Source organism: Equus asinus, chromosome 18, assembly GCF_041296235.1.
Source record: "Equus asinus isolate D_3611 breed Donkey chromosome 18, EquAss-T2T_v2, whole genome shotgun sequence".
Classification (NCBI taxonomy): Eukaryota; Metazoa; Chordata; class Mammalia; order Perissodactyla; family Equidae; genus Equus; species Equus asinus.
Genome location: NC_091807.1, coordinates 13,915,220 through 14,054,497, shown reverse-complemented (window position 1 = coordinate 14,054,497; position 139,278 = coordinate 13,915,220). Strand labels below are relative to the sequence as shown.

General features: G+C 38.4%; 1 long non-coding RNA gene across 3 annotated transcripts; it reads right to left on the bottom strand.

The window, feature by feature from the left end:
- Window positions 1-49,563: 49,563 nt before the first annotated feature.
- On the bottom strand, window positions 49,564-123,525 carry LOC106848017 (uncharacterized). Of its 3 annotated transcripts, XR_011495349.1 has the most exons (7): window positions 123,078-123,525; window positions 122,529-122,601; window positions 110,086-110,218; window positions 96,838-97,158; window positions 89,924-90,024; window positions 61,087-61,197; window positions 49,564-60,670 (listed from the first exon to the last, which is right to left on the bottom strand). It is a non-coding gene; the product is annotated as an uncharacterized lncRNA (long non-coding RNA). The 3 variants fall into 3 exon arrangements; XR_011495348.1 differs by lacking the exon at window positions 96,838-97,158 and having other exon boundaries at window positions 123,078-123,499; XR_011495350.1 differs by lacking the exons at window positions 49,564-60,670; window positions 61,087-61,197; window positions 96,838-97,158 and adding an exon at window positions 73,446-76,193 and having other exon boundaries at window positions 123,078-123,496.
- Window positions 123,526-139,278: the final 15,753 nt, after the last annotated feature.

Sequence of the window (139,278 nt, the reverse complement as noted above, 5' to 3'; positions counted from 1 at the left end):
AACAAGCTGATGACTCTAATTGTCCTAGTTGGGAATTCTTCTTGCCATATTTATTTAAATCATGTTCCTTAAATTTCTATTTCAGTGCATACTACTGTTAAAAGATAAACTGAGGCATATGAAAAATTTTAAGAGTTTATTTGAGCAAAAGCCTATTCAAATCAGGTGGCATCCAACCAGAAGATAGAAAGGAGCTCGGAGGAGCCGTAAAAAATGAAAGACTTTTATAGGCAGAAGGGAGTGGGAACAAGGAAGTTATATTAGGCAAAAAAGCGGATTGGTTATTGCAAGGTTACTTTCCTTTAGGGGATGGCAGGGGTCTATTAGGCAGATTACCCAAATAGTGCTGATCACAGATTCCTGATTGACTGGGTTAAGGTTCCATTCCTAGGAAAGCTGAAACCATAATTAAGGTAAGTTTTGGTTTGGTGATGTGGGGCTTAGCATAAGTAACTCCATTTGGGGCCTGTTTCCTTGTTTTTAAAATTGCAATATGTACTTTGAATATCTTCATGGACAAAACAGGTCTCAGTAAATTGTCATCTAATGATCAAAATTTCTTCACAAAATTGATCAGATTTCTTTGTTCAGAGCCATACTATATCCAAGCTTTATGAGCCTTTTCAAGGGAAATGGAAAGCATGGTTGCTATCCAGAAAGTAATAACTCGCCTGGATTTCAGTAAATATCAGTGAGTTATTCTTACGATGACTGAAGTCCTAAGGAGCTCAGTGCCAAAACTCAAACTTTGCTCCATGAAACAACATCAGCGTTGCTTGAGGGCTTGTTGGAAACACAGATTACCAGGCCCCTCCCCAGATTTGTGGAATCAGAATCTGCAATTTAACAAGACCCCCTGGTGCTTTGTATGTTATTAAAATACCAGAAGCACCTCCCCAATGGATATGTGTGGGACACCTGGGTGAATTTCCTTGGAAAAAAATCTTTGGGTCTAGAAAGTACCCTTTACTTTTGTTATTCTAATTTCTAACCACATAGTTAAACTTGCAGAACAGATGGTTGCATTTAGAATTAAAAATTTAAAAAAAATAGGCCTCAGAAAGGTGGCACATTTTCGTCATTGGAATTTCCCCCATTTGGGCACTATAGTCCATTTGGAGACAGGAAATAACACCCAAAGAGCAAGACTGTGGACCATATGGAATGATGACAAACTCAATTGCACACAGGTGTAGAGGACATGTTAAGTAGCTGTTGCGCTGACACGTATTAGCATCAGCTATGTAAGCATAATTATTGGTCAAGGGCAGATTGTTGTAAAACAGCTAATAAACAGGAAACATTAACTTCCCTCACACAGGGCCTTGACCATACCAATGTTAGGCCTATGTGTTCTGTACGTGTATTTTCTCTGAAGCCAATTAACCTCTTTATTGGAAAACAAGGGCTTTGTTATTCTTTAATGTGGCAGCTAATCCTTCATAGTAGATAACTTTCATTGAGCATGAGTGGAATGAGTTGTGTTTACTTCACTGACCGACATTCCTGTACAATTAAAAGAAAGGTTAATTGTTTAATTTCCTCAACATTGGTGTTAGTGAAAGCAAGGAGATCTGTAAAACTCAAAACTATAGTTTTTCATTCATCCAAGACCAGCGGAGCCATGGAAATTTACTTTTGGATGGTATCTATCTTTTTATTTTCCTGACCGTGGAAAGAAGGGTGAAGGCTTGGATATCTTTGTGGAATCAAATTTTATTATATTTCTTCCATATAACTTTGAAGGTTGAGATTGGGATAAGACACAAGCCTGTGGATTTGTCAGATTACTTTGATGTTTCAGACTTAGAGTTTTGGGCTGGTATGCAGCGCATGGAAGAAGCTAACAGAGCGGAATAATGAAAATATAGGCAATGACCACTTTAGTAGATATGAGAAGCTGGAAATATATTTAATAACAACAACTTACACCATTAAAGTGAGTTCACCAAAAGACTCAGGAAGAAAGGTCATGAGCAAAGGGGCAAAGTCATTGACCTTGCTGAATTTGCTTGGAAATTAAGTAAAAGAGACTTGCAGATAGTGCCACAAAGCACGAGGATGGCAGCTCCGTGCGCATAGTGTCTGTGTGTGTCTATGCATACCGTGGTATTCTTGTTATCGTACATTCATGTTTCATCATCGGATCCTTTCCCCCGATTTCTCCAATCTGCTGGATTCCTTACCTCTATTGTCCCACTTCTTCTCTCTTGACTTCTTTCTCCAAATATCGAAATTAAAGTCTATTCTTCTTTATTTCATCCTGAGGGTTGAAATCCCTTTTGGTTCCTTTATTTTTTAAAGCTACTCCAGTGCCTGAAGTTGTAGACATACAAATATCCAAGGCTGGCCTCGAGATCTGTGCAGTTCAATAGAAAAATAATGTGAGCTACGTATGTAATTTTTAATTAAATTGCAATTTGAAATTTTCTAATAGCCATGTTAAAAAATGAAAGATTAATTTCTTAAATATTTGTATTTAACCTAATATATACAAATTATTATCATTTCAACATGTAATCAATATATACACATTATTGAGATAGCTTACATTTTTGGGGATTTGAAATCCTGTGTGTATTTCACACTTACAGCATATCTCAATTCAGACTGGCCCCACCACAAATGTTCAATAGCCACGTGTGACTAGGGACGACCATATCGTCAGATGATAAACTTTATATCTCCACAAAGGACCTAATTTTTTTTTGCCATGAATGTGAAATGCTATTTACAAACAAGAAAAATATGCATTTTAGACCAGGGAAGACCCATCTTTATCAAGGACTATAACATATAGGACTTTAGAGCATTGAACAACAGTCAATTTGAGAAATATGACTTTGATAGAAGCTTTTAATCATTTTATCTCTTGTTAAAAACTTAAAAGCCTTCATTGGTGTAGACACAACTATATATTTTTTTCCTCATTCATTTTTGGGTGAGTGTAGTGTGGGAGGGCACATTGAAGCTGCGCTATGCGGCTTCTCTAAAAACACTCCTATACACACATCTTCTCGTGTATATTCTTCCAGAAAAATCAAGGGACTTGGATAATTCATCCTGAAAAATATACAACTTTCACCATTTATATTGTGCTTTCCATTATGGTTCAAAAAATAATTTAAAAACACCAGCTATGGCTGTCCTGAGAGTATTATAGTATCTCTAAAATATCTGTGCTATCTGTGCCCTCTTCTCCTTCTAAAGCTTTCCTCTGCCTCCTGAGAAGAGATGTGCACAGCACATCTTTTTAGTCAGACAGCGATAGCTTCTCTTTCAGATACTTCTAAAATCTCCTTTTGTTCTGCCATTTCTGGCTACCCTTATCAAGGGAAAGAACATAATTCTCAGAGTCAACTCTATGATCCAGATCGCAGAGCAAGCTCAAAAATGGGTTCATGAAAGACAGCTCATACCACCTGTTAGGGCACAAGTTAGGAAAACTATAAGGGACTAGAAGGACCCGCATTTAAGACCTGAAGTGTGAAAACCCCAATCCGTTAAACAGACCCAGCAGAGGGAGTTTCTCTACATCTCAGAATGATTCTTCTTTTCACCACAAGCTTGCTTTAAATTAAGGTCTCTCCATCTTCCTTGAAATTAAGTATTTGTTTATAAATCAATATCTATTTGAAAGAGAGTGAAGAAAAGAGAAAATGAAGGCTAAAGTGTTGGCAACTGGTGCCAGATTGAGATTAATCAACAATGAAGATAAACCATTTCTAAACTTACTCTGTAAGTCAAAGAGAAAATAAGATTCACTGTTTAAAGGTTCAGTTTCTGTTCATTTTCACCTTAACGTGTGACCGAACAAATTATGAAATGAAACTCTACAATGACCTTACTCATTAACGGCACTCTTGAAATTAATGTCCATGAGTACCCTTACCCACCACCATTACGTACACAGAGAGGCACATTTCCAGTTTCATTCCAGACAACCCCACAATGGCCCTGCAAGATGATGGCCACTGATTAATGTTTGCCTGAGGACTGTTAACTGCACGTTTCTAGAGCTGCTGGAAAGCTAATTCTTACCAAAAACAGCTGCGAAACCAGACTGACTTTTAACCTCCCCTGTTGAATACAGGAACTCTTGGCACAATTACAGTGCAAGTAGCACAGAATCTATGGGGTTACCATTATAGAAACAGACTTGGCCAGCAGGAAATGTTTACATCCTGCTTGAAACCCTGATGTTTGACATGAAACTGGAGCGGCTCACCATGGTTTCAGAAAACAAAAGTCTCCATCTTTGAACTTGCCTCAGAGCCCAAACAAACAAATATTCCCATTTCCTTACTGTCAAACGCCTCACTCCCAACTACTCCTTTCATTGAACTGTTTTTATGCTCTCTGTAGATACAGGAAATAAACGGTCCTGCAGTGATCCGCCTATAATGAAATACAAGCCACTTGCACAAGGATAACACTCAGTAAGCAACACAAGCAAGACAGACAGAACTGGGTTGGTCCTTGCAATTCCTCACACATCTCCTAGGTAAGGCAATTATATACTAATTAAAATGAAGTGGCCAGCCCTGGTGAGCTGGTGGTTAAGATTCGGGCCTTTCACCACAGAGACCTGGGTTCTTTTCCCATTCAGGGAATCACACCACCCATCTGTCAGTTATCGTACTCTGGTGGCTGCATGTTGCTGTGATGCTGAAAGCTATGCCAACAGTATTTCCAACACCAGCCATGTCACCCATGGTGGACAGCTTTCAGCGAAGCTTCCAGATTAAGCCAGACTAGGAGGAAGGACCTGGCTACCCACTTCCAAAACATTAGCCATGAAAATCCTATGAATACAGTGGAGCATTGACTGATACAGTGTGGGAAGGTGAAAGGATGGCAAAAAAAGACTGGGCAGGGTTCTTCTCTGCTGTATGCAGATTTGCTTGGAGTCCAAATCAACTCCAGGGCACAACCACCAACAAAATAACTAGGCATCTTACTACAAAAGCAAGATAGCCAGATTTCACTATAACTCACTAAATTTGAACCTTAGAACTCAAGAGGTAGTAATGACATGCCGCCTTTCACCAGATTCTCCATGATCAAACAGAGCCATGTGAAGGTCAAACAGAGCCATATGAAGGGGGCTGGGAGGAATGGAAGAAACCTGGGCTGAGATGTTGAGGATCTAGAAGAGAGAAGCTAAAACTCTTTTCCAACCTCCAGCAGCCCCTTGGCAAAGTTATAGCACCAGAAAACCACCTGGTCACCCAGTTTCCTGCCAGTAACCGGACAAAAGAGGGAAGCTAGTGAATCTCCCTAAAGGACTGTTAATTAGTTTAATGAGCAACTTACACCTGATGCCCCTCATTATTTCCCTTCCTCCACCAGGAAAATATTAAAGAGACAGGAAACACAGAAGAGGGCACCAATTACCATCTTTCAACACGGCTGATACATGCATTTTTTTTTTTAAAGCAAATCACTGGTTTTGCTCTTTTCTTAGGTGAAATGCAGAACCTCTCAGAGGGCAAACAATTTTGTTTTGACTTCATCAGGTTACTATGATTAGACTCTACTGGTTTGTTCCTTCTTGTGTTAAGATGACCGTGCAAATGCACCCACTTCCTAACTACAGAAGGCCAAAAGGAAATCAGGCAGCCAAAAGGAAATTGTGCACCATTATTCCACTTCCAATCTTATTTGGATTTCATAAGCATATATGGTCAAGGGATTGTTGGAAAGGCTTTAAGACAATGTGCTGGGGGGATAAAAAAATAGATTTTAGTTTTGGGAATATTCTGTTACTCGATCTTATGAATGTATTTAATCTCTCTGAATTTCTGTTCCTTCATCTACAAGATCAATATCGTCTTTCAGAACAACAGTATGAGTGGGTAAGAGTTCAGGCTGCTCTAGACACATCTGCACTTGAATATGAGGAAAGAAACTTTTTCATTTAAGAAAAGTCTTAACGTTCACCATTTTGGTTGTCTTCATTCAAATGAGATGATCTTTTTTTAAAAACCATGATATTGTGTATTAGTTTTCTATTGCTGCTGTAACAAATTGTGACAAACTTCGTGGCTTAAAACAATACAAATTTATCATCTGACATTTCTCTAGTTAGAAGTTTGACACAGTCTCATTCAGCCAAGGTGTTGGCAAGGCTTCTTTCCTTTGTAGAGGATCTCGGGGACAATCTGTTTCCTTCACTTTTCCATCGTCTAGAGGCCACTCAAATTCTTTGGCTCATGACCCCCTTTCTCCATCTCCAAAACCAGCAAAGTTACATCTTTCTGACTGCAGCCAACAAAGTTCTCTGATATTTTAAGGACTTATGTGACTACACTGAGTTCACCTGGAAATACCAGGATATTACCCCTCATCCTAAAGTCCTTAACTTACTCACATCTGGAAAGTGTCTTTTGCCATGTAAGGCAACATATTCACGGGTTCCTGGGAGTAGGATGTAGACGTATCTGGGGGCCACTATTCTGCCTCTCATACTCTGGAAAGTAGCAGAATCTTATAAATAGTCTGTCACTTACAAAAATATCTTTGCAACCTTGACCATGTTTTTAAGAGACACATGGTCAATTTTAAAACTTTCTATAGCCCTCCAAAGAGTTCCTTATTGTCAGAAGTGATAACATGAAAGTAAATTGAATAGTAAATAAGTGTAAATACATCCAGTTTTTGGATCTGGTTACGTTCAAGATATTTTCTTGAACATAAAATATTAATCTACAGGAAAATTTTGGTAAAATGTGTTGAATGGTCTAACAACTAACTTGACAAAACTAACAACTTCAAAAATAGTAAGGGCAAAATTATGTCTTCATCGCCCCCGAAATATAGGCAGCTGTATTTCTGTCCCTTTTAAATTTTCCCAATAAGATGAAACATCTTAATGACTCAAATTTTTTTTCTCACTATAACTATAGGCTTTTTTCTTTTTTCGTGAAGAAGATTGACCCTGAGCTAACACCTGTTGCCAATCTTCTTCTTTTTGCTTGAGGAAGATTGTTGCTGACCTAACACCTGTGCTGATCTTCCTCTATTTTATGTAGGATGCCGCCACAGCCTGGCTTGATGAATGGTGCTAGGTCTGCACCTGGAATCAGAACCTGCGAACCCCAGGCTGCCAAAATGGAGCAAGCAAATTTAACCACTATGCCACCAACTGGCCCCCTTTCTAGGCATTGTGACCTGAACTGTTTTCAAGTTATACCATCCAATTATACTCAATGTGTAATGGAATCCTGCTGCAATGTATTCTGTCCCTTCTCAGTCTTCTTTGCTATATGCTCCCTGCATTACTAAAATTTAAATCCTGGAATTTCCCAGGAGTCAGTGCTTCATTCCCAATATTCCCAGGGTACTGCTTCATTACACTTAATTCTTGGCTCTTGATCACATCTGGTTCCATAGCTTTATATAACTTTCTACACTCTGACAAATGTCAAAGTTATATCCCCAGACCCAAGCTCTTCCAAGTTCCCATATGACATTTCTAGCTAGATGCCTAATAGCCTTGTGAAACCTACTCCTTGTGAAGTCTTTCCCATCTCAGTAAATGGGGTCTTCCTTGATGATCCTCTCTATTTCTCACAGCCAACGTAAGGAAACTATGACAGTTTTATTTTCCAAATACCTACAGAGTCTGACCCCTTCTCATACTACCATGCCTTCATCTACATCCCTAGTCCAAGCTAGCATCGTCTCTCACCTAGATTATTGGAATAGTTCCCAAATGGCCTTGCCGTTTTTATCCTTGCCTTGTCCTCTGTGCAGAAATACCCCGTGGCTTCCCATATCACTCAGAATAAACTACAAAGTCCACATTATGGATACAAGGGCTTCTGTGATCTTGCCCTCTCCCTCACTACTCTCATCTCCTGCCATTCTCCTATTTACTTACTGGGTTCCAGACACTCTGACCTCATTGGGTCTTTCAAGCTTCTATGGTGATTACCTTCCATTTGCTCCTAAAGATCCACTCTTCACGTTTCTCCCTTCTATTCTGTGCCCTGAAGGGGGGAAGATTTGGCCTTGATGAGCAGGGGCCTGAGCCCTCTGGCTGTGGCCAATAGGGATCTCTGCCAAAAGATTAGAGGGAGAAAGAGAGACAAGTCAGAGTTTACATCTGGCGGCTCTCCCCCCGCAGGTTCTCTGCGGGCAGGCTGCATCCCTCATGTAAGGAGTCCAGTCCTACAAAGCAGTCCTCCCTGTCTCTGTTCCTGCCACTAATCTAGCCCCTCACCCTTTTGGGCTTAATATCAGTAACGGAGACCCACTGTTATTTGTCCTAGGTACTATATTTTTCCCCAAAAATTCATTGCACTCTGTCTTTGCTCTTTACATAGAGACTTGTGATTAAACTCTACTCAAATTAGTCTGCAGGGACCCTGACTGATATAAATACCAAGAACACTTCTCCTTCGGCACCTCAGAACGTTGTACTCACTCTTTCCCATGCCAGGTACATTCATCTCCTTGATAGTCCTATGGCTCATTTCCTTCCCTCACATCTGTCACTGTTCAAATGTCACCCTGGTAGAGAGGCACTCCTTGACTATTTTACATAAAATAACACCACCTCCTCCATCTCTCTCTATCCCGTTGCCTTGTTAGGTTTTTCCCTGTATAGCATTTTTTCACCCACTGACATGTTATTTATCTATTTGTTTATTGCCTATCTTCTCCCATAAGAATGCAATGGAAGCTCTATTTTAAGAGGAACTCTGTTGTACTCTGCAGCAACCCTCAAGCCTAGAAAACGACTGGGTCTATAGTAGACACACGCTTACTATATATTGAGTGAATGAATAAATAGGATCACATTTTGAATAACCTGAGCAGAAGGTTTAGTCAATGAAAGTACTAGGAGGGCTCCATTATGCTTGCTTGACTCTGAAATCTGAGGCAAGACATTATAATAGGGCCCAATGTTTCAACCAAGTGACTTCTGGATCCTACCTAATCTTGCAATCTCACTTCAATCTTTCTCCCACTGCTCTTTGAACTCTGTACAAAGCAAATAAAAGAAAACAACTACTGAAGGGATAAACACAGCTTGAAGGTGGAATGAGAACTGAATGAAGTTGAAGACTGGGACAAGAAAAAGCAGAGTTAAGGGAGCCTCAAAGTTTGAGCAGCACATTGTGAACCAGGAGAACGAGCGTGAGTCTAGATTTAGCAAAAGAAAAGCATTCTGTTCTAGAGACAGCTGAAATTGATAGCTGATCCATTTTCAGGAACAACATAAAAGGGTGAGTTTATAAACAAAGTAAGTGTGGCTTCATAAATGTTACTTAGTTATTGTAAGGTATATTTAAGGCATAAATGGTGCTTATTGAGCAGTTTATTTTAAAGATTAGGGAGCCAAAGTAGAATAGAGTATAAAATGGGAGCAAGAAAAGTTGCAAGAGTTGAAACTACCTTTTTTCCCCTATAATCTTTAAGCGTTGCAAACAGACAAAATGAGTAACACCACCTCAACTCACTGTGTAGATTAATAGCAGTTGTGAGTTTCAGGAGCTGTACACACATTTTATCTTTTTATCAATCTCCCTTTACTTTCATAAGCAGAATTACTGAACATTTTGCATTAAAATACACATGTTTTTTGGATGAGAATCAGCTTGTACTATATAAAAAAAAACCGTTTAGGTCTTTAATATGAATATTAGGAGTGCGGTTTAATCCCCCCAATTTTACCGCGTATCTTCTATGTGTTAATCACTTATATTCTAAGATCATAGATAAATAAGACTCCTGGTTCCTGTCCTGAAGGAATTTACAGTCCAATAAAGGAAATGAGTGTTTTTCAAGCAGCGATTATTATCAAAGATGTTTAACCAGTAACATGAATAAAACACTATGGGAAGCTGAAGAAAGGAAAGGGTAATATTGCATGAAGGAGAATCAAACTAGGAAAGGATCAATAAAAGTTTCAAAAGGAGTAACATTTGAGTTGAACCTGAGAAATTATTTTTGTTATAAGAGTTTGGTAAGAAACTTTACCTGGGTAAAGAAAATAAGACGAGCAAAGGCAGGTTTTCAGAAAATAGGGAGAAGAGACAAAAAAGTGAATAGGCATAAAAAATTAGTAGTATTGAGGCACATTAGGGCTAGGTTGAGTCAGATGAAAGGTAGAAAGGACCACATGTATTCTATAAATAAAATTATGTAAGAGTGGATAAAAAATGACAGATATATGGGGCCAGCCTGGTGGTACAGAGGTTAAGTGCACACGTTCCGCTTCTGCAGCCCAGGGTTTACCGGTTTGGATCCCAGGTGCGGACATGGCACCTCTTGGTAAGCCATCCTGTGGTAGATGTCCCACATATAAAGTGGAGGAAGGTGGGCACAGATGTTAGCTCAGGGCCAGTCTTCCTCAGCAAAAAAAGGAGGATTGGCAGTAGATGTCAGCTCAGGGCTAATCTTCCTCAAAAAAAAAAAAAAATGACAGATATGAAAGACATTTGAGAGTTAGACTTAACAAGACATAATCTCTGCTTGGATTTGGATGGAGATGGTGGGAGAAGCCAAAGTTGGATGCTAAATTTCAACTTTAAGGAACTGACTGTATGATAGCGTTCATATCTAAAGTATTGAATAGAGTAGGGGGATCAGGTTTAAAGAGTTGGGTGATGGACGCACCTTGGAACACAATGTAGAAAGGAACCTCTACAACTTCCAGGTAGAGGTGTCCAGTAGAGAGTTGGAAACACAACTCTGGAACTTTGGAGTGTTCAGGAGTGGAGATATAGATTTGAGTATGATTATTTATGGTGGAATTATACATGAGCCTAATTCATGCAACTGATGAAATCAACCAGGGAGAAGAAATTGAGGAAGGAAACCTGAGTCCCTAGACCAGAGATAGATTTGAGAGTCTGTGTTTGGCCTTGCAGACTGTGCCCTGTACAATCTAGGGATGTGTTCACTCAGACTGTGCAGTGAATGCTGCCTACTGGAGTTGTTCGATGCAGCTACCTTCAGATTGGAGAAAATAAGCCACATAGAATGTTTCAAGAGGAGAGGGAGGAGGCTGCAGGACCGTGAGGAACACCAAATATCGGGGGTGGGAGAAGAAAAAGAATCCAAACATGATTCTGAATAGGAATTGTCAGAGAGAAAAGAGGAAAACCAGAAGTATAGTGTTTGGAAACAGAAGAACCATTTTCAAAGGAGGCATAATCAACCATATTAAATTCGATGGAAAGGTCAAATAAAACACAGAATTTAAAGAGTTCTTTGTACTTGAAAGCTAGGAGATGATTGTTGGTTGCAATAAGACTGAGACTGGGGCATAGCTCAAAAGTCAGAGTGCAAGTTAAATGATCGTTTTGAGAACAGGGACTTTTCCCATCTGTCTTTATAGCCCCCACACCTTGTGCAGCATCTGCTCTAGGCAATGAACAACTGTTGAGTGAATGAATAAACAAACGAATAAATATACTCTAAATTACAGTGGAGTTGAGTTGGGCCTTGATAAATAAACAGAATTCAATTTGACTGGGTCAGTGCTTTTCAACGAATGTCATGACACACTACTTGTGACATGGGCCACAAATAATTTCCTGCTAAAACTAGTTTACAAAACCTTGCCGATTATCATTTAAAACAATAGATTAAATTTATGGCGTATAATAAGTACATTCTCATTCATATGCCAAGTTGAAGTCCTGAGTGAAAGATAAATGGGGAAATTTAGAGCTGAATTTCTAAGAAGCATAAGAAAATCCAGTTACATGCAGCTCTGGTGGTGTTTCCCAAACATAGGTTTTGTTCATCATGATAATGAAGTGCAAAGAAAATCAGGAAAAGTGTTGGATATTTAGAGAAAGGAGAGAGGAAAATGTCAGGTGGAAAGAAAGTATCCCAGGTAATGGGAATGACAGGAGTGCAGATGCCAGAATGTGCTTGGCATAATAGAAGGATCTACACTAGCCTAGTTAAGTGGGACGGGACGCTCTGGGAGATGCTGTAGAGATATGAAAAGATAAGGTCTCCATCCTGTCATTCATTGGGTGAAAATATTGGGAAATATAAAGACATCGAGAAATTTTGTTCACTGGAGAAATGGAATAGGATTTCTATTTAGTGAAAGAGTCGGTATGCCTTTTTATCAGGCAAAAAAATAATAGAAATAAAAAACTATTGTGTAAGGTTGGAGACTGATTCAAAGAGCGTAATGCCACAAAAACATTTACAGGTCAAATTTTTCAGTCTAACCTTCTCCAAAAATGAAATAGCCTCTATTCTAGCAGTGCATAACATGCATACAATATGTTAGTAATATCATCTTGTCATTCGAGGTCATGTTAACCTTGAAGACAGAGACAAGTACTCCCTAAGTTAATCATCACTTCCTTTGGAGTTGGTGGCTATTTCAGCTTGAAGTTTTGTTCCGAACAGGAATGTGAAAGGCTACTGAAATGATATGTTTATAGAAGGTCAGACTAACCCAGAGGTCTTCAAGTATTACAAAGTGAGAAATGTTTAGATTGGCCCACAGTTGTGTCTGTGATTGGACAAAAGATAAGCCATTCTTTGCCATCCTCCAAGGTCACACTACTCTTAAAGTTAAGTGCCCTCTACTGAAATAGTAACCATTCATCTGAATGTGAAATAGACTTGACGCATAGCATGTCTTGAATGTTATATAGCCAAACATTCTTCTCAATGTATAAAAGGGGCAAACTTATATACTGAGAGTAGTGTCAAATCTTGAGAATTACGTTAAGACATCACAAAGAGAGGCCTCAATTATGAAGTTTAGTATTTCATTGACTCATGTCTAAATAATCAGCATATGTCTCGGTGAAGAGCAGACTACTGGCCTGAAAATTAACAATTAATTTTATATTAAGTTTGGCAGAATGGGAACAGCACAGTCAATAGCGCTAGCAAACAGCATGATTTATACATCACTTTTAATTAAACATGAATTCTTTAAAGTTATTAGAAAAATGAACACATTAAATTTAGTTCCTTTATCATAAATATTTTAGTAGGGGAATAACGGGTGCATTTTTATACATGTATGTGATTTTTTAGATATTGTCCGTCTTTCCCACCTGTCTAAATGCCAACGTATGGATCAAAACAATGAGCACAAAGATAAATGACCTAAAGGAGACTTTCAGAACAACTGATCATGGGGCTGAGATGAATTTGATATTTTAAGAGATTTTTCTCAAAGAACAGAGTGTTACTTGGAAACAGCCATTCATTTTTTTTCAGCATTTAATGTTTGTCAGCTCTTATAATTGGAACTTGAGCTAAAAACTTATGACTAAGTAAAATTCAGGGGATGAAAGAGTATTTCTACATGTCTAGCTTGGTTGAAGAATCTTCAGTAGGAAGGCTACCATTTTTTTTCTGCAGATAAGCACTTTCAGTTTCTTAGCAGAAGGTCAGTTTAACAATCTTTAGGAGGATTTAAGATGATTGGTTTTAAATTGAGAAACTTCAATAAACTCGAGTTGCATGATCTCAGACATTGCTTTTTCGGAGAAGTACAATGCAAGAAATAATGTTGCAAAGGAAGCATGAATGAAAACACAAATAACAGGGAAATATTTACCTCTAGAAATGTAGCAATAAACCACAAATTTGAACAAAGTAGAATCACAAAGAAGGAATTACACTATATATATTTAACTTTAGAAATGTCTTGCAACACTAGCCCTCTAAATCTGTCATATTCTGTGAATTATTTGATGAATATTTTATTTAAGATACGTCAATAAAATATTTAGCAGTTTCCAGGCACTGTGCGGGTACTGGGTATGCAACAGGAAATAAAAACAGATGTGATTCTCGATGATGCAAGGCTTCATAGGCCAGTGAGGGTGACAGACAATCATAAAATCACACTGGAGGGTGTACAACGTTGCCCATGGACATTCAAGAAAAAGAACATGGGTTTATGACAAAGAAACCTGGCTTGTGCTGAGGAGTAAGAAAATGTTTGAGCTTTGGTTCTAAGGTTGAATAGAAATTAACTAAGTGAAAGGGGCACTCTCAAATAATATTTGTTAAATGACTGAGAATAAATTCCAAGTAATTTTTCTGTGGCAGGAAGCAACATGATTAATCTGAAAAATTGATAGTCGGTGAGGTTGGAGCAAAGACAGCCAAGGGTTAAAGTGGTGGAGAAGTAGGTAGAGACCAAACCATGTGGGATTTGGTCTTTGTCTTAAGAACAAGGAGAGGCCATTGAAGGATTTAAGCAGAGTTAAATGATCGGTTTATGTTTTCAAGAGCTCCCTCCAGCTTTGGTGTGGAGGATGGACCAGTATGGTTAGGAGTAGAAGAGTTAGGAAGAATTGGTGTGGGAAACAGTTGCCTTAGCTTGGACTGGGGTGGTAGTGGTGATAGAGATTGAGACAAGTGGATGGTTTCGAAGACAATTAGGAAGTAAAGCTGAAAGTATTTAGCGATTGTGTTGATCGCCGATCTTTATTGAGAATAACAGAAACAACTCTAGAAGAAGAGGAATGTATTGGAAAGACATCCAGAAGCTAGCAGAATTGAGGGGAAATTGGAAAAGTTAGCTTGGAAAGCAGGCGAGAACAAAAGAAGAGTAGAGAGTCACGAACAAAGACAAAGTCACCTCACAGGACTAGGCTGATAAAGACACCATGCTGGACTCAATTCAATCAAGGCCACTAAGGACAATCTCAAACTGCTCCTGCATCTTTGTATCTTTGCCTATCAAGAGTCAAAGACCCATGTGGAGCATCCACTTACTTGAGCCTAATTTATGGGCCAGTGCCCTGATGGCTCTGGGAGCAAGGAGAGGGAGTATTTTCTCCTCTTTAGCTTCTATAATCAGATGATGTGCTCTGTCTCCCACAAGGACCCAGCCAATGTGGGATTCTCCTCACTGCAAGGGTGTTCACGTCAGGCTTCACAGGCAAATTGCAATGAAGGCACCATACAGTGTTGGACTGAATATAGCTGGTAATAGAGAGCAAGACATGAAGGATGACTACGGCATACTACTTCCTGAGACAGGAAACACTGGAAAAGTGATGGGTTTCATTTGGGATTAGGTTTTTACTGGGGAAAGGGGAGAATCAAGAGTTTGTTCTTGGACAGGTAGATAGCTTTGGGTCAGACTTTGATCTAAATTTTGTTATCTTATATCTTTTACCCCACTGCATTCAACTATTGGTGTCTCTAAGCTAGAAACTCTACCCTTAGTTAAATGAGCAAAGTTGAGTCGTTGTTAATAATGGATCATTTACCCTTTTCATCTTAATTATTTAAAACTCTTTTTCTTAGATGGAATCTTTTTTATAAAATCTGTAGTAGTTTAGCATATTAATCTATTTCTTAACCAAATTGGAGAAAGTGAAATGGCTCCTGCCATTTCATCACTATGTAGGGCTCTTATTTTAATAGCGCCTTTGGTAACAAACATGGAAAGGAAACATTTTACTACAAGTCATTATAGGTTCTTACCAATAATAACTCTGAAAATAAATTCTAAGTATCATTGAATTTTTAATAAGAAGCCAACAAATATTTTGGGCACGCTAAAAGGACTTAAGAGTCTATCTATGCACATTGTTCAGGCAGAATTAGAAAGTTATTCTCTGCAAACGAAGAATGAGACTGTGGGGATTCAGTTTTAAATAGTGTGTTTTGAGGAAGGGCCATTCTGAAATATAAAAAGGTACTCTTGCTTGCAATTAATTTAAAATATTAATAGAGTGATGGAAAGATTACTGGAAATAATGTACAGCTCAAAATGAATTGTCTTTTTTAAAGTTTTCTTATATAATTCACAGAACAAATTCATTATTTTAAAGTGTACATGTCAGAGATTTGTTTTTAGGATATTCACTATGTTGCACAACCATCACCATTATCTAACTCCAGGATATTTCCATCCTCCCAGAACAAAACCCTCTACTTACTAGCCATCTGTCCCAATCCCCCCGACCATACACACACACAATCCCCCGGCAACCACTAATCTATTTTCTGTCTGTGTAGATTTGTCTGTTCTGGATGTTCCATATAAATGGTATCACACAATATGTGGACATTTGTGTCTGGTTTATTTCACTTTGCATAATGTTTTCAAGGTTCATCCACGTTGTAGCATGTAACAGTGCTTCATTCCTTTTTTGTGGCTGAATAATATTCCATAATATGGACATATGACATTTTGTTTATTCATTCATCATTTGATGGACATTTGGGCTGTTTCCACTTTTTGGCTACTATGAATATACTGCTATGAATATTCGTGTAGACGTATATTTTTTTGTGTCAACGTATATTTTTAATTCTCTTGAGTATATACCTAAGAGTGGAATTGTTGGGCCCTATGGTCATTCCACATTTCACTTTTTGAGAAACCACAAAATTGTTTTCCACAGCAACTGCATCATTTTACATTCCTAGTTATTCATTATTATTTATTCACTATTTTAAAACATACAATTGTACACTATCAAAAAGTACAACATATTAGCATTCCATTTTCTCTACATTCTCTCCATTGTTTTCCTTTTTAAAAAATTTATCATTACCATCCTAGTGAGTGCGAAGTTGTATCTCACTTATCTTTTAATATGCTTATTGGCTGTTTTTATGTCTTCCTTTTAGAAATGTCTATGCAGATCCTTTTCCCGTTTTTCATTGGCTTATTTGTCTTTTTATTGTTGAGTTGTAAACATTCTTTGTATATTCTGAATACTAGACCTTTATCAGTTATATGATTTGCAAATATTTTCTCTCAATCTTTGAGTTGTATTTTCGTTTTCTTGACAGTGTCATTTGAAACACAAAAGTATTTAATTTAATGAAGTCCAATATATCTATTTTTTGTTGTTGTTTTTGCTCATGCTTTTGGTGTCATATCTAAAAAACTGTTGCCTAATCCAAGACCATGCAGATTTACACCTATTTTTCCTTCTAAGAGATTTATAGTTTTAGCTCTTACAGTTAGGTCTGTGATCTATTTGAAGTTAATTCTTGCACATAGCATGAGGTGGGGGTCCAATTTCATTCTTCTGCATGTGGATATCCACTTGTCTCAGCACCACACGTTGAAAAGACCAGTCTTTCCCCATTACACAGTCTTTGCACCTTGTGGAAAATCAATTGACCATGGACATGTGGATTTATTTTTGGACCCTCAATCTCATTCCAGGGGTCTGTATGTCTGTATTTATGCCACTACCACACTGTCTTGATTTCTGTAGCTTTGTGGTAAGTTTTGAAAGTGAGATGTGTGATTTCCCCAATCTTCTTTTTTTTTTTCTGAGATTGTTTTAACTATTTTGTGTCCTTCGAATTTTCATAGGAACTTTCGGGCCAACTTGTCCATTTCTGCAAAACAACGTGGTTAGAATATTAATAGGGATTGTGTTGAATCTTTAGATCAATGTGGGAAATATGGTCACCTTAACAATATTAAGTCTTTTAATCCATGAACACAGGATGTCTTTCTATTTATTTATTTAATGTTCTTCTATTATTTTATTTTTTAAAGATTGGCACCTGAACTAACATCTGTTGCCAATCTTCTTTTCTCTTTCTTCTTCTTCTCTCCAAAGCCCCCCAGTATATAGCTGTATATTCTAGTTGTAGGTCCTTCTGGTTGTGCTACGTGGGACGCTGCTTCAGCATGGCTCGATGAGCGGCACTAGGTCCGCGCCCAGGGTTCTAACCTGTTAAACCTTGGGCCACTGAAGCAGAGCACACAAACTTAAGCACTCGGCCACAGGCCAGCCCCTCTGTTTATTTAGATCTTTAATTTCTTTTAACAATGTTTTGTAGTTTTTAGTACAAGTTTTTCACTTCTTTGTTTAAATTTATTCCTATGTGTTTTATTCTTTTTGGTGTATTGTAAATAGAATTATTATCTTAATTTACTTATAGATTGTTCATTTCTAGTGTATAGAAATACAATTGGTATTTGTACATTGATCTTATACTCTGTAACTTTGCTGAACTCATTTATTAGCTATAGTATTTTTGTACAGATTTCTTAGAGTTTTCTATATATAAGATCATCTGCTAGTAGAGATAGTTTTACTTTTTTCTTTCCAACTGCCTAATTTCATTTTTATTTCTTTGTCTTACCTAATTGCCCTAACTAGAAGTTGAATAGAAGTACAATGTTGAGTACAGGTGGCAAGATCAGATATTCTTGTCTTATTCCTGATCTTGGGGAGGAAGCTTTCAGTCTGAATCAGTATTATTTTAGATTAAATTCTACTTTCATACTTTCTTTTGAGTGTGGTGTACATTATTTGCAACAGTTGAGTAAAATATTTAGAAACTACATAGCGAAGCCTCAAATTAGGAGAAGCAGGAAAGCAGTTCACTTTCTGCCTCTCATTCCTATTTTTTTCTTTGCCAAGTCAGTTTCACCATTCAAATTGCTATTTAACAGAACCCTAAAGTGAGTTTGTCCTTTTATTAAGACACTTGGTTTTTCAGCATTTTTTCCTTAGCTGAAAAACACAATAAAATAGTTTATTTTTAAAAATCTTTTGGAGTTATAGCTGTTAGAGGGGTTTAAAAGAAAACAGAAGATAATAAATTATATTAACAGAAAATTTACCAATAATTATACTGAATTTGTACAATCCAAAATTAAGAAGTAGCTATACACAACAAGAATTTATGTCAACATTGTTTGATCTCCCTGGAGCATATGTCTTTCAAACCAAGGAGACTCATGTCCTAAAGAGGGTCACTGGCTGCAATACCTGAGAAATCACCTCTTGCTATGCACCTAACAGTTCTGATATTGAAACGTCCAAGGAAGACTTACTGAGATTCCAAAAGAGAGTGGCCTTTACTGAATTGGAAGATACCCTTGGAAAGGCAAGATGAATGGAGGCACTCATCTTCATAGTTTGATAGAGATGATAGAGATGAACACAATCTTCTGGTTTCCTGGCCATGATGGTGGGAAACTAGCAGTTCCTGTAAAATATACCTTCTAGATAATTAGATAATTTATAAAAACTTAGAAAACTTCCAGAGCTTCACAACATGGAAGAGGCTTCTGGCTCTTTAACCAAACCCAATACTGGAAATATCATGAAGATGAGAGGAAGCTGAAGGAACAAAGAAATTAACATTAAAAACTGGAAGAAACTTCTGGAGTGAGAAGTGTTTGGTCCTGGGGTAAAGTTTAAACTAGAATGAAAAAGGGCCAACCACCAAGGCAGGTAAGAAGATAAGGGAGAGCATTTTAGTTCTGCTTTTTTTGTTTTCTTACATTTTCTGTGGCAGAATATTACCCACCCCAGCTGTACTAGCTCAGCTCCAGCTTAAACATGAGATGCTACTGCAGGTGCTCTGGAACCCAGAGAAAAATGGATGACAATCAGAGCTGGTATGCTGGCCTCTGAGCTTGCCCTTGAAGGGGTTCAGGGAAGAGGTGCAGGAAAGTTCCTTGAAGACAAAGTCACCTGATGAGGATAACAAATGGGAATGGTCAAACCCACACTGCAGATCCAACGGCTCTCCGCCCATCAATATCTAAAACCACCAGAAGGGGATAAAATCTCCCACTTGGATTTTAATTTCTCAATCCCCACCTAGAGGCATATGGCCAGTCACACTACAGATAACCCTAGGAGAAAAAGACCTCACAAGCCATTTGAGGAGCACAATTGTTACTAAAGCAAAAAATAAAAATGAGAAAGAAAATGGAATAATGCAGAGAAAAAGAAGGAGAATTAATGGACCAAATAAAACAAGAACTTAACATAAAAATAAGAAACATCCTTAAAAGAGATTTAGGGAGGAGGATATTAATAGCAGTTACCAGTTATAAACAAGGAAAAGTGGAAACAATAGGTGCAAAAAATAGGGAAATAAAGATTCAAGGAGTGTCATGAGAGGATTCAGGGAAGAACAAATTAGAGAACCACAAGATCAGACCAAAACCCTACCTCAGAAGAAATCAAGAAGGGACAAAGGAAAAATACGAAGTCAGGCAAAATGAGTGACAGAAGGAGAAATGTCAATATTCCAGAGGTAAATATGCAAATGAGGAAATAATTTAAAGATTGATAACCAGTAATAGTAAGAATTAAAAATGAAGGGTCAGCCCTGTGGTGTAGTGGTTAAGTTCGGTGCACTCCACTTGGGTGGCCCAGGTTCACAGGGTCGGATCTCTGCCACAGACCTGCACCACTCATCAGCCATGCTGTGGCGGCGACCCACACATAAAGCAGAGGAAGCTTGACACAGATGTTAGCTCAGGGCAAATCTTCTTCAGCAAAAGAAAAAGAATTAAAGATGAGAAAACACATCAAATTAAAAAGGCCTATGGGGTAACAGAATGATGAATTTTAAAAAAATACAAAACCTCACAAATTAGACATATTAGAGTGCACAGTGAAGACCAAGAGAAAATTCTAAGAAATTTTTCAGACATGAAAAGAACAATTCACCTACAAATGGACAAGAAACAATACCATCAGATTACTTAATAGTAACACTAATCCAAGAAGATATTGGAGTATTACTGCAATGTGTTGAATGAAGACAACCTTGCACCTAAAATGTCTTACACAGCTAAATTAGTACTGAAATATGAACACACAAAACAGTGTTGTGAAGCCCATGAAAACAGTTTTGAAGGAATTATTTCAATAAAAAGGGAAATACACCCAAGAGAAGTCTGAAAAATCTATAGAAAGTTAAGTGAATAAAAAGCTAAATAAAGTTTACTTCTATCATTATAATCTATTCATAGCTAAAAGTCTAGGTAATTCTAACATGGTACAAATAGGACCAGTGACAAGAAGAAGAAGGACACCAGAGAGATGTAAGTTCGTACAAGGTTTTTCTCTCATATCAGGGAAATGACAGAGGTTGATAACCTTAAGAAATCCATAGCAAAAAATGTTAGGGAAAAATAATAGAAGAATAAAAATAGAATATATAAAACGTATGAAAAGATTAAAAAAGAAAATATAGTAAAGAGAAAATAAGAAATAAGATTGGGGCCAGCCCAGTGGCACAGTGGTTAGGGGCACATGTTCTGCTTTGGCAGCTGGTTTGGGTCTCGGGTATGGAGATGGCACCACTTGCCAAAAGCCATGCTGTTGCAGGCGTCTCACATATAAAGTGGAGGAAGATGGGCATGGATGTTAGCTCAGGGCCAGCCTTCCTCAGCAAAAAGAGGAGGATTGGCAGCAGATGTTAGCTCAGGGCTAATCTTCCTCAAAAAATAAAAGAAAGAAAGAAGAAAGAAGATGGCAGAATTAGTCCTAGTAAGTCAGTAATTATAATTTGCTCATTACTTTAAGGAAATCCTTATTGTGTGCCTACTGTGAATTGGGAGAGACATACTAATAAATAAAATAAATAAGAAAAGAGTATGGCAGATTAAGTATGATAAATGCTATGGAGAAAAATGTAAACCAGGGAAGGAGTTAAGGACCCAGCAGTTTGGTTTGCAGTGAGAAGTTGAAATTTGATCCAAAGCTTGCGGAGGTGATGAAATAAACCCTTAAGATAGCAGGGGAAGAGCATTTCAGGAAGAGAAAATGGAAGTGCAAAGATGCTGAGGGAGCAAAGCTGGCCTGTTCAGGGTAAAAAAGAGGTCAGCTTGGCTGATGAGCAAGGGGAGAGTATGAGGCAATGTGGTGAGAGAAGCTATGAGGGGCAGAGATTCTGTCCGGTCTTAGAAATCCTTGTAAGGAATTTTGTCTTTTACTGTGAACGAGATGAGAAGCCATAGAAGGGTTTTGAGTAAACAATGAATGTCACATGGGTTACACTTAACCAGAATCATGCTGGCTCCTGAGTCAAGACTCACTGTGATGGAGCACCTGTGGAAGCACAAAGGACAATAAAGAAGTTATTGCCAAAAGCCGGTTGAGAGATAATGGTGGCTTGGCCCAGGTTGGTAGTGGTAAAGATGGAGAGTTGTGATCAAATGATAGTGATACAAAGATAAATAGATAGATAATAGATAGACAGATGGATAGAATAGATTTATTAATTGTCAGATCCAAAAAAAAAAAAAAAGTAAATAGATCAAATTCTCAAATCAAAAGGCCAATTCTCAGATTGGACTTTTAAAAAATATATCCAGTCATACACTATCAATAAGAGACATACTTGAAACAAAAGATATAAAAATCTGAAAATAAAGACATGGAAATGGATATAATGGCCAAATATGAACCATAGAAAGTAAGGAAAACAAATTTTAATTAGAAAAAAGTGTATATAATTCAATCAAAAAATTAAAACTGGGCCAGTCCTGTGGCCTAGTGGTTAAGTTGGTGTGGTCTGCTTCAGCAGCCCAGGTTCAGTTCCCAGGCACAGACCTACACCATTTGTCAGCAGTCATGCTGTGGCAGCAACCCACATACAAAATAGAGGAAGATTGGCACACGGAAAATCTTCCTCAGCAAAAAAATAAAATAAAAAAATAAAACTACGCCATGGAAAATCTTCCTCAGCAAAAAAATAAAACTAAGCCACAAAGTGGGATGCTGGCAAAAGGAAAAGTAGATTAAGAAGATATAACAATTTATCAAAATATATGCACCTAACAACATAAACACACTTCTCCCTTTTCTATATATGTATTTATATATATGTTTTCTAATGGAAGTATGAATAGTAGATAAATGAGCAATTTAGTTGCAATTTAATGTTTCAGGAACTGATAGATCTATAGATAAAAATAAATGTTACAAAGAATTTAAATTAAATTATCTATAACCTTTTACTAGCATATATGGCATACAAATATATTAAAAGTTTACCAAACAAATGGGGCATATACATTTTTTTCCAAACAGACAAATAGTCCATGTACTATTTTCCACGGAAAAGGAAACATTTAATTCCAACTAACAAACACCTTGGAGATTATAATCTCTGATCATAATGTAATAAAATAAAAATACATAGTTGGGGCTGGCCTAGTGGCATAGTGGTTAAGTTCTTTTCCTCTGCTTTGGCGGCTCGGGGTTTGCAGGTTCAGATCCCAGGCGTGGACCCAGCACTGTTCATCAAGCCATGCTATGGTGGCATCCCACATAAAATAGAGGAAGATTAGCACAGGTGTTAGCTCAGCAACAATCTTCCTCACACACACACACAAAATATATAACAGAAGAAGATCTTTAAGAATCTCATATGTCTAAAACTGAGACACCAATAAACAATCCATAGGTTATAACTTATAAAGAATATATATTTTAAATATATGTATATATTTTAGCATAATGACGTACTTGGTCTCACCCACCAAACTGACTAAAATGAAAAAGACTGACAATTTCTTTGTCAAGGATGTGGAGCAATGGGGACGCTCATACAGCGAGGACACCATCACGTGGGAAAACAGTTTGGCTTTGTCTAGTGAAGCTGATGATGCATAAACCTGTGAAACAGCAGCTTCACTCTGGAGACTATCCCCTGGAGAAGCTCTTGTGCCTATGAACCAGAATTGATGTACAGAATTTCCATGGAGTACTGTTTGTAATAACAGGGGCTGGGAAACGACCCAAATGCCCACCAATAATGAAGTGGAAAAATAAACTACAGTATCTTTACAAAATGGAGTGCTACACAAGAACATAAAGTGATTAATCATAGTTAAACATTTAAATGAGATTGAATAGCAAAAACTTAATATCAGGCAAAAAAGAGAAGTCACAGAAAAACAGAATATTGAGGTTAAAAACTACACATGTATATGGCAAAGGTATAAAGAAAAGCAAGGAACTTACTAATAAAATTCAGAGTTGTTACTTCTAGAGGGGAAAGGAAGGAGAACGCATTTGGGAAGTTTCACGGGTACCTCAGTGGTAGGCACATGAGAGTTTATTTTATTATTATATGTAAGATAAACGAAGAAATGAACGTGTAAATAAACCATCAAAAATCTGGAAGGATATATACCATTTGTTGATAGTAGTTAACTATGGGTGAATGATTGTGGGTGAGATATACATACACATACATACTATTATTTTATAAGTATTCTCCAGCCTTTCTATAATGAATAGGATGTTGGCTCAAGGTCTTATAGGAGATTCCTGCTCTTTATTGATCCAGCAGCCAGCTCCAAAGCCCTTAGCTGACTGCGGAGTTTCAAACAAGGCAGGAGCCACCCCTCGTCATCTGTAGACTTTCTGCATCTCTAGTCCCAGGACACAGGGCTTTCTGGAGGAGCTACATGGCTCCACAGGGACCAGGCCAGCCTGCTTAAGCATATTGCTTGTCTTATCTGAATACTGAAATGCTGGTTCCCCAGGTTGGGAATCAGATATTTTTTAAATGCATAGAAGAGAATGTGAATAAAAATCTAGAACAAAGACAAAGCAGTAATTAGAGCAAAATTTAATGCGAAGTAAATTATCGTAATACAATAATGACTAAAAACAGATTAAGTAAATGATTAGCTGAACAATTTGGAAAAAAGAGCAACAGATTATACTACTAAAACAAGAAGGAAGGAACAGAAAACTATGAAATTGAAACAAACCAAAAGAGAGAGGGAGAAAGAGGAAAATAAAACCAGAAGTTGGTTTCTTTGTAGGAATTTATGCTATAGACAATGGGAAGATGGAGAGGAGGTGGAAAGGATACAACTCAAAATAAAATGATAAAGGAGAAAAAACTCCAGATAAAATAGAGATTTAAGAGCCAGTCCCGGTGGCCTAGTGATCAAGTTCAGCACACACCACTTCAGCGGCCTGGGTTCAGTTCCCAGGCATGGACCTACACCACTTGTCTGTCAGTGGCCATGCTGCAGTGGCGGCTCACATACAAAAAGAAAAGAGGCAGATTAGCAGTGGATGTTAACTCAGGGTGAAGCTTCTTCAGTAAAAAGAAAAAAGAGAGAGAGAGAGAGATTTAAAATATAATAAAATACTACGAAGAACTATAAAGCATACATTTGAAAATTACATGGTCGATAAATTTTTGCATATTATAAGATGTAAAAACTGGCAGAAAAGTAATATAATCTTGAATGGATTAATAACAATTGAATTCAATCAGTAATCAATCAATTCCCCTGTCCCGCCACTAAAATAAAGAGCCCCTTGTCAAAAGAGTTCTATACTGAGTGTGATCAAATTTTCAAGGCACATTTAACGCATATTTTATTACAAATTCTTTCAGAAAATAGAAAAGAAGAAAATATTGACCAGGTCATTTAAAAAGACTAGTGTAACCTTGATTTCAAAACCAGATAATGGTAGTATACAAAAGAGAAAAACATGAGCCCATAACTCTTATAAACAAAGGTATAAAGTCCTAATTAAAGTAATAGCTAGACATAATTCAGAGTTAAATAATAATATTAATATATCGTGATAAATAAGGCTTATCCCAGGGAGGCAGGAATGTTTTAACATCAGAAAAATCCATCAATGTAAGTCACCACATTAATTTATAAAAGAAATATTCACATGAATATCTCAATAGACGCAGAAAGATTATTTAATAAATTTCACTCTTTATGTCTGTAACAGGCTCTTAGAAAATCAAGTACAGGATGGAACACCCTTGGCTGGATGAAGACAACATCCCAAATCTGGGAGCAAACATCACTGCAAGGCAGAAACCTCAGAAGCAATCTCTGGAAGATCAACGTAAAAGGAGGATGGCTCACATCATTACCATTCCGCACAGCAATGGATGTTTTCACCATTGCATTAAGTCACACACACAAAATAGAGATGCAAGTATTGGTAGGGAATAGGCAAAAATGCTATTTCATATAGATGATTTGATTTATGATCAACTACATGAAAAACCCAAAAGAATCAATATAAAACCTGGTGACAAATTAAGTAAGGAGCCAGATGAATGAACAGCTTTCAAAACTCAGTAACATTTTTATAAACTAGAAATAACCAGTTGGGAAAAAAAAGAAAGAAAATATAATTCACCATATTAACAAGCTCTTTCTAGGAATTAAACTAAAAAATCCACATACTTTTAAACAAGAAATGAGTTAAACTATAAGAGAACACAAAGAAGATGTATAAATGGAGAGAATGGCCATGCATATGGATAGAGTGACTTAATATTTTAAAGGTGAGAATTCTCCCCAAATCAATCTACAAATCCCAGACAATTCTCATCAAAACTCTACCAAAATCTTTTGAGAATCTCAACAAACTTACTCTACATTCATATGTAGCTATAAATGAAATTAGGACCTAATGCAATATTGGGGGGAGGAAGCAAACTAGGATTTATTGTCCCACCAGACAGTAAGGCATACTTCAAAGACATATAAGACCACTGAAGGGCTGGCCCAGGATGGATAAATAACCAAGGGAACAGAACAGAGAGCAGACACGGGCCCAGTAAAGGTGGCATTGTCAGTGGAGAAAAAGAGGCTTATTTAGTGATTGCCTTGGGAAAACTAGCTCACTTTACAGAGAAAAACAAACTTCCCAGAAGTCAAAACTTACACATGCTAGGTCAGCCAGAAGGGGAATAGTAGATTATCAAGAAATTGATTGCCACCTTTGGGTGGAGGATAGTTTCTTAAACCAGAGCCAAAAAACACAAACCCCCAAAACCAGGACACCCCAAACTGATGGATTCTGTGCAATGAAAGAGATGAAAGAAGAACTTGACATACTGATGATGGATTGGGAGAAGACATGCTTAAAATCCTAAACTACCAAGGAAGTCCTAAAATACCTAGTCAAAAATATAGAAAGAACTCCTACAAATTAACAAAGTAAGACAGATATGTCAGAAAAAGATGGACAAAGTGTATAGAATATGCACAAAAAGATAAGCCTAAATAGCTAGCAAATATTTAGAAGAAATTCTCAAACATTTTAGTATTCAGAAAAACGCAAATTACATGAAAACGGAAAGAGCTCTTAATGGTTATCAGATTGGCAATAAGAACATAAATAATACCAAACGTTGGTCAGAATGTGAGGAAACTGGAACCCTTCACACTCCTGCTGGAAATGTAAACAGGCGTGGATGTTCTGGAGAATACAATAGCACTCACGAAAATTAAGGTATGTACTCACTACGACCTAGCAGTTTCAGTCCTGGAAGCACACTCTGAAATTTCTCCTGTAAATCCACGAGAAAAGAGCAAGAATTGTTTGTATCCATCACTAGGTGAAAGATATTTCAATTTTGGTGGCTATCATGGAATAACATGCAGCTTGCAGAAGCAATAAACTAAATGTACATAGAGCAAGATGAATACTTATTTTAAAAAGCATGTTTAGGGGCTTGCGTGGTGGTGTAGTGGTTAAGTTTGCTGAATTCTGCTTTGGTGGCCCAGGGTTTACGGGTTGATCCTGGGCAAGACCTACACTGCTCATCAAGCTATGTTGTGGTGGCAACCCACAAACAAAATAGAGGAAGATTGGCATAGATGTTAGCTCAGCGACAATCTTCCTCAAGCAAAAAGAGGAAGATTGGCAAAAGATGTTCAGTCAGGTCCAATCTTTCTCACCAAAAAACCCAAAAAAACAACATGAAGGTAATAACTAAGAAGCATTAATAACAGAAGAAAAAATAAATATACCATTATGACAAAAATAAAAATGAATTAAACTCACCCATTAAAAGATAAATACTTGGTTTTGAAGTTTTAAATAAAAGGAATAAAATTATCCAAATATAAGATGTTTTCAAGAGTATACCTACAAGAAAACAGTAAAAGAAAAATTGAAAGAAAAATGTACAAAGTCATATTAGGTAAACAATAAAGAAAATGGATTAAAATCATAATGTTAATATTAATATTCCAATGAATTTTAAAAAATCAGAGAGTATTTTACTTCAATAAAGTTTATAAACCATACAACCCCGAACCCCAAACTTTCTCAAAAAGGTCATTAAAACAGAAATTGCAGACATTTATAAATAAATGACAATCAAAATGTATGGGATGAGATTGAACTGTACACTTAAATGCTTTCTATCATAAACAAAAAGTAAAATAAATGAACAGCACTCAATTAAATATTTTAGGGAAAATCAATCATAAAAAACAATACGAAATTAGACAAAGATAAAATCAATAATATATGAAACAAAACAAAAACAATCATATTAAAATTACAGGAACATTTATTGAACACTGTGAAGCAGTCTATTTTATGACATTGGTCTCAGTTACTATACCAATCCTTTAAGATGGGAGATATTACATTCTTCACGTCATAAGTGACAAAACTTGGGTTTATAGAATATAAATAAATTATTTTAGGTCATACATTTCAGAATTGATAGAGATCCAAATTAGGTCTCTAAGAGGAAGCAAGAGATCTTAGCCACTAATCTACAGAGTATAAGTGATAAAGAAATTTTAAAACTGAATATTTAAAAACTAGTTAAAAAGAGAAAAAAGAAAGGTTAAAACGATTAGATTTAATAAATAAAAGAGATTAAACTGTGAGAGAAAAAATATACAAATATAAGCCAATAATATTGAAAATTAAATAAGAAAATAATTTATATGTAAAAAAACTACCAAAACATATCTTGAAGGGAGTTCAGAGAAAAAAAAAAACACTTAAATGCAAAAGTCAAAAATGTCCCAAAATTGACTCCAAAAGCACTGTTAGGTCCAGTCATTTCTGGGGAAAGTTATTTCTCAAACTTCCAAGAAACTCAAAAATCATAGTCAGTACTATCTAAATAGCTTAGCAAATACTACATACTAACCAGAATGGCTACACCAAATGTTTAAAAAAAAACTGGCAACACGAAATGTTTACGAGGATGTGGTACAACCAGAACCTCATACATTGCTAGTAGGAGCATAAAATATTACAACCACTTTGGAAAAAAAAAAACAAAACCACCTGGCAGTTTCTCATAAAACTAAACCTTATCACCTAGTAGTTCCACTTTTTGAAATTTCCCAAGAGAACTGAAATCACAAGTCCACAAAACGGCTTTACAAGAATGCTCATGGCAGCTTAGTTCATATTAGCCAAAGACTGGAAATGAACCCTGGGTCTATCAACCGAAGAATGGTCAAACTGGGGTATGTTCATAAAATGAAATACTAGCTGGGAATTTTTTTAAATGCCCTACTGATACATATAACAAGAATGAATTCTCAAAAAGTTTCTGCTGAGTGTGAAAGAGGCTCACAAAAAAGAGTACATATTGTATGATTCCATTTATGTGAACTTCTAAAATAGGCAAAACAAATCTGTGGTGGAAAAAAATTAAAATAATGGTTGCCTCTTGGGGGCTGGCAGTGCCTGAAAAGAGACACTAGTGAATTTTCTGAGGCAGCAGTAATGTTTTGTATAGGGGATCGGGTTACACAGGTGTATGAATTTGTCAAAACTCATGAAATGGAACAATTACTATTTATGCATCTTATCTTATGTAAATTTTACATCAGAAGGGAAAAACAGTAGACAAATATTGAAATTTAGTAAAATGCATGCTGACATGGCTAGTGGGGAAACGTACTGATTTGTGCAACTTATTTTGAAATGCATTAAATAACATAGATTAAAATATGAATAGAGGCTGGCCTGGTGGCATAGCAGTTAAATTCGTGCACTCCTCTTCAGTGGCCTGGAGTTCTCCGGTTGGGATGCCAGGGGTGGACCTACACACTGCTTATCAAGCCATGCAGCGGTGGCATCCCACATACAAAGTAGAGGAAGATGGGCACGGATGTTAGCTCAGGGCCAGTCTTCCTCAGCAAAAAGAGGAGGATTGGCAGCAGATGTTAGCTCAGGGCTAATCTTGCTCAAAAAAATTATGAATAGAAGGATAGATACTTGGATAGAGAGGTGACAAACGACTATAAGAAAATGTTCATTGTACAATCCAGGTGGTGGGTATACGGGTGTTCAAATACAATGCTTTCTAAACTTTTGTGTATGTTTTAAATTTTTTGTAATTAAATGCTAGAAAAAAATAGTACAAGATGAAAAGTGTCAAAATTTATGTTCTCAAGCTATTGTTACTCTGATAATGAAATCTGACAATAATAACATACACACACACTCACACATTGTGTGATCTACAGTAAAGTCTTATTTGTCTGTGATTTTTTTAAATCTTAAAATACTAGAAACTATAGAAGCTTTTTTTAACAACAAAAATTTATGATCAAACAGATTTTATCCGAGGAATGCACCAGTGATTTAGTATGTGTAAACCAATTAGTGTAATATGTCACATCTATGAATCAAAGAGAAATCAAATGATTGTCTCAATAGATCTTGAAACTGCTCTTAGAAATTTAGTTCTGGGGCCAGCTCCATGGCTGAGTGGTTAAGTTCGTGCGCTCCGCTGTGGTGGCCCAGGGTTTGGATCCTGGGCACGGACATGGCACCGCTCGTCAGGCCACATTGAGGTGGTGTCCCACATCCAACAACTAGAGGGACCTGTAACTAAGATATGCAACTGTGTACAAGGGGGGTTTGGGGAGATAAAGCAGGAAAAAAAAAGATTGGCAACAGTTGTTAGCCCAGGTGCCAATCTTTAAAAAGAAGAAATTTAGATCCTAGCTGAAACAAAAATGTTTTAGCATGTTAGGAATAGAAGCATACTTCGGAACATATTAGACTCTCTGTCATGCCAAAGCAGTTCCAAAATGAAAAAATTCAAAAGAATCCTTTTAGGAATTTGACCATATTATGATAAAGTTCATCTCAAAGAATAAAGAAGGAAAAACAGCCAATTAAAAAAATAAAACCAATGAGGTTGTACTACAGTAAAATTAGGTGCCTGGAGAATGACATAGGAACGAATGAGTGTTAAACCAGTGCTTCTCAAATGATGTGCTTTCAAATCCTGGTCCTCTTGTTTAAACGCAAATTTTGATTCATTAGATCTGGGGTGGAGTTTAAGATTCTGCATTTCTAACAAACTCCCAGCTGATTCTAATGCTGCTTCTCTGTGGACCACGCTTTGTATAGCAAGGTACTATATGATAATGGGGGCACTTCAAATAAGTAGGAAAGGAAAGATTATTCAAAACTTTTCATTGATATATGTTCAGTTGAAACACACTGTGATATTCAATTGCCATTTATAAAGAATAAAATTAGAACTTCACCTCATATAATATACTAAAATTACTTCAGGTATAATAAAGTTAATTTTAAAATAAGCAACCCTTATTTCAACTAGATGAAGATGAATTTTTATGTAGTTTTGGTCTGAAGAAGGGCTTTCCAGTCCCAGCTTTTAAGACAGAAACCACAACGAGAAAAAATAAGCAATTTGATCATTTAAAAAATTAAATTTATGTGTGCTAAAAAATACTTAAAATATTAAGTCAAATGATAAATTATGAAAATATTTACAACATATTTAATCTTAAGGTTAATATCTTTAATATATAAAGAGTTTTTATAAACAAATAAGGTAGAAACACATTCAGCAGTAGAAAAAATATGGACAAAGAATATGTACAAGATATAACTCAAAGAAGACATTTTAATGACCAAAACAACAGATTAAAGTTTTCAACTTACTGGTAATTAAGAGCTAAAAATTTTAAATGTAAGTTGTTTGACTTAACAAATTGTTTACTATGGCAAATATGTATGTACCTGCTAAAGTCACAAGATACAGATGTGAAATAAACAGGTTATAAAATTGTGTGCTCAGAGAATCAGTCAGGGTCTTTTGGTTGTAAGCACAAAAGACAGCTTTGGCTCAGGCACTTATAGACTGGGCAGGTAAGAGAATCCAGACAAAGGAGTCCAGAAAGCAGGATAAGATGTAAGACTGGAAACAAGGCAGGGAACTACTCAACCATCTTTCCCATCTTGTCTCTCAAGACAAATGAGTTCCAAATGTTTTACAACCCCTAGCCCCATCCCACCCTTCTTTCTGTCACTTCGCTCAAGATCCAAAGTTGTGGGAGAAAGAGACTAATTGTTCTATCTTGGGTCAACTGCCGGTCCCTTCGTTGGGGAAGGAAAAGTCTTCTTGATTTATGATCCCACCAAGATTACACACAATGGTAAGGTGATATTGAAATAGGAAATTAGGAGTTGCTAGGAAGGGGCATAAATGCCAGGTAAACCCAAATAATCCCAAATATCCATTATTTACAGTTTCACCGCAAATACGTAAATCAGTAATGTGTTGTACATATAGTGGAAAAATAGTAGAAAATAATAATATAATATTAATAGCAGCAATCCTTTAGTGTCAGATTATGGTCAAATTTTATTTTCTTGGTCGTTTTCTGTGTTTTCTAAATTTTTAACAATGAGAACCCACTGCTTTTGAGTAAGGAAATAAAAACAATAATTTTTGTCACACTTTGCAAGATATGACTAAAGAGATTTAGTTTCTATTGATTTTTAAACTTTATATTAAATAACTGGAACTACTATTCCAAGGGCTATATTCCTAACCCAAATATTGATATGTATTGAAATATAGTAAAATACCAGCTTTTTTTGGTTTTATAAAGTACCTCATATAGTCTCATCTTGATGGTATAGAATGAGTCTTAAAGACAGACCCATGGAAATGCCACACCGTGCTGAGAAAATTGCTTCAGTTTTGTGCAAGATCGGGACTTGGTGTCATTATCCAACTAATAATGTTCCAGTTCCTGACAATGAATTCTACAGAGAGGTGATCTGTCTGCTCTGTTCTACAGAGAGCCCTGGACATCAGGGCCAAGAACTCAAACTTCCACACAGCAGGTCATAAAATTCTTGGAACACCTCCATTTTACATGAATGTGATTTAGTTTTTACTGCATTAGGATGTTGAATTCTGAATCTACTTGTTCATAACACAACCTCATGCTCAGAGTTATTAGGATCAAAATCAAAGACAGGGCACAGGTAATGCCAACTGCTATTCACTTTATAAGTGCCCTGCTTCAAGCGAAATTCCTCCAGTAATCACAGTTTAATAACGAAGGAACATGATAAGAAGGGTGTGTGATTAGAATTCTCAAAATTTCAGCAAGGTGAGCAAACACTCCAATTCTTCCATTATCCAGCAGAAAGATGAATGTATTTTAAGTATAAATTATAATATTTCACAGAATTTTACTTTTCTCAAACTCCAATCTTGAATAAACATAACATTCATATGAAAAAAGGATTGAGTTTCAATTCCCAGAGATCAGGTTCAATGGTATATAAACATAATAACCAGTATGAAAATATTCTCTTTCCATGATTGCACTAAGTGGTAATTCGCGAGTAAAGTGTGAAGAACACTTAAAAGTCCACATCATTCATCTACCTTCCAGAAAGTTCCAGAAGAAAAATGAACTAGTTAATCATCCATTTTAAAGTGGCAGTAAGCAATCAAATAACTTGTGAATGTTATAATGCAAAAGTGATTTTATTCTCTTTCAGATGGAACAGTATGGTTCAGGGCCCTGAGACTGTAATTTAGTAAATGTCACTTTATATTAGTCTTAATTTGTTAATGTGGTCTCCAAAAATACCTAGCAATAACCAAAGTGCTCCAAAAGACTTATTCAAGTAGATGTCTCAATGAAATATAGAAGAAGGGAAAGACATAAACTATCTCTGGGGGGCAAGAAAAGACTACAATTAATGTATATTAATAAATATAATTTAGCACTGTGAAAATTTGGGGAGGTGAACTTAACCAATCAACATCTGCCATTAAAGGCTTTTGAGAAATTTAATTTTGAGTGAGATTTTGACAGGGGAAAGAGGATGCTATGGGAAAGTTAAGGTGAAATTTAGTGTAAAGGTTTTTTTTAAAATTTATTTATTTTTTATTATTTTTTATTTTTAATTGCAGTAACATTGGGCTATAACTAAAGTTTGCTCCAAAGTGATGCGTGTGACTGCAACTTTCAAGGAAGTCAGGGTAATATGATCAAAAAATTCAGTGGCTAATGAAGAGAAAAGAAAATATGGGTTAGCTGTTGAGTTTGCTTATATGAGTGGTATATGGAACAAATATTTTAAACCCTCTTTTATCCAGAGCTTTCCTTTGAATTTTTCTAAACTATTTCAAATCAAGTCTCTAAACTGTAAGGCATGTAAACGATAGATTTGCATTTATCAAATGGCCAAACCTAGAAACAATGTAAGACTTTTTTTTTTAAAGCAAATTTATTTTTATTCCTAATGTAAAGGTGTCGAATTGAATAAATTAAAATTCATTTTCCCTATTTCCATGTTCTCTGATAAATACTGATGGATGTATCTAATAACAGGACTCCAGCTTCTTCTATAATTGTAGAAAAAATGATCCTTGTAGAGCCAATCAAATTAAGCCAAATTAATCAAAATAATGAGAGGAGTTTACAGCATTTTTGTAAAAATTTACTTTTTCATTAGCAGATAATAAGGCAACTTTATTTTCTCATTTTATAAATTGATGCAATCTCAATGCATGAATTTGTTATTAGTTATTTTAAACAAACAGCCTTAATGAGCATTTGCCAAACTCCGCATTGATGCTTAGAGAAGGAATGACATTCAGTGGCTATGTTTCTCTTACTACAGATAAAAGGAGTCCAAGCTTTTTCACTCTTATCTGGTTTATTCTGCTTGCCTATACGCCAAAGATGTGATTTTAAGGTTTTATTAGATATTTGATTACTTTGCTGGAGGTGACCTTCAGTCTCCAACTGAGATGACCCCCAGATATATCTCTTCTGGGGCATTTTATCCTATTTCAGATTATCAGCGTCAAAGGTTAGATTGTCAGGGTGGATGGGAGGAACTTTACCTTTTATTCTAAAACTACAAGTAAGATCTTCAGCCAGTTTGTGTCTGGGTTCAATAGTCTTACAGGGCTGTTGGGGAAAAAAATCAAGTTTTTCTATTTAGTAAAAGGCAATGCTCTATATATAACCATTCATTTTACTGTTTGTTGATCTGATGGGCAATGAATTATGTTCATGTGCTTCTTTTACTTTTATGACAATTAATTTTAATAGCATTTATGCAGCTCAACATATCATGTTAAATATTTTGTGGCATCCTAAATTGTTAATTATTAATTGTGTTAATAATGTAAATTTTTGTTAAAATCACAAAGGCCCTATTCTTAAATTTGGAAAACAATTGAAGGAGTGGGACCACCCCACCCCCTTTTGGAATAAAGGCAGGATTAGCTTGGTTGGGGTTAAAAGGTCAGAAGAGAAGGTCATCCTTTTTGTCAATATGCAAACGAAAAGCTGCTTCAGACAGAAGGATACAGCTTGATGGACCAATGAACTCCATCATTATGATGCCACCAAATATGTTCGAAGCTGAAAGCTGGTCTCTGAAAATGTGAACACCTTCTTTTTTAACATTCTCTAGAGATATGAAGAGGCTACATTTACCCGCTTGATAAGGAAATTTAAATAGTGTTAGCTCACACCATGTCAAGATTAGTTGTGAATGCAGAATCTTCATTTTATACCATACATTTCTGGTGGTAAAAGTTACAGCAGCCATGATGCATGAGAAGCATCTGGAAGTTGGAGTGTCACCTCCTCAATTTCAGATTTATGCAGTGGATAACAGAGGTCAGATTATAGGCCATATCTTGTGTCCTCAGAAGATGTCCTAGAAGTCAGTTAAGACATAGGTATGTATTTTAAAGGACTTGGATCACTGAAGCCTAAAGCTATGATCATCAAGATCAGAAAGATCAGCCAGGAATGCTTTCCCAGGCACCGCAGAACGCAAACAACCTAAAAAGTTTTATCTGAAACATACATGCCCTCTTTCACTAGTAACATTTCCCATAAAGCATCAAAAATTTATCTGGTTTAGATGATTAAGCGTGAGTCCTTTTGTGACAATTCACTTGTTCTTTAAAGTTGTGGACAGATTATACTGTTGTTTATTAATGATAGACTGAGCAATTCTAATCAAATTAAAATTTACAATGGTTAACAAGTCACATTTAATAAAGATATATTGTTATTGTCATATGAAAATCTAACAAGCTGCACAGAGTTTACATAAGTGACTATTAATTTTATGTAGGCAAGTCTAAAATTTTCACTTTCCTCTCTTCCACTATTATTTCTCCGATTTGTAAATGGGGATCAAGGTGGGGAGCAAACCATTTAGTTCAATCTTTGTCGTAGACCCTTTCCCACAGACGCATGTTAAATAAAAGGTCAGGGGTCTGACCTTTGGCCCCAGGCTGCTGGTCTCTGAACTCTTCCCACTCCCCTTTCACCTCCTCAGACCCCTGTCAGGCCCCAGGTCCTCAAACAGCTCGTGCAGCTGCTCCTTCTGCAAGGAAGCTCTCCCCACCCCTAGCCTCACCCCTGCAGTGGATTCTCTACATTCTGGAGGGCTTGTGGTAACCAAATATCTGAACCATGAGGATGTTATTTACTCCTTTGGGTAAAATCCTCAATTCTATTTTTAACTATAATGTGGATAACAACATTAGAAGATAGAAGCATTTTGTTGTGACCAATAAATTGGATAAATCAGACTCATCCTCAGGAAGAACCTTTGTACAGTATGACTTCATTGGTTAAGGGAAGATCCTGATAAATATCTCCTTCCCAAGGTGGCTGGTGTCTTAACTTTCTTTAAAGGGGAAAAAGCTATCCCTTAAATAAATTACAGATTAAAGACTAAAAATAGCAAGCACCACAAACCAATGAGATAACTGATTAAGATTAGAATCTCTTTCATGGAGGAATTAAGACAGCAAGACAAACACCAGAAGGAGGATGGTTAACCCAGAGGTGCCCATCAGCATCAAAGACAGCATCTCTGGAAAATTTTCTCCTCATGACAGCCCAGTTTCATATCAACTGTGTCTGAACACAGAAAGGAATACTTATATGGTCCATTTGTTTCAATGGGAATAGTAGTTCTGAACCATATTTAAAAAGCCACTCAATATCATTATTTTACTTAAAACAGTTACTTAGATTAGGCATCCCATTTTATGTAAACTCCAAATTATTCTATATTTTTAATTTTAACTGCCCCATGGAACTCACTTAGTTTTCAGTTCAATAAATGTTTCCAAAACACCTACTAAGTGTCAGCCTATGCCAATAGCTGAGGATGAATAAAACAAGTTATATATGTTAAGGGATTCATAGTCTGGTAGAAATGCTACAGTGTAAAAATAAATAAGGTCACGGGGCCAGCCCAGTGGCATAGCAGTTAAATTCGCGCACTCTGCTTTGTTGGCCCAGGGTTTGCTGACTCAGATCCTGGGCGAGGACCTAAGCACTGCTTGGCAAGCCATGCTATGGCAGGTGTCCTACATATAAAGTAGCAGAAGATGGGCACAGATGTTAGCTCAGGGCCAGTCTTCCTCAGCAAAAAAAGGAGGATTGGCAGAAGATGTTACCTCAGGGCTAATCTTTCCTGCAAAAAATAAAAGCAAAAAGAAAAGAAAAAAATAAATAAATAGATAAGGTCAAAACAAAGCGATAAATAGTATAGTGCTATATGGAGCATGAAAATAGTGAGGAAAAAAATAATTAAATTTTCCTTACTGAGGTGAAGGAAGCTACAGAGGAGGTGCTGTTTGAAATTATTCCTTCATTCAACAAATATTTATTGGATACATACAAGTACTTGGAAAGTACCAGTAGGTGCATAAGATGTAATTGTGGGCAATGCAGGCAAAAATCAACCTTTACAGTAAGTACAAGAGATGGCAAATTGGAGCTACAAAAAATAAGGGCATCGTCTTATGAAAAGAAGAAAATGGCTAGGCATAAATTTTTAAGGAGATATGTTGGAAGCTAGCCCTGGCAGCCAAGAAGTTAAAGCCACTCTGGCATGCTCTGGTTTGGTGACCTGGGTTCAGTTCCTGGGCATGGAACCAAACCACTTGTCTGTCAGTAGCCGTGCTGTGGCAGTGGCTCGCACAGAAGAACCAGAAGAACTTACAACCATACACAACTAAGTACTGGGGCTTTCCGGGAAAAGGCGAAAAAAAGGGAGGAAGATTGGCAGCAGATGTTAGCTTAGGGCAAATCTTCCTCTGCAAAAAAAAAAAAGAAAGAAAGAAAAAAAATGTTGATTTGGTTTGCTAATTATTGCACATAGAAATATTGGTATTTTCCATTGTAACTACCTGCTTTAAAGTACTTTTGAAAACAACAAAAAAAAATTTTTAAAGCAGAAGTTTTCCAAGCCTAGCATGTAGACCTCTGAGTGTCCTCAAGGTTTTTTCAGTAGGTCCACAAAGTCAAAACTGTTTTCAGAATAATACTATGAAGCCATTTACATTTCACCATGCTGACACTTGAACTGACGGTGAAAGAGCAATGGCTCGGGCACCTTAGCATGAAAAAGGCAATGACACTAAACTGTACTAGCAATCACCATAGTCTTCACTGCCACACACTCGTGGGGGAAAGAACAAAAACCAGTTTCGCTTAAGAATCCCTTTGATTAAGCATTAATTTAATTAAATCTCTACCCTTGAATACACATTTGAAGATACTGTGTGTGATGAAAATTGGAAGTACATATAAAAGCACTTGTGCCAAAGTGTGACAGAGGTCCCAAGGAAACGTCATTGTGAGCTGAACTATCTGCTCTCGTAGTGGAACACCATCCCCACTTAGGAAAATGACTGACTGTGGTTATTCAGACTTGGGTATTTGGCAGACATTTTCTTGCAAACAAGCAAAATGAGCCAGTTACTTCAAGGAAAACAACTACGTGAATCTGACGCCAAAGATAAAATTTGAACTTAAGCAAAAAGTAGTGTTTTGGGAAACATGGATCTACCCCCTTGAGGTTGACACCTTCTCAATTAACACTCAAGGCTCTTCTGATGAGATTGTTGGTGATATTAACAAACGTGACTCTTAGATATTGTATAAAAATCATTTGAAAGAACTACATAAATCAGTAAACAAATTATTTCTCAAATGGCTAATGCCCATGATGCTATAAAATCAGGCAAGGATAGAAGAGCCATTCAAAGGGCTAAAAGGACAAGTGGGTTTTCATGTGATGGTATGAAAAGTTCACTGCCATGGTTTCAGGGTCCTTATTGCAACCAACCTTTAAGAAGCTATCAGTTGTGGATTTTGAGTGTAGATCACAGAAGAATATCCACAGTTAGCTGAAAAGGCATTAAAATATTCTTCCCTTTTCTAAACTACATATCTGAGTGAGGTCGGATTTTCTTTACGTACTTTAACCAGAACAACATACTGCAACGTATGGAAACATATTTGATGCAGAAGCAGGCAGGAGAATGTAGCTTTCTTCCATTACGCTAGATATTAAAGAGATTGGCAAAGATATAAAACAATTTCAACCCTCTTATTGTTTTTTAAGAAAAATACAGCTATTTTTCATAAAAATTGCTATTTATGTAATAGATCTACTGTTATCTTAGAATGAATAGCACACACATATTTTTAAATTTCTCAGTTTTAATTTATAATGTGGAAAATACAGACAGATATAACCCAGATAAACAAAGTAGGGTAGAATTGCCAGATATAGCAAATAAAACTACAGGACAAACAGTAAATTTGAATTTCAGATAAACAATGAATAATTGTTGCTATATATACGTCCCATGTAATATTTGGGACATATTTATACTAATAAATTATTCATTGTTTATCTGAAATTCAAATTTAACTAGGCATCCTATATTTTATCTGGCAGGCCTACTTTGACATTCTCAATAATTTTTAAGAGTGTAAAGAAGTTCTAAGACCAAATGGTTTGAAAACCACTCCTTAAATGCATTCTGCCGTTCAGCCTTTTTCTCTTTTGTTTCCTTTTTCTTCTACGTAGAATTAGTGAGGTTTAACTATAACTAATTACTTTAAGTGCCTTATTACCTCTAGACTTAATTGCTTTGAGCATTTTGTTTTTACAGCGAGCTCTGAACATAGCTTATTCATCGATGTGTATTTTGCTAAAGTAGAAAATAAATATGTGTTGTAGTAGCAGAACTAATAAACTTACCTTAAGTTTTATAGCTTATTTTATGGATGACAGCGATGGACCCTATTGCATGAGAAGAAACCATGATGGAGATACTTTCATTAAAATATTAAGTAAGGAATGAAATTATTATTATATACACTTGTTTTATGGAGATTATCTTTTTGTACAATGGAAAATGAAGGATTTGTCTAGAAGCCTTACAATTTGAGATGTACACAAATGTTTGAGAAGGGCCTAATGGAACGTAGTGCTTCTCAGAGATACATTATCAATTTTTTTGTTTAATCTTTGCATGTATCTTGCCCATCTTGGATTGATTAAATGGCATACTTGCACTGAAAATAAGAGCACTTTCTAGTACTTGTGGAAAACAGTCTCTGAAATGTTACAAGTTAAAATTGTGCAAAATTGAACTCAAATTTATGAGACTAGTTAGTCCTCTGTGTTAGCACATGGAAATTATATCTGTGAAGGAATCAGCAACCCCCTATGGCTTTTTTGGTAGAAAAATAAAGAAATTCAGAGGGCCACAAAGATCCCCAAGTACTACAGCCCTGACACAACCAATGTTATTTCTCAAAATAAAAATGTGCCTCTTAAAACTAAATTCCTTTAAAAATGTAATCCAAACTTTGTATGTACAGGAAAAAGTAATATACATACAAAAAATTGACTGCTGTTATCTCACGAGATTAGGATTATAGAGAGCTTTCACTTTCTATTTTATATACTTCTATGAAATATATTTGTATTTTTGGATTACATTTAAAATAAAAACAAAGCAGTAAAGACAGCAATGCACTTGAAAAATTATCTTTCAAAAGTGAGATCATACTTCACAAACTACTCTTTCAGTCACTTTGCTTACAATGAGTCTCAGATCCCCTCCATGTCAGTGTCCACACCCATTTCTTTTCTTTTAATTGCTTTATACCATGTCTTTACCAAAATTTTTACCCTTTTCTCTATTGACAAGCACTTTTTGTTGCTATTGCGATAATGCTTCTATGAACGTGATTACACAAATCTCTTTGTACAACTGTGGGAAACTCACAGGTCAGTGGGTTGGGCTAAATGATTGCTTTGGGATGGTAGCACTGGTGGGAAGGAAGCATGTATACAATTATTTTTGCTTGTAGGAATTATGTAGAGGACTTTTTATCTTCCTGAGAGCTCACAGAAGGTTCTAGAAATTCTAAAGAAGTCATCTTAATCAAGTCTGTCTCCCTTATGTGAATCTGTGTCCCATACCTTTAATCGCTCTGTCCAACATCCGTTCTAGCCCATTGCTAACATACAGCAGCTGGAAGGTTAAAAAACCATTTCTCAGACTCTTTGGGGGCTAGGCCATGATTTAAGTTCTATCGTACATTTGTGGGAACATTTAGAAACTGAAGAAAATGTAGGAAAAAGTCAAGTTTGAGGCATTTTGCTGGCGAGGATCAAGGCCGAGGTGGTAGCTAGAGCAGAGCCTTCCCAGCGGGGTGGGTGGATTCCTGAGTCAGCAGCCTCCCAGAGCAGCAGCGGCGTATTTCTGGCTCATGGCAGAGGAGCCTGGACTGCAGCCTGGGAAGTCAGCACTATTAGCAGCAGATTCATAATTTTTCAGTTTCCTGCATCCGGGACAGTGGTTTACCTGCTCAAGGCAAAAGCAGAGTAATTTCTGGAGCCACTAGTTGCTCCTGGTTGTTAAGGCTGGAACGGTTCCTCCATTCCTTCCAATAATTTTGTACATTCTCGATTCTCTATATAAGATTCCTTATTATGCCAAGTCCAGTCCACTGTCTGTTTTTGTACAGCCTGTAGACTAAAAATGGTTTTTACTTCTTTAACTGGCTAGGAAAAAATCAAAAGAAGAATAATATTTCGTGAAGTGAGAATTATACGAGATTCAGGTTTCAGTGTCCTTAAATAAAGTTGTATTGGAACATACCACGATATATTTGCATATTAGCTTCGGCTGCTTTTACACCACAAAGCAGAATCAAGTAGTTGCAACAGAGACCATATGGCCCACAAAGTCTAAAATATTTATTATCTACCTGTTTATACAAAAAGTCTGTCACCCTTGGATCTAGAGTGAACTCTCTTAGTTTGACTGAACTCTGAGCAATATAGATGCTACTATGTTAGGAAATGTTAAGAAAAAGGTGGAACAAATTATAAACAATACATTACTTATGCTGAAATTTTAGTCACTGGTGTCCTTTCTGTTTCTCAAATCTGGTCCTGGTAAGATGATTTTCCATGCTGAAACCATAGAAAGTTACAAATGGCTTCCAAATTGTGGTGGCCATTAGCACTGTTCACCAAGCATTTGGTTCTCCTCATGGGTGTATAGTAAAATTGTACTTTTATGTACCCTAGATATTAGATATGCCCATGTGACTTACTTCAGCCATTAAAATTTGAGCAGAGTGAATACCTATCACTTCAAAGCAGAAGTTTAAGAGCCAGTGCATGACTTACCACATTCTCTTTCTCCCCGTCACAGTTAGTTGAGATGGTCGATGCTCCATCCGCCTGGAATTCTCTCTGAGTAACTGCAATATTAGCAGTCCCTGCCAACTCTCATGCATGTAGCATGAGTGAGTAATTAACCTTTTTTATTGTAAGGTACCAAGATTTGGGGGTTGCTTGTTACTGCAACTTAACCTAAACTATCCTGACTGATAGCTCAATATATAAATTAGGGTGAAGTACTTAAACTCTAGAATTCAGACATGCAAAATAGGGATGCGCTCTCTCTATTTCTAAAGTGAATCATATTTTGATCAGAAGACCACATTTCCACAGGTAGTATCAAAAAATATTGAAACTGGTCAATGACAAGCAACTTCGTTTTTTTTCTGCTTAAAAGTCTGTTTAGGTTAACTGAGTTTCTGTTGGGTAGATAAATATTCAGCCCATCCAAAATTGAAATCTTTATCAAGGATATTTCTTTACTCTCAAGAGATGTCTCTGTCTTCCTTCCTTGCCAACCTGGCATCTAAGTGAAGGGGGACTCCTAAAATTTACAACTGAGGAAGTGGGGCTGTAGGTGTACGTACTGTCCCTGAGTATTTTTGCTTCATACTGTTGCAATGTGTCATCTGGTCTTTCTCCTGGGCACCTGGCAATGGGAGACTCGGTTTCAGTCTGTGCTGATTAGATCTTTGAGCATGGTGTTGGGACCTGCTGCTGAAGTCTGTGTAGTCAGACCTTCCAGTCATGAAGTCCCCGTGTGCTCCAGGCTCCTCATCCTGACCCCAGGTTCTCGAATTCTCTCAGTTCTTCTTCATTTCCATGCAGAACTCTTAAATGCTTTCTCTCACACTCACCTGAAGTGTACAGAGCTCTGTGAAGCTTACCTCTACCTCACTTTTCTTGGCTTTTTCTGTTCTACTACCTGGTGCCATATTGAATGTGACCCCAAACAGACATCTTCTCTGAGAGACTTGCCATCAGCCCCAGGATATGCCCAACACTCCCAAAAACCTATATGAGTATTTCTATGCCCTTCTGTCTTTGGGTTTTAACCAAACGGTGGGACAAGAGAACCCTCACGTCTTACTCCTGCCATTACCCTCCTCTGGCTCACACCTTCTCTTTACCTTCTTCTGGAATCAGAAGGTCTTTCTACTTCCTCTTCCAGCTGGTGGGAGCTTCTCTATGCTCCTTCTTCGTCAGTCCTGAGTATTCACCCTTCCCTTCTTTATGGTGATGTTAGCTGAAGGGCCACAGGGAATGAAAGTGGCTACCAGGAAGAGGATATACACTTCACAAAGTATTTCAAAAATATTGTCCTTACTACATTACTCTCATCAGACCCAATCATTAAAAAGCACAAGTACCATATATGCTTGAATATAAGGTGATTTTTTTTTTTTTCAAAATTACCCCTCAGAAACAAGAAAGTAATCTTACAGAATCTCTCATATTAAAACGGGTCCTCTTATCTTAACAACAAAATTCTATTCGGGAAAGATCCACTAACCCCAAATAACTCAATTAATGATGAAATCAAATTTTTAAAAGATGGCAAATAAATTTGTACCTACTTAGTTATTCCTAGAGTATGACCTGATAATCACAAGGTTTGGATATAAACACACCTTTTATATATCACTTTTAAAAGTAAAGTAGTGATAATTAAGTCGTTGAACTGATGGCTTTTCATCATATTGTGATATTTGTGGTGTGGGGCAATATTTTCAGTGAGCACCTTACCCATAAAGTGTAAAAGACCCCTACATCTCCAGCAACTTACATGGGAAGGAAGGCGATGAGTCCTTCGGTTCAGATGACTCAAAAAGTGATTCCAGTTATAACAAAGACACCAATGTCTAAAGGATACTTTTTGGAAAATGCTTTTCATTATATTCAGGCATTATAAAGTATTCGTGCAAGTGAGTTTCAATATAGTTGCTTCATAGAATGAGAGCGTGAAAAGAGCAATGTTTGTTCATGACCATCTCATTGAAAATAACGTGATTTTAAAATTGTGCGCAGCCAAATAAAATAATTAAATTTTCTAAATAGCTCTTTAAACCACATTCCTAAAAGTGCGTACATTCAAGGTGGCAAACAAAGCAAAACAAAACAAATAAACAAAAAACTCCCTTTAGGATCATCTCTTTGGAAAATGAGGGATGACTTTATATTCAAGTTTGCTTAATATTCAATGAGCCACACAATTTTAAGTCTCTCCAACCAATATTCTTTTACATGAATGTAGCTCCTATTACTTAGGAATGAATACACTTTTTTCAAAGTTTCCAAATCTTTGTTAGTTCTGATAAGCACTCTGTAGTTAGCAGATTTATACAGTTTTGATATCTTCTGCTGTCTATTATATTCCAAGCTAACATTTCCATCTTCTATTATCAGCCTTATTAGTAACTGCCACCTAAAGAAAAAAGTCCTTTCCTAATCTAGATGCGCAGAAAGACATTGCTATTCCTCTTGTACTAGTCTCCAGCCTCAAGCTAAATCTCTGGCAATTCCAGTCTGATGATCGCTTGACCCTAACCACTCTTTGCTGGACCTATTTTTCATACAATTACACAGTGATGTCTACTCTTCAGTAGTTATACCAAAGAGGATTTTAAAAAAAAAATGTCGTTCAGTTAAAACAAAGAACCTCTTTGGTTTGAAAACAGAAACTATTTTACAGCAGAGATGGGGCGGGGGAGGCAGAGAGAGAAAAAGAGAGAAAATGCAAAGGAAAGAGAAAGGACAACAAAAGAACTGAACAACATGCAAAGGCCGTGTAGAAAACTACGGGAGTTTGGTGAGAAACCGGGGTACAGTGTCTAAAAATGTGATTCCAAGTTTGGAACCACTCTCGTTTTCCAGAAGTGGTAAACTTATGCTTGAAGTTTACCATCTTACAAATTTTTAATAAAATATTTGCCATTACCAATCTGAAATCAACCTACAGGAAAATTAATGTGTATTTCGTAGATCCAGGAATACTTTTTCAAACCATTCCCACAGCGCTTCCTGCTTTTTAAAAGAATCTTCCTGATTTCATTGTGGATGAGACGCATCTCTTTCTTTTCTGAGAAAGTCCAAGGCAATATAGGTTCGGTGACTTGCTCAGGATCACATAGCGAAGGCAGACGCAGAAGGACTGGATCTAGCCCAGGATTCTCCCAGCTGGGCTGCCCTGCGAGCCTTAGTTATATAACGAGTCTCGAAAGTTCTCAACTGGATTCAGCAACGTTAGCAGGAGAGATGTCCAGTAGCAACCCTCATCTAGTATTCTAAGTCATCAGGGCAAAGTGACAGTAATTTAACCTCAGCAATTTTTCCCTCTTACCTTTAACCCAAGGGATGAATACATTATTCCAAGAAGCAACTGTCCCTTAGCTAGAATTTTACATTACGCTCTAAAGGCTGATGGTTTATTACAGTGGTTACTATTCTGGGCCCAACGAATGGGGCCAACACCAGTCATCATATTGCACAATCTCCAGTACAGAAGAATCTAAATCCACTTTCTTTTCCTAGCTTTTCCCTCTGTGAAGTACACGCAGGTGCATCAGTGTAGTGTGCCAAGAGCAATCTCTTTATGCAGAGCTGAACGGATTTCGTACCCTCTTATCACGAGCAACGTCTACATCTGGCCAGATGCTGCTGACAGAAGGTTGCCTCAGCAGATTTTTAGTCATTTTGGACCTAGGGATTAAAGAAGATCTGATCGTGTTTGATTGTATTCTCTGTGATTAACAGCTGATTTCTGGAATTAGCAAAATAGGAGAGAGAAGAAAACTTGGTTCTAGAGTTTTTCATGTCGTTGGGGTCATGCTTTTGAATGTCTTGAAGGACGTGTATCCACGAGCATAAGGAAAACAAGTTTTCTAGGTCTTATGCACATTATAAATCACTCTGCAACAGGTCACAGCGTATGTTGATACTTGTTGGCAGAGGAGGGGTATATTCAGTTACATGAAGCATTTCCTAGCAATGTGTGAACTATGTAGTGAAAAATCATGACTAAACAAATGCTCTGCCTTAGTCTCTGAGAGATGGACATTAGTATTAACTAGGTTGATCAACACTCTTTCCCTTGACTTCCACAAGGTTCTATTCTTCTGGTCCATCTACTGCTCTAACGACTTCTTTTTTCCTATTGTGATTCTTCTTCCCAAGAGAATGCAGGGGTCCCCAAGATTCCATCTTCAGCCCTCTCTCCAATTTTTGTTCTTTATACTTTTTCACCCTCAAATCTGTCATCTGTTTTAATTGGTTGTTACCTTCAATTAATTTTAGACCTCTAAGGAAGCAGAGGAATTTAGTCAAAATTTCCTAGTTGGAATGACTCCCTAAATTTAAATTCTCTCTCCTGAAATAGTTTTCAGGTGGGTATTTCTACTTCAACTGACTGCTTTGACATTCACCTCAAATTCAACATTACTAGAACTAATCGTCACTGACCATCCCCACCTCACCTCCCATCCAATAAGTGCCTCTTCCCAACTTTCATAGTTCCACTAACTGGTCTCTGTGCCTCCAGCATTCCCCTAGCAAAGAAGCCTGCCTACTGCTGTCAGATTAATCTGTCTGAAGAGCATCCATCCCCTTGCTCAGAACCCACAAAATGATCCCCTGCTACCCATAACTAGGACTATTTAGCCTGCAATGTAGAGCCTGCCAACATCTGGTCCTAGTCTGTTTTTGCAAACTTATCTCTCACTAGAGCCTGGCATGAACTTTCCCTTCAGTGTCCCCAATATACCTTGAACTTTTCGCCCTCTCTCTGCCCTAGTTCACTGTGTTCTCATTTCTGGGAACTCCTCTTCCTCCTTTCCTGCTATTTAAATCTCCTCCATTCTTCGGGACCTGGACCAAACCCCACCTCCTTTGTCAGGACGTACCCTGATGATCGAATGCTGGATGGCCTCTCCCTCTTCTGCCCTTCTTTGCCTCTTTGGACTGCACCACTTTCTAAACGCGGATTGTTCACAGCCTCATGTTCTTTGCTGTAATTTCACTTATATTCATAACATCTCCCCCAATAACTCATATGCCTTCTGAGAGCTCAGACTATCAAGCAACTTATGTATCTTTACATTTATGATTTTTCTGCAACAAAAGCATCATTGATTTGTTGATATTCATTCTTATTACCATTAAACAAACAATATTTAGAAAATATGTTATAGACGCATACGTTGCGTGATTTGTACACTTGACTGTCATGAATTACAGTCACATGAAATCTGAATATAAGCAGAGTTTACAGTGGCCTGAGGTAGCAGGACAACAATGTCCAGCATAATTGAAAATAAGGAAAAAAGATAAATAAGTAGATGAAACTATTATTTTCACTACTTCTAATGATACAAAGGAATTAAAAAGGGAGCGGGGTGAAGCAGACTTGAAAACGCCTTGGTGGTGGCCAGGGGGGTTATGTTGTTAAAAACAATACTAAAGATGAGAAAGAAAATATAGTATTCCTAACAATCAACGCAAAGAAATGGAAAAAGTGTAATACTGTGGGGGAAATTCCATATTCATAAAACTAATAGATGTTTGCATGTTCAGCAATGTGAAAATTTACTAACTTGTAAAAGCACACATAAGTACATCACTTAGTATTAAATATATTTTTCCAGTGTGATAGCTATGACTAATGCATGAATATGCTGTGACTTCCATTCTGTATTTCCCCTGCCAGTCTTGCTGACACTTCTTCTCAATCGACTAGCTCAAACATACTACTATAAATGTGCCCTGTATTAGGTCATCGGCACGTGTGACTGGATCTATCTCTTTGCAAAGTAAATAAAATGTGTGCTGTTAAATTTTTTGTAACTGTTGCCATGGAAATTTCAAGCTCCAATGTTCCTAAGGGGTTGTGCTTTTTAATTAAGAGATCATTTGATTTTTATAAATATGCTCACGACCTTCTTAATATCGTTGTAATTGATTTTGTTTAAATAGCTTTATTTCTAAAACTGCGATCAATATGGTTCCTAGAAAAAGGGAGCAGACCAAAAATGCTGGATCCAAGCCATTTTACAAGATGTCTTTCTGTTTACACAAATTGCTTAGAAGAAAGATGAACTTTTAATTATACTAGTCAATTATATTTTCTAGTATACTAAATTTATGCCAGTCTTTTGTGGTTATAAAGCCATCTTTCCTAGATCATTCCAATGGCTTTCTCAAACATATGTTCAAGAAATACTTGCATAACAAACTTGTTCCTATTGAAGAAAACAGAAGCTACTACTGTATGTGGTCTAGGTCATAAGTGCATGAAAAACAGAGTATTTTTAAAACTTGTTTTTATTTCAAGTCAGAGTAATTTTTTATAAGTACACTCATCTTAAAAAATCCTAATTTAAGTAACCATGCTTGAGTAATTATTAGAAAGGATATAAATAGGAGACATCAGATCCAATGAAAAATTCAAATAGTTTTTCTCATTTCTTTTGTTAGTTTGTTCAGTTTCATGTGTTTTTCATTTCCATGGAAATTTATGTTTGTGGAGGACTCAGGAAACAGCTAATCATTGACCATGGATACGATGAGATGTGGAGAGAATAGCCGTAGAGAAGTGTCCCACAATTTTGTGGTTTTTCAGCCCCTATCAAAAAAATTCCTCTGATAAATTAAATTATTAATGTCTAAGTCAGGGGTATCCAGGAAAGAGGAGGAAGCAGTTCAGCAGGACAAGGAAGAGGAGGAATGGTTCCTATGACTTTGGGATCCACGGAATATTGATTATGGGTCAATTCCTCTGGTCAGTGGGAGTGCACTAGCCTACCGAACACTAGAAGATGGTCCAAGTATTACGGATGGGTAAGAAAGGACTGAGTATGACTTAGAGGCATGTTAGTGGTACCAGAAAATGTAAACGAGGACAATACATTTTGTAGACTAAAAGAAATTTTGTTGAGCCTAGTGGCCTTTGCAAACTATTTGTGCATCTGAAATAAACAACTTTTTGATATTCAATTTTATATTCAATTTTATTTAAAGATACGTTTTTAAAGACCTTTAATTTTCAGTGCTATATTTGGTCATGGTAATTTTGCATATTTAAAAAATTCCTCTTTTTTTTCCCCCTGGTCCATAGTGGCATATCTTAGTTGTAAGTCCCTCTAGTTGTGGCATGTCGAGCGGTGCCATGTCCGCGCCCAGGATCCAAACCGGCGAAACCCTGGGCCGCCGCAGCGGAGAGCGCGAACTTAACCACTCGGCCACGGGGCCGGCCCATAAAAAATTCTTCAGTGATACAAAGAAATGACCTATTAAGAGACGAAAAAACATGGAGAAGCCTTACACACATATTGCTAATGAAAGAAGCCAGTCTGAAAAGTCTACATACTGTACATATTCTGGAAAAAGAATATAGAGACAGTAAAAAGTCAGTAGTTGCCTAGGGCTTGAGGGGAGCATAGGTGGAGCATAGGGAATTTTTAGGCTGGTAAAATTATTCTGTTTGAGGGGCTGGCCCCGTGGCCGAGTGGTTAAGTTCGCGCGCTCCGCTGCAGGCGGCCCAGTGTTTCGTTGGTTCGAATCCTGGGCGCGGACATGGCACTGCTTGTCAGACCACGCTGAGGCAGCGTCCCACATACCACAACTAGAAGAACTCACAGCGAGAAATATACAACTATGTACTGGGGGGCTTTGGGGAGAAAAAGGAAAAAAATAAAATCTTAAAAAAAAAAAAATTATTCTGTTTGACACTGTAATGGTGGATACTCGTCATTATGCATTCAAAACCATAAAACTATACAACACAAAGCATGAACCTTATTATAACTGATGGACTATAGTTGATAATGTATCAATATTCCTTCATTAACTATAACAAATAGACTACACTAATGCAAGATGTTAGTAACAAGGAAAACTCTGAGAGGTGGGAGGGGTATATGGAATTCCTTTTAGTATCTGCCCAGTTATTCTGTAAATCTAAAACTGTACTAAAAAATAAGTCTATTAATTATTGTTTAAAAAGTGTTCTCATATGTTTAGTTCACACTATTTTTATTAAAATAAAAATTTGAGGTTTTCCTCCCAAGGGAAATGGACCTTTTTCCTACGTAGATTAAAAAGAACATGTTTCAGTTTTCATCCTGAATGTCAAAAAAACCATCAGGTGTGCATTCGTTTTAGCCATTCACTCAGGAGTTCAAATGACCACTGCTTGTTTATGGAAAAATCACTAAATGTCTTTAGTTAAACAAACAATAGGATGACAATCTATGTGTAATTTTAGGGAACCATAAGTTGTCATGGGCATTGAACATCCAATATGTAGGAAGATAAGGCTACCATAAATTGGAAATTTTTCAAATATATACTAACCCTGTCAGGGATTCCACGAAAGGGTTGACTTCGTATAAACTATAGTTTTCTAGTAGCTGAGGTCAGAGAGAGAAAAAGGAAGTCTCTGAAACAATCCTGTGCAATATAGAAAGTCCATCGAGGCAGATGGCTGGCCATGGAGCAGGCTGAGACACATTCACTATTTGTCTTGTATCATGGCTTCTGATTATCCTTCACAATCCCAGATGCGCTTTACTTTAAATCCTCCTTCCTGACCTCACATCTGTATTTCTTCTAGAAAAGGTCTGTGGAATTGCCTTTCCCATATTGTGACTGGGATTAAGTCTTTAACGATGCGTTTCCAAGTGGTCACATCCCTTGACTCTAAGGCTATCAAAATGTTTTCCATCTTCTCTAGACCCACTGGTAAAAAGATCACCCATAACGGCTTAATTCATTTTCTGAAAATAACTAAAAAGAGGTCGCCTTATTATAAATTAATGCCGTGATGTGTGTGATTTCACTTATAGCATCCCATTTCAAAAGTAATGTATTTTTTAAACTCTTAGTTTTTAATTCACTGTTAAAATTTTCGCAAATAATGTAACCATACGTTATACAAGCCAATAAGTATTAAAATAAAAACATGTAAATAAAAAGGCAAAACATATTTATGACCTCAAAAAAGAAAGAAGGTAGTCATTTTAGTTATAATATAGTTACATATATTTATATATAGTTATATAAGCAGTCAGTTATAAATATATATATAATATATCTATACTTGTAACTGCACGTTAAGGATTCATTACAAAACACTATGGCCGTTGAAATCTTGAGATTATAAAAGTAGTTTAGGGGCCAGCCCAGTGGCGCAGCGGTTAAGTACGCACATTCCACTGCGGCGGCCTGGGGTTCGCGGGTTCGGATTCCAGGTACGGACATGGCACCTTGTGGCAAGCCATGCTGTGGTAGGCGCCCCACATATAACGTAAAGGAAGATGGGCACGGATGTTAGCTCAGGGCCAATCTTCCTCAGCAAAAAGAGGAGCATTGGCAGATGCTAGCTCAGGGCCAATCTTCCTCGGGAAAAAAAAAAGTAGTTTATAAGAGTTGCAGCAAGGCAGTAATCCAAGGTGATCAATGCATTGAGTGAATATCACATGACATCATTCTGATTATTGTTCCTACAGTTTGTTTCAAAACTGCATAACTTAAAATGTTTAATGTAATAAAAAGTTGTCCCAAATGACAAGACAAAGAAAAACATTTTAAAGAAACTTTGAAGGAAAATTAGTATCTTTTTCTAAAGAAATATTCCCATACAGTATTTTACACTCAATATATTAGCAAGATACACATCGCTCTTGCTGGAAATCTGACATCAGTTTATATGCGGTCCTTCCCATTAAAGAAGCAGCATTGGCTTCTCAAGTCTGTAGCTTCCAGAACTTTTATCAACAGACTTTTTTGTAAAAGATAATCCTCTTAACAGGAGGTTTTGGTAAATAAAAGCATAATTGCATATCATCCTTTGAAAAACATAATTTCAGATTTAAGCATGCACCTTTAATCTTAGTTTTTCATTGCTTGAAACTAGAATGCTATCAATACAAACAAAAGCAAAGCAGCTGTGAGAAAAACATTGCTTTCAAAGCACAGAAAATGTTTCTAATAGGTATTAGACAGAACTGCTCATCCCATTCTTATGCCGGATTTGTTTACCTACAAGTGCCACGTCTGTTCAGTACGAAATTTGCACATACTTAAATGGACGTGAAACACTTAAATAGCAAAACCCTAGCAGGACACCAGGCATTTGAAACCAGTAGTGACGGTGGAGGAGGTAGAGAGGCCAGGTGACAGCGATGGCATGACACAGAACATAAACAAGGACAGTCTAAGATAATAGTGTGGGGATGGTCCTCGCAAACTCGGAACATAACCAGAGAGGAAGAATGCCACATTGCAGCTGCCTGGAAAATGGGAAAAGCTCACATAACAAAGAAAAAGTGTTGTTTTGGGTTTTTTTGTGTTTTTTTTTTGTAAATTAGAAACTGAGTATACAAGGAGTAAGCCATCATGAAAACTCACATTGACTAATGCCAGCATTCCAAACACTTACAAATGCTTTCAAGTGTTCATTCACTGCAACTTAGAGGTCATTTTTCTACTCATTAAGAGCTTTGAGGACCTGGACAAGCCACAGATGCCCACTGAAATCATGTCACCTCTCTTTATAATACAAGTGAATTAATAGTGTCTTGCCAAGACATATTTGATAAAGGAAGGACAAGTGGTTATTGAACGAGCTAAGTTCTTCAAGGAAATACAAAACAACAATATAACATCTACTTCAACTTTGGAGTGGACAGGCCAAGTCTGAGAAAGCCTGTCATGCACACACAGTCTTTATAAGGGAAACACTTCACCTGCATCATTGCTCCTTGACTAGTCCTGCTCTCCATACACCAGGTCCCAGTTCCCCCAGCCACTGCTGACCAGACCAGATGAAGCACAAGGCTGACTAGAAGTTACGGTATGGCCTAAGGTGAAAAAGGAACTGGTCCAAGATTTCCTCTCAGAATGTGCACTGGAAAGCACTGAATGATGGACCCGATTAAAAGGGAGAGTTAAAGTAGAAACGGTATAATGGAAACATGGGGTATTTTTCAGAGGGCATGAGGCAAAATGGTCATGGAGGAGCAATCCGTGAACTCCAGAGAAAGTCACTGAAATGGAGACAGCAACGCAGAATGCCGAGAGACGATGCGAGCGGCTGCCTCGCTGTAGTCTGCACCTGACACTGCTTTGGCCCAGACACTTCCAAGGATAGTTCTAGGCCATCTGTAGACTTGAAGCAACTCAAGTTTGTAGAATGAAAAGATTTCAAATAGAATAATCTCAAGGCAGTTTAGCATGGACATTAAAAGGAAGACTCTGAAGTCAAGCTGATTGTTTCAAATGCCTGCTCATCCTCTTACTGGCTGTGTGGCCGATGGCAAGCTACCTATGTCCTCTGTGTCTCAAATTCTACTTTCGTAAAATGGATATAATGGTAGTACCCACCTCACAGGCGACCGCAACTTAATATGCATAAAACCTACACATAGCAAGAGCTGTATAAGTGTTAGTTATTGATTTATTAGTTTTGAATGACAAAATTCACAGCACAAGTTCTATACTATTTTGACCCCAGAAGACCAAAGCCTGAGTAATTTTCCTATTATCAGGAAGAGGGACTCAGCATTGTGTCTGAAAAAAGTGCAGCGATTTCCCTTGATGGACATTCAAGCTGTGGGAATCATGTAAGCTCCCATAACATGTCAATTGTTTAAGTTATTCTTTACTGATGTTTCCGGCAAACCTGCTGGGAGATGATGTCACTCAGAGTTCAGCTTTCTACAAGAACTTTAATGGGGTTCTCGTAGGGCTGTAGTGGATAGGTGGTAGCATACATTGACAATTTTTCAAGTTGCAACCACCTTGCCCATCTCTAGCTGTGCTATTCAAACTGGATTAAGTTTACTCTTGGAGAGATGGGGCAGGAAGCACTTGAAGCTAATTTCTAAACAAGGCTCATCTTCTTAGAGTTTAATTTAAACATTTTTTAAAGTAGACTTTATTTTTTAGAGCAGATTTAAGTTCACAGCAAATATGAGTGGAAGGTATAGAGATTTCCTATATACCTCCTTCCTACACATGTGCATAGCCTCCTCCATTATCAACATCCTCCACCAGAGTGGTACGTTTGTTACAGCTGATGAATCTATGTTGACACACATCGTTATCACCCAAAGTCCACAGTTTGTATTAAGGTTTACTCTTGGTGTCATACATTCTATGGGTTTCGACAAATGTATAATGATATGTATCTATCATTATAGTATCATACAGAGTAGTTTCACTGCCCTAAAAATCCTCTGTGCTCTGCCTATTCACCCTTCCTTCTCCTAACCCCAGGCCATCAATGATCTTATTACTGTCTCCATAGTTTTGCTCAGAATATTCTACAGTTGGAATTATACATTATATATCTTTTCAGATTGACTTCTTATGCATTTCAGATTCTTTCATATCTTTTCATGGCTTGATAGCTCATTTCTTTATGTAGTGCTGAATAATATTCCATTGTCTAGAGGCACCACAGCTCATTTATCCATTCACCTACTGAAGGACATCTTGGTTGCTTCCAAGTTTTGGTAAGTATGAATGAAGCTGCTCTAAACATGTGTGTTCAAGTTTTCACATAGACATAAATTTCCAATTCCTTTAAGATAAATACCAAGGAACGTGATTGCTGGATCGTACGATAAGAGTATGTTTAGTTTTGTAAGAACCTGCCAAATTGTCTTCCAAAGTGGCTGTACCATTTTGCATTCCCACCAGCAATGAATGAGAGTCCTGTTGCTCCACATCCTCATCAGCATTTGATATTGTCATTATTTTTATATTAAAACGAAATGTGAGTATTTCATGGAATAATAATGTGTATGCATTTTGAAATCCCAAGTTGAGATTTTAAAGAGATTGTTGACTTATGGCACAAAGCTTTGGGAATTTATCCCAAATGCTAGTGGTAACAGTTTAACTTGACCCTACCATTAGAAGTTCCTTGATGGAAAAGATTGAGAAGCTCCGCCATATTGGATGACACCCTCACATCCCACCATCTAGTGGAGTGAGGAGATTCAGACCACAACACTGGTTAGGGTTTTGAATTTTTTTAATAGTAGATTGGGCTTTCACCATTCATGTGGAGTCTAAGTCTTACTAGTCTACTCTAAAATGTAAACATAAAATCCTCAACCAAGGCCCCCAACTGAGGGTTACCTTGAAGGATTTGCAGTTACCCAGCTCCTAACAAGTAGGAAATATCAACCAAAAACCAGTTTCAGCAGTTGACTTTTCCCAGCATTCTAAGTTCTACCTTGGGGTCAAGACTGAACACACGCTGGCATCTCATTTGCAGGGTCCCTCCCAGAACTGTCTTCCTCCCTGGTGTTTTAATATTATGCCTTCGACTTTTATTGAAGGCCTTTACAAGAAAGAGCCACATGAGGCCCATTTCCGCATTTGCTGTGAAATTGGTATAAGGACATTGTCCATTAAATTACTCAATGTTCTCTACCTAAGACCCACATGAGAACTTGCTCTGAGTTTCGTACCAGGAAAAAAATGTGCCTTCCTTGAGAAAGTAGTAAATTTTCTTCTTTTCTATTAGTAAGTTATGTAACCCCTTGTGTTTCCTTTTTTTTTTTTTTTATCTTGGCTTCCAAAAAACGTACAGCCAATTTTAACGTACAATCGTATCCACTGGTTGGCCTTTGTGGTTGGCGTGTCTGCTTCTTCCTTTTTTCTTAACTTTCCTCTAATTTATTCTAATAATATTATTGTATAGGTCTTTTTACATAAGTCAGCCAAAATCTGTATTAGAAAATGGTTGAGCATGCCCAAATAAAACTTACAAATATATTGCTTTACTTGATATAGATCTTTTGAGGTATTTTCTGTTTTGTTTTATAAAATGTTATTGAATTCACCATAGGATAGACACCTTGTTAAATGTATAATTAAGTGTTATTTAATCACATGCCTTTGGCAAAATTTTATAGATATAAAGTTGTAAATCAGGAAAAAAACCTCAGGGGTATAATCACCGCAGCCATAGAGAAAATCAATTTGTTCATTCATTATATTAGTAAAGTCCAGCATTCATTCAACAAATGTTTAATAGTGCCAGTGTTGTGCAAGGCAGCACATTGGTCACTGTGGAGAATTCAAACTTGGTTTGAAAAATGGATTACCCTCAAGAAATTAATGGCTTAGCAATAAGAGTGAAATGTTTACCAATCTTACTTAAAGACAAGAATGAGGTATTTCTGGTCCAACAGCATCATATGCCTCTACGCCAGGATTTTTTTTTTAAGTGAAGTTGGAAAAGAAATCTTGCAAAGATAAAATTTTGTTATGGGAGAGTTTTGTTATAAAGAGAAGGAAAACTTTACACAAAATGATTACTAGTTAAGCTTCCTTCAAACTGAAATTTGCTGAAAAGGATTATGGGAAGTAAAAAAAATTAAGCATGACCTTATTATGATCTGCAAGCAGCTACGAATGTAGGATTTCTTTTATTTTAATGTGAACAATATTTCTTCGAAATAACACTTTCTTAAAGGTGGAATGAATTGCTGACTGCTGTATGTGGGCTGACAATATAAACATTTTATCAGTGTCCTAGGCTACCACACAGGAAGTAGGGTTATGGGAATATTTTCACAGCTTGCTGGTGGCCTTTCGAGAATTGAGGATCGAAGGTTGCTACAACCATTTGCTTTTCAAATTCTGCTTGTCTTTTCTCATGAGGTGAATATTTCAAGAGTCTGGAAACCAACACTGGGGTGGGGGGTTTGCCTAGAGATCTGTTTAGGTTAGTTACCAAGCTTCCCAGCTTGTGGTCACTGAAGGTCACTTACTTGATAGCTAAAATTTCAATTGGAAGCTTGTCATACAATCAGGATTTAAAGCCCAGCTGAGACTTTGTCTCTCCCTGAAAGAGGAGGTTGTTTTATGATTAGCTTCAGAATGTTAAATTAGGTGTTGGCAATTATGAGCCATTTTTGTAGTTTAAATTTCATTATGGAAACACCTGTCCAGAATAGCAAAGGAAGGCATGCTTAAAAAAAGTAAAATGTCTGATTCTATTATGCATGAATAGTCTTGCTCTTATTATCAAACCCTAGAAGCCACACTTACCCACTCTTGAGAAAGAATACTTTGCGTATCCTTTAACAGTGATTCTCAAGAACAAGCACTCTGTTATAGATTTCTTTTGTATGTGGCACAGGGAAATGATTTGCATAAAGAGCCCATTTTTTAAATGACGGAAATGTTTTCCAATTTATTTTCAATAATGTTTTTTTTCCCTTCCAGTAGTCTTCATATTCTTAGAAAAAGTCTATCGATGACTCATGAAACCATGTCCTAAAATGGACAAGGTTTAAAAAATTCTTCTGCTATTATTGTAAAGGGGATTCAGTACCTTTGAGTAAGAGAACTGAGCAAAAAGATAATTGAGAGGATAGGAAAGTAATTATGAATAAATTTCAAAATCACTGAAGTTCTTCTGATCAAAACAATACATCAGCTTCTATCCCCTCACAGACCACACTGAGACAAGGGCTTGGCACAGAGATGGAGCCATGATTATGTGTGTGTGTATATATATATATATATGATATAGCAAATCACCTTCATATCTTGCAATGTTGCCATATGGAGTTGTACTGAAGCATTCAAATGAAACTTTTTAACAATATCAAGACCAGATAATGCATGAATATTTCTTACAAGATTGGAAAGCCTGAAATAACACTTTTCCCAATAGTTCCAGATAGTTGAGATTTGCCTGGACTAAAACATAATGATACTCATATGTACTATACATAAATATATACTATATATAACATATATTATAAGAACGTGTAGATTTCCACCTCTGGCTAAGATAGAGTAACAAGGACTGAATTCACCCTCCCACCTAAAACAGCCAAAAACAAAAAAAGAAAGACAAAATATTTGCAACAATAGCTTTCTAGACTATGAACATCAGGAAACAAAGGAAGTGATCCTAGAGAGATGAGCTCCATGATGCCCCCAGCTTACTCCTTTGAGAGAGTTTCCAGGCTGCAGTACAGGGACAGGGAGCCCAGGAGGAGCCTGGCAGACTCCCTCAGATGGAGAGATGGAGCTGAGAGTCTAGGAGGCCAAAGCAGCCAGAGTTCACTAGACGGCGTACTGAGAGGAGAGAGATGCACTAAGAAAAAAGTCGAGAAGTCTACAGAGTGTTCCTCTCAAGTAGCACTCAACTCAGTACTAATCAACACAGACATGTAAGGAAGCGACCTAAGGCCAGAGAAAGAATTGTAGGAAAAGATTAGAACGGTGCCTGGTGCTCACCCAGGATGTGGAATACCACATGGTCCCCACAGTCATGCTGGAAAACCTCATAGTTCATGGAGCATTGGGAAGAAAACTCAGAAGCATCTTTCCTCAGCAGTGGGAAATAATTAGTCCTAGTAAACATTACTACGGTCCCCCCTAACAATTCTTAAAAGCAAGACCTGAAAAAGTCAAATTGTTTCCAAGTAACTTAACCATGCCTCAGAACAAAACTCAAGAACATTTATAGAAATATGAAAATAGCCAGCATCAAATAAGGTAAAGTCCATGATGTCTGGCAACCAGTCAAAGATGACCAGAATACAATCAATTGAAAGTGACCCAGAACTGATGCAGATGTTAGAATTAACAGACAAGAGTACTAGAACAACTATGATTCTATTCCATATATTAAGTAGAAACATAAAACGTATAAAAAGATCCAAATTGAATGTCTAGGATATTCTCTAAAAAGCTACAGCATATGGGATGAAAATACACTGTATGGGATTTACTGCAGATTAGATGCTACAGAAGAAAAGATTAGTGAACTCAGAGACATAGTGATAGACACTCTTCAAAATGGAATGCAAAGAGAAAAAAAAAAGACTGGAAAAAAATGAACAGAGCATCAGTAAGTTATAGAACAACTTATCAAATTGCATATTTTAAATATATGTAGTTTATCATACATCAGTTATACTTCAATAAAGATGTTTAAAAATATGAAATACAATCAGTGCCCTCAGGAATTTATAATCTAGCTATTAAATCAAAGGAGATTTATAAGCAACATAAATAACATGACACATACCAGCATAGACTGGTATCACCCTTACAAACACTGATTTAAATTAGCAGTTAATAATATGTATAATAAATATATGTGCTCACGACAATTCTTACTAATAAAACTAAACAATATTTTTTCCTTACAGAGAACATTTTTAGCATCTTATATTTTTTTAATATCTTAAACTTTTGTGCATATGATAACAAATCTAATGTTTCTGAAATAACATTTGGAATAACCTCTTTTAACCTTTACAGAGTACATTATCCCAATTCACTTTTTCAACATACAATTAACTTTTTTAGAGATAAAACTTTTGAGTAGATTTAATTGCCAAAATAACTACCTAGAAAAATGGAAATAACCTTCAATTATGAACTATGATCAAAGAGAGCTTTTTCATTTTTCACATTGTTTCATGAAATGACTTTCATTCTCCCCATCACCTTTTAAGCAACTTTGACATAACATTTTATTTTTCATCACTGATAAATACTTTCAGTTGAATACAGTTTAATGAGACAGACCCTTTGGCCAATTCTAACACAAATAAATTCATATTTGGGGAGAAATTGTGGCCAGGTGCTAAAAGAAAACTCTATGGTCTGATATTGTTTGAAAGTTTGGTTTGAATGCTTTGGTCTAACTCCACAAGGCAACAAGGCCAGGTATGAAGGGGGTTTCCTAAAGCTGATTTGTAGATCAGTGACAAAAGGACATCTGTCATTGATTCACTGATAACACAGATATTTCCTACAGGATTAGAAAGCCAAATATATCTCATTCTTACCCAGTCTCAGCAAGCCTTGCCTAATTTTTTCCCAAACAAATTAGTTAAGATGGAAGATAAGAAAGAGGAAAGTAGATAGAGAACTAAGAAGCTATAGAATATCAATTAAAGTAACCATCTCTGAGAAGAGTTTTTGGAAGACTAAACAGAATCTTATTTTACCAAATCTGCATGCTAAGAATCCGTCAATTGAACAACACACCATTAATTTAAAGACAACTTTTACCTTATATATCTCCACAGATTGTAAGTTGCATCCCAATTTCAGAAACACTTGAGTCTTTGTATCAAGAAAATATGCTGTTTTATCATAAATAATCAGAAATTTAAATTTTTTTTTAAAGATTGGCCCTGAGCTAACATGTGTTGCCAATCTTGTTTTTTTCTTCTTCTTCTTCTCCCTGAAGCCCCCTGGTACATAGGTGTATATTCTAGTTGCAGGTCCTTCTCGTTCTGCTATGTGGGACGCCTCCTCAGCATGGCTTGATGAGCAGTGCTAGGTCCACATCCAGGATCCGAACCAGCGAAACCCTGGCCACAGAAGCGGAGTGCATGAGCTTAACCACACGGCCACAGGCCTGGCCCCATAAAATTTAACATTTTAATATATTTCAAACAAATATATATAAAAACAGCATACATTAACAATTGATAGTAAAATACCAGTTTTGATTAAATTCATCTCTGTGAATAAGTTTAAAGAAACTTTCAAACATATATTATTTCACACCTGGATGTTTTTACTTCCAGCTCTTTCCACACATTAAGAAATTTTATGGCCATGGTGCAACAGAAGGAATGAGTTTTTATAGCCAGGAGAATTGTGGTTAACCACAATTTTTGTTTAATAAAATAATAACCCCAAATTTTGTTTAACAAAATAAATTTTTGTTTAACATTGTGATTTAATAACCATAATAATTTGGTAGATTATATTTTCAATTTACCTTTAAATAATTGTTTACCAAAATTTGATTCTATCTGGATGCTGCCTAATTTCACCTCCTGTGTTTAGCTGAGGGCCCATCTTAAATTGCAGGGTGAAATTGCAGGGTGATCTGTTCAGAAAAGTAAAAGAGAGAATAAGATTTAAAATATCTCACAACTAGATATAAAGTATATAAACTGATAGCTCTTTCATTAAACCTATTCTTAATCAACAATCAGCTAGTCAATAATTACTCCCTAGAACTTAATATATGCAAAATATTTCGTTACTCTTTCATCAAAGGTGAAAACACAGCAGAGGACCACATGACTCTGAAATCTCTAAAGTGGCAATATTAACACATTGAACTTGAACACTGGAAGTTGTTTCCTTTACTTAAATAAATGATGTCGATGTCAATATCATTGGTTCTGTAGCCAAGATCCAGAAAGTAAAAACATTTTAAGATTACAGGAATGAAATGGCAAAGTGAGGCTCCCAGGGGCACTTGAAAAAGAATCTATGAAGAAGGAGGTTTTGCCTGCATCTGGCTGAAATACCTTAGAAGTGACTCATCCAGCAGTCAAATGAGGCAGCCTAGAGTGCTACACGAAATGGAGGGAAAAATAGCGCCTCTTCCCACTGCTCGTTTTCAGGGCTAGACTTGCCTGCTCTGCCAGTTTTCTTTGTTCATTAAAAGGTCTCTTCATTTCCTTCTCCTCTGTTTTCTTGCTTGGTTCCCATCAGTGCTTCACTTCACACTAATTGCGATTCCTATGAACTTCCTCCAAAGCAGTTGGTGCATGTAATTTGGGAGCAAGCTCCTAGATTCCTCACGCTTGGATTGATTTCAAGTTTCTCATTAGCTTACTGTAAGAGAACATACCAGGATTTCAAAAATTTTGAAGGCTCTCTTCTATCAGTCTTGGTTTGAAGGATTGCTTTATCCTGGTGACAAAGTTGATTTATTTTTCTTGCTGTTTGAGACATTCTTCTAGGTTAGCGTATACAAGACTGTGTGTTTGCATTGTCCTGGGAAGAAGTTTCACAGCTTACATCAGTCTCTTAGAGATGTTTTTGCCCTCCAAAAGGATAAAAACCGTGGTTCAAGGTACTTTGTTCCCTCAATGAACATTTCTAAAGATCATAATACTTGCCACATATTATGCTAAATACTGAGGAGCAGAGGTGAATATAACAGTTCCTTTCCAGAAAGAGTTTTGGGTCAGAGAGACACTGGAACAGACCACCACAGTGCAGTACTGCAAATTCTGTAATAAAAGTAGCTGAGTGCTCTTTAAGCACAGAGCAGGGCGAAACTGAGTCTAGGGGAACTTAGGACAGAGTTCATGCCATTTGGGACCTTGTTCCTGGGTCTCGGAGCCCGAGTAGAAGACAAGCCCTTGTTGCTCCATCTCTTGGCTCATTGGTGGACCAACTCCAAGTAGCTCTTGGTGTTTAGAACCTGATGATCCTGGTCACTCACCAGTACCTTAAAGGAACGTAGCCTAAACTTTAACTGGCTTCAGAGATTCTTCTGACTTCTCTCTCTCAGTGTCTCTGCCACCTCTCAGTTATTTCTGACTTTCCCAGGATACTGTCCTGCATACATTTTGAAATTCCTATGCCTGGGCATCCCTCTCGGTCCTGCTCATTTTGTCCCTCTGCTTTTGCTCTGCTGTGAGTGACCCTCAGGAAGTCTCTGTTCTGATCGGCACACTGGGCTTCCAGTGACCACTAGTGCTTCCTCTATTTGGGGCCCGGGGGTCCGGGTCATGGTTCATCTCCTCCCTTGCTGTGGGACTAGGCATGGCCACATGTGGCCAGGGGACTCCACTGCTCCCCAGAAGATGGTTGTTCCAAAAGCTGTCACTTCTCTGTCCTGCTGATGTTCTTGCTCCTACTGCTGCTGGCAGCAGGAAGGGCAAGAGCTGTGATGATTAGCTCCTGATCTGCTTCTCTATAACCAGGTGTAGTGGAGATCACTGATGTTCTTCATGCCTCTGTTGCCAGCTCCATGCGTGCATCCCCAGCTCTCAATTCTACTTCTAACCTCTTGCACCTGCAGCTTGCTCAGAGGACTGTTCTTCAGCTACTGAAGCAGAGCTGGAAGCATCTGGAGTTTACAAATCCTCCTTCCTACCCGCTTTGCCCAGCAGGTAGCCAGGGACTAACTGCTGTTGCAAGCAGACAAAATTCCAGTCCCTTTGAGGCAAGGCGGGGCAACGTCTGAGGTGTGGTTTCGAGTTACCCACAGGATGAAGCCCAGGCTGGGACTTCACCTGAAATCATAGCCTTGGTTGGCTTTTCCCCTCATATGTCTTGCTTTTCTTGTGCCCTTTCAAATTTCCCCTCAATAAAGCACTTTCACCTGAATCCTCTCACATCAGAATCTGTATTGTGGAAACCCCACCCAGGACACCAGATCAATCCCATGCCTGAAAGTCCCTGAGCCTGAGAAAGTAAGACATTTCTCCAACCCTCAGTTCAAGGACATACCTTATTGCTTACCCCATATTGAAGAAGTTTCCAGAATGTTTGACAATGATCACTTTGATTTTTTTCAGGGGAAAAAAAAGTTGATTCTCTCCGGGCGTGGCCTTGTCCCAAGGCGCCAACTAGATAATCTCTAACTAGTCAGATATTAGTATTTTTCAAGATCTGGATTATACAATCTTATCCATGGTCATGAAATCTTTTTTTCAGAGCTAAGGTTGGGGGGAGAGGCTAATAGTACACAAATATAGCAGAAGGAAAGTTTATGGTAAGAATTCCAATATGTCTGGAGAACCACATATACAACTGTGAATAGAAGATGAGGGCCCAGATGCTGATGGGCTTCACACCCCACTAACGAGTTTGACCTTTATCCTCTAGACACCAGGGATATTTACAAGGGGTAATGACCTGAGAAGATACATTTTCTTAAAAAAGATAAAGATCATGGGGCTGGCCCCGTGGCGGAGTGGTTAAGTTCGCGCGCTCTGCTGCAGGCGGCCCAGTGTTTCATTGGTTCGAATCCTGGGCGCAGACATGGCACTGCTCATCAAGCCATGCTGAGGTGGCATCCCACATGCCACAACTAGAAGGACCCACAACGAAGAATATACAACTATGTACTGGGGGGCTTTGGGGAGAAAAAGGAAAAAAATAAAATCTTTAAAAGAAAAAAAAGATAAAGATCATAATGGACTGAAGGAAATAAAATGGGAAAGGCCTGGACAAACAGAGTGGGAATTTATCTGCATATGGAAATTCAGTTTGGAATATAAGGTAAAACTCTGGATAAATATGGAATAATTTAGGGATTCTATAAAGAAAACAAATGGATATCAAGGCAAGTATCCCTTACATACTGAGGAAACAAACCCTGTAATACAATGGGTGGGCCGAAGGGAAGGAGGAAAGACAGTACTTAGGGAGAAACCAGGAGAGATCAGTGCCCTAGAATCCATGGGAGAAATAATATTGAGCATCAAATTCTATAGAAAAATCAAGTAAATTGAGAAGAAAATAGGATTTGGCAAAGAGAATGTCATTTGTGGCTTAAGGAGAACAATCTCAGTAGTGTGATAAGAGAGGAAGCTAGATTGTGATAATTTAAGGCCTGTGTGAAATCTGAAAAAGTAGAGCCAGTAAGTGTCCTTTTCCCCACCCCCAAGAAGATTAACCACAAATTGAAAAAGGAATTGGGAAGTAGCTTGAAGAGGATGTAGGGATAAGATAAAACATTTTTGAGAGTGAGGGAGACTTGGACATATCAACACAGTCTAGAGAAGAATTCAGGGAACAAAAAATAAATATAGAATATCTACAGAAAGAGGCGTTAAATGATCAAGATCCTGTGGGGGAAGGATGGGGGAAAGACGTCTTAGAGAGAAGACAAAGAGACACTTTGCTCTGAGACAGGAGGGAAGATGGATAAGGATGGAGTCTATGGTCGGAGGCCAGGGTGCCAAGGAGAAAAGTGAGCTCTTTTGTTTGAAGAATCAGGTAAAGTCAACTGCTAGAAGTGAAGCGAGAACTAAGAAGAAAGATGTAAAAAATCTGAACAGGACAACAGCTGGTAATGTAAAAGAGCCACAATCGGACACAAGAGAAAGAATTCCCCAGTGGTATTGAGGGCCCAGTGGTTTAGAATAAAGGTGTGGTGTACTGTTCAGCCCTGTTGTAGAATGTTAATGTTTAGCACCAACAACAAACAGTAGCAAAAAAAAAAAGTGTTTATTTGTTTTTATAAATAAAAAGAATGGGTAGATTCATCTTTGGTTGTGTATTGCCATGGTGACGGCTGGGAGTAGGCAATGCCTAAAGAAAGACAAAATAGGAAAGAAATTTAGGGTGCTCGTGAAAGTGCATTTAAGTGCATTTAGGTGATTAAATTATGATGTCAGGTTGAGTTAGAAAAGAATTGATATTAAAAGGAAATTGTCAGGTCTGCAGAACCAGAAGGATGTTTCAGGCAAGAAGAGTATAAAGAAAGTTCCAGAGGCAGGATAAGCCTTCACAAGGTGTCGTGACAGTGAAGAAAGCCCCAACGAAGGCAGAGAATGTGTGCTGGGGATTGGAGATGGACAGCTGGTGAGCTTTGAAAGCCCAGAGGGCTAATAAGCTAACTACACGCAAATAGGGAAGAAGGGTGAATCCTAGGTAATCTTCAAAAAAGACAAGAATGGAAGGCTTAATGGAAGGCGAGACCAGGAGAATGATGGTGAGAAGCAGCAAAGATGACACCCAAATTCCTGCCTTCTTGACCTGAAAACTAGAAGAATAATGATATCCCTGACAAAACGGCATAGATAAGCGAGGATCAAGTCTAAGTAGAGAGGAAGACAAATTTAATGTTAGACGTGATGAAACATTCAAGTGGAAATTTCCTCTGGACAACTGGAAGTACGTATTTTAAAATATAAACAGAAATGGTATTGGAGTCAGGCCTAGAGTTCTGTTTTTAGATCTCAACAACCTCTTTTTCACTAGGACAAACTCCTCCATACCATCTAGTTTTCTCCAATAATTCCCAACTCCAAATCTATGCTGTGGTCATCCAGAATAATTAAGAGTTAGCATGTAGACATAGAGAACTTGACCTGGAGAACTAAATCACAGATGGTGCTCAGTATAGCTATCATTCTCGCAAAATAACTTGATCTTTAAATTGACATACAGCGGCATTATGCTTTCGGAGCTGGAGAGTAACTCGCATATACATCAGGGTGGAGGTGGATGGGGCTATGGAGCAGGAGAAGAGCACCTTGCCATACTTAGGAAATTCATTCAGCACTGGCTTCAATCATAGTCCAGCTCTGCCTGGGGGAGTTAGAAGGATGCTCTCTATGGACAAGCACACCATTTCTAACCATTAGGATGCTTAAAACGCTAGGCAATGAAAATGACTTAAGAAAAAATACATATCCTAAGGGCCCGATAGAGTTAATCCTGCCTCAGAACCTAGATTCTATTTTTCTTTTCAAAGCAAGATCACGCTTATCATATTGCAGAATAATTTATTCATCATAAGTACATATGTATTACTAATTTATGGCTTACAAATATTGTCTCTGGGGCTCTATAGTGTGGGGTAAATCATCTTTATTAGGCCAAGACCATGAGATGGATCTGCGAATTCTGAAGTTAACACAAAAAACAGAGGACTGCCCCTCAAGGCTACCAACCACCATTTCCTGCTTTCTGTCTCAAATTTTTTTTTTCTACATGAGTATCACCATCTTGGCACAACCAAATCTTATATTTCACATTAGTAAGAGCAGCACTTTTTTTCCAAGTGAGAATAATCCATTGGTTTAGTACATTGCTCAATCTTGCCTTATTCCTTCCACTCAAAATGCAGGTGAAATATCTTATCCCAAAGGATGTACAGTTATTATCCAACTTGGTAGATGTAAAGTAATGTATTGGCTCCCTCCCTAAATATCTGGAGAAATGATTCTATCCACAGCCCAATAAAATCCCTTTTCATCACCAAGGGTGCATGCTGCCAGTGACTGACCGAGCACAGGTGGTGCTCACTAGGACTCAGAAGCGAAATGCTTTCCCCAGAGTGGACATCTTCTTACGAGCATATTTGGAGCACAGTGTGTTCCAGGCATGCTGCACCTGTTACCCACTTGTTTAAACGTCTCATGAAGGGGACAGAGAAAAAATAGTTTCTCTCTGTCTCCAGGAACATACATAAATTTAGCATACAGTTCTTTTTTGGCCAAGTGCAAGTTTGAATTACCTTAAGAAAGGCCGTAGGATATAATTTCTTGAAGATGCTCTTCATGTTACAATTTATTCCATAAAATGGCTATGAGGAGCTGAGTTCCAGGAGAAGGGAGAAAAAGGATGGAGATAGAAGAAATCGAAAAACAAAATGGAGGGAAGGCAATGTTATAAATCTAGACATGGAACTGAGATGAAAAAGAAAACATCGATTTATTCTTACTGCTAATGTTTGCCTTATGTCACAGTATTTGGTCTTCTATTTCTATTTGATTATGGGACATAAGAGATCCAGGTAACTGCTCTTTAAATATTGAAAAACCAGTCTCTGTGTGTAAAGATGTTGTTGACCAACTCTCTTTAGGAAACAGGTTGAGTTCATATTATTTTTCCTACGTTTTGAGATGAACCCAGTCTAAACGAGAGACCTGAATGTTTTTTCCTGTGAGACCACCCAGTCTTAATTTTATTAAGGTCATACTCAAAAAAATGAAAATAGCGGCCAGCCTGGTGGCATAGAGGTTAAGTTAATGCACTGCACGTCAGAGGCCCAGGGTTTATGGGTTTGGATCCTGGGCGTGGACCTACACATTGCTCATCAAGCCATGCTGTGGCAGTGTCCCACATACGAAATAGAGGAAGATTGGCACAGATGTTAGCTCAGAACCAATCTTCCTCACCAAAAAAAACAGTAGAAGAAGAAGTGAAAATATATTGATCCAACATTACTTTACCAGGTATAGTCATTCACATTTCTAAAAACATTGAAACGATTTTAGAAACAAAGTCATTGCTATATTGATTTAAGTTGTACCATGCTCTTAAATAAACATTATCTACTACAGAATGGACACACAAGGGAGGACTTCCGTGGGTTGTGCATGTGTATACATGAAGATGTACACTCACATAGACACCCACCACACACCCCACACTGTTCAGACAAAGCTGTGGATGGGAAACACCTGACCTCTACTGCATCTTCTTACAATATTGAAGTGAAACACCTGTCTACGGACTTCAGACTACTGTAACTTTTAGACCACCATTTATTAATAGCCACTTTGTGAATAGTTCTCTAGGCTTCTGGGGCTGCTTCCAGAATACAAACATACTCATAAGAAGGGAATTCAAGGTCAGCAGTCTGTGTTAAGCAAGTCCTATATTTATGAAGTTTCTTGAAATGGATAACTTATTCTTCCTCTCCATGCTTGCTGGGCTCAGAACCAGCCGCTATTTTCACAAAATCTTTTTTTAACGCAGGATGAGCATCTCCCATGCATGTGTGGTTCAAGCTCACCCTGAGGGTTTGTGACTCTAGTGATTGGCTAAGGATTAACACTTTGGAATCATTCCTACCTCCTCTCCCTGCCAGTCTGGCTCACCTCAGGAGCAGGTGCGAAATGCAGAGCAGCATCCAGCCGCAGAAAAACATTTCAGTGTTGCTTCGGTTCTGACCAGGAAGCATAAGAATGTGCAGTGATTAGAACAGTACATTTTTGTTGTTGTTGTATGTGGGTGTTTTTACATTACAATTTAAAATTTTCCTTTTCCTCCTTTTTTTATTTTTTGGCTTTTCTCCAAACTTGAGTGAGGGTTTGTGTTCAGTTTGGGACTCTGACCTGCTTTTTTAAGACCTCTTCAAACACAAAGATTTCATGCTCCTTGTTTTCTGTGGAAAAACAAGTAAGGGAGATTTTGTACAATGTTGAGTATGTAGTCAATGTACGTTATCGGTAAACAAAGGACTTATGCACAGAGTTATGAACAAACAGAAAAAATCAACAACTCAATTAAAAACTACAAAATTCATTATAAAATGAATGTAGTTAGCCACATGTGAAACATTTCCCAGGAAATGATTCAAGTAAATGATAGTAATCTCTTAAATTTCATCTAGAAACCAGATACTTCCCTAAAATCTCGCTAAAAATACATAAGCTTTTTATCATAAGGAAATAATAATAATAAAAATGCATAAGCCACAGTAGTGTATATGGTGCAGAGTGGACACTCAATAAATGTTTGTTCCTTTCTCACAAAATAATTGTAAAATGTATTGTTGTAGCGGTAGATATCGGTAGTCTGCAGGAAGAACCGAGAAAGAAAAATAGAAATTTGTCTCTGTATTAGCAGAACTGTCCAGTGGTAAGAGTTCCCTGGCTGCCCCATATAAGTGTTCTGTTGATCTTGGCAGGCACCTAGGATAATGTCATAACGTTAACCAGAAGGATCCCTTAACTTTCTCTGCTCTGATTCAATACCCACCAGAAATGCTTACATCTTTATTTGGTTTCTTAAGTTGACTTTCCTAGTAGGACAAGATGGCTTTCAGCAGCCCTTAGAAATATTCTAATTTACTTTGTGATAATTTTGATAAGTACTAATTAATAAATTGTTCTTTTTAAAAATAAATTTTGACAAGTTTGATAACAATGAGAATCTCTTTCTCCATATCTGATCATGGGATTTGCGATTTTGAGTTGGTGCAATCGACATTTCCATGCTCTCTCCTCTCAAAATCCAACCCCCTAAAATCCAGGAAGACAAAATGAAAACAAACAGATATAAAAATATCTCTTTAGAAAGTAACTAGACTTCTGTAACCCTGAGCCCCAGTGTTTGAAGACTGAAGTAAATGGAGGAATAACTTAGAAGAGTGAGGGGAAGGAAATCTTGCACATGGATTTACTAACACGTTTGGCTCCTAACAACCCTGGAAAGGCTCAGGTATTGGGATTACAAGGAATGATTTGAAGATATCATGGAGAGTATTTAAAAACCACATAGGGAGCAATTAGGCCCTCATCCCTGGTCCCTGTTCACTCTGAGTCCCTTCAGATGACTACCCCACCTCTCACACACCTCAGGCACAAGGCACAGAAGACAGCAAGGTACTATATTGGCAAAAACATGAAATTAAGCTAAAGCTGGCTTGCTAAACTATGGATCCCATGCTTTCCTTTTTCCACCAAATTCCAGAAAGCTGGTAGCCATGTTAATTCCCCCTCAGCAGGTGTAAGACAGAATATGCTGCCTCACAGAAAACCCCATTAGGAATAGAGACATTTGGGGGTTTCAAAACACAGAAGCTGGCTGGTCAGTCATGGTAAACACAGCAGGTTCAGCAGTGCAGAAATGCAGCCCACACCCACAGAACTTCCTATTCACTTTTTAGGGCCTTGATCTTAATTAGAAACAAAACCGAAGAACTGAAAGCTTCTAAAATTAAAATGAGAAAAGAACCAAAACAAATTTGGGGGGGAATTGTGATTAATATCCTTGGAGAGATAAGAGAGATATTGAACCCACAGAACAAAACCAAAATGCAGAAAAAGGAACATTCATAGAAGAAGAAATAGAATTAGAGCACATAAAAAGATAATCACCTCAACAAAAATTCAACGAAAGAGTTGGAAGATCAAAAATACAAAGAGATGGGACTGGCCCAGCGGTGCAGCAAGTTCGCACCTTCTGCTTCAGCGGCCTGGGCTTTGCCAGTTTGGATCCTGGGTGCAGACATGGCACAGCTTGGCATGCCATGCTGTAGTAGGCATCCCACATACAAAGTAGAGGAAGATGGGCACGGATGTTATTTCAGGGCCAGTCTTCCTCAGCAAAAAGAGGATTGGCAGCAGATGTTAGCTCAGGGCTAATCTTCCTAAAAAATAAATAAATAAATACAAAGAGATAACCAATAGGAGAGAAAAGATGAAAGAAAAAAAACGAAGCAAAGAGGCCTAACATCTGACTCACAGCAGTTCCATAGAGAAGACCAAAAAATTCCCTACCTCTGAACAATGTAAGTCTTCAAATTGAAAATACATACCACCAAGTGCCTAAAGCAATAAATGAAAAAAATACAAGAAAGCAACAATAAAAAGGGGACCCTCCAGAGAGAAAAAAGGCCTACACACAAAAGATCAGGAATAAAAATTGCTTTTGTATTCTAATAGCAACATAGAAACCTAGAGGACAGTAGCACAATGCATTTCAAATTCTTAATGTATATAATATCCATTCTAAAAGTCTACACCCAAACACACTATCAACCATATATAAGCTTATGTATATAAGGTCCTTATGAAATAAGGACATTTTAAGAAATGTTATGTCACAAAGAAAATCACCTTTTGTGCTCTGTTTCTGCAGAAGTTAATGGTATATTGTGTCCATAATAGTGGATCAACAAAGAAGGAGGGCGATTTAGGATTAGGAAACAAATCCAAAGCAGAGAGATCCCAAACGGAGAGAGGCAAAAGGAACTCCTAGGAGATTGCAGAGTGTTGAAGAGGACAGCTGGGCAGAAGCCTTCACACAGAGAAGAGCCATTCCAGATTGGGCATAAGACCCCAGGAAGGATGCTTTAGGGAAAATAAAGATGAAGAAGAAATTGATAGATCAACAGATATATTTGAGCTTACGGGAATTTGAATAAGGCAATATTTTACATAGGTATTAGAAGATGTATGATGACTTAGCCATAATTTCAAGGTAAACTAAGGAAACAAAAAAAAAAGTTGCAGTTATTAATTCCAGGGAAAAAAATTCTATAAGAATGCAATATAGGCAGTATGCTCTTTGATATGGGTCTGAGCAGCATATTTTCAAGTCCCATGTCTGACCGGGCAAGGGAAACAAAAGAAAAAATGAACATATGGGACTACATCAAACTAAAAAGCTTCTGCACAACAAAGGAAACCATCAACAAAACAAAAAGACAACCTAACAATTGGGAGAAGATATTTGCAAAACATATATCAGATAAAGGGTTAATATCCAAAATACATAAAGAATGCATACAGCTCAACAACAAAAAAGCCAACAACCCAATTAAAAAATGGGCAAAAGATCTGAACAGACATTTCTCAAAAGAAGATATATGGATGGCCAACAGGCATATGAAAAGACGCTCAACATCATTAGCTATGAGGGAAATGCAAATCAAAACTACAATGAGATAACACCTCACTCCAGTCAGAATGGCTATAATTAACAAGACAGGAAACAACAAGTGTTGGAGAGGATGTGGAGAGAAGGGAACCCTCGTACACTGCTGGTAGGAGTGCAAACTGGTGCAGCCACTATGGAAAGCAGTATGATGTATCCTCAGAAAATTAAGAATAAATCTACCATATGACCCAGCTATTCCACTGCTGGGTATTTATCCAAAGAACTTGAAAACACAAATGCATAAAGATACTTGCACCCCCATGTTCATTGCAGCATTATTCACAATAGCCAAGACTTGCAAGCAACCTAGTGCCCATGAAGGGACAAATGGATAAAGAAGATGTGGTATATATATACAATGGACTACTACTCAGCCATAAGAAATGATTAAATCTAAATCTGGCCATTTGTGACAACATGGATAGACCTTGAGGGCATTATGCTGAGTGAAATAAGTCAGAGGGAGAAAGTCAAACACTGTATGATCTCACTCATAAGTAGAAGATAAAAGCAACGACAAACAAAACACATAACCACGGAGACTGGATTGGTGGTTACCATAGGGGAAGGGGGAGGGGGAGGGCAAAAGGGGTGATTAGGCTCACATGTGAGGGGATGGACTATAATTAGTTTTTGGGTGGTGAACATGATATAATCTGCACAGAATTTGAAATATACTACGATGTACATCTGAAAACTATATAATGTTATAATCCAATGTTACTGAAATAAAATTTAAAAAAAAAGAGTGCAATATAAATACAGCATGCTGCTTGGCTCAGCAATGAATAGTATTTACATTAGTCACGATAATGCTAACACTGACAATGCATTTATCACCAAACTGTGATAGAGTGGGATAATGTTTAAAGTTAATAAGCAAAATAAAGCAATACTATGTAGTATTTAGAAATAGAGAGTTAAGTACCAGAAGAGCTAAGAGAGACAACATTTCCTGTCTCCAAAGGAAGCTGACTGTGTGAAGGGGCTAGTAGTGGGGTGGAGGGGAGAAAGGGACACTGCTATAAGCCTTTAGCAACAGTTTCCTTTTGAAAATATATAATCAAAATTAGAATTAAAATTTTTAAAAGCTTATGATCCCACTAAAACAAACTAATAAAAACTGATTTCTCAACATGCAGTCAAGAACCAGACTCTGAACCCCACCAAAATATGGATGTTCCAGAAAGTACTGCTTGAAACAGCTCACTAGCTTCTCCTTCATTTATCTGAAATTTGTCTTTGTTGTTGTTATGCAGTCACCATGTCACTGAAGGCTAGGCAGGGAATGAAGCAGAAATGTCCTTCCCCTCATGCAATTTATATCTTGTCTATAACAGATTAAAGACATCACTTCTAATTTAAGGAGCTAAAAGGAGAAAGGGAGAGTGAGTCGCTTGAAGCAGAGTAACCAATTGATGGAACAGATGAGATTAGGTGCAAAATACTTTTAAGATCTAAATAATCCCTTAAAGTTGAACACATATTTTAAATGAGTAATATAGAAATATCTAAGTTTTTGTATATTTAAGAATATACTGTATCAATTTCGTGGTCACTGCCCCGGGGAACAAAAGTAGAATTCAAGCTACTGTTTCTGAAAAACTGGACATGGAGTTCAAACGCTCTTCAGTCAAACACTGTGGGATAACCTTTCCTTAGCCCTAACCTTAATTTAATTGGATTCTCTTTTGGGAGAAAAGAGTCAAAAATACTAATGCATCAACATTAAGGCTGTTATTTTTTAAAGTCTATGCCAAAATTATATTTAATATTGGGTTCTTCCTACATAAACAAGATGAATTGAAACTCACTGTACACACCCACAAACAATAAGTGCTATTATCACGGTAATTCTGCTCCCAAGCTCTCTGCCGAAAGTGTCCAAACTTTAATCAATAGTAGCATCATACATTACCATTCATTTGTGCACACTATGCAACATTGATGATATGGCAAGATTGTTGTAAACTTTTCATTTCACTTTGTGCTCATTCATTCAACAGTTATTGAGTATTAGAATGCATCAGGCATTGTCCAAGGGCTGGAGATAGACGGTGGCCAGCACAAAGGTCACATTCAAAGAGGAAGAAACAAATGACCAGCAAGTCAACAATTGAATACCCAAAAAGTCTGCAGAGAGAGAGAACCACTATAAATAAAATACAATACAGAGAAGGAAGGTGCTAATTTCAATGCAGAGGGTCAAGAAAAAACTCAGAGTAATAGGTTACCCCATAACGTCACTTGGTCTGGTAACACCCCTGATAGTTTTCAAGAGCTTGGCCAGAGAATTTTCTTTTTATTTTTTTTTCACCTAGTAAGCAGTTTGACAAACTATCATTGTATCCCCATGGTCCAACATAGAAAGCATTTCTCGGCCTGTTCTCTGGACTTTCTCCTTTGAGACTCTAAACTGCTGACTCTCAATTTGCTTTCATCTAGACCTTATTTTTGCCACATTCTTTACCTAGACAGTAACCTCCTGATTTCTGACCCAGCTCACATGTGATTTGATTCTTACAAAATCTCTTCTGGAACTCAACCCGTCTAATGACCTGGAATTGTATTTCTGTATGACTGCGAAGAACTGTATTATGAATGGCAGTCTCATACTTCTCTGATTGCAGAGTGGATAAGTGTTTTTTCTGCTACTTCCCTTCACTGGTTCAGAACACTCCCAAACTCTCCATGTGGCATTCGGCCTTTTCCAGCATATGGAATGATACGACTTCAAGTCTTACTGAACTTTAATCCCCAAGGGATTTGAAAGCATTTGAAAAGCCATTTTACTAGCAAAATAAATTGTATTTGTTCTTGTGGGTTTTATAACACTGACATTAGATTTAATTAAAAGTGGAGAAATCCTAAAAATGATTCTTGCTGGTTGTTAATTTTATGTTTTTATATAATTGCTATAACCTAATAAATAGCCAGTATTCTGAAACATTAGAAAACAGTGAGACTGCAGTGTAAATAATATTCTACACAAAAAATGCTAAATAAAAAGGCAACTTAGAGCTTTATAAACCACCTACACAGACACAGCTCACCACAAGTGCCCCAGCCTGGCCAAATACTGCTCCCGGCCATGTCATCCACTAATGGGCTTCCTAACCCCAAATTCTTCTCTGTGGTTCCACGAGGAAAGTAGTTATGATCTCATTTAGGTCTCCCTGTAGTGTCTTTGCCACAAAGTATAATCTTTTCCTGTCTGGGGTTCTTTTCAAGATGCAAGCCACTACACACTTTCTTTTTACAAGTTGGATCCCAGGTCTGAACGCTGTCTCCTGCTGTGTTGAACATCTGTTCCGCGTCTTACTACTTATTTTTCTTTCCCCACTTGTCTTCCCACTGGTTATTTCCCACACCAAAATTACTTGACAAAATGGGGTTGGCAACATTAGTTTGCATACTTTGGGGGCCCAAGTCTTTTATATTTTACAGTATCCCACAGCACAGAGAACAGCATTCTAGGCATCTTATGATTCGACCGTTGTTTACTGAAAGAGGAAATGAATGAATGGGTGCCTCCCTTTTCTAACTCCCATAAGTGACATTCAATGGACATGACCCTCTCTTTATTAAACAAAATATTTAGATTCCATCACCTGTATATATGCTGATGAACAGAAGTGGGGTTTGGGAGTGACTGGCTTAATTAATTCTGGTTATCCATAAGAATTGAAAAGAGGGAAGCAAAGTGAGCAGGGAGACAAGGCATTTTTTTTTTTTAAAGATTTTATTTTTTCCTTTTTCTCCCCAAAGCCCCCCAGTACATAGTTGTATATTCTTCGTTGTGGGTCCTTCTAGTTGTAGCATGTGGGACGCTGCCTCAGCGTGGTTTGATGAGCAGTGCCGTGTCCGTGTCCAGGATTCGAACCAACGAAACACTGGGCCGCCTGCAGCGGAGCGCACAGACTTAACCACTCGGCCACGGGGCCAGCCCTGAGACAAGGCATTTTAAGGAAAGATATGTTGAGCAAAGATAAATTGGACTGACTTTACATCACCAGAAAATACCAAAAAGTGCTTTAAGCAGTGGGAGGAAGTACAAGAATGGGAAAGGAAAGGATGTGTATTTAAAAAAACAAAATTAAACCAAAGCCCTCAAAAAGTTGCTCAGTGTTCTGGTGAATCAGTTACACAGTTGCAGTCCTGGGAGAATCTAGAAATCATTGAAGGTGCTATTAATCAGGAAAAACTAATCTTTTTGACAAAACAAAACAAAACTCCTTAAATAGAAAATGCTCACAATCAACATAATTCTCTCATTTGTGATATCAGAGATACAGAGCAGCATATCCTTCATAACGTATGGAGGCTGGGAGGATTCGAACAGACCTTTGGCCCACATTTGTATCCCTATCTACAAAGCAAGATATGGAGAATGTTTCCTCTAATCAAACTTTCCTTTACAATTCGTGAACATAAAATGGGAGAATTAAGTTCCATGTAAGGATTATCAGGTAAACCAAATTGATTTTTTATTCCTAATCTATGCCTAAAAGTAAGTTAAAAAAATGCTCATCATTTTTGTTATTATTATTCTTAGAAAGAATTTACACACTAAATCTCCAGACCTGACCATGGAGTGTCAACCAGGAATCCCAAAAGCAATCCTGGGTGCCCTTTCTTCCTTGCCTGACAATGGACATGCTGTGTTCGGGTCCCACATTCACCCCAGCAGGAAAGGCTGCACTTCAAACCCAGGTTTCTGTGGTCTGAGTGACTCATCTCACCCAGCAGATGATGTTACAACTTCTCACATGTTCCCTAGGTCTCCAGGGGCTGAGCTGTTAACAACTGGCGCCTAATCTGCTGGTGGCTGAGTCCAAAATGTTTAGTCCTCCACCTTAAGTAAATTTACATATATCATATAACTTAGTAAAATATCACTGGTTATTCTAGCCATCGGCTTTACTTAGTTTCCTACAGAGGCAACCCACAGTACCTCCCCTCAGGCCTGGGATATGAGTCCCTTGATCCTATTCTAGAACTTCTCTGACACAAAGAGAAGCAGAGTAATAGGAATCATAGAGTAAATTAATGTGCTCTGGGACAGTCCTTGGCCACTGGGAGACAGAAGGCAATCGATAATTCCCCTTTTTTTCCTTTGAGTGGATGATCCTGAGACATGTGTCATATGGATTCTCAGGCTGTTCCACAGTATTGAGCAACTTAGGAGCCATAGTAGTGGCAAGTGGCTACCTCATCTTGGGTCATTTTCCCTCCTCCCATGTATCTCTCTGCTGTCCCTTTTTCCTGCTTCCATGGAATACAATCCTAAACAGGTTACTCAAAGATATGTCTTCGGGGCTGTGCTTTCAGGAGAATGCAGGCTAAGACAGCCACTCATGGAGCCATTCTCTGCTTACACTGTAAGAAGCAGAGTAGCAGGAAGAAAACTGCTGTGAGTCCAGCTGCACTACTGGGTGCCGCCATGCTTTTCTACAGAATGATGAAAGAATGGAGACGGGGGCCACCTCTCTTCAACCTTTCGCTTGTAAGTTTCCCAAATAAAACCTACACTGTGTGTGGTTGCATAATTTGCCCTCACCCTCCTCGTGTTTTTGCCACCTTGACAATTATCAATAAAGTCCAAAAAATAATTTTTGATTTTCCTAGGCTTATAATTAAAGTTGTATAGTTCTTCAGAAAGATGTACAGATGAAAACATGCAAGTGTGTGTATGGGAAGGTGTCTGCAGACCGCTCTTGAGTTTGGGTGCTTTGATAATGACTTTTAGTTTCAGCAATTAGTAAGCCGAACTGTTAAAGTAACTTGGGACGGCATGCTTACTGTCAAACCGTGAAATGTCTGTAAGCCACACATTGCTACCGCTTGCATCTTTAGCACACTTCACGTTTATCATTCACTTACCCAACGAGATGACATGCACAGCGCATAGCACAATGTGAAGCTCACGATAAGCCTTCGTTAAATTTTGGTTTCCTTCCCCTACTACCATCTAATTTACACTTCCTTTCTCCAGTTCTGTGGAAACGAACTAAAAAATAGAACTTCCTAAATAAGACAAATGTTCAGAAGTTTGTGTTACATTTCTGGCAATACTATTAATGTCAGTGAGCTTCTCCAGAAACCTGTATTGATGCCATTTTAATATTTGAAATGCTTCATTTGGCAAACATAAACAGCGCCAGTAGGTTTCATTGTATGGCCTTTTGCCTGGATAATGGATGTAGAACTAGAGCCTAACTGAATTTTCTTGTTCTTCCGCTCTAGGTTCTTAAAACTCAGATGGCACATCAGAAAAAAATGAACTGCTGAGGTCCCTGTCATATTCGGCATCATCTTCAGAGACCAGGAATGCCTTGGGTCGCAAATTCCTTGGAAACCGCCTGTCACTTTTTCCTCTCCTCCAACTTGTCACTCATCACCCAGGAGCTGTCTTCCTCTGCCGAGAGCTGGGGATGAACATCTGCTCTGAGGCCTTAAACCTTGATGCTGCACGGATTCATTTCCTCTTCTGCTTTTCCCTTTCCAAAACCTAGAATTTGTTTACTCATCTGTAAATGGCCTGTTTATATTGTCATGTCCTTGAGGAAACGTGTGGTATTTCAATTTTGCTTGTAATAAGGCTGATTCTCTGTAACACTCTCTGGAATATACAGGACCATGAAGAAGTCTTGTACTTTCTACTTAGACCATCGTTTCAAGTCTAAGATGATATCTACTGGTTGACATCCAGCATTCCTTTATAATCAACTTTCTGTTTGGGGAAATATTTCAAGGTTGAATGCATGTCATAAGGAGGCTCACTGGTCCTCCATTCTTACCTATGAAAAGAACATGGATTATCTCCTTCATTGTACAAACCATTCTTTTATAATGACGCCGGCTCTAGCTCCTTAACAGAAAAAAATGAGATTATCATTTAAAATGATATTATTTAGAATGTGTTCAGTTCTGAAGCCAAAATATTCACAGTAAGGTATGGTTCTATTCCATAATAATGAACATTACTACGACGCCTGGCCAGAATGAGACCTCAGCATCATATGTATTCCCTTAAGCCCATCTTCCGTAGGAAGTCTTTGGAACACAACAGAATATTGCTTTCAATAAATCAGCCTATTCTTTCCAGTATATATGAATATTATTACTTATTATATTTATTTTTTTGATAATATGTTTCACTATCTGTATTTCCCCGTGAATTATATTATTTAAGACAAGGAAATACACCTTACTCATTTGAGTGTGTACCACAGCATTTTAAATAAATTATTGATTTAATGAATTTGGTTTGGTTTTAGAGACGCAACTTGTAATGTTAATACAACATGGAATAATTTCCCAAACTGAATTTCCAAAAGATTGTGCAAATCCTCAAAGTTGACTATAATCAACAACTTGATTAATTTTAGGATTACTTTACTTATTAATCGGGAGTTCATATATAAAATGATATTGTGTTCAAAAAGCACAGATTCTTCTATTTCAATGAATATTTCTCAAAATGTATCCTACGAACAGAATCAGTTAGGGATGATTGTTAAAAATCAGTGCAGATTATTTGGCCCCATTTCAAACCTTCTGATCAGAGTCCCTGGGGCTAGAAGCCAGAAATTTGCATTTTTAATAAGCTTCCTTGTTGATTCTTCAAGATACTAATGCATGAGAGCCACTCATCTAAAAGCTTACATGAAATAACTTGAAAACTCTACTTTGGCGGTAGCAAGCTGTCAATTTGTGTTCCACACTGAATCTGTTACACGGAGGTACTCTACCAGATGAGAATCAGCACTTTTTTTTGCAGACTAAGGCGACTCCTATTTGCTAAAGTAAATAATAGCAAAATTAATAACGAGCTATAAATTGTACTAAATGCTGATAACTTGAAATCTCCAAAATGGAATAAATTACTGACTATTGCACTTTAAATGGACATTAAGAGTGTTCCAAATTACCGAATGTTTTGCCATGTTGATAAATTGGTTTTAATTTTTTATCAGACTATATTTAAGTACCCTCCCGTAGCATGTGCCAGACAGTTCCATTAGGCATTCTCAATTGCATTTATTTTCTTTAATGTATAAACTATAAACTAAAGATAGTTTGGAGAGTCTGACACCCTACTCTGTCGCACTGCTGAAATAGTGTCCCCTGGGTTTGGGGCTGTGTTTACGCTGTAAACCCTAGGAAAAAATATGAAAGTGCAAAGACAGCGTAAGTTAGAGCATCATTATTCTTTGATTTGATTTTGCAAACATTACTCATGAATACAAAGAGAAAAATAAAAATTGCACCTGGTTAAAATGAAACAATTTGACGAGGAGTGAGAGGAAATTTGTTCCACTTTATGCAAAAAGGTGGGGGGAGGGTTGGCATATAATAAAAGCACTCAAGTCGTGAGAGTCTAAGAGAGCGTAATTAACTCCTTGGCACTGTGAGATCGACTCTCCCCGCCTGTGGTTCATTGCCAGTAAAGGACATGCCTGGAACCGCTGGCCAAGAAGAATTACAGGCATTTGCTGTTACTTTAAAATATTCCTGTTTCAGCTACAACACTGCATATTTCCAACTGACAGATATGGGGAAAAAATAAACTTCTTTTTTTTCTTTCCCTTTCCTCGCATAAGAACCCTACGTAATTAACTCTTTCATTTAACAAAACTAATAGTTTCCATTACAACTATAGATTTAGGGCACTCAGAATTTTGAAATCAACCTATTACATGAGTTTATTGCTTTTTTAAATAGTATCCAAATTTGGAGAATGTATTTACCCACTTAGATTTGATTGATGCAAATTAATGCATTTTGATTGAAAACCAAACACAAGGGTGAAAACCACGGCAATGGTGGATGGAATAGCCCATTCAGGCACTCTTCCCCTTAAACTGGAAATCAAAAATGCACAAAACCAGTGAATAGAACTTTAAAGATTTCAGAGACCCAAAAAATAGCCTGACAATCAGATCCTAAACACAATGCATGTGTTCCAGAGGCAAAATAAAGATGGTAATACAGAAGTTAGACACACCTAAGCAAAAGTCATTTTTAAATTTGTTCTTCTTTCATTTCTCTTCCTATTGAAAGGAATTTCCTTCCTCTTTTCTAAAAAAAAAAAACTGAAATAGTTTCACAAGAGTCAGATTTAATCGCCCTAAGACTCAGCATTAAGGAAGAAAAGAAAAAAGTTACGTAATGGCTTTTCTCGTAGGTTACTAGGGCATCATTATTGATGCTGGGTGCTTTGTGTATCAAGAATCAAAAGGCAAAGATCACTGCTTGCAGCATGAACTATATATGTGAAGAGTGAGCCTATGACTGACAATCCAATATTGTCCCTGAAGGGGGTATATGAGGATAATATTCCACTATTTTCTTTGATGAAGCTCTCCATCTTATTCCCTGAATTTATTCCCTTCATCCCATGCTTCAGGTCGATCACCTGGGACTTTTAGCTAAGTGCCACTACAAATTCCCCCTCCCTACCACCACCAAACCTCATCATATAGAGCAACCCAACAGCAGGTACACAACCACTTTGACTTTATGGTTCAAAAGCCAGCACAGAGCCTTACAGTGGCAAACGCTCGCCATACGCAGGTTGAATGAAAATTAAGTATCTCCTTTCTGCAGAAATCTACCATATTAAATGATTATAATTTCTACAATCCACTTTACCCATAATACAGATCCTTTATCAGGCTGGTTTATGGTATTCCATTAGACCCTTAACAAAACTTATATTTATTAGGAATATTTTTGTCACCAAACTGTACTTAATAATGTGCTCCATTGTTGTTAGAATACAAGGCATGGTCATTCTGGAAGTGTTGCATTTGTTTTCCAAACTTACATGGTTATTATTCCCTTTCAATAAAGTACCACATGATTTAAATTCAAAATGTGGTATTGGTCACTTAGAGTAAACAACTCAGTAATAATGATGGAGGTAACATTTCAACAGAACTTGACAGTTTTCAAGGCTTCTCGTGGATTACCTCCTTTGAGGTTCATAATGACCACTTATATACAACGTCAACATCTTCCCATTTAAAGAGGAAATCGAATACTTTAATGGACCATACAGTAACCATACCTTAATCTATCTGTGCAAATGGAAAGGGAAATTTACACTTTAAAAATTATTCCTGAAGTTATCTCTATTTTAACTAAATGTGTTACTCCATTCTTCATAAGAACTTTGTACTTTTTTTTCAAAAAGGAGAGGGCCCTAGCTCAAACATTAAAAAAATGATAAGAGTAGTCCATGTGTGCAATTCTTTTCATTACTTACAAATAATTGGGCTAAATTAATTTTTAAATGCACACAGAACAATATGAAACTCTTACTGATGAGATTTCTAGTAATGATTAGCCCAGATTTTCTGCTATGGAAGATTCACAAACACTGGGAATCAAGGACATAATTTTTAAGGGAAGGTTGAGGTATGAGTTCTAGAAAATTTTCAATTTCAGACTTTCATTTTAATGGCTATCTTTAAAACTCATTTTGCAGGTTATAAACACATAAGTCTTTGCTTGAACAAAGAATTTACAATTTAAAGCTTCTGTCTCAGTCAGCTTGAGCTGCCACAACAAAATACCATAGACTGGGTGGTTTAAACAACAGAAATTTATTTTCTCACAATTCTAGAGGCTAGAAGTCCAAGATCAAGGCACCAGCTGATTGGGTTTCTGGTGAGAGCTCTCCTCCTTACTTGCAGATGGCCGCCTTCTCCCTAATCCTCACATGGCCTCATCTCTGCAAATGCGGAGGGAGAGAGAACAGAGAGCAAACAGGCAAAAGAAGGCACTCTGATATCTCTCTCGGGAAGACATTAGTTTTTTATAACACTAATCCTCCTGGATGAGGGCCCCACCTTTATGAACCCATTTATCCTTAATTACTTCCTTAAAGACCCCATCTCCAAATATAGTCCCACTGAGGGTTAGAGCTTCAACACATGAATTTGGGTGGAGGGGTACGAAGCCATTGTTTCTAAAAATGAGGATTCTCACACAATGTTTTCCTCTAATAAGAGCTTTGAATACTATTTAAGTTTGATGAAAGTGGAATTATTGTATTGATTCATTCAAGGTATGAACTATAGCACAGTGGTTAAAAGTATAGGTGCTAAGAGACTGCCTATCTGGTTTTGAATCCTAGCTTTGTCCCTTCCCATGTGTTGTAGGCAATTTACCTAATTATCTTGCTTCAGTTTCCTCATCTATATAAGAATAATAACAGAAATAATCTATATTAATATCATTGTAAGGATTAAAGAAATAATCCTTAAAAGGATTTAGCACAATGCCTTGGCGTGTCATAAGCACATAAGACGTATTCTTAATAATATTATCAAAATGATGCTACTCTTGTCCTGAAAGCACAGCATCAGATTTGCAGTACACAGGCACGGTCACCTCAATTGGTCAAATTTTCACTTCTCTTCTTTCTGTAACTCACATGTTCACGCTTCATTTATTCTCCACTGGAAATTATTCTGCGTTGATTCCATCTACAGGCTGGTTCTCTTAAACAATGACTCCTCTTAGTAGATGAAGGTGCTCCTTACCTATATAAATACACTCTGCCCCTAAATATTCTTTTGGTTTTGATATCTGGCTTTTCAAACATATCCCCATCAATGATGATTGGACATTTTCCTGAGAGCTTATGGAATAACTTGAAAATTTCACAGTCTATGAGTAAGGAGCAAAAGCAGGCCATAATACATGTAAACGCTACTGGCTTTGGCATCACGGGAAGTACACTTACTATTTTGGGGTCTTAGTGCAATGTTGTAGGCATTCAGTAACAACATCCAAACACGAGCGATTTTAAGAGATTTTAAAAGGCCGGCCCAGTTGCACAGTGGTTAAGTTAGTGCATTCTGCTTTGGCGGCCCGGGATTCGCCAGTTTAGGTCCTGGGTGTGGAGCTATGCACCACTCATCAAGCCATGCTGTGGCGGGCAGTCCATATATAAAATAGAGGAAGATGGGCACAGATGTTAGCTCAGGGTCAATCTTCCTCAGCAAAAAGAAGAGGATTGGCAGTGGATGTTAGTTCAGGGTCAATCTTCCTCAAAAAAGAAAAGATTAGTGAGCGTAGTTTTCCCAATTTAAAGGTTGAGAATGACTTTGTAGAGTACCCATAGTTTAGTCTAAATATTTCAATCAGTGCTTTGTTTAGCCTGTGGATGTTCTTAGCAAATCGCATTCTTAGCGAATGAAGGGCATCCATAGCACAATTCTTTGACTTTTGAGTATCCTTCCTCTACGCGTGCGTCTACCTATCTACTCATCTACCTTAGACTTTCCTTCTTCTTCTGTCTCCTTGCTATCCCTATTCTACGATGAGAAGTGGGTGAGACCGAGAGGATAGCTTTGAGGTATGGGGTCTATCATGTTAATGCTTATGCAATGTTGAATTTTGTCCTCTATGATGCTGTTATCGCTTGGAAGACAGAAAAACGGGTGATCTCTCCTTTATGCACTACATACCTAACGTTCCTGATCATCTTTTTTCCTAACATAGTTTCCAATTTTCATGGCAAAATCTTATAAAAAATGCTGTCAATAATTTCTCCTCTGGCAAGGCTTCCCATCCATGCTTGGTGCATTGCAGTCTGGCATGCAAATGTGCAGTGCGGTATGCACCCCAAGTCTGCATCAGGTGAAAAATTTTGACCTGGAGACCATTGAGCATGGGGGGGATATCATAAGCATTTCTAGTTACTATGCCTGGATTCTTGTATTCAATCTAGTCAGCTAACTCAGGAGTTACTGGTATTTAAAACTAGAAGGACTTCTTCAACTATCTAATATTTGAATTTCCTTTAATTTTGTGGGAATTACCTCTTAGGTTTTCTGCAAACTAATACAGACCAAGGATATCCATCATAAACCTTCTATAATATTTCTTTTGGTGAATTTCCCCTCCACTATCCTCTTCTTTCTGTTGGCCCCCCTCTCTTGCTTCTTAAGAGTGCTCTGGTTTTTCTAGCATCGTGCTCTGAAGACATTGTTGAATGCCGGGGACCTAGGTTCCAGTGTCCCCTCCATCCTTTATCGGCATATGATCTCGTGTAAATTATTCAATATCCTTAGACCTGGATATTATCCATAAAAGGAGAATACTTCATTTGCCTAAAGATAGCCCCAAGTGAATTCTTGGCTTCTCTTCGCTCTAAACTATTTCAATGATCTGTTTCCACAAAGTGATTCTCTACCCCCAGGTATCCTTGCTCTAGTGGACTTACGTCTTCATTTGAGTCATCTGCTTCTCCAAAGCATCTAGTGACCTCATTTTCAACAACATTGCATTGAACACCTATATTCAAAGAAATGTGAGAAATTGTTTCTTCCCCAAGAGGAGCCTGTACTCTACTTGAAAGTAAACTGTAAACAATTTTTAAAAGATCAATATGTACCAAGCGTTATGTGATCTGTCCCAGTTAGTGATATAGTAATAGATGCCTTAAGATTTCAGAGGGCTAGGCTGATAATAGAAGTCGTCCAGAGGAGGTGGGATTCAAGTTGGGCATATGAAGTATGCTACGACACAGAGCAATGGACAGATACCATGAGTGTGTGCCTGGCTGGGAAACAGACGCAACAAAGGTCAGAAGCTGAATAATATGAGTTCTTTGCTGGTTTGGCTGGAGTGTCATGGTTACAGGAAAGTGAGGGAGAGGCACTATTTAACCAGTTAGACCTGGGCTGTCTGCTACAGTAGCCACTAACCACGCATGGCTATGTAGATTTAAATTGTAATTAATTAAGATAAAAGAAAATTTAAAATTTACTCCCTCAGTCACATAAGCCACATTTCAGTTGCTTAATAGCTAGACATGACTACCATATTGGATAGTACAGATGGAGAACATTTCCATCACCACAGAAAGTTCTATTGGACAATGCCAGAGAAGACTTTTCAAGTACCTAGACTTTTGTGTGTACATAGACAACTTTTATTCCCAATGAACAGTGATCACTCTTCACCCTGAGAACTCCCTCATTATACCTATAAGCTGTGCTAAGGAATTTTCAAATTACTTTTAAAGGTCTTAAACCTGAATTTGTAAAAGGTCTTTTTGGGGTGTCTGCCTTACGCATATCCTGTCTTTGAAAATTCTCTTTCTCCTGTTCCCCAAAAGAATGGGTCAAGGATGAGCTTGCTTTACAGGATCTTTTGCAAGGATCTTTTACAGGATCCACTCTTCTCCTGTTTTTGAGAATAAGAATGGATACTTGGTCTCTGGCCAATCAGATTAACTCTCTTGGGGATTTAGCATTGGCACAACTAGACATGTGACAGTTGTCAGGAGCCCTGGATCTGGGACCACGCCACTCTTAAGCTAGTTCATCGTTTCCCAATTTGTACAGAGATCAAAAAGAAGATAGTAAATAGCAGCACTTCTTACCCTGAGCCCAGGGATAGAATTCAGGGAGCTTCATGAACTCGGAAGGGAAAAAGAGTACATTGGTTTCACCAGCCTCTAACCATATTACGAATTTAGGCAAAACTAGAGTAGTACTGGCAATATCTATGATTTTATTTCCAACAGAAATTACTGATATTTTCGTGTCAGAACCCTCAAAGAATTTATACATATTTTGGAATTATGGTAGTTAGTGATACACTGCCAGATCTTCTTATTGACTACATTGTAAAGAAGTACATATGTTAATATATTGCAAAAATTTACATCAAAAAATCAAATTTAAAATTAATATTTTATTATTGTGTTTTAATATGCCTGGTTTCTTTTTTAATCCTATATCATGTATTTTATACATTGAAAGTATTTTCTGAGAAGAATTCCACGGGCTTCCTCAAAGGGCCAAGGGCATCCATAGCACAAAAATGGCTAATAATCATTCGTTCACACAGACAGCAAAGAGGAGGTAGATATGAGAAAGGAGCAGGGACGAGAGCCCAAACTCCTCTGGAGAGGAGATTCTGATGAATTTCTCCTTTCCGTTTTCAATATGGTCTCCATTTTGCTTGAGCTGGGCTGAATCCAACTTCAAGACGCCTTCACACCACCAGTGTCAGCTGACATCATAATTAGCCCAGTCGTTTCATTGTCGTCCAACGAAGAAGTTTATCACACAAGAAAGATGAATCCATTCAGGTAAAGCCAGGTACAGATTAGACTTCCAAGCCATTAGAGCCCTTCCAGAACTAAATAGTAAATCACCACTTCTTAAGTAACCCCAACTCTTTTTAGACCAGTTTCTTGGGCTATAAAAATAACTCCCTAGGGAAAAGAAATGCACTGGAGTAGGCTGAAGGCCAAAATCCATTATGCTTGCTGAAATGCAGAGCTACTCCAAGTGTCCCTGGTTTTTTGTACCAAACAAGCCTATAGAAGTTGATTGAATTTTATAGACTTTCTTCCTGGTTCTATATATCATTTATCCTGTGTCCTCTCACACCATAACCATTGACTTTTCTCTTCGGACTAGTACAGAATCTCACCTCTCTTTTCTACAAACAAAAAATTGCTTGTGATATTTTTCTACTCACTCAGAAATATCCACTTAAATTTTTATTTCTCATCGGTTGCTTAATGACTGTAGTCCAAACGACATTTGAAATCACAAGTCAAAGTTGACTCTCTAGATCTCCAAACAAAAGCCATCCTTGGAACATTAAGAAAGAAAAAATGAGAAGGGAGTAGAGACAATTCAAATTTTTATTTTGCCATATTTAAATATTTAATTCTGCTTTCTTCTATTAGCACATACTTCCCAGTAAGGTGTGTGCTGGTCTAAATTAATCTGTCACATACCGTCTGTTTGAGCTGGCACAGCAAGGTAGGCCTTGAACTGCCTGTACCTCCTGTAATAAGTACCTCTGTTCTCTTTTCTCTCTTCTTCCAGAAAACTGAAAAAGCTACTGGAGGTTCTCCTTCTTCAGGATTCAGCTTAATTTCTATTAAGCCTGGAAAAGAAGGACTTGATCCCTGACGGCTTAGGCAGGGTGTGGAGATGCACACTTGATCATACGTACTTTATCACCAGCTGCAGTATAAGTTGGGTTCACAAGCTCGCTTTTTAAACAAGAAAATCTGCATCATTTATACCACGGTGCTAATAAATTTAATTTGTCAAGTTCAAGACTCTAAGAACATTGTGTTGGTGTTGAATAGGTCAAGAAGATTTCGTGGGGGGGTAGAATATGGAGGAGGAAGAGTGTGGAATATGGAGGAGAGGGCAGACTCTCGGCAATAGAGCAAGGGCACTGACTGTCTCGGGGGTGAGAGATAAAGCACAAGATAAGATTGAGAAGGGAATGTGGATATGCAAACTTTGTGTAGTTTGCAAGTTTCCCAAGGGCTTTATTGGCAGAGCACATATATTGTTGCAAAAGAAGTGAATTACTAATTTGAAATATTGCCATCCTGTGTCAAGATAGTCCTGCTCTTCTGCTGGGAGAAGGAGGAAAAGCAGCACGAGTCCAGAATCCACATCTGAGTTAATCGCCACTAAATGTTCACACGGGGCACAGGCCCTGGAATTGTGTAGGTGCTAATACTGATGAAAGGAGGACCCGCTGTCAGTATTACCTTTCTCCTCTGTGTTACTTTGACACTAGAACACAGTGTAATGAAGAACATGGTCTACATCAGGGGTTATCAAACTATGGTGTTTGGGTCAAATCCAGCCTGCTGTCTGCTTTTGTAAATAAAGTTTTACTGACACATGGCCCTTCTCATTTGTTTACATATTGTCTGTGGCCGTTTTCACACTACGATTTGCATATCGAGTAGTTGTGAGAGAACATTTGGCCCTGTGGAGGTGAAAATATTTACTATCTAGCCCTTTAGCAAAAAGATTTGCTGAATCCTTGTCTACACTGAGGGATTAAGAGCTTTTCCTGAGGTCAAAATAATTTGAGAATCATTTAGAAGAACTTTGGGATGCTTCAGGGCAGTGCCTAGAACCGGAAGAGGGCTCTAGTTCTCGCTGAGGGGTCTAGACAAGGGAGACCAGGGAGGTAGAAGGTTGTCAAAACAAACCTGTTTCTGACCTCGCTTAGTAACAACTCTGGTTGACCTGTTCTCCACAGACTCTGGGCATCCCCTCTCTCTTTAAGGATTAAGAAAGAAACACTGCTGAAATACTAAAAGGAAAGATCCCTATCTATTATCTGAGTGATGGGTGCAGGCAATGCTCTCTGATTGAATTAATTTACCCTCAAAAACAGGGGATTTCATTTGGGCCCACACTTCATTTCATATTGCAATGCACAGACTTTGTCATCAACAAGCTTTGATAGGAAGGTGGAAAAATGAAATTTTGTCACCTTCAGTTTCCCAAATTCAGACAATGAGTGACAAACTCAGAAACTTTCTTCCCTCCCTCATAGGTGCCAAAAATACTAAGTATGGCTATGTTTAAAAGTCATGTTAATTTCAGCCACTTATGTGCACTGCTTGTCTCTTATGCCATTATTATTATGTAGCACAATTACAATTATTAACACCATTAAAGATGTATACATTAACTTGCCAATGATTTTATCTTCCTCTTGGGCAATATGCAAAGTGGTTGGTGCGTCACTCTGAAAGTCAGAGATCTCTATTAAAGTCCTGATTCTTTCGTTTAATCCTGTGTCATCTTCATAAGCAAACTTCTTTTAGTTTTAATTTCCTTATCTGTCAAATGAGGATAAGAATAACTTACCAAATTCACAAGCTTGCTCTGGGTATTAGAAAAGATGGTATAAGAGATGCTGAATATGAGGTTTCTGATATTTTGCTCTTGGAGCCTGGGGGCCATTCCTCCTAAAACAAAGAAAAGAATAAAATACAAAAGAAAAGAATTAGTAACAGTTGGAAATATTCTGCCTTCAGAATCTCCCTCCCACTCACCACCACTCATTCACCTCCGGCTGAAACCACTCCCAAAGTGCAGAAGAGCTACATGGGGTCCCTCTCTACCCAAAGCCAGCCCCCACTGCAGAAAATACTGACTTTGGTTTAAAAACAGTTGAATATGTGAAAGACTATATTTTACAAATGATTGCAGGCGAATTCTTAGACAGAGAATCAATGTCAACACGTATATGCTGATCTAAAGAAAGAGAAACGGATCGAAAGCAGTTGACTTTGAAATGAGAATATCCCAAAAATGAGGTTTCTTGAGAAGTTGTAGGGATACATTTTGTTTGTTCTGGCAGCAGTTTGTAGGTTCCAGGTGGTGTTGTTGCTTTAACGTAGCATCTACAATGATAGTGAATAGCACTTTTATAAAATAAGACTTCTATCAATAACTTCTAATAACAAAAACCCAAGTCACTCCGTTTCATGTATTAATGAACTTTCAGTTTTTGAGAGGGGAATTTTAAAACTTGTACCTCAAGGATTATACGAATTTCAAATTTAAACTAGTGAAAATATTTCTGCATATTTCTGGAAGTAGTGAACCCTGTTAACGTCCACTTAAAGCCCAATTATTCAAGAATGTTATAGATAACTATGGGTCTTTGGGGAAAAATCAGCAAGACTTTAAGTGCCCATTAGCTAAAGCTAAATGATAGTGAAACATCTAGAAAAGAGCATGTGGTATCTATCCCTGTGAATACTAAATGAACCCACCATCCTAGCCCAGCTAAAATATTAACAAAACGGGGGCCAGCCCAGTGGCGTAGCTGTTCAGTTCACACATTCTGCTTCGGCGGTCAAGGGTTCACCAGTTTGGACCCAGGCTGTGGACCTGTGCACTGCTTGTCGACCCACGCTGAGATGGCATCCCACATGTAAAGTAGAGGAAGATGGGCACGGGTGTTAGCTGAGGACCAGTCTTCCTCAGCAAAAAGAGTGGGATTGGTGGCAAATGTTAGCTCAGGGCTACTCTTCCTCACACGCAAAAAAATAATAATTAATAAAACCTTTCCTATGGTGTGAAAAAAAGATTGAAGGTTGAAAACAGAAAAGCTGTTAGGCTATGCTATTTGTCAAAAAAAGATACATTTAAAAATATTTACGGAATGTTAACTAAATACCAAAGGATTACTTAAAATGTTTACATTTTTTAGAAGTATCTGTTCTGTAACAGAATAGGTAGCTATTATATTACAAAATTCTTCAATAGTAGTGTTCTTAATAAGCAACCGGAAATTTTTAACATAAGGAATAAAAGACAATTAAATGCTAATCAATCAAAAATATATATTTAGTACCTATCAAGTTCAAGAACTATTCTTGATGCTCTAGGCAGACTTCACAAAATGAATAGACTTTTTTCCCGCTCCAGATTTATACAGTCCAGTTGGAGAGGGGAAAACATATAGATATATAGATATAGATATAAAGATATATATACATATATAAAGAAATCTTACAGTATAAGGATGTAAAAATAACTGCTGACATTTATTGGGTCCTCACTACAGACCAGGCACTGAACCGAGCACTTTATAGGGACCATCTTATTTAACTTTTACAGGAATCTGTGAGGAATGGTCTATTGTTATTCCCGTTTCACAGATGAGGAAACTGATGATCAGAGAGATCAAATATCTAGCGCACAGTCACCTAGCTGGGAACCATAGAGTCAGATTTCAAGTCCAGCTCTGTCAATGTCACCCTCTCAGCATTTTATAAGTTCCCTGTAGTAATTAAGATGTAGGCTCTACAAGCGGGTCCCCTATTTTGAAGTGTAGCTTTTCCCACTCCCTGCTGTGTGACCGGAGGCAAATGTTTTAACCTCTAGTAATAGTAATAGGTTTCAGATGGTTAGAGGTGAGTTTGGAGAAGAGGGCCATGGGCACACAGAGGGAGACGCGGGGATGTACGGCCCAGGGATGCTGGCTGGAGCAGATATTGGATGCCTCAGAGCCATAGGAACTAAGCCTGGAATCGGGGAGAAAGCAGATTGTGGTGGGTCTTAAATGGAAAGGCATGGGATTCTCATTTCATCCTGTGTGTAATTGGGAAGCACTGGAATTGAAAATACCAGCTGGAATTAATATATTCTCTATTACTTCTCTATGATTAGGCATGAACAAAAATACTACCCTGAAACTTCCTGGGTCTGTGTCCTAAGGGACTCATTTTAAATACTTACACATAATACAAGGTAAATATTGATATGTTTATTGTATATTTCTATAGAGTATTAATTCAAAGCATATGTTAAAATATCTAGTAAATAAAATAGTTAATATATCAAAAACAATAAACCTCTTCACGTACCCTGCCTCGAACCCCCAGCAAATGAGATGGGAGGGAAATAGCAACAGATGTAAATTTACGGAATAATCTTACTGAATAACTTATTATTTTCTAAGTTAGCTAATTTGATTAATAGTCAGTAGACATACAAAGACAGACTTTGGCAGGCAGCTCAGTATCCCAAGAAATATATTTTCCACGTTATCCTATATATAGCAGTTAAGTAAATACATTTTTACCTCTCTCATGAGACCAGCCTTTGAAAACTAACTCAATGTATTTAGTTTGTGAGAAAATACGCTGCCTATATTCTCATGGTTTTCTCATCATTTATCCTTCAAAGGTCTTCGAGTTTTTTAGCTATTGCTGGTTGTCTCTCTAAATTCTATACACAACTTCATATGTGGGATTAAAACTTTAAGCTCCACCTAAGATGTGAAGAAAACACGAATACTACTGTGACCCGTTCTTTTATTTATTATTTTTTAATTTTAATTTTTTATTTTTTGAGGAAGATTAGCCCTGAGCTAACATCTGCCACCAATCCTCCTCTTTTTGCTGAGGAAGACTGGCCCTGAGCTAACATCTGCGCCCATCTTCCTCCACTTTATACAGGGGATGCCTGCCACAGCATGGCTTGACAAGCAGTGTGTAGGTCCACACCCAGGATCCAAACCAGTGCACCCTGGGCCGCCAAAGCGGAACATGTGAACTTAACTGCTACACCACTGGGCTGGCCCCATATGATCTGTTCTTTTAAATATGCAAAGTATTGACATTGTTTGCTAAAGTCATTTCTGAAAAATAAACAATCTTGTCTCACTTCCTTCTAAATGGCTTAAGGGGTTTTAATTGATTTTATTTTATTTCACTTCAGTAAAGTGTAATTATAACAGCAGAATCTTCAAAACGTTGAGTTGAGGAAAATACTACACTTCTTACAGATGGACGATGTAAGACATGAAGATATTTTACGATTTTTCACTCCTAGGCAGAAATAGAACAACAAGAGTCTCGCCTCTCCTCCTTTTTGCTCTATCCTCTTTCTTCTGAAATTCTATTAAAATTTTTTAGGATAAAAGACCCTAGAGATGAACTAAGAAGAAGTTTCCCGCATTATGTTTTCATTTGATTTTTTTAAGGGGGGAGAGCGAGTTGTTCCATGATCAAATAAGTTTGAGAAAAGTTTCCTGTAAACAAAACAAAACTTTTAATATGTCCGTGTACATTTGTGAATCTAAAAGTGAGGTAATAGCGGTAGTATTTTTAAACTGACTCTACCCTTTCACAGACACCTGGCAGGACCAGCGTTCCAAGGAACGCGCTCTGGAAAGCGCTGTGGTGGACCCACAGAGGGCACCTCCATTTTCTCTGGGGGTTGAGGGGAGGCCCCACTTGAGGGAGAACTGGTTTCTTGAGTTGTTACTTTCTTAATGTGACCTGTGGTAACCCAAAGAACAACCGCCATTCAACGAAAGGAATCTTCCCCTTCCGGTTTTTGACACAAAGCACCAAGCTCCCTTTCCACCTCAGGCCTTGCTCCAGCCGGCCTCCTCACTCGACTGTGTTCCGAGCGACTTCGGAAATGAAATTCCTCCGGTCTGCAGAGACTCGAGTCAGCGCTTGAAGGAGGGCCAGGGCAGTTAATCCAGTTAATGGGGGCAGGTTCGTCCAGGCATTGTCCCAGAACCTGTCTCCTTGGTGATGCTGTGGGCCTCTCAGCAAAGGCCGCTGAACTCCCCCGCTGGCTCCTCTGTCAGCACTTTAATTGGGATTTAGTTTCAGAAGAAGAAAAGAGGCGGGGACACCATACAAACTGGGTCTTAAAAGGGAAGGAAAACTTTGACATCGCAGGTATTCAGGAACGAAAAAGGCAATGAGTCATAGACTCTTCCGTGTTACTCAATTTTGCTATGTTGCTTCGCCAATTTGGCTTTAACCTCCCAAATTTAAAATGAAAAAAATACCATTTACTTGTTTCGTCTCATGCTGAGAGGATTCAGTGAAGTAATAACACCCATTACAATTTGAGCCTCCCCTTCCTACAAGTTTATACCTTCGGGCTAGTCACTTAACCTCTCTGGGCCTCAGTTTTCTGCAAAATGGTGACAATAATGATTTCGCAAGCTACTTCTCAAGGTGACAGTGAGGAGCTAACGAAGATGAATGGCCTTTAAAAACTGTATATTATCGTGTACCTTTGAGGAATTTTTTTAAAACCAAAATACATTTTAAAAAAAGCAAACAAAAATCTTCCTTTACAGTATTTATGGGAAAAATTCAAGTCATTTTAGCTGATCTTCATAGAGTTGGGCTTCCTGTCGCTGTCAAATGGAAAATAAAATTTGTAAGATAAATTTGGGGCATTTTGGGGCATAATGGGAGCCTCCATCAATTGTCCAAACAAAATACGTATGTATACATTAAAACAGTTGTTTCTTGAAGCTCTCGTTTCTTGGTTCTGTTTATTGAAAGCATTCATCTAAAGATGCTGTAATGGTCAAGGATAGGGTCATTATACCTTCATACCTGGGTCACTGTGTTCCACGTCCTTTGAGACACAAAAATACATGTCTCTCAATCAGGCTGAAATGTTCTTGGCTGTCCCTGCTTCACGCCTGTGCTAGTTCCTCCATCCCTGCACGTAGTTGGTTAATGTTCTTTTTCGCGTCACTACTCGCTCCTCCTTCTGACACTCTGCTGGTGGTATGCCTCAGACTTGATCACCACAGCCCCTCCATTCCTCTCGCTTTTCCTTGAAAGGTGGGTTGCGTTCCACTTCTGGCTCTGATAAAGGTTTGACCCTGAGACAATATCCCAGCATCAGCCCTCTGAATCAAAGACCCTGATGGTGGCGGGGGGGGGGGGGGGTGACCTCCTGGGGCATGGACATCAAATGAAGAGAGGTGTATTAATTTCCTATGGCTGCTGTAACAAATTACCACAAACTTAGTGGCTCATAACAACATACATTTATTTTCTTACAGCTCTGGCAGTAAGAAGTCTGTAATGGGTCTTGTGGGGCTAAAATCAAGGTGTTGGCAGACTGCATTCCTTCTGGAGGGCCCAGGGGAGGCTTTCTCAGCGTCTAAAGGCTGTCCACATTCCTTGGATCCTGGCTGTGCCACACTTGTGCTTCTGTCACTAGATCCCCTTCCCTGACTCTCCCACTTCCCTCTTTCACTTGTAAGGACACGTGATGACATTGGGTTCATCTGGAAAATCCAGGATGATCTCTCTAACTGAAGATCCTCAACTTAAATTACATTAGCAATGTCCTTTTCATCGTGTCACATAACATATTCATACGTTCTAGAGCTTAGGTTGAGGACATCTTGGGAGAGAGGGAGCATTATTCTGCCTACCAGAAAAAAGAAAGAACAAGAAGTGGAGACAGAGAAGTCAAGACCTCGGGACCCAACCGACCACAGAAGAGAGAGCAGAATAGATAGCATTTGAGTGAGTTCTTCCTCCTAGGCCCTAGCTGCTCCTATCTCAGCCCTGCCTAGCCTGTACACTGTGATCTCATCTTCTTTTCTCCCCTGAAAGGAAACTGTTCTCAAGTTCATCTTAGATAGCGAGCTAATCTAGGCTAATATGCTCTTCAGGCAGGGCTGCCTTCTCCCTGAGACTTTCTATAGAAGAGGATGCCCCACTTTTATTGACCTCACCACTTAGTGAGTTAACTGTTGAGAATTTGTGGCCAGACAAGAAGGAGTGGAGAACCCACTGGGAAGATGTTTTGCTGAGAGACCCTCTCAAGACACTCTGGGCAAGGAGTTGCCTTAATCGGCCTCCTCTTACATAGGCCTGGATCTTGAGACAAAATTGTTCTTTCTACTGAGCAGAAGGATAATCCTAGGCTTTTTCTGACTATGGCTTCCTCATATATTCATGAGGAAAATTGTTCCTCTTGGTGTCAGCTAGTGATTTAAGGATCTGCGAAAACTTTAGCCACACCACTTGAATCAGAACGTGGAAAACGAGGCTGTTCCTAGCAGTTGCTCACATAGACTAAACCATCCAGGTACAGAAATGTATTAGACAAATAGCATATGATCTCATTTATATGTGGAAGTCTAAAAGAACAAAAATGAACTCATAGATACAGAGAATAGATGGGTGGTTACCAGAGGCAGGGGGTGGGGAGTTAGTGAAATGTGTGAAGGAGGTCAAAATTTCCAGTTATAAAATGAATAAGTCATGGGGATGTAATGTACAGCATGGTGACTATAGTTAATAACACTGAAAGTTGCTGAGAGGTACATCTTAAAAGTTCTCCTCACGAGAAAAAAAAAATTTGGAAAAACAAAAAAGAAATTATTTATACTACTATACCACTTTAAAAGCTAGCTCTTTGCAAATGGCCTCTGGCCATGCTGCTACCTGTGATCACAATGCTTTTTCACTTGGGTGACTTACCCTTTTTTAAAAAATTGATAGGTAGTCATCACTGTCTCAGGGTAAACTTCCTTGACTTCCGGGTTCTGGAAGCTTGGAGTAGATCCAGTGCTTATCTATATCCTGGCATGCGTCACATTACTATTTGCATGTAAGCTTTTGGCAGTGAAGTCCCAAAGGCAGCTGTGTGCTTCAGTCATGTTGGGGTTCTCATACATGTTCCACAATGGTTTGATGAACAGAGCCCTCCCAGACGAAGGAGGAAGAACCCTGCCAGAGCCGGTGAGCCACAGCGGTAGAAAACCAAAGACATGGGGCGACACAAACAATAGCACTGGTAACCTGGGAAGAGCACCAAAGAGAGTAAGGAGAATTCCAAATGTGACAGAGGAGAGGCGCAGACCTGGGAAATAGGTGTCTCCCATTTGCCTTTGCCTTGAAATGTTTTAATGAGATACTATATATATTACACTCCCTTCTATCTCCACTCTCAAGGCTCCCACTGAATGCCTGGCACAGTAGAGCTTAATATATATTTAGTGATTGATTGATTGCCTAGTTCTGGCTCAATATGACCCAAAAGGCAAAGTCTCAGTCAAGAATTATATAAAATAAATCTAAAAATTGCATTATTCTAAGGCCCTATAATCAGAATGACGTATAGCTAGGAAGTGAACATTTACTGGCTTCTGACGGTGAAGAGACTCCTACAGTAGCTGAGGAGCATCAATACAAAAGGCATAAAAGAGATGAAATCTGCCCTCAGGATTTGCACTGTTAACAGAGGAAACAGAAAAAATATATATGGTAGAAATGATGCAACAATATGTATTAGAAGTTATTCTGACCTTGAGGATACTGGGAAATTGCCCTCTTGGCTCCCGGAGTCTACTTCAGACCATGGTGAAACTGGGTCATAGAAAAAAGATATAGCACAGTTCCCTTCTCAAAACCCATTCAAATTTCCTTCATTGAAAAATACTCATGAGGTACAGCTCACATGGTTGTTTCAGGGATGGACTCAGCCTTCTCATTAGAGGGTGGCCCAATGAGAGCAAAACTTAGGAATTTTGTTCAATGGATGTTACAAGTCAGCATATAATTCCTATTATTGTTGACGGTTGTCTTCCAACTATACAGAAGCCAGCCTAAAGATGAAGCCAACACAGAGGAGGCAGAACCAAGAAAAATCACAGAGAAATGGAAGAAGAACTCTATTTGAACTATATCTAAAGGCTTCTATCTCAGTACTTCTTAATATACTCCACTTAATCTTTATCCAGTTTGAGTTGGGTTTCTGTCGCTTACCATGAAAAGCATCTGATAGGAATAGGAAGGAGTATCTGTGTGCCATCCTCATATAAAAGCCTCATACCATAGAAAGTATTAAAATCATGTGTCCATAAGGAGAAATACAACATATGAAAGAGACAGTAATATTGGCATAGAACACCAGATATGAATACTCCTGAAATGCAAGCAAATTCAGATAAAAGTCTTTGGGGAAAAACCACTTCCCTACAAGAATAGTCTGAGGGTTGAAAGTGATCCCTGTCTGATCAGTGGTTGTTGCAGAAGAACTCAAAATACAATCGCGTTCTCACTGGAGGGGAGAGGAGCATTTAAGGGTAAAGGAAGTTTGAATTGTTTCTAAATATAGAATTTTTACTAAAGAATCACTTTTCATTGAAAGCAAATATGATTCACTAGCATAAATACAAAAAGAGAAACAACAGGTGGTAAACACAACTCAGGACATTAAATTTCCATGAGTCACTGAAGCCAGATGGTATGCATCAGAGAATTCTGAAGAAATTTAAGATCAAAGCGTTTTAGATACTAACGATATGGGCAATTTATCATATAAAACAACGATCAGAGTTAGGGAGATTGCCAGCTGTATTGTATGACACTGTTAGGAGGAGCACAAATTGTTCGGTCAATTCCATTAAATGCAATGAAACCTGACAAATGTATTGGACGCCACTGGTGTAAAGCACTGTTCTAGGCGCGGACACTCAGAGGTGTTTAAAACAAGGCCATGTCCTTCATAATCTCACAGTTGAGAAGATTGCTGCATTGTCAGTAGCAGTCAAATCTATAAATTGCCGAACACATTTAATGACAAACATATTTAATGATTTTATAAAGAGAACAGTATTTAAATAATTCTGTAATAAAATACTATTCCCATTTGAAAGTGGACTGGTCAGGGGTCAGATATTGATAACTGAAACCATTCTAGCTACATTAAGAAGAGAAGACTTTGGTGCTTTAAGATTTGTGGAAAGACTGGAGGAATAGGCCTTAAATTGAGCTCACAAGAATGACTTCCAGAACAACACCCTAGAATCACCTCGGTGGGAGACACTGCCTCTGTCATCATCGGTGAAGCAGGAGGCTGCTAGCTCCAGATCCACCAGGCTACCTCTTCCACACCCTCTGCCAGCAAGTGGATGTCCTAGACACTGCCTTTCAACTCTGCAAAGCCAAAGACTGGATGTTGGAAACTCCACTACTGCTGCCGCAGAAGAAACAAACACCCAAGGCACGCTTGCCAAAGGAAACAGCTGAAGTACAGCACTGCATCCACCTCAGGATGTCCACTTCCACCTTCTAAATCTCAGGGCTGTACGTGTGATGGGTGGCCGCAAGGGCATCTGGGAAATGTATATTTTGAGCAATACTGCATTATAGCACAGTGTAGGATCTAGGAATAAAATGGGGTGATACAGTATAGGAGATAAGAATGAAATGAAAGGGGGTGGAATGGAGGCTGAGGGAGCCAATCGTAGTCTCTGCCACAGAAGGCTACATTATCTCCCTCCCTATTTAAAACCTAGTACCTCTCTACCCACTCCCACCCACAAATCCAACCCATAGCAGCTCCTTTCCTTGCCAGTATTGTTTATTATCTTCACCATCCACCCAACTGACCCAACAAGACAGAAGCCTTGGAGTCAGCATCAGCCACCCACTCATTCACTGGACTATGAATCGAACTGTCAATGAATCCTGATGCTTCTATCTCAGATGCCACTGCCTTAGCTCAGGCTCTCTTCGCCTTTTTAACACATTATTATTGTTTTCTTTACTAGTAATCTAACAAGTTCTTCCCTTTAAAGGAAATTTTCCATGTGTCCTGACTTCCAGAACTCTTTCTACAATCAAAGTCTCATCATGTCACTCCTTTGTGTAAAGACCACCCAAGGCTCCTGATTTCCAGCACAATAATGTCTAAGCTTCTTGGCTGGGCAATCAGAATCTTTCCCAGTTTGACCCTAGCCTACCTCTTCAACCCCCTCTTTCCAGTTCTATATCTCTTACCTCTGTCTAGAACTCTACACTTCTCACCATTCCCCAAGTACAACAAATCCTTCTATGACTCTGTTCCCCTACATATGTTGTTTTTCCATCCCAGATTGTACTTTCCCACAGTTAATGAACTTCTATTCATTCTTCAAAACCCAGGATAAATGTTACTTTTGCAAAATTTGCCCAAGCAGAGTTCGTTTTTCTCTCCTCTTCACTGCCACACACATTTTTCACACTGCCATTCGAGTGTTTCATAATATACACGTTTTTCTCATGCTGCATGTCCCCCACCACACTGAGAAGGCCTTTCAGGCAGGGACAGAGTCTCCTCCAGATTCACGTATGCTTCTTCATCCTAAACTTAGCGCAGGAGTTGGCACACCAGAAGATTCAACAAATATTTATTGAATTACCAGATGAAGGAAATATACAAGCATTTGTAAAGCCCTTTTTAAAATAAAAGAGAATTAAAAGACTTAAAAATATATCAACTTATTGTGACAAAACAATATTCCTCTTGTCTTACCAGACTTCAAGAGGAAACTTCGAAGATGTCAGGAGAACAGGTGTAGTGTTCTCTTTAAGATCGGCTCAGCCTCTGAATGTTGTAAACTTGCCAGCCTGACTTGAAAGAGTCAAGACGAGCACACAGGTGTTTCTTACAGGCGGCACCAGCTCTCTGCCCAGAGGGAGTCAGCAAAATCCTGGAAGCCTGTACACAGTTTTTCTCAGACCATGTATATGTTTAGAAGGTCGTACCCGGATGGCTCTAGGGAAAATTATTGGCTTCCATGTAAAACCCAAAAGAAAGAAAATCTGCTCAAATCCAGAGGGAACTTGTTAAATCAAAGAACAGCTAAGCTCATCTTGTAATAATTCAAATAATTATGAGGAAATTATGAGGATGGCCATGGATCTACATTCGGTCCCAAAAGCAAAAACAACAATGGACGTTATTGAATGTTATTCTTATAGGCGTTAGTTTTAGAGTGTGGTTTCCCAAAGTGTATGCTGGGGAACACTAGGTAGGGCGTTTGTGGTTAGAGTCTGGAAAATGAGCACGCTATATTGTCTTCTTGGAACATCATGAAGACAGTTGGCATGGTAAGCCTCTGAGAAGTCCCATTAAATGTTGTTTTAAATCCAGTGTTTCTCAAGCATATTTGGCTCTTCGTGCTTTCATTTAACAACTATTAACATCCAGCAGAACTAGTGCTCAATACTGATGTAGGGAACGGAGAGGACAATCACAGAAAGTTCAGGTTGGTCGTCCCGTGATAGCAATTAAATGACTAGGCTGGGTAGCCCTCCAACTCCAAAGAAAAAGGAGGAACGGAACAACCTTAGTGCTCAGAATAACGCTCCCGAGAAGACATGTCCAGGTCCGAAACCCCAGAGTCTATGAATGTTACTTAATATGGCAAAAGAGTGAATATTACCTTATATGGCAAAGGATGTGATTAGGTCAAGAACCTTAGAGGAGGAGCTTGTTCTGGATTATAAATATAATCACATGTATCTGATAGGACAGACACACAGAGGAGAAGGAATTGTGAAGATGGAAGCAGAGTTTGGAATATCAGGGCAGGTACCAGGAGCTGAAAGAGGGCTGGATTCCTCCCTAGAGCCCCTGGAAGGAGTGTGCCTGTCAATCGTTGGATTTCAGACTTCTTTTCTCCAGAAGTGTGAGGGAATAAATTTCTATTGTTCAAAGTCACCAAGTTTGTTCTGATTTGTTACAGCAGCCACAGGAAACTAATACACCCTAGGTGAGCACCTCTCTGACTGAGGCACTGAGCAATGTTCCACCACAATGTTCCCAAAGGTAAGGGATGAGCCTGCCACTTCCACCCCTGGCATCTCAATTTTGTTTAATAACCTGCTATCGTCCTTCTTGAACCTATTTATCTATAACAGCCTATATAATATCTGGAGGCAATGAGTTTCATAAATTTGCTACCCTCTGTGAATAGCATCTTGGTGTATGGACTTTTTTATGGCACAGTGCATTTCCATGATGGATCCATTTGTCCCTTTTTTCAACTTTTGCTTAATGCTTCTATCATTAGCTTAAATAAATGTGGGAGACAATTGAACTCCACTAAATAGGACAAAGGTCAGAGAGGAGAGCTTGAAGCAGTTAGACTGTATTCATGAGATGTATAAAAGGCAGCTCCTTCTGAAGTTGAAGACTTCTGTGGAAAGTGCCCCGTTTTAGAGCGCCGAGGTGCATGCCGGAGGCCCTATGAGGGGAGGACCTTGAGGCAAGTATTCCTCATTGGAGCATTTCAAAAGAATTGGAGCATTTCAAGATGACCCTGAGACAAATCATGCAGAGACACAGAAATTAAACTCAGCACAGGGATGTACCTGTCGGATAACAGGAAATATTTCCTTTTGATCTTTAATAGGAAAATGACCACGTCATCGGATCACCCTTGCATAAACCCTGATGAGACTGGTGGTAAGGTCTCACAGATTAAGCCAGTAAACATGTCATATTGCTTGTTTTGACACTTGCCATTCCATCTGACAGTGAGTCCAATTTATGAAAAGAAAAAATTAATTTACTATAAAGAATTGGAATGTGGAGTCTATGTGTTTAAGTGCCAAGTGGAAATTACAACGCAGAGCATATAAAACTTTGGTTACTCAGCATTAGTTAAATCTCATTTAAGATTCTAGGACATTTATTCTCAAGCTTTAGTGTGCCCGACAACCACCCAGGTATTAAGTTAAAAATGGAGATTCCTGGGCACCTCTAGTTTTTCCTGATTCAGTAGGTAAAGGGAAAGTATAGGCGATGGGTGATGGCGAGGGTGCCAAGTGCTGAGAAACATTGTTGCAGAGTGTGCGTGTGTGTTAAATTCTCACAGAGTAGTGGTCAGCCACTTCCTTCCCTCGCATACATCCTAGTGTGCGTTAGGGGTAAGACGGGGCAGATGAATATATATGTATATTCGTATAGAGAGAAATTCAAACACTTGGTACCAACTTATAGGTCTACTCAAAAATTAAATACGTAAATCTGTTCAAACTGTCATCTTAACCATCTTCAAAACAATTGCATTATGTACTCAAATGACATCTCTTTTATAAATCTTTATACTCTTTAAAGAAGTTTCTAGACTGCAAAGGAATAAAAGTAATTATTAACACTTAGTGAGGACTTCCTGTGTGCCAACACTGTTCCAGGTACTCTATGCATAGTAACACATTTAATTCTCACAAGAACCATGTGAGGCAGATGCCACGGTTACCCCTCATTTACAGATGAAGAAACAGAGGTCAGAGTTTTGATCCAGTTCCCAGGGTCACGCTGGTCATGAGCAGTAGAAGAAGCACCTGAATTCAAGCAGACTATACCGCATCTATTAAACATTTGCTTTCCATGTTTTCATTATTTTCATCATTAAGCCTTTGTACATGATTTTGTCACTGAAGGAATTCTACATAGCTATTTTATTTTTCTATGTGATTTTAAGCCAATACTAGACGGATGAACTTGGATTTAGGACACTGATTCTTTCTTTTTCGACCTACCAGGTTTGGATCACTAAATAAACTGTTTAAGGCTCTAGCATGAAAGAGGACAATTGTCACATTTTCTCCATCAAGTCTTCCAGGAACTTGAATCCCAAAAACTCCTTTATCCTTTGGGAAGTGGATGGTCACAGTGCATTCCAGAATGCTGCAATTCCATCTTTTCCAGGTTCTTTTAATAATCCCCTACAGAACACAGAGCACTAAGTGATCTCGTCTCACCATTACAACAGCAACGGCTCCAAACTACATGGTTATAAATATCTTTAAGACCATCCACCCTTTTCATCAGCAAGAAGGGATAATAACTCTATTATGGATGTAAAAACACACCCACGTGAAGCTTTTTTCTACAGAATTACCAATCCAACTCCTGGATTTTTTCCTGATTCTCCTCTCACTTTTAAACTTAGATCTCCTTCTTGAAGCCTTTTTGTTCACACTGACCTAGTACAGAGGAGCGATCTTATTTTAATGGTGATAGAAACACTGCTCCTCACCAAGGCAAGGCTGACCGTTGTTGATTATGATGCCCTCACTTTCCTCCACTCCCAGGTCTATTTCTTACTATGTGTTTCTGTTTCATCTTCTCCAGGCTAATTGCCTATCTTAAGCCACTGTCGGGCCTCTCTCTCTTTTTGCTCCTTATCACAGCTTTAATACAGATTCCACAAGGATGACACCCATTGAAAAACAGCCACTTAATTTCTTTTCAGATAGGGATTCCACATGTTCAAGAGTCATCTAACACTTCCCAGAATAAGGGTCCTGACTGCTTCTTGATGGTACCAGGTCTACACTAAGAAAAAACAACGTGAATCCAATGCCTCCAATGGACAGATGGATCCCTCTTAATCTGGAGGAGCACCCGGGTGAGAATACAAACAATTGACATGATAGTGACCTTGTGCTCAAAAGCCTTTACGATTTAATAAGGAGGGACAATCATGCAGAGAGAACATGTTGCAAAGCCAACAAAATGTCAGAAGATAAAGTCCAACCCCTCCGCCTTTATACAAGCCCTTTGGGATATGAGCTTCAGGGCCTCTGAAGCCTTCTCTCTGACTAATCCCGACATGGTTTCCTGCATTCTTAAGGCCATCAAGACCCTTTTTGCATCTACACCTTTGTATCTCTACCTCCTTCCACCTGGAGAGCCACTCCTCGTCAGCCTGGCAAGCTCCTTCCTCAGATTCAGCTCTGTCGCTTATTCTGGGGTCTTCCTTATTTACCCAGGCAGTTCCACACATTTCACCATTTATCTCTTTAGTTACATCCATGGGGGCAGGCAGGGACTAAGTTCTTCTTGTCTCCAGCACTTAGCTGTGGCATCTGATCCCCTCTAGGTGCTTACTAAAGCTTAGGTGCTTGAGTAGCCAGGAGCACAACAGAGTAATTGAATGCTTGTGTTCTGCTATTAGACAAATTTGAGTTCACATACAGCCCTGGTACTTAGTACCCAGCTGACCTAACAATTTTCCTTAAGCTTCAAGTTTTTCCTCTATAAAATAAATATAATATTATTTATCTCACAGGGTTGTTGCTATGATAAGAAGCGCTATGTGAAGAAATGTAGTAAGACTTAGAAAACGGTAGTTATTAATATTGTCATTACTACTAAAGAACAGCTTAAATATAATTAAGTAAAATTTCTTATTCCATATTGAGGGTATAATGAATAGAAAAGGGATGGGTCAAATGTAGGTAAACCACAGCAGAGTTTCTGCAGGAAGAAGATTTTAAAATTTAAAGGTGTAATGCAAATGGAAGTTGTAGAAGGGACAAAAAATACTGAAGGAAGAAATAATGATACCAGGTCAGATAAATAACCCTGAGGTATACAGAAGGAGGGACAACACAATAATGCAGAGAAATAATGGTGGGAGAGCAGGCAGAGTCGCCAAGATGAGACATGGACCCCAGCGAAAGCTCTTGAGTCATGACATAAAGTGAGTATTGAAGATTTCTCACCTAGTTGTGTATAGGATCCTTTGAAGCAGGAAGAGATTTGAAGGCAGAGAAAACAAATAAGAAAGGCTGCAGTAATTCAGGAAGTGCGTGTGGATACTAGGGGCCGTCCCTTACAAATGCTAACAAGCTAGTGCTAAATGAGTTGACTTCGGCAATTTTTTTGGAATGTTATTAACACTTGCTGATGAGAAGCCACTTATTGACTGAAGTTGAAGCAACCAGAAAAACAGCTTTCCTTGAGAAAGCCTCGGAGTGAGTTAATGGCCAATCCCAAAGGAGAGAAGAGTAAGCACTTTTCAAGCATTTGCTGATCAAGACTTTTGCATATCTGAGCTTCTGCACTTCAAAGAGGACTTCCCGCTGGGTTTGCTTACCCCTTTCACTAAGTCCTTGAGTTTAAGGACAGGAGAAGTTCCTGTAGGTGGAGAATTTCGAATAGTCAGAAGGTGCATTCAGGCCAATATAGCTGTTCTTCCTATTAGAAAATGATGCAGCTGGAGTGTTATTAATTGAGCAAAAATACTGTCTACCTGGAGTCCAGTGACCTTCACCAGTGGTTGCACACTTGGCAGGTATCAGAATTCAAATGTGAAGTACCTTATGGCTATCCTGAAAGACTAGGATCCAAAGGGCAAAAGTCCCTTCACCAAGAGGTCAGGCCACTAAGGTCAGGATGCCCAGGACTGGGTCACAAGGGTCAGAAAGCCCTGCCAACAAGACTTCGACCAGAGTGTGGAATTAGAAGAAACCCCTGGGTGAGGGTGTAACAGGAGAAATATAAACAGGCTTATCTGCTGGGGTCAAAGAAGTACGGGCCATGAAATCTGGCAAACCTAAATGTGTTTGGAAAGACGCTTTTAAATTTAAGTGCCGTTAATAAGAATTTGACATATTTCAGAGCAATAAAAGTGTGCTTCTGTCCTCCTAAGGCCCAAGGTGTCAATTTTATTGTTTGCCGCGTATAGTCACGACCAATCCCACTAATGCCATTTTCTCTGTGTTTGTGCTTAGAAGTGACTTTATTCTTTAGAAGCTGAATCTGAAAAATGATGACATTAAGACTCAAGGGCCAACAATTTCCTAGCATTGTGTTCCACATATTTGCAGAGGCCAAAATGAAGCATTAATTACCTTAAGGCGTTATCTTGAGATATGCGAAAAATGCATTTAAAACAGTTTTTGTCTGAAGCTTTAACTACTTCTACTCTTTTTCAAAATTATTTAGAGAAACTGATAAAGCATCTTAATGTTAGGTCTATTCTACTTCATTTCATATTTTTATTCTGAAAGTTACAGGACCAAAGGATTTGATATAGACCATCATTTGGAATCACTCATTAGCAAAATAGCCAAATGGAGGTTTACAATAAAAAACGCCAGACATATACTACGTTTTTCTTTTAATATACTGGTCAAAGATAGCTTTTAATAGGAAAACCTTACATTTTAGGATGCTTTTTAATATATATTATTCCATTTGATGTTCACTAGACACAATATACGATGCATAAATACTCAAGTTAATTGTGAAATATTTTTGGTATCAGATGGCACTTAGACAAATTAAAGACAATGAACCATATTTCCCTTTTTGGCATGTGATTTCAATTAGCTCTAATAAGATTATGTATTTCATTCCATGTGCACTGTATCAAAACTAAATTCCTATGACCTAATGTTATTCAAGTGTTATCATCTTTGGCTCCTCTATCCTCTGGAGTGTGCTAGGTACCATGCAGAATATTGCAAGTTTGCATAATACAGAACGGCAGTGTAAACGTTGAGCTATAATTCTGTTGTCTTTTCAAGGTATACTGCAGTCGGACTAATGACTATATATCTCAGCGTTAGCAAGATCCAATTTTCTCCTCTAAGCTAAAAAGTCACTCTCAAGATTTAAACTTTCATTTTATAAAATTATTCCCTTAAAAATACATCAGAAACATCAAGACTGTAAAATAACAAAAATGAGTGGTCATAGACAAAATCGTTGCCGTATAATGAACTGATGTTTCATTAATCACTGTTTTAAACGGTGCATTCTGATTTGTGTGTGACTTCCAGTGTAGTATATTGACTGCTGAAAGTTGCATGTGATGGTTAATTTAATATTTCACCACAAGAAGAAAAGTTGATATTTGTAAGGGCAAATTAATGATTGATGAGATGGTCCTGAAGATGATGCCCTTATTGTGACAGTCCCTTCTCCAAATGACTTGGAAGACTCCTAAAACCTAGGGTGTTATCTTAAGAAACATGTTTAAAATACTTCCCTTTAGCCAGATGCTGAGGTTTTTTTGGAGTAAAACCAAACACTTGATATGTGCCTTTGTATTGTTTCAGAAGCTCTTTTGGGGTCAGACATCCTCACCCATAATCCTTTATTCACTTGGGATAGTGTGCGACCAAAGCATTCATCATGATTATGCTGTTCAACTCAAATTAGTGAAAATATTTGAAATATTATTTTCTAAAAATTTATGGAATTTTTTTTTTCAGTTTGAAAGAAAGGAGTTTAACTCTGCCATATGAATACATTCAATGTTACCCTAAACTCATATTTAACCTTGTATATATCTAAATGATTTCATCTTCCTAAGATAAGTTCCCAACTCTTCAACTAAGTAAATCTTACCAGCCTGTAAAATACCAATTTAGAACCGTTTTCCCTTGAGAAGTTTTACCTAACTACTCACTTCTATTTAAAATAAAACACATATCGCCTATACTAATCATATTTCTAGTCTATACTTTTTTCACATGTGCTGGTATTGCTTCCCCAACTAGATCTCAAACTCATCAATGAGAACAGGGAAGAGAACCAACATTAATTGACCTGTTGTATGCAATGACATCTGTGACACGCTTTATATATATCTGAGGTAATTGTTTAATATATAAAATCAAAGTTTTACCCTTCTTGTTTGACTTCCAAAAATGCAGGCACAGTTGGTGTTCAAAAAATGCTTGTTCATTTGAAAAATAGTGTTTAAAGTCATTTTCTCTCATAGATGTTATTATTGCTAGTTAATTCTATTAGCCATTATTAAAAGGTGTTTCTTTCTAAGGTTAGCCAATTCATATTCATGAGAATTTGTCTCATGTTTATAAAAGCTAACAATTCAGAGGAAGTATCACGAGGTAAGACAATAACTTCAATTTAATGTGTTTATAAAGTCTTTTACTCTCCCCTCCATCCCTTCCAGGGTCCTAAGGTGGAAGGAAAAGATTACAGCACATTGTCAAGCCAATTACTAAATTATGAATTCTAGACTAAAAATGCATGTGTTCAAATTCTGTCTCTACTAATTTGAGCAGGTTACTTAAACTTTCTAAAGCCCAATTGTTTTATCTATAAAATGTAGAACACAGTACACATCTCATAGGTATCTGTGAGGATTAAATAAGATTATGTTTATAAAACGCCTGGTCCTTAATAAGCACTCAGTAAATATTAACTATTATTTTATTATTACCTTACTTATAATGTAACACAATCACAGCCTATCCAAATACCTGGGAGAAAGCATAACACATACCTCAGACTCTCTTCACTCTCATTAACCCAGTGTGAAAACTAAAGTGAGGCACTGTTTATCAGACCAAAGACCAGACTCATACATGCCAACTTTCCCATACTTCATCTTGTCCCTCTTTTCTAGTATAACCCTCTTGTCATACTTGGTCATTCTAGTGCAATCTGTTAATAGAGATAAACCACTCGTATATGAATGGTCCCAGCTATTCCCTTCCTCCTGCTTGCAAAAGAGGATTTGCCATTGCTCTCTGTTTCTTCCCACCCCCTGCCATCTAATGAGAATTCCTCCTTTATCAGATTGGTTCTTCTGAACCTCTGTAATGCGAATTCAAAAGGAAAGTGGTAGGAATAAAAAGCAAACAGAAACCCAAACACATAACAACAACAAAAACAGTGTTCAGACTGTCAAGAGAAAGAGCTTCCAGGAAGTTTTGGGAGTGAGAAGCATGGAGCCACTGCAGGGTGTGAAACAAGAGCAGAAAGAGATTAAGAGGGAATGCTGTGGACCTGTGTTCTTTGTGGCATTCTAGAAATAGAGGTAAAGAAGTTTCATTATTTTGAAATAATTTTTTGGTTTCTGAGTTTTTCTTTAACTATGGTACATTCTGACACTGGCCCATATGGTTCACCACTTTATAACTATCACCCAAGTTAAGTGCATGACTAAAATGTATTATAAAGTGGGGAAGAAAATTTGGAGATATAAATAGTTGTAGTAATGTAATAGGACAATCCACGTTGCTTAAGTTGACTAATTAGCTTAAAGCTCTGGGCTCCAGCAAGCAACAATCTATGAATCCGCTCAACAGCCTTAAACAGCGCTATTTATTGAGTCATATTACACATTTGCATTTGTAATTTTTCCTAAAAATTTAAAAATACTTAATATTTCTCTTCCTTACTTTATATTTTAGCCCACACGTTTCTGCTGCTCTGTCTTCAGGATGATCTTTAAATCCATAAGCACTTTTGGGAAGGTAGTATTTTTCCACAGCAATCATTACCAGCCTTTGGAGTGTTGAGAATGAATGGTCCCTAAGAAACAAACACAGAGTACAGATGCATTATTATCTTAAGAGAATTCTAGACTTGGCTTCTCCCCCTTCTCCTTCTAGTGCTTTTTCCACAAATCCTGGAGTTTATCATCCGAAAAACAAATTTGATTGCAAAAAGGTAGCAGAAAATATGCCACCCCCAAATATGCCATTTTGGCATAAAGATTATCTTGAGCTGAAGACGGATGAGAAAAAGCAGATACAAGAAAAGCTCTCTGCCCTCTCTCTTCTTATCTAACAGTAAGGCATAAATTTGTAAAGGTTTCTCCCTTCCCCTTTCTACCAGGAAGAATGGACGTTAATCACCGGAGACAACTCTAGACCCTTATCAGCCCAGAGACAGCACCAGAGGAGCGTACGGAACAAATTTTACTAACTAGCCCTTATCTTTCATTAGCTCCTCCATGTGTTTACCTTCCCACAATTTGTCCCCCTAGAAACTCAAAGTCCTTTTTCTTTGTCTTTTCGTTTTTCTAAAAATGTATTGTTCTTGTGTTGAGATGCCATATAAGCCCAAGTTCTAACCACCCCTTTGAGTTAGTCATCACTGGGTACTTCCATGTGTATCCATAATGCACTTGTTGATAAACTTCTGTTTGTTTTTCTCTTGTTAATATGTCTCTTGTTAATCTGTCTCTTGTTAGTCTCATTTACAGGGCCTCAGCCAATGAACCTAAAATAAGGAGAGGGAAAACAGTTTTTCTCCTCCACGTTGTCATCCTCATGCTTTAAAACCTCTGTTGGCTTCTTAATATCTATGGAATAAAATCCCATCTCCATAGATGGCTCTTCCCAACTGAGCCAAAACCTGTTTCTTCAATCACTCTTTTCCAACACTTTCTGGACTGGGTCACACAAAGCTCTTCCCTACCACCTGAAAACACTTTACCCAGGACCTTGGGAAGAGATGCTCTTATATATCCTATTTCCTCTTTCTAGACTATTCTCTGGAAAAACTTATACTGCTAACTAAACATTTCTTGACCCAGTTCAAGAGTCATCTCTAGGTTATGGCTTTTCCTCAACTTCTCCAGGTAGTATTAGTACTCCTTGAGTACTAATTTTTTATTACTTCCTTTAACCATGACATATACCAAAGAGAAAATTCCTTTTACCTCATTTTACAAAAAACAATTGGGAGCTACAGAATTTGAAGGACTTCCGCAAAGGCAGAACGAGCAAATTTGCCACCATTCCCCTCACAGTCAAGCAATTGCTCCTCCTCTCTTCTCCCGTAAATCTTTATTCATCCCTCTTGCAGTCCTTAGCAGGTAGTATTGAAAATATTTGTCTCAATGCGTCCCCTCTGCAGTTCTAACTGGACTCCTTCCTTAATTAAGGTTTCCGCTGTCTCAGGACATGGTATGGTTCTTGGTCTTCAAATGTTTCCTGAGTAAATGAAGCAATCCATCAATGAAAAATTTTCTAATTTAAGAAGGAAAAGGAGCATGAGCTAACATTTAATGAGCATCTCTACTATTTACTAGATATTGTGCTATATTCTACAAAACTTATTCAGATTCAATGAGTTTTATCCAAACTCCCTGTCTTTATCAAAATTTATTTGTATGACATAAAACGTAACACAAATGTATAACACTTTAACCAAATGAAGGAAATCTAAACTTACAGAAATTAGATGCTTGCTGAAGACTTATTGTGCAAATTGTTGAAGATGCTGTTCTTATGTATTAATAAAGAAAAAACTCAGTGGCAGCTGACTAAGAATCAGAGCAAAGGAGTTAAGCACAGCCAATTTGTTCTCTACACAGATGTAAACCCAGCAGTCTCCGCATTTCTTTTATTCATGTACTTGGCGGTAAACAGACTTGCCATTCTGCTGTGTGCTCTGTTTTATTTTAGGCTCTTTTGGTGGCAAGTAGCAGACCAGCTCAATCCAGCTTAAGCAAAAAGGAGATTTCATTATAAGAATTCAAGAGGCTCTCACAAACTTCACACCTCTAAAGGAGTTGGCATCAGTAATAAAAGCTGTTAGACAGTGATTCTTTCTGTCTCTCTTTCTCTCTCTCTCTGTATATGGTCTCTTAACTCCTTGATTCTCTTTGCCTGTTTCCATCATTCCTCTTTGTCATTTCTCGGTTTCTCTTTCCACAGGGTGGGAGATGGGTGGCTGTCCAACATCCAGGGACATTTTATATGTCACTCATCTCCAGCTATGTTTAGACACTAGATGACTCTGAGTATTAGTTCATTGGAGAGAGAAATTGATTGGCTCAGTGTGGTCAGGTGTCTACTCTGGCCCAATAATAGCAGTCAAAGTGGCAAAGGTCTTGCAAAAAAAAAAAAAAAAGGTAGTTAGAGATATGTAGGGGTAAATTTCTCAGAGAATAGGGGTCAGTGTCCTCTGAGCAGATACTCCAATAATCATCCATCCCATACATATTCTTATCCAAAGTTTTCTATATGGAAAGCAGTTAGAGTGTCTGTATGTTACAATTTGATCAGATATTCAAAATACACAATATTGAGAAGAGTCAATTTCTCAATGAGTTAGTAGTAGAGCCAATCCTAAAAATTTAGAACATTATTTTCTAGGCACTAGAAAATCATTAGGGATGTTTGAGTCTATACCTTATCTGGTTGTTATCTAATTTTCTCCACTTTCCCAAATAGATTGATGTTTTCAGTTCAATGTAACTAAAACTAAAGAAAATCTGCAGAAGAAATATCTTTTCTTATTACATTATATTCATGTTTGTGTCATAACAGAGTGGCTGAAAGAAGGTGCATACTCAAATCACTGCAGGACCAAATTAGCAAATTGAACAGTTTTGCTGTGTTCACAGAATAACTGATTACACCACGTAAACTCCAGAGAGGCAGGCTCCAAACAGAAACGTCAGACAGGAGGAGCCCCTGATCTAAGGATGTAATTGGACACAGATGAAGGGTAAGTCAGAGGATGCTCACCCAAGTTCTTCCCTAATGTTGCCTAGTTCAAAATAATTAGCCTCCAGACTTTAAAGACAGAAATGACTATCACATTAAATCTTGTTGTTTTCAATATAAATAAATTGGTAAAAATAAAATCACTCTCAAAAATTGTAAAGTTTCTGGTTTTCTTAAGACAAACAAGCCCTCAAAAGAAGCTGAACAAAAACTCCCACAACTAGTCAATAAACTGAGTGCACACATTCATCTTCTTTTTCTCCCCAAATGTGATTGAAATGACAGTAAGGGTTTTCAAAAGAGAATAAATTGGTAACAACACTGTAAAAGGGGGTGGTAAAGGATAAGAGCGGTGGCTTAAGAAGAAAATGAAAGCAGATGGGGGTCACATGCAAATGCGCCCCCTGGGTGGAGGAAGCCATAAACTCAACAGAATGTACACTCACTGAAGAATGCTGTACTTCGGGGATGACCCTTCCTCGGGGTAAAGATCTAGAGAAACTCTAAACTAAGGATCAGCAGATTAGAGAGAAGGAATGGGCTATGAAACTTTGTTAGTCAGGGTCTAAGCAAGAAAACAAAAACCTTTATAGATCTTCCAAACCCAGAGAAATCAATCAGTGCAGTTAATGTGTTATCCTGATGATGGAAGAACTAGCAATGCCCGAGAGCTTGAGATGGTGATACAACCCAGAGATTGGCAACAGCCGTGAGTTTCAACCAGCTCTAAGGGTTAGAGGGACCAAAGGACAAAGTAGTGTTACCAGAGCCCAAAGATGTAGCCATCAAGCAGAAGTTGAAAGAGCGGCAGGCCTGCCCCGTAGAAGCTGAGACGGCAGAAGAAGGGATGGATTGGCAGGATAGGTATGGAAGAAACACCACTTCCTGAAATGCTCCTGAGAAGCTCTTGCTGCCTTGGGACACACAGATAGGGAGCAACACCCTGGCTGCTCTCTTCTACCCACTCTCCAGTCTTCTACCGATGCTTCCCATTGGCTGAACCTAGCCAACTGCCAAGGGAACTTGAGAAATAAGTTTCCTACCATGTGGAGCAGGGCACAAGGATGTCGGGAAATATATCTGAGATCATACAGCCATGTGAACATCAAGAGATGGTTCTCAGGGAAATCCTTTCTGAAGAAACTAACTCTGATTAGAGAAAGGTATAGGCTCCAGAGGCAGCTAATACTCTAGAGCAGAGCCTCATTTTCATTTTTTTTCCAGGAGTGAGGAGAAGAAGATCTGCCTGCCTACCCCTCTCCTCTACATGGTAAAGTGCATCTGCTTTTCTTGACACACAAAATTCCTGGTAAAGAAAACCATCCTTGTATTTATATTCATTAGCTGAGTCTTTTGTCCATTAAGTGGACAACCGAAGAATACCATTCATTTGAGGAAAGCTGGGGGATGAAAAAATGGAGGACCAAGATGAACAACAACAAAACAGAACAAGTGACCCCCGAGAGAAGACAAACAATTCACTGAACAAAATTGTATCTAGTCTCTTTAGAGAGATTCGAGAATATGTTGCCCACAAAAAGAACCTAACACTCCAGAAGAGATTTCTACGAAAAGCAGCAAGCAGAAAATGAGAGCTCTTGGAAACTCGGTATATGATTGGCAAAACTTTAAAAATTCATTAAAGTGCTGGAACACGAGTCTAAATAATCTTAATCAAGCACATACAGTCAAAGTCACAGAGATTAAACATATATGTTAAAAGGTAAACTGAGGTACATTAAAATTTACAAAAGTTTATTTGGGCATACACGGATTTGAATTGGACAGCACCAAACTAAAAGTAGTTAGGAGCACTCCACGGTCAGAAGCTAGGGAAAAGACTTTTATAGAGAAGATGTGGAAGGAGAGCAAAGAAATTATTTGATTGGCTATAGCTTAAGCAGTTACCTTATTTGGGAAAGCCTGGTTGACTGTTTACAATGAGTTCTTAAGTTTCACGTCGTCATAGTCAAGTGCCTTGACTCTGGCTTAGGTTATGGTTTGCTTACATAGGCTCCCAGGGCATTAGAATTACCTCAGTCTAATGACCTCCTTGATTAATTAACACATATATACATGCATGTGTATGAAATATATCCATATGTCATATAATATATATATGAAAGAAAAATTAAGAAGCATGGAGACTTAATCAGGAGGTCCAATATCCTTATCTAAGAGAATTCCCAAAAAAGAGAACAGAGAGGCCAGCCTGGTGGCGCCACGATTAAGTTCGCAAGTTCCGCTTTTGGGGTCTGGGGTTTGCCTGTTTGGATCCCGGGTGTGGACCCAGGCACCGCGTGGCAAGCCATGCTGTGGCAGCCATTCCACATATAAAGTAGAGGAAGATGGGCACAGATGTTAGCTCAGGGCCAGTCTTCCTCAGAAAAAAAGGAGGAGTGACAGCAGATGTTAGCTCAGGGCTAATCTTCCTCAAAAAAAAAAAAAAAGAGAGAGAACAGAAAAATAGATGTGGGAGAAATTAAACAGAAGAAAATGAAGGCAGAGAAGATGGAGGCGGAACAAAGAAATGTCCAAGTCCTAAGTGGGTACAGGATGAAAGATTCATATCTAGGAACCAATAAGAACTAGCTGTATCCTTTACAGTTCTCGGTCTGACAGCAAATAAAAATGTGAGGGTATAAAACAAAGACATTTTCAAACACATCATGCATTATCTTCACTTACCTTCTCTAAAAAAAAAAAAAGTAACTGTGCTTTCTTTTCAAAACAACAAAAAATGAATTGAAGTAAGAAAGGCCATAGGATCCAAGAAATAGTGCACCCAGCACAAAAGTACCATGAAAAGAAATTCCTTCAGAGTAGGCTCTATGGCATGTGAGAAGAAAATGGTCAGAACTAGAGCATGAATAGACAGGGTTCTAACCACAATTTTTTAACAATAAATGGATTCGCTTTGACGTATAGTGTAGTTAAAAGGCAGGATTATCATGGTGCTGAAGTAAAGGCCTAAGCTGCTTCTTTCAACAAGGAAACGAAAAAGAAAATTGGAAACTCATGGAAGAGCGAAGACCTATATTAGAAAGTCTTGATTTTGAGCTACTCGCGGAGGGGAATGCAAGAGATCCCCTTGAACTTCACTCTTAGAGCATCATTTGTCAAGTGGCCCAAGTTTAGTGAAAGAGGATTACATCATTCTACCTAGTTTTATGATGATTAATAATTACTATAATTGTAATATTGAAAACATTTATTGGTTCCAAATTTTAGAATATAAAGTACAGATAAAGCATTAAACATAAAATTCATTATAATGGTAGTACAGAATTTAAATAGTATGAATTTGGTCCATGTGAAAATAATGGCACAGCTAACAGAGCTAAAAAAGTATGGAGGAGAATGGGCAGGATAAACGTGAAGAAGCACTAATTTTCTTATCTTAATAATAGCACATAAGGAGTTAATGAATGTCAGCTTTTATGAATAAAACACAATGTTTAGCAATAACATTACTAATAAAAACTTAAGGGGACAGAAATCAACTGCAACTAAAGACAGAATAGAAGTTAGAAAATTCATCAGCTTCCGTATGAAAAAATAAACAGGTATTTTAAGTTGTAAATTTGGGGGTTTACAATTCTTAAACAGTTTTAAGATGTTAATGGAAAGCAGAGCTGTGAATGCACAATTTAAAAGCACAGGGGTTGCAAGTTGGTGGCCCACAAGCCATTCTGAAAAAGAGACCTTTTTGTTTGTTTGTTTGTTTTTTATTTCCTGTATCATGTTTGTAAAAATGAAGAAACTTAACTAAAACATTTGGATTTCTAGTTTTTCTTGGAAAAAAAGAGTGGAAGAAGATGCAGCAACATGGAGGTTGCATTCCTGCATGGGAGCAATTGGCCAAAGCTGGCTGACAGCCTTCCCTTTGATGGAGCCTGTGCCAGTCCATTGGGCACACTCTCTCATCCTCCAGCTCTGTTACTTATGCCCTGCTTTATCTGTTTCCATCACCTGCCTGACCTCCATGAGACTGAAGTTTATGATTCCTCATTGAGAGTTATGGAGTTAAATATCTCTGGAGAAAGGGGATCATGGGTGGGAAGCTTACAGTTTGGGAGATAATAATCTTTCCTTTCTACTCTTCTGTACAACTTGAACCAGTCCTCTTATTTCTCTGTCTGTCTACATATTTCTACATCTGTCTTATCTGGTCTAGCCTGGCCACAGACTGATTCAGAGCTAGAGCTCCGGAAGGAAGGAAGAGACCCTATGCTAGTCAAAGGGTCAAATGCAAGCAGGAAGATGGCTTTCAAGACAACAGTTCAGGGCCAGGGGTCCACAGATGCTATAAAAATACTAAAAAACCAGAACAACCTATCTGCCTAGCTGGAGTAATGCAATGTTTCTCTGATCCTGCTGTGGCCGACTGTTATCTCTCACAAATAATCATGTTCTCCTCCACATTTCCCAGCCTTTCTTCCAAGATGTTAAAATTGTGGGACTACATTCTGGCAGACGGGATGTGGGCAGATGTGACGTAAGCCGCGCCCAAGCATGGCTCATAAATTCTTCCAGGCAATCCTTCAGATCTTTCTCTTCTTGGGCAACTTGGAAGCCAGGTGGCCAAGATGTCTTAGCTGTAACACAGAAGGAACCTATCGGACCCATATTGGACTGTGATGTGAGCAAGAAATGAGCCTTTGTTGGGTTAAACAATTGAGACTTGGGGATTGTCTGTTCCAGCAGTTATTGTTAATTACCTCAACCAGTGGCTCAAACTTAGCATGTTTCAAAATCACCAGGAGGGCTTGTTAACACACAGGTTGCTCATGGGTGAGTTAATATTAAGCCTCCTACACACCAGCACGAAGCAATGCTTACTGTAACTTGGTTGCAGTGAAATGAAGCTGTAGGAAAAATGGGTGATGCCAGATGTAACATAATGCTGCACTTATCTACACTGAGATGACTATAAGCGGTCCGGAAAGTGATGACTTCAAGCTACCTTGAAGCACAATTCAACCGCAGCACAATTATGATCTTCTGGGAAACTAGAGGGCAGACACATCAGCCTCCTCTGAGGTCACCCCTGATGAGCAAAAACATTGGTCAGACTGCAGGTGAAAGTACACGAGAGAAAACGTAGGCAGACAATGGAAACAAGGCTTCAGTGGTATAATGGGAAAGTCCATATCGGAATCATCGTAAGTGCCACAATGTCATACCTATATGCCTATCTCTAACAGTTCGGGAGCTCTACATTTCCTAATAGGAGCAATAATAAAAAGTTAACTGCCAGAGAAGGGAAAATACCCAATAGGAATCCCGCAATTTTGTGTCAAGAACATTGGCAGAAAACAAATGTATTTCTAATGACCTAGGAGTGACAAACTCAACCCTAGAGGTTAAAAGAAGTGATTAGACAAAATACAATTTTATTCTTTTCTTTTTTCAGATATGAAAAATGTGCATCTATGTGGTGGGTATTTCTACAGTATTTTTCACAACAGTGATTTTACCATATTGCCAAATTTGTCACTGTTCCTTTTCAAAAAAGGTAGTTTTGCATCCTCTTCAATAACTTCATACCCTTCTCATACCCTCTACCACAAGCCACGCAAACTAGTCTTTCTTTTTATATATAAAGACATAAAATTTATTTTTCTTTTAGGATTTGACTTACTAATATTTAATTTGTAAATTGCCTCACCATAATGTAATAATAAATTATCCACATTTTCCAGAAACTATTTTGTTTCATTTCATTTCTTTCTCTTGATTTCTTACATAGATCTGATCACAGACAGTCTTGGTTGGACGTTGCTGTTAACATCCCTGAGGCAACTTTGTTACTGCTGGTTGGTACTTGAGAGTCAAATGAGAATAGTCTGATTACACTATTTGATTAGTCCCATTCTATTTGCAATCCAACATGATATTCACTCTTGATATCATTAACTCTTCACATTTAAATTTTAATCTTCATTTATAAGCTATCTGTTGTCCTTAACTCTACAGGTCAAAAAATAAATTTGATTTTCTCTGTCCTCTTGAGGAAATTTGAATACAGGAAGTAATGAACCAAAATAGATCTTACTACAGTATGGACATTCAAAAGTTTTACTTATTTCAAACTATTCAGAAAAAGGTAGGTGTTAATTCTATTTCATTCATATTGTTTTTACAATAAATATTATTAACTTTCTACTATCTACAAAGCATTGTGTTAGGTGCTGAGGAAGATCAAACATCAACAAGACACAATCGTCTCTATCTTCACAGAACTTAGAAGTAAGGTAAATTCACAAGTTGTGATGGTCCTGATAGTAAATGTTAATTTTTTTTTTAAAGTAGAACTTAAAAGCTACATATCAGAGGGTAGATTATTTGCAAGATGAGTCAGTGACAGTTTTGTGGACATCTGAACTAGTTCTTAAGGAGTTGTAGAATACTGAGCGTAGAGAAGGCAAGTGTGGAGGGGAGGAGGCAGTACTATCTGGAGCATATTCTGGAATGGAATAAATTCAGAGGATGTCTATAAAGACAACACAGGGCATCATCAACGATAAAGGTGACAAAAGGCAAATTTTTGTCCCAGATTATAGAAATTTAAAAATAATATGCAAGAGTTTAGAATTTACCCTGTGGTCCTTAAGGTTGTGACAAAGGAATGAGACAATGGCAGTTTTGTTTTAAGAAGATTGATCTGATGACGGGTGTGTACAAAAAAGATTAAGGAAAGTCTGAAAGTCGGATTCGTGAGATACTGACAGGAGAGAAACTGTGTGGGTCAAGCAGAGGGAGAAATCAAAGATGACTCTGAAGTTGAGAGCCTGGTTAACTGGGTGGATGGTGACTCTACATATGGCATAAAGGAAGTCAGAAAAAGCAGCTGGTTTGGGGAAAGTCTTTACTACAAACTTGAGTTAAAAATGCCGGTAGGATGTACTGGGGGAAATGCAGAGCAGGCAAATGCAAAAATGGAGCTGGGGCTCAAAAGAGGGCTGCGTGCTAGTGTTAAAGATGTGGAAAATGGTTGAAGCCACAGAGGGGGTGACTGAAATCATCAAGTGCAAGAGTATGGTGATAGAAACGTAGAGAGCTAATAATTATTCGTGACTAGCACTACCCAAATTCCTTCATTTACACTAAATGAAAACACTAAGACTGATGCAGCTCCCGGAACCTCTGTAAGACAGAACGGTCAACAACGTCAAATGTTACAGAAAGAGCTAGATCTGGGGATTTCTGTTTGCATTTGTGATTAAAGTCACGATTGAGAGAATCTAGATAAGTAGTCTTTTCATTTCCTCAGGTCAAGCGTAGATTTGGCGGTTAGCTAGGTCATCTGACAGAGTCAGAAATCAAATGGGATAACTCCTAACTCACCAAATCCACCTGGAGTCTAAACCATTCCTTTGGATTTTCTAGACTTGACCACATTGTTTTTTCTAACTCCTTGTTTTCTGCCTAAACTCTAAGCTCCTTAAGGGTAGGACTTTGGTCTTGCAAGTGCTTGGCCCTTAAAGGAAGCTTAACACATTTTGGTTAAATATAATAGTTGAGTGAAAATCGGCCTCAACTGTGTATAGATCCTCAACCATTTGCAGGAGTGATTAGGAACAAAAGAGAACCAAGGATTCAACATAACGTGTGTTCCGGGCCCAGCAGGATGCTGAAAAGCAGAGAGCTAGCGATGATAAAGATGATTTAGAGGCCCTCGGATTTAACAGTGAGTCACTCTTCCCATAGCTACCAGAAAGACATGCTTCAAGGATTAATTAACTATTATTCTCAATTTACAAATGAGTTTATAGAAGCAGACAGGTTAAGTCACTTCTAGAAGATCATAATGTGTCAGCAGGAGATCAAAGCCTGGAGGAACTGGTTTACCACCAAGAGCTCCAAGTCTGTAACCTAATAGAGAGGTTCCAAACTTCCTTAAAACTTCACTTCTCAGATGATGAATCACTAAGCTTTTCCCTGAGGTTAGTTTCACATGAGCAACTTGGGAAAGATGCACTTTTAAGTGACGGAGAATTACAAATGCTATTATCTTTTGAGAAATGGTAGGGGCCTTCTTTCTTAAAGACGAAGCAGGAATTCTTCTTGATGGGAAGATAAAACATATCCTACCCCCAGCTCTCCCCGGAAATAAACATTTACTGCGTAATGAACAAATATGGGACAAATATATTCACTTGTGTTTTATCCAGCACCTTTAAAATGATTAAGTGAATCGTTGCTTCCCTTTGTAAGAGGTTTATTAGCTACTGGTTTAAAAGGTTCATTTCTTGGATTACAGCCAGGCATGAGCTGAGGCGAAGTTACCTTACAGCTTCTTTTGTGGCCTCCCTGTATTCTTGAAACAGGGCAGCAAGAGTTAACCCAGACTGTCTCCCGCTGATCAGTAATGAGCGAGAGCTGCAGCTGAATGTCAATAGCTCCTTGTGAACTTGGGTAACCCAGCTGAGCCCTCTGCTTGCCAGAGCTGGAGGAGGTAATCAGCTTGACCCATGTGACCTTCCTGAGGCTGTGCTCTGTCCTGCATCCAGAAACTTCTTTGCATATGACTCCTACATGCTGCTCAGTTGAACCCTTCTTAGGAGAACTGAACCTGAGTCAGCTTTGAGAGGAAACACAATATAAATTAGTCAATTCTGGTTACAGGTTGCACAATACAGTAGGTGCTTTAAAAAAATTCATAGGGACATCCTGGAAACCTCAAAAAGATTTCCAGGAGCAGCTCTGACATCTGCCCTTCCAGCATTAGTCAAATAAATTGAAGCTTATATAACAGTTCTGTCCAGACTTTACATTTCTTTGCGGAGCTGTGTTTCATCAAATGCTTTCACCTTTCTCAGTCTGGTAAACTGATTTACTTTCGTTTTATTGTTTACTTGTCACTACTCTCATTGCATAGTCCCAAGGATGCCATACAAGCAAACTTTTCATTATAGATTGAGTATATTTCATAAGATTTTCATTGAATTTCTAAACAGCTTTTCCTCCTTATTCTGTTCAATAAATAAAACTTGAACAATATCGTAAACTCCTGTCTATCTGGGTCTAAATATATCTTATTAAAGAATGTTATTATTCTAAACTGAGAGAGTGGATGCTAATTCTGCTGTTAAACTGCATAAATTACATAACCATTACAGAAGAGAACGACAGCACTTCCTATAAAAGTAGGAAAGAGTGATTCAAATAATAAAGATTAACCTATCATAGACTCTGGAAATCCATAAGTAAGTCCCATGACAAATATAGAGTTTGTATTCCCACGAAAATGGGGCTTAAATGTAACAAAAATACTCAATTGGCTTAAACTCATAATGGCGTTCAAGTACTCAAATCAAAGGCACGTTATTCCATGAAGAGCTAGAAGCTTCGTTCTTACCCTAAAGCAAACTTACCACCAAAGTATGTTTATTATGCATGTTCGTCTTCAGGACTCCGGAACCCTTGGTCACGACTAATGGATTTTGCCTGAAAAAAAAATTTGTATACGGTAATTTTCTTTAGTTTTTATAACAATAATTTTTAAAATCCTTTTTAAATAATTGCTCCAGAAAAGATGAATTCTTTATCAAATGCTGTTGACCACTATCATTAATTTGCAGGATAAAGACAAAGAAGTTGCAGCTTCAGGGTGGGGTAAGGAAAGAAGCGAAGTTGGAAATCAAAACCTGTGGTCAAATACTATAAACAGCATGTAGGCTTCTTCGGACAAGCACATATGGTTAGACTAGTGGGAAAAAAAGCCTGCTAACAATTCTATATTAAGCTGAACATTATCCTCGCAACTTGGTCCTAAGAGAAACAACACAATTATGAACTCTAAGATGAGCTAAGGCAACAGATGGTAAAGATTACTGGAGGGAAATGACACCTATACATTTGACCACAACTGTCAAACACACACACACACACACAAGGAAAGACTACATAACAACACACTTTACCCAGACTTGCCCGTTTCTGGCTCGAGCATCTTGTAACTGACAGCTTGAACATCTCTGAACAAATATCTTAAGGAGTCCAATTCCCAAAGGAGGGTGATTTTTCAAAACACGTGCCGCGTGCCCTAGTAAATCATGCATCCAGAGTGGGCTCTGGCAACCACATGAAACTAACAAAATATATTTCCCGTGCTGATTTTTAAAAGCCCGTGGAGATCTGATCACATGATAACTAGTTATTTTAGCAAGGTCTAAATTTGTATGTAGAGTTGGCCTTTAGAAAGTGTCACATGTTTGTTTTGCCCCTGGAACACTCCTTTTTACAAAGATTCATAAAATTATTTTCTGTGAAAGTAAAGAGAGCAAATCGGCTTTATCTGATCAGATCGCATTATCACAGCGGAGAAGAACTTCACTGCTTTATTTGGAGAGTCTATTTTTTTTGCTCCTCTGTCTGGCCCCGCCAGCACCACCACCCACACTTCCCTGAAGGGAAAAGAGCTTTGTCAAAAGACTTTCTGGTAAACCCAAAGCGCTTTGTGGATAGTAACAGCGCGCATGGCACCAGAATGAGGCTGAGTTAAGCAGGGTTCTCCACAACGGGCTCCTACTGCCTCTGCTCAATCAAATACCTAACGCCTGAAATGAATGAGGAGGCTTCAGAAATTGCTCTCGTGACTAGGGTAAGCTAAACAAATACACCTAAGCTTTGCCTTACTCCATATTTCTACAGTCAAAATATAATTTGCACAGATTAGCTGCCAAAATATACTTTTTGGGGCTACCCTCCCTGAGGTCATGAAATGACCATTGTGCTGCGCTCTACCGTGAAGACTCATAACTCTGCTATCCCACAGGCACTGTGAAGGGCCTTATTTGAGGGAGAGCAGACTGTGATAAATAAAGGGAAAGAAGGACAATTAAGACACAGTGCCCCATCTGGAAGTGTTTCCATGCCTTTAGAGAAAGAACAAGACAAGTAACAGAAAGTAACAATTATATAGATATAATTGTACAAACACCATAACAGAACCGTGAATCAAGTGCTCTGGGTACCCAAAGATGGGAGAAATTGGTTCTATCTGAGCCACTAAGCAAAGGCTTCCCAGCGGAAGTGACATTGAGGCCTTCAAGGGTTGTATCAAATAGGATACTGGAGACATTCCATGCCACTTGAGGACACACACACCAGTGTGTAGCCCATGCTGAAGGTGCTCAGGCTTATCCTAGGTAAAGTGGAAGAACAAAAAAGGCTATGAGTTTAGGTAACCAATTTTTTTAATGCTTTTTTTTTGGTGAGGAAGAATGGCGCTAAACTAACATTTGTTGCCAATCTTTCTCTTTTTTTTCCCTTCCCAAAGCCCCAGTACATAGTTGCATATCCTACCTGTAGATCATTCTATTCCTTCTATGTGGGATGCCACCACAGCATGACTTGATGAGCGGTGTGTAAGTCCGCACCCAGGATCCAAACCAGTGAGCCCCAGGACACCAAAGCGAAGTGCACATGCTTAACCACTCGGCCACAGTGCTGGCCCCCCTAGGCAATCAATTTTTAAATGTGTTTATTATGAAAGATTCCAAACATTTACAAAAGGAGAGAGAATGATAAAATGATCTGTCAAATGCCCATCACCTACATTTAAAGATTGTCAAGGGGCTGGCCCTGTGGCCAAGTGGTTAAGTTTGCACACTCCACTTCAGGGGCCTGAGGTTCCCTAGTTTGGATCCTATACAGACCTATACGCTGCTCATCAGGCCATGCTGTGGTGGCAACCCACACAGAAGAACTAGAATGATCTACAACTAGGATATACAACTATATACTGGGACTTTGGGGAGAAAAAAAAAAAAAAAGAGGAAGATCAGCAACAAACATTAACTCAGGGCCAATCTTCCTCACCAAAAAAAAAACCAGTTCCACTTTGAAAGCAAAAGATTATCAAGTTTGGCACATTTGTTTCATCTACTTTCTTTTCTTTTTTTCCTGAGTTTTTTAAAAGTATATCCCAGACATGTATCAGTTCAACTCTTCTGACTTCAATATGTGTCTCTTAGAAATGGGCATTGTCCTAAATAATCACAATGCCATTATCACAAACAAAATCAGTCATAATTCTTAAATGTCATCTAATAGCAGGTCATATTAAATTTCTCCATTTTTCTCAAAACTGCCTTTTTACATGGTTAGTTTATTAAATTGGTGACAGATTTTTTTTTTTTTCCAAAGCCCAAATGCCATCCCATGGAGTTGGGCAGCATCTCATAGGCAGTGGGAGTTCCTGGAGGGCCCCTACTATTTCTAAGTCCTCGTTGAATAGCCTTGTACCTAGCACAGTGCTCAGCCCAGAATTAACACTAAATAGAAGTTTGCTGAATTGCACTGATCTGAATTAAACAGCACTGGTGAGTAGGGTGGCCTCTCTTCAGTACTCGGTTTTAAGATAACCCCAGTGGCTGTGGGTGGACATTGGAAAGCCTGGCCTAAGGAAGAGTCTGTACGCTCAAGGAGCTTGCATTATACAAGAGCTGTCAAAAGGACGCAAACCATAAACTGGAACTGTGGAGAACAGAAATCCTCAGCTTGTGGATTTACTGAAATGACTAGCCTTTGAGCCTTCTGGAATATGGAAAGGGGCCATACTTACCCTTGTATATCTGCATTGACTAATATCTGAATAGACTAATAGCAAAGACGGATTTTTCTCAACCAGGTTAAAATGCCTCCTCTGATGATTAAAGAATTGTTTTTAAAATATTTACTTCAACAATGCTCTGGGCGAGTTATTCTTAGAAGAGCATGTGTATTCTCAGTGCCTAAGAAAAGAAACCACTAGAGGAGAGACAATTCTATCCAGGGAGAATGGTACTCATAACCTTGCAAAGTTTCTTATCTTTTTGAGCTGCACTTATACATTTCTTATCTCATTGCTTTTCTTTGTTATTCACAACAACTGGTGAAACGTATAGGACAGATCTTATCTACATTTAACGGGTAAGGAAACTGAGGCCCAGAGTAAGTAACTATCGTAGTCAAGGTCTTAAAGCTGGTTGTTGGTGGAGGCAAGATTTAAGGCCATCTCTGGATACCAAGAACAGCACAGGTGGTTTTAGATTTCTACTATTTTCTTGATTTCCATTTTCCGTTCTTAGGATTGTCTTGGTCCCATTTGTCCTGTGGCACCAAATTTCCTGTGTAGAAGAAGCTGGAAGGCAATGAAGGCTCCCAGTCTTCGCAGGTGGGCTGAGTAAATAAACTTCGAGCAGTTTGAAGCATCCTTGAGAGCTGACAACCTCCTCTTCATATTATTTTTATAGATTCTTCAGGCTCCATTATTATTTTTGAAGCTTTCTTCCAAGAAATAAACAGAATTATATTTTCCCCATAGAGTAGACGTCTACTAGTGACTGATGATCTAAAGAGATTTGAACTATTTATTATGTAATTGATATATATATTTTTTATCAAAGACCATTTTAAAAGTGTTTTGTGTTCAATTTTTTCATAGTATGCATAATATGTGTATTGTATGAACAGAGAATCAGACATTAATACTGCAATGAATTTTGACATTATATTTTAGTACAAAAGTCTTTATAATCTCGGATTATAGTGTAAAAATAAAATGCATAGAGTAACAATTAGTTCTGGTTCAATTACTCCACAGCAAATTATCTTCCGTCAATTATTATGAATAAATGTAAATGGTTCTTGCATTATTAATATATGAGTGATAACTTCTTCTTTTTTTTAAAGACTGGCACCTGAGCTAACATCTGTTGTCAATCTTCTTTTTTTTTCCTTCTTCTGTTTCTCCCCAAAGCCCCCCAGCAATTGTTGCATATTCTTGTTGTAGGTCCTTCTGGTTGTGCCATGTGGGATGCTGCCTCAGCATGGCCTGATAAGCGGTGCCATGTCCATGCCCAGGATCTGAACCAGCACACCTCTGGGCTGCTGAAGTGGAGCGCGTCAAATTAATCACTCGGCCATGGGGCCGGCCCCATGAGTTATAACTTCTGCACTTAGCTTTCTATTATTGTTCCCTGTACGACATCTATTTTGTTCAGCTTTTCATCTTATTTCCAGTGCTACCTGAGTTTCCGGTTTTTTTTCTTTTCCCTTGAACTATCCTATTATAAAAGATTTTCTTAATTTTTGAAAATGGGATTGTTTTGTACAAGTGCCCTCAGAAAAGACTGTATAATAGTCAAGCGCTGTAATTTCTGAAACCCAATGAAATTGGTGCAAGCTATGAATGAAGATTATTTTGGATTTTCTTTTATCTAAAAGCCCCAGAAATTTAATTGTAGGATCGATTGTCTCCACTTGGGAGCCACATCTGCCTGTTGGAGCTATATTTGGTTCCAAAATCTCAATTGCAGAAGCTTCTGATTGAGATCGTGCTCTGTCCTTCCGCACAGTGACTTCTGAGGACAGTCCACTGAGATGGGTGTTAATTTCTAGCCTTCTTTATTTCCTACAAGTGGAATCAGATTGAGAATGTTCAACTAGATTTTTTTCTCTTAAGTCAACTGTCAACACTTCGATCGTTCTTGGAAACGAAGGAAATTCATCCCCCAAGATCAGGGAATCGTGTAGATTTACAAGGCTAAAGTTTTGTTCTCCATTTTGTTACAGTTTTTGTTAAGGATTAGTACCGGGGAAGATGTCATTGACACTAAAAATATTTTAAGGAAGAGGAAGAAGGAGTGCTATTAAACTTTTTGGAGATATAATATTTCAAAACAAAAGATGGTATTTGGGAGGGATGCTGAGAACCTCGCAGCGACAGGGTCTTCTCTCGTTTTGTATTCACCACAGCCTTGTATAAAGTAGGTGTTCAATAAAGGCTTGTTGCCTGAATGAACGCATGGGCCCAGGTTTATTTGAAAGAAAATTTACATTCATATGCTATGGCGTCTCCCGGAAGCTCTTCATTTCAACCTTCACCCCCTCCAGAGGAAGCCAGGGTGATCTTTCTAACATGCGGATTTGGTCCTGTCATTCTTATAGCTAATCACTTTCACTGGCTCCCATTTGCCCACAGGATTCAGTCCAAATTCCACAGCATGACGTGGAAGCCCTTGCCCCAGCCTCAGCCTCCAGCTTCATCTCTTCCTCCTGCTGCTCTACCCACCTCCCCTCCAAATAAACTGGATGCATCAACCTGCATCCTCTTTCCATGCTTTTGTGTAGGCTGTTGCCAGCTTCCAGGATCTTCAAGTACCTGACTAGTTACCACCTGTCTTTTAGTATCAGTTCGAAGCTCACCTTCTCTGAGCCCTTCTCCCTTATAAACCTTCTTCTTATGGCCTGGTTGTCTCTGTGTCTTGCGAGGGCTCTCAATACCTTCTGGTATAGGTAAATGGAGTTTCCTATTCTCTGTCTCCCTGGACTGCTCTCTGAAGACCCTAAGTCTTTTTCACTTTTTTTTTTTTAAAGCCAGCCTTTTTTTGGCATGCTTTTTTTTTTTTTTTTTTTTTTTGCTGAGGAAGATTGACCTTGAGCTAACATCTGTTGCCAATCTTCTTTTTTTTTTTTGCCCCCCAAAACCCCAGTACATAGTTGTATATCCTACTTGTAGGTCATTCTAGTTCTCCTATGTGGGATGCTGCCACAGCATGGCTAGATGAGCAGTGTGTAGGTCCACACCCAGGATCCAAACCTGCAAACCTTAGGCCGCTGAAGTGGAGCATGCAAACTCAACCACCACACCACTGGGCTGGCCCCCTCTTTTTCGCCTTTAGGTCCAAGATACTCAGTATCACTATGTCAAGTACATAGTAGGTAGTCAAACGTTTTGGAGAAAAAAAAAAGTTGGTGGGAAGAAAAAGAGAGAATGGCAGGAAGGAAGAAAAGAGAGGAAAAACACTTACTCTTGGTTCAGACCATTTTTCTAGGCTCTGTAAGCCAGAAATGAGCTCTAAATAGAAAACAATGTTCGATGTTTAAATAAAATCTACTAAACTTGGAATATACATTTTAAAGAACAAGCTTTTATATTTTGTAACTTGTTCAGAAGGCTTCCTAGCAGTAAGTGATACAATTCCTCTTGAATGATGACATGATTTAAAAAACAAAAGCAATAATTTTCTTATTAAAGCCTGCACTTTGAAATCAAAGAAAGCATAATTATTTCCAAGTTTATTTGACTCCCACATAGAGATGAAAACCCAATTCAGAAATAACGAAATTCTCACTCTATAATATTTTGTTTAAATACCAAGTACAAAGTTCATTATTTTGCAGTTTTTGATGTGTTTTGGGGTCATGAGCTCAGTCTATCTTACTTCCTCTTTACCACGGGCTGGAGCCTCTTAACTATTTATGGATTTCACTGATCAGCAAGCTCGGCTGAACTGAACCGCTCCAAGAAGCGCCAGATTTTAATAGAAGTGGGGCTTCCTCTCAACAGGGTTGCATTTAAAGAGAAAGTAAGATATGTTTGAATATCTCTCTTTATAATATGTAAATATGGTATCATTTTGAGAAAAACACAGACAACTAGGCATGCCAGTTTATGAATATAACACTGCAATATTAAATTTCTAAGGGAAAAAAGAAATCGGTACTGGGGATGGAGAGAAAGGATGTGCAAAACCAGGAAACTAACAAAGACTGTCCATTTGCTCTTCACACACACTCCCACCCCTTTCCAAACTGCCTAGATTATCAGGGGCCTCCACAAAACAAACACACACGCAAACACACCATGCAGGGCAGAGAAGATTGGTGTTTGACTCTGAATGTGCAAATGAAAACAGAATTCTTTGTACTGACTGCTCATAGATGACAATCTGGCTTTCATTTAGTTATAGTAATGCCCTTCACCCCTTTGCAACCTTTCCACTTATAACCTTGAGCCTCCCAGGCAGGAAATCTGCCAGTCTCTCTGCTCAAGAAACCCGGTCCACAGCCACTGAGTCCAAGGCCATTCAGTACAGAACAGCGAGTCTGAGGCAACCTGGGAAGCCAGGCCGTGGAGTCCCAGTTGGTCAGACCACTAGACCACATTGCACCATTGGAGCAAAGATAAACACGAGGGTTGATCCAGGGCAGCCTCTGTTGTTTACGAATGTGTTTGCAGCCTTTCCAAAGCCCCGTTGTCCTAATTTCTTTTTCCTGTTTGCAACTCATAAGCATTTCTGTCTTCCTTTCCCCTTACCTAACCTATTTCCACGACCATTTTCATTCTTTTGCTTCAAATGAGCAACTGACGAATAAAATAGAATAAGATGGCGTGCTGTGGGTTGTCTAGAAGCACGTTTATATCAGGGTTTTGGTGCAGATCTTGCTATAGATAATATTAAGGCAGTGCATCAGCACCAAAGAATATTTTACAAAAAAATAAAAGGTGCTTTGAGCACAAAACGACTTCTGACCCTCCCCACACGTTTTGAGTCAACGAATCTTAAGGCAATATAGAAGTGATGGAACTCAGACAATTAATAGATTATGCTCCTTTCAACCCAAATGCTATGATGAATTTGCCCAAACTTACAATGTTGTAAATGAAACCTTGTGTTTGCAAAGTGTTTATTTAAGTACACAGGGTGTGTCAAGAATCACGTAAGATAGACCCCAGTCAATTTGCAGCTTTAAAAACATGAGCAATTAGGTAAAACTGAAAAGCGTAGAAATGAAGTAGGAAAAACAAATTGAACACTCATGATTGCTAACGCTTGAGGCAGAGAGAGGAGGCTCGTTGTCGAGAAGGTCAAGGAGGTACACCAACTGTTCTTGAACTTCGAAAGTGAACCTTAAGCACCGGGGAAGGTATTAAGTTTAGAGACATTGGCTTTATTTGTAGCTAATTTCATTTAACTTTATTCCCTACTATAGGAATTACAGGTTTATCCTAACACTATAATTAAGAGCTGTGGTCAGGTCAATATTTGGCTCACAGATGTAATAAATATACAATATTTCTATCAGAAATCAAAAACCTTCTTGTAGAAGCAAAATTGTTTTTTCTAGTCTGTAAATTTTATAGCATTTTTCTCTTTAACTTTCTCTTCATTTCTAAAGTCTGTTTCTCTTGGACTCAAATTCTGTGTCTCCAGACTTGAACCCAGCAGTGAGTGAGGAGGGCTTCTCAGTCATCATGACATCCCCCTGGTCACCATTCTAATCTGGCCCTGTGGGCAATAGAGCCAGATCCCTGGGTCCTCACTCTTGTGTGTCTGAGGTCTATGGCTAGCGGCTTCAGCCTGAGCTGAGTGGCAGTAGACAGCCCCAGTGACCTCTTGTGAGTAACCTGGCCGTGAGCCCTGACCCATGGATGGGGCTGGAGCCTTGCACTCATACCCATTGCCTAATCCTTCTGACTCCAGTGGAACCTAAAATGAGTAGGAGTGGGATGACTCTTACCTCAAAAAGTGGTGTGAAAGAGGGAAAATGGCCAAATAGCCCTGGGGTGGTGAAGGTTCCTGGCTTCGATGTCTTCCCTCTTGAGAAAGTCAGGACACTTCAGCTCTGTACATGGTTAATAAGAGGACAGGATCTTTGGAAGTGGGAAATAATAGCCAGCCTGTTAGTTTATTGGAGAGAAAATAATTTAATTGGGAGCTAAACCAGCCTGGATAGGAGAGGAAAGGGGCTCTCCAAGGAGCCCTAGGAATGGGAAGAAGAATGAAATCCCGCAGTTTGTTTTTAAGGGATTTTGGGAAGCCAGGGCTCCCTGTGAAAGCATTTATCAAATCGCCTACCTCCATTATAGTGGGCCGCTCTCTCAAGGGACTGGGAAAAGAGAGGAGAGCAGTCTGTTGGCTTACTGAAGCACATGAGGGCTTTTTCCCCTGATTCCCTAGAATATTTTCTAAATATTTAGGTCTTAGATCATTATATCTTCTCCTGAAGGGAAGTCCCAGCAATTGCACATCAAAGAAATCTCATGAAACCTTGTGAAAGGGGGCTAATGTAGAATGTTCTTTTGTGTCCTGGTGTCCTTGATACTTAGAAGCGAGGTAACTACACAATCATGAGCAGAAGGTCCTTCAACCAAATTATCCTGTCACGGCCTTCCGGAATGGACACACCTGAAGAACTGGTTAAGAGAGCTCTGAGTTTTCAGTAGGCATGAAGAAAAACAGAGGGGTGACACCATTTGCCTAACAGCATTCTTCCGGGACTCACTTCCTGGTGGATCCCAACAGTCCTTGATCAAATTCTCTGATGTAGGGACCCAGCCCAATTGTTTGATTTCTCATATTGCCTGGAGGAAGCTGGTGCTACACCAAAAGAAAGAGAAAATTCACCCATTCATCCCCCTGAATCAAAAGGCTAAGAAAAGAGGAAGCCTTTACAAGTTAACAATGTGCCCCCCTTCCCTCCTCCCTTCTCCTTCTACTTTTGACTTCTTTGGTAGGAGGGCTGGATCTCAGCTCCATTCCCAAATAAAGACTGAATTGGAGGATTGGTACTTTTTCATTTCCTTCACAGAATCTAAGGGCCTAAAGAGCCCTTAGAGACTGATTAACTGCTTGATTCATTCATTCATTTGTTCATTCATCCATTTAGCAGGCATTTGTTATAAGGCATGCTTTGCAATAGACACCACAAAAAGACTGAGAATACAAAGACAAAAGGATATGAGTTTTTGCCCTGGAGAAGGTCATGGTCCAGTGGTGGAGAAAGACATGGAAACGAATGTTTTGGGTATGAATCATAACTCACAAACTGAGGTGTGTGTGCAAGAAATGTCATTTGTCGTTATTTTCTTTAAAGGAGATTAAGTACTACTCTGAGCTCTCATTCTGCAGGGCATCTGGGCAGTTCAATCTCAGTCATTATTGAGGGTCCCTTCCTGCTTTCCTCCTGTGCCATGCAAAAGTTCTGTGGTTTTTATAGCTCAGAGCATGTAAGGAGACCCCTGGCAATCTTGGGTCCACATAGGGTACCAGTGGTCCAAGTCTGGTGGTTACTTGAGGTCTGGAAGCCCTACTACTTCCATGATACACATGGGCTACTGGATCCTTGAGGAACTGGGAGGCTGATGCCTAAAACCAGCATCCTAGTTGCGTGGGTAGCCATCCCCCTGCTGTGATCCTGTCACTTTCAGGGCTCTGCCTAGGAGTGTGATCTGCCTGAGTCCTACTGCCCCCAGAACCCACCCACCTCCACTCTCTTCTTTGCCTGTGAGGATAATCTCCTCTTACTTCTTCTTCTGTATTTCCTCCACCCCTAACCCAGAAGAATCTGCTCCAGGAGATACATTCCAGGAGCAAATACAAATTAATATCTTGGTGAGTATTCTGACCCTCAACCCCAAGAGTGAGTGTCTCTCAACTGTTCTGCCTGAGTGACTCACAAACCTCTCACCCTACCCCGAGCCCAGTGTCAGAACATGGGCTTGAGTAAGTGCTGTGGGAAAGAAGTAGCTACCTTGGGGAATTTGGGACTCAGAGACTTGATGCTTCCTCCGGGTCACGAGGGGTGGGGAGAGGTTCATAATGTGCATAGGGCATGGGGGAAGGGCATCTGGAGTCAAACGTGCAGAATGTAGGAAACAGAGAAGGATGAAAGAGTCTATGTGTTCCAGGAAATGTGAAAATCCTTCCATGATGTGTGTGTGTGATGGGGGTGATGACAAGAGATGCGGCTAGAAAGGGGACGGCACTAAATTCTGAAGGGAATTAACCGTAAATTTGGGGGGTTTCCAAGGTGAATTTCTAGGGTAAACAGTTTAAGGTCGTTGCCTACACTGTAGCAGCGAGGGAAATCCGTGGACTTCGAAGTCTGTTGGATGTATCTCGAACTCTCAGCTCCACCATTTTCTTGCCATGTGACCCTAGGCAAGTTACTTAACCTCTCTGTGCCTCAGTTTCTATGATCTGTAAAATGGGTGTAGATAATGGTAGCACCTATTTTAGAGGCTTTTGGTTAGAATTGAATAAGACAACATGTGTAAAGCATCTGCACAGCCTGGGACACATAATTAGTGTTAAATAAATCTTAGTCAATGGTATTTTTCTTTTAAAGTTATTTTCATGTCATTACACTCACAGCAACCCAGAAAGGCAGGCCCAGCATGTACTGCTGTACCATTCTGCAGCTGTAGAGGCAGCCAGGAATCAAAACCTAAAGTGCTCAGTTGACTAAACATACCGACAGATGTAAGACTTGATGTAACATTGTGGATGATAAGAGCTCCAAAGGTCAAAAGAAGCGAACATCAGGAGCAGCACGGGGGCTGAGCTTTGATGATTTCACCAAGTGTAAAGGCAGTGTCTGGCACCCAGACACTACCCAAGTCATTTTGTTTTGAGATTCTCCAAGAGAACATGATAAAAATAAAAATAAGCAATCAAACGAGAGAAAGTGGCGTGTTCGTTTCCAAGATTCTCTGTAACAAAGTACCACAAACCAAGTGGTTTAAAAACAACAGAAATTTATTCTCTCACAGTTCTGGAAGACAGAAGTCCAAAATCAAGTTGTCAGGAGGGCCAGACTTCCTCTGAGACTCCGGGTAGAATCCTTCCTCGCCTCTTCCTGGCTTCTGGCAGGAGCCATCAATCCTTGGGATTTCTTGGATTATCTCTGTTGTGACATGGTGTTCTCCCCATGTGTCTATCTCAGTGTCTCTTCTCTTCTCCTTATAAGGACACCAACTATATTGGATTAAAGGCACATCTACAATATGACCTCACCTTAACCTACATGTTAATCATGTCTGCAAGTACTCTGTTTCCAAATAAGGTCACATTTACAGAACCCAGGGGTTAGGACTTCAACACATGTTTCAGGGGAACACAATTCAACCTAAAAGTGGTCTTACAGAAAGAGCACGGGGCTTGTAGCAGTGGTTGGGGTAAAGTCACCTCTCGGGAGTCAGATGTGTTATTTGCAAAATCAGGAGTGGCTCTAAAATGCTATGGTTATCCAAGCTTCTCTGGATTCTAAAAATGAAATACATGTAGAGTCAAAAACTGAAGTAACTAATTGAAACCGTGTGTTCAAATCAAAACTGCAGTTTGAGGAACCAGGGGTTACATAACTAACAACCTAAGCCCTTACTGACCCCAGCGACATTAGGAAGCAGTGCTTATGAAAGACTGCGCTCGGTCTGAACAATTTCTTCAGTTGGGCAGAGGATAGACCTGCTTGTGTAACTGGCATTTCCCATCGCTCCCTTAAAATGTGCTTTGATAAATATATTTGGAAGAAATAACATGAAGTATATGAAAATGAAAAGTTTAGTCTACTCTCTAAATCTGATCTTCTTATACAATGGTTTGAGATTTGAGTACTAAAACAAAACTATTATTATAAATCCCCCTGCTTAGGTTAATTGTTAAAACCAAGATCACCACTGAAGACCTTCCATCTACCATCTACGCTTGCCCTCCCATCTCCCTTAACGCTCATCCTTGGCTCCAATAATATATATTTTTGTGGTTTTCTTTGTAAAAAAACCTGATGCATGGGTCATGCTTGTGGTTTGATTCTGTCTTCAGAATATGTCACATTGTAAGGTAGTCTTGCCTGTTGATATCCAGCCAACCATTCCCGTATCATACTCTCTCATCTTTACATGTTTTATGTATGATTTGATTGCATATGTAAATGAGGGACACCTGCTAGGATTCCATCTTGGGTTGGCCCAACGCAACCCAAATGTTGATACTCTGTATCCCTGAGAAGGATACAAAAGTTTGGTAGGATCTTAAGAGATGGTTCAAATGGGAAGAGAATTCTGTTAGGGCGATGGTATGAGAAGATACTTGGAGGCTGAAGAACGTAGAGAATATTTGGAGAAAATTGACTTATTTCATTAATGATCAAGTCCCAGATGAGCCTGAAAAAGTCATGTTGGGCCCAAATTATGGAAGAGTTTTGCCTCCAAGCTGAGAATTTTTGAATTTATTCTGTAGGCAGCGAGGGGCTGCTGAAAGTTTTCGGGAAGGTAGTTAACATCTGAGTATGTTTTAGGTGGCTGTCCCTTTAACACCACAGAAGGTGGGCTGGTGAGGAAGAATCTGTGTTTGCAGAGATCATCTGTGAAGCTCTTACAAACGTCAGAGCAAGGGGTACTGCCAGCCTCCCCCAGGTAGTGATGTTGGGAAAGAAGTAGAAGGCACAGATATAAGAGACTCTGCAGACCCGGAACCAATTGGTCAGGTGCATGAAAACGAGATTCTAGTCCTAGCAAATGGAGGAATGATGTGGTCCCATGAATGTGTGAGAAGGATTGTGTTCTATTTTGGATGTGTTGAGTTTGAGGTGACTTCAGGACAACCCAGTGAAGATGTTCCCCGGGAAGCATGAGGTCACTATCTCTGCTCTGGCATGTTTATAAAGAAGGCTCCCAAGGGCACAGACTGCAACTCTGTCCTTTGCTGAATTCAGATGTCCTGCCCTGTGTTTACTGAACACACTGTGGTTACTCAGTAAATCCTAGTTAAGATCTTCACACAGCCCTTTTCATCGAACACTCAACAAAGTCATTAGCAGCTCTACCAATCTATCCAGCCTTAGATGCAGAAACTTGTACTATCATTCTAACATTTTTAATGTAGCAACTTTTCACCAGGACATTCTTCTAAAATCAGCTTTTACTGAGCAGTGGAAACTGATACAGGAATAGTCTGAAGTCACATATTCCATATATCTAAGAAATAGGAGTAGATTTCAGGAGCCTGAACTCCCGGATGCCTATTTTCATCAGGCTACTTATTTTTCTTCTTTGCCAGTTGATGTATTAACATTATACATTACAGAAGTTTCAAGGACCCCATCTGAGAAGAATGACCGGAAAAAGTCTTTTTTATCCATAAAATGGGGGGGGGGGGGAAAGAGAAGAATTGGTTAGATGCCAAAAGCAATCATGTGTTTTAGATATGCCCTTGGTTGGTATGCTCATAAACATAATTCACAGGGGGAAAGTTGACATGGAGCCACTTTGTGTCCTTACAAGTAGAGCCTTCTGCTTCAGTTGAGACAAAAATATGAGTAGGGCAGAGGTAAAGAAACAATATGACATGCTGACATGTGGCTAGGCGGTGCCAAACCACTTTATCTCGTCCCATTTGAAAAAGGAAGCTCACTTGCTTTTCTCTAGACCCAGGCAGGAGGGAATCAGGGAAGGCAGGACCGCTGGGTTCTAGTTGCGATTGTGCCCCTAACGAGAAGTTTTGCTACTAACCTTGGGTATATCACTTCCCCCTCTGCGTGGTGGCATTTTCAGCTATAATTTTCTCTCCTTCACACATTACCTTCTCTATTGATTCTCTACCCCTGCAGCCTTTCTTAAGCGATCAGACACATGATATATAAAATACCCATATCTTTTTGGATGATGTGTATTTCCTACTGAGAGAGGCTCCTCTTCTTGTTGCTAATAATGAAAATTACAAGTGTGGAGCCTGGCTCACTCGTGTCAAGATGATATGAGTAAACTGAAGGTCACTTTCAGCATACTTTTACCGTGCCTCCCAGGCACTGCTGATAAGAAAAAGACAAAAGGACAAAGACAAAATTAACTTTTAATTTCCCATCCAAGCTACAACTGACAGAAACAGAGAGGTGGGTAGAATCTCTTCTAACATACAATGGAGAATTATATATTAAATATCTTATCTGATTTAACTTATCAGAGATAACCAAGCATGCAACTATTTAAATCTAGATTTATAGGTAAGGTCCCTAGCTCTGAGCACAAATAAATTTTAGTGACACATTTTCATGTCTGGTATCAGTCCGAAAATCTTTCCACCCTAAATTAGATGAATAAACAAACAAATCAAATACATTAATTTTCTCTTTGGAATAGTTTTCTTTCTGAGCAATCATTCAAATTATTTACATGCTGATATAAGACATTACTTAACATAATGAGTAACGATTTTCTCACCCTCCAAGACATCAGCCACCAACCCTTCTTCAGCAGTTATTTTTGCAATTCTATAGCATCACCAGGAATATTAGTAAAGAAGCTGACTTTTTTTGTGTATTAACTTACTTCATAAAATGTGATCAGGGGCCGGCCCGGTGGCCCAGCGGTTGAGTTTCCACATTCTGCTTCTCGGTGGCCCAGGGTTCACCAGTTCAGATCCCGGATGCGGACATGGCACCACTTGGCAAAAGCCATGCTGGGGTAGGCATCCCACGTATAAAGTAGAGGAAGATGGGCATGGATGTTAGCTCAGTGCCGGGCTTCCTCAGCAAAAAGAGGAGAATTGGCAGTAGTTAGCTCAGGGCTAATCTTCCTCAAAAAAAAAAAAAAATGGGATCAATAATTAGGGCTGGTAAAAAATTAGCAATGCAAGCCACCCAACATAATATGTGGATGAAATACATTAACTGTAGACAATAAATTAATTTTATAGAACACCCCACTCGTAAACGATCAATGAAAGTCAAACGACCAGCACTTTCAAACAACAGATTTCAAAACAATTTTTGAGTGTAAGCTTTTCTTATATAAACTTTTTATCTTTGTGTAGCACATCCTCATTCCGTCAATTTTATGATTGCAAGCAAGTCACACTCTTGACTTCCAAAAAGTCCAATTTAGCACTAAAGATTTAAAAACATGTATGGATTAAGTACTACTTTGTTGTTTTATAAATTTATTCTCTATTTTGTAAATGTACAAGTTACCCTATTGCAATTAAGTATAATCTGACTTCTATAACAATGATTGATTACTCAGAAGCCTATGTACTGTATAAAACATGTTTATCCCTGCTATAACTTTTTCAACTTGCAGGATTCCTCCTTAATAATGATAAACCGCTCAGGACAAATGTGCAATACAGGCTTTGATTTGACAAACTGCAACTGGCAAGAGAGTAGACGCCCCTCCAAATGACAGTACTTGAAAGCTATATAATCATTCTATTTTACCCTAAATCAATTACAGTTCAGGAATTCATAAAGAAATAACAACTCCAAAGGAAAGTAATAACCTTGAACTCTATAGCACGTATAGTGTATATAGCATATATAATCTAAACATCCAGAGTTTCAGTCACCAAACTTCTCCTTTGCGTAGGGAACATTAAATGTTTCTTTAGAAGCCTTATGCTTAAACAGTAGAAATGGAGGTGATATTAAAAATGAATAGAGAAATAGAGGAGGAGTTAAAAGTATTTTCATTTAAATTTTAAACAGGGTATCTGGCTTTCTTAGGCATGCAAATTTTAAAAAATACCATATAAAAATTTCATTAATGATAATAGTCCATTGTAGAAAATAACAGAT